Below are 131,782 nucleotides of genomic sequence, written 5' to 3'. Positions count from 1 at the left end.
GTTTTGCGATCGCCGGTAATTAACTGTTTACCGGCGACCGCAAAAAAAAAAAAAAAAAAGTAAAGTGTAATTCTCTGTCCTCTGATGTGATCGCACATCAGAGGACAGAGAAATAGGGGGAATCGGGGACCCTAGCATACTCACCTAGGTCCCTGGATCCTCTTGCTGCTCCTCCTGGCCGCCGGCAGCAGAACATGGCGGACGCATGCCCAGTGCGCCCGCCATCTGTCTCCATCTGCCGGCCGGCAGGAGAACAGCAGTTGGGGCTAAAATTAGGGTTAGGGGTAGGGTTAGGGGTAGGGTTAGGGGTAGGGTTAGGGGTAGGGTTAGGGGTAGGAGTAGGGGTAGGGTTAGGGGTAGGGTTAGGGTTAGGGGTAGGGTTAGGGGTAGGGTTAGGGGCAGGGGTAGGGTTAGGGGAAGGGTTAGGGGTAGGGTTAGGGGTAGGGGTAGGGCTAGGGTTAGGGCTAGGGTTGGGGCTAAATTTAGGGTTAGGGTTGGGGCTAAATTTAGGGTTAGGGTTGGGGCTAAACTTAGGGTTAGGCTTCTTTCACACTTACGTCGGTACGGGGCCGTCGCAATGCGTCGGCCCGACATACCGACGCACGTTGTGAAAATTGTGCACAACGTGGGCAGCAGCTGTAGTTTTTCAACACATCCGCTGCCCAATCTATGTCCTGGGGAGGAGGGGGCGGAGTTACGGCCACGCATGCGCGGTCAGAAATGGCGGATGCGACGTACAAAAAAACGTTTCATTGAACGTTTTTTTGTGCCGACGCTCCGCCAAAACACAACTGATCCAGTGCACGACGGACGCGACGTGTGGCCATCCGTCACGATCCGTCGGCAATACAAGTCTATGGGCAAAAAACGCATCCTGCGGGAACATTTGCAGGATCCGTTTCTTGTCCAAAACGACGGATTGCGACGGAATGCCAAACGACGCAAGTGTGAAAGTAGCCTTAGGGTTAGGGTTGGGGCTAAAGTTAGGGCTAGGGTTGGGGCTAAAGTTAGGGTTAGAGCTGGGATTAGGGTTAGGGTTTGGATTAGGGTTGGTATTAGGGTTAGGGTTGGCATTAGGGTTACGCTTGGGATTAGGGTTAGGTTTGGGATTAGGGTTAAGGTTAGGGTTGTGATTAGGGGTGTATTGGGATTAGGGTTAGGTTTGAGGTTAGGGTTGAGATTAGGATTAGGGGTGTGTTGGATTTAGGGTTTTGATTAGGGTTATGGTTAGGGTTGACATTAGGGTTGTTTTGGGGTAAGGGTTGTGATTATGGTTAGGGTTAGTGATTAGGATTATGGATGAGGTTGGGATTAGGGTTAGGGGTGTGTTGCGGTTAGGGTTGGAGCTAGAATTGGGGGGTTTCCACTGTTTAGGTACATCAGGGGGTCTCCAAACACGACAGCCAATTTTGCGCTCAAAAAGTCAAATGGTGCTCCCTCCCTTCTGAGCTCTGCCGTGCGCCCAAACAGTGGGTTACCCCCACATATGGGGCATCAGCGTACTCGGGATAAATTGGACAACAACTTCAGGGGTCCAATTTCTCTTGTTACCCTTGTGAAAATAAAAACTTGGGGGCTACAAAATCTTTTTTGTGAAAAAAAAAATATTTTTTATTTTCACGGCTCTGCATTATAAACTTAAGGGGTCTAGTTTCCAAAATGGTGTCACTTGTGGGGGGTTTCCACTGTTTAGGCACATCAGAGGCTCTCCAAACGCGACATGGCGTCCAATCTCAATTCCAGCCAATTCTACATTGAAAAAGTAAAACGGCACTCCTTCTCTTCCAAGCTCTGCGGTGCGCCCTAACAGTTGTTTACCCCCACATATTGGGTATCAGCGTACTCAGGAGAAATTGCACAACATCTTTTGTGGTCTAATTTCTCCTGTTACCCTTGTGAAAATAAGAATTTGTGGGGGAAAAGATCATTTTTGTGTAAACAAAAGCGATTTTTTATTTTCACGGCTCTACGTTATAAACTTCTGTGAAGCACTTGGGGGTTCAAAGTGCTCACCACACATCTAGATAAGTTCCTTAAGGGGTCTAGTTTCCAAAATGGTGTCACTTGTGGGGAGTTTCCACTGTTTAGGTACATCAGGGGCTCTCTAAACGTGACATGGTGTCCGATCTCAATTCCAGCCAATTCTGCATTGAAAAAGTCAAACGGCGCCCCTTCACTTCTAAGTTCTGCGGTGCGCCCTAACAGTGGTTTACCCCCACATATGGGGTATTGGCGTATTCAGGAGAAATTGCATAACAAAATTTATGGTTACATTTCTGTTTTTACACTTGTGAAAATAAAAAAAATGGTTCTGAATTAAGATGTTTGCAAAAAAAAGTTAAATGTTCATTTTTTCCTTCCACATTGTTTCAGTTCCTGTGAAGCACGTAAAGGGTTAATAAACTTCTTGAATGTGGTTTTGAGAACCTTGAGGGGTGTAGTTTTTAGAATGGTGTCACACTTCATTATTTTCTATCATATAGACCCCTCAAAATGACTTCAAATGTGATGTGGTCCCTAAAAAAAAATGGTGTTGTAAAAATGAGAAATTGCTGGTCAACTTTTAACCCTTATAACTCCCTAACAAAAAAAAATTTTGTTTCCAAAATTGTGCTGATGTAAAGTAGACATGTGGGAAATGTTATTTATTAACTATTTTTCATGACATATCTCTCTGATTTAAGGGCATAAAAATACAAAGTTTGAAAATTGCAAAATTTTAAAAATTTTCGCCATATTTCCGTTTTTTTCATAAATAATCGCAAGTAATATCGAAGAAATGTTACCACTAACATGAAGTACAATATGTCACGAAAAAACAATCTCAGAATCAGCGGGATCCGTTGAAGCGTTCCAGAGTTATAACCTCATAAATTGACAGTGGTCAGAATTGCAAAAATTGGCCTGGTCATTAAGTACCAAATTGGCTCTGTCACTAAGGGGTTAAAGGCATAGTAATCTTAGTGTATGTAAACGTTTGACTTTACAGTAAATAATAAAAATGCCTTAAAACATTCTCTCTCATTATTCTGACATTTGGCAAATATTAATAATTGAGCTAATCCTAAAATCCCTAAGGTTTATTCTGATTTCATGTTAGATATTGAGAAAAACAGGCATGTGAGTCTTTTTATATAGTGTATGGAAACCTCTGTTTTCAACTGTATATACTCAATCCATATATACAACAAGAACACTCTTACCCATAATAAGGGGCACTATGCAGAGTCCTACTAACCTTGCTCCTCAATGTGTGTTTCGCATGTTCCCATTTGCTTCCTCATGGGGTTCAATGAGAATTTCAAGCCCATAATAGCTCCTGTAGTTTGTAAGTATTATTCATTATTGAATAGGAAAAAAATTGTGTTAAAAAGATATTGAACAGAATCAATAATAAATTCTCTCAAATTAGAAGAAAAAGTCCCATATCAAAACTCACCTCAGTCACACCTTTATGAGTTCGTCGGATCACAGTCCTATCATTATTTTATTTATTTCTACAAGGACAGCCTGTTGTTTTTTTGGTAAGATTGTGGTGACAGAGCTCTGCCCGCGGCTGTTAACCCGTTAAATAATGCTGGAAATCTGTAACAGCAGCATTTACAGAGTGTGGCCCAGAGGCGGCGCTGTTCTAACTCCTCATCGGTGCTACTGATGGGTTGTCATCAAAGTCAGGGGTCTACTGAGGACCCCCGAGCCTGTCATGACAGTACTGACCAGCCTGTTGTTGGCTTCATAGGATAGGAAACAGTGATTTTTGCTATATACAGAAGTACTTAAGTATTGCTGTGTGTAGTATAAGCAATCAGACGATCCCAGGTTCAAGTCCCCTAAGGGGACTACAAATTACAGTAAATAATTAAAGAATGTTTTCAAAGTATGAAAAAAAAAAGTTTTAATTACCCCCTTCTCCTACATTAAAAATAAATTAGAAACCCCAAATAGTTGGTATCACTTACTGCCATAAGGAGAAAGAAAAAAAAAAATAGAATTGAATTTTTTGGGCAGCTGCAACACCTGAAAAGAATTCATAAGAGGCGATTGAAGCATTGTATCTAGCCCAAAATAGTTAGCAATGAAAAACATCAGCTCAGGGTGAAAAAAAAAAAAATTCCTCACTCTGACCCATCAACAAAAAATTGAAAATGGGAATTTTTTATATATATTTTTTTTTTTTTGAGAATTTCCAAAATTTTACACTACTTTTTTTCAAAAAAGCGAATTTAGTATTTTCGTAATTGTACTGACCCGGAGAATCATATTGCCAGGTCATTTTTACTGTATAATGAATGCTGTAAAAACCCTTTCACTGTACTTGGAATTTTACCCCAATTTTTTGGTACATTCATATCTATAACTCAACAAACCCTCATACGGCAATGTCAATATATAAGAAAAAGTTGTGGCTCATAGAAGGGGAAAAAAATATATAGTGCAAAAGGTTAAAGTGCTGTCTCGCTAGACAAGATAGTGTAGATGTCATTCCCGGCTCCGGTAAATAACTTGTCTGGTGTATTTAATGTTAAGATCTGCAATGATAGAAGGTAACATCATCTAGTTCCTGGAAGAACTCAGTAACCTGATGTACCCGGGATCGCTGTGCTGTACCTGCTGGAAGTAATTCTAGATAACTAGTCTAAAGGCCTCCGGCCAGGACTGTGCCGCGCTACACTGTACACGCTGATCAATATCATCGCCTGCAGGTTTGACACCTTTCATGTGTCTGACATATCAGTGTGTGGGAAGAAAGAAAATAAGAAGAAAGAAATGCAACTGCAAGATCTCCTTTCACCCCTTTGTCAAGGAGAACACCGGAGGGATCACGCAGATCGCACCGCTGCCACCAATTTGTCAGGGGACGTAACTCCACTATCTCCAATCGTCACGACACATACGCAATTGACTGACGAGTGATGGACGAGGCCGCGGCTGTGTCTACTGCTAGGCCGGTGTCACAAGGAGGTCTCCTCAAACATTTCCAGCTGTCCAGGCGGTGTCAGGGTCTATGGATTCCACATATTCCTGATACTCCTCCTTGTGACTGCATAGATAGCTATGGTCAGCACAGATTGACTCGGACGTCAACTTCGAGAGCTGCAGCTCCTGGGCAGGTTAGAAGGAGTTAAATCTTAGCTGGTTGATTGCCTGTGGTCTCATGTTGTGGGAGAACCAGTCATGTCTGCTCTTTCCCTATTTAAGGTTGCTCCACTGTTCAGGTAACACCAACCAGGGTCGGACTGGCCCACAGGAACACCCAGGGCCGTATTTGCCACTAGGCACTTGAGGGCACATGCCTAGGGTGGGACGATGCGGGGGGGGGGGGGGGGGGTGGCACCTGGGCAAGTTTATTGTTCTGTTCTGTTTTTTTTTTTTTTATTTAAGTCCGGGGTCTCCTCCCTGCTTGCGCCTGCCCACCTCCTACCTCACCCCCCCATCCCGCTTGAGGACGTCATACTCACCTACTCCAGCGATACCTGGTCTCAGCGCCTGCAGCTCGTCCTGTGTGAGCGGTCACGTGGTACCGCTCATTAAGGTGATGAATATGGACGCATATTCATCACCTTAATTAGCGGTACCACGTGACCGCTCACACAGGAAGACGCTGCCGCGCCGATACAGAGCTGGGTTCGGCGCGTTGTGGAAAGGTGAGTATGACAGCCAGGGAGGACGGGGGAGGAAAGAGGAGGGCGGAGGGAGGATGGGGGAGCGAGCCATGCATGCAAGATGGGAGCAGGAGCCGGGGAAAGCTGAGCCATTCATACAAGGAGGGGAAAGCTGAGCCATTCATACAAGGGGGGGAGCTGGGCCATTCATACAAGGGGTAGGAAACTGGGCCATTCATACAAGGGGGAGGAAACTGAGCCATTCCTACAAGGGGGGGGACTGAGCCATTCATACAAGGGGGGGAGGAAACTGGGCCATTCAGACAAGGGGGGAAAGCTGAACCATTCATACAAGGGGGAGGAAAGCAGAGACATTCATACAAGAGGGAGGAAAGTAGAGCCATTCATACAAGGGGGGGAGAGCTGAGCCATTCATACAAGGGGGGAAAGCTGGGCCATTCATACAAGGGGGGAAGCTGAGCTGTGAAGAAGAAAATGGCTAATTAAATCAATTATTAAACCTTATATAAGTCAGTTCAGATATGGCGTAGCAAAATGGAGTCTATTTCCTGATCAGCAGCACACTGGAAGGAATCTTTGGAATGCAAGAGTGAAGGCACTGGAATACACCATATTTGGAAATTAAGCTTGGAATGGACCAATTACAAAGTGACTAACTGTTCAGAAGTTGTGCGACCTCCCCCATTTCCTGTTTCTAGTATCTTCCTTTGCTCAGAAGAATAAAGTGCAGTTGTGCACCATCTTTGACTGAGAGAGGAAGTGAGTGTGTATCTGTCTCTGTGTATCTGATGCACTCTTAGCCTCTAAGCTAGCACTCAGCTTATATTTGGTCAGGTACAAGCAATCATATAGATCTCACTTTAAGAGCTCACCCTCACAGAGCCATTCATACAAGGGGGGAAGCTGAGCCATTCATACAAGATGTGAGACGGGGGAAGCTGAGCCAGTCATACAAGATGGGATTTATTATGTGTGGGGACAATTTGAGGATAGGGGGATTTATTATGTGTGTGGTGAGTTTGAGTGAGGATAGGGGGATTTATTATGTGTGGGGAGAATTGGAGTGGGGATGGGGGATTTAATTGGTGGGGGAATATTCGAGGACACAAAATGAAGAGCAAATGGGGAGATGGGGAAACAGTATGGGAGAATGGGGGGCATGCATGAGGACACAGTACTGGGGAATGGGGGGCATGTATGAGGAAACAGTACTAGGCAATAGGGGGCATGTATGAGGAAACAGTACAGGGGAATAGGGGACATGTATGAGGAAACAGTACTAGGCAATAGGGGGCATGTATGAGGAAACAGTACAGGGGAATGGGGGACATGTATGAGGAAACAGTACTAGGCAATGGGGGGCATGTATGAGGAAACAGTACTGGGGAATGGGGGGCATGTATGGGCAATGGGGGACATGTATGAGAAAACAGTATGGGGGATGGGTGCAGACAGTATGGGGAGTGTTGTGAATTCTGCTCTTGGGCTCCCTCCGGTGGTTATGAGTTTGTAGTGCTGCGGTAGTTGGATCACAGCATTTATCAGGTGTATCTATTTTTTGCAATTTGGGCTGGGCTATATAGCCTTGCTTGATCCTTTAGTCAGTGCCAGTTGTCCATTGTTTATGGAGGATTCACATCCCTTCTGGTCTCTCCTGTTCGCTGTGCTTTTCTTCAAAGATAAGTCCTGGCTTTGTTTTTGCTGTCCACCTGCTGTGGACCTTCTAATTCTGTGCATTTTTCATGTTTGGTCTTGTCCAGCTGGTTGTGAAGGATTTTTTGCAGCCAAGCTGTGTCTCTGGAGATGCAGATATACCCTCCATGTCTTTAGTCAGATGTGGTGCTTTGTATTTTCTGTGGTGGATATTTTCTAGTGTTTTAATACTGACCGCATAGTACTCTGTTCTATCCTTTCTCTTTAGCTAGTATGGCCTCCTATGCTAAATCCTGATTTCATGTCTGCGTATGTTATTTCCCTCTCCTCTCACAGTCAATATTTGTGGGCGGCTGTCTGTCCTTTGGGGATTTTCTCTGAGGCAAGATAGGTTTCCTGTTTCTGTCTTTAGGGGTAGTTATTTCTTAGGCTGTGTCGAGGGGTCTAGTGTTATGACCTGGTGGTCAGGACAATAATGGACCTGGTGGTTAAGAGCACACGGAATGACCAGATAGTTACTGATAATATAGGGCGAGCTCTGGGACGTGGGAACTCTGCTGACCGCAATCCCTAATCCTATCAACCACACTAGAAATAGCCGTGGATTGCGCCTAACGCTCCCTATGCAACTCGGCACAGCCTAAGGAACTAGCTAGCCCTGAAGATAGAAAAATAAAGCCTACCTTGCCTCAGAGAAATTCCCCAAAGGAAAAGGCAGCCCCCCACATATAATGACTGTGAGTAAAGATGAAAATACAAACACAGAGATGAAATAGATTAAGCAAAGTGAGGCCCGACATACTGAACAGACTGAGGATAGGAAAGGTAGCTTTGCGGTCAGCACAAAAACCTACAAAAAGACCACGCAGAGGGCGCAAAAAGACCCTCCGCACAGACACACGGTGCGGAGGCGCTCCCTCTGCGTCCCAGAGCTTCCAGCAAGCAAGACAAAAATCAAAATAGCAAGCTGGACAGAAAAATAGCAAACCAGAGAAAAACAAGCAGTCACTTAGCTTCTGCTGGGAAGACAGGTCACAAGAACGATCCAGGAGTGAACAAGACCAATACTGGAACATTGACAGGTGGCATGGAGCAAAGATCAAGTGGAGTTAAATAGAGCAGCCAGCTAACGAATTAACCTCGTCACCTGTGGGAGGAAACTCAGAAACACCCACAGCCACCAGAGAAAGTCCATGGACAGAACCAGCCGAAGTACCATTCATGACCACAGGAGGGAGCCCGACAACAGAATTCACAACAGTACCCCCCCTTGAGGAGGGGTCACCGAACCCTCACCAGAGCCCCCAGGCCGACCAGGATGAGCCAAATGAAAGGCACGAACCAGATCGGCAGCATGAACATCAGAGGCAAAAACCCAGGAATTATCTTCCTGACCATAACCCTTCCACTTGACCAGGTACTGGAGTTTCCGTCTCGAAATACGAGAATCCAAAATCTTCTCCACCACATACTCCAACTCCCCCTCAACCAACACCGGGGCAGGAGGATCAACGGATGGAACCACAGGCGCCATGTATCTCCGCAATAACGACCTATGGAACACATTATGGATGGCAAAAGAAGCAGGAAGGGCCAAACGAAATGACACAGGATTGATAACGTCAGAAATCTTACACGGACCAATGAAACGAGGCTTAAACTTAGGAGAGGAAACCTTCATAGGAACATAACGAGACGACAACCAAACCAAATCCCCAACACGAAGTCGGGGACCCACACAACGCCGGCGGTTAGCAAAACGTTGAGCCTTCTCCTGGGACAATGTCAAATTGTCCACCACATGAGTCCAAATCTGCTGCAACCTATCCACCACAGTATCTACACCAGGACAGTCTGAAGACTCAACCTGCCCTGAAGAGAAACGCGGATGGAAACCAGAATTGCAAAAAAACGGCGAAACCAAAGTAGCCGAGCTGGCCCGATTATTAAGGGCGAACTCAGCCAACGGCAAAAAGGACACCCAATCATCCTGATCAGCAGAAACAAAGCATCTCAGATATGTTTCCAAAGTCTGATTAGTTCGTTCGGTTTGGCCATTTGTCTGAGGATGGAAAGCCGAGGAAAAAGACAAATCAATGCCCATCCTAGCACAAAAGGCTCGCCAAAACCTCGAAACAAACTGGGAACCTCTGTCAGAAACGATGTTCTCCGGGATACCATGTAAACGAACCACATGCTGGAAAAATAATGGCACCAAATCAGAGGAGGAAGGCAATTTAGACAAAGGTACCAAATGGACCATCTTAGAAAAGCGATCACAAACCACCCAAATTACCGACATCTTTTGAGAGACGGGGAGATCCGAAATAAAATCCATAGAAATATGCGTCCAGGGCCTCTTCGGGACCGGCAAGGGCAAAAGCAACCCACTGGCACGAGAACAGCAGGGCTTAGCCCGAGCACAAGTCCCACAGGACTGCACAAAAGAACGCACATCCCGTGACAAAGACGGCCACCAAAAGGATCTAGCCACCAAATCTCTGGTACCAAAGATTCCAGGATCCCAGCCAACACTGAACAATGAATCTCAGAGATAACTCTACTAGTCCATCTATCAGGGACAAACAGTTTCTCCGCTGGGCAACGGTCAGGTCTATCAGCCTGAAATTTTTGCAGCACCCGCCGCAAATCAGGGGAGATGGCAGACAAAATTACCCCCTCTTTGAGGATACCCGCCGGCTCAGGAACACCCGGAGAGTCAGGCACAAAACTCCTTGACAGGGCATCAGCCTTCACATTCTTAGAGCCCGGAAGGTACGAAACCACAAAATCAAAACGGGAGAAAAATAACGACCATCGAGCCTGTCTCGGATTCAACCGTTTGGCAGACTCAAGATAAGTCAAATTCTTGTGATCTGTCAAGACCACCACGCGATGCTTGGCTCCTTCAAGCCAATAACGCCACTCCTCGAATGCCCACTTCATGGCCAACAACTCTCGATTGCCAACATCATAAATGCGCTCAGCAGGCGAAAACTTTCTAGAAAAGAAAGCACATGGCTTCATCACCGAGCCATCAGAACTTCTCTGCGACAAAACAGCCCCAGCTCCAATCTCAGAAGCATCAACCTCAACCTGAAACGGGAGCGAAACATCTGGCTGGCACAACACAGGGGCAGAAGAAAAACGACGCTTCAACTCCTGAAAAGCCTCTACAGCTGCAGAAGACCAATTGACCACATCAGCACCCTTCTTGGTCAAATCAGTCAACGGTTTAGCAACACTAGAAAAATTAGCAATGAAGCGCCAATAAAAATTAGCAAAGCCCAGGAACTTTTGCAGGCTCTTCACAGATGTAGGCTGGGTCCAATCGTGAATGGCTTGGACTTTAACAGGGTCCATCTCGATAGTAGAAGGGGAAAAAATGAACCCCAAAAATGAAACCTTCTGAACTCCAAAGAGACACTTTGACCCCTTCACGAACAAGGAATTTGCACGAAGGACCTGGAACACCATTCTGACCTGCTTCACATGAGACTCCCAATCATCCGAAAAGACCAAAATATCATCCAAATACACAATCAGGAATTTATCCAGGTACTCTCAGAAGATGTCATGCATAAAGGACTGAAATACTGATGGAGCATTGCAAAGCCCGAATGGCATAACCAGGTACTCAAAATGGCCCTCGGGCGTATTAAATGCTGTTTTCCATTCATCGCCTTGTTTAATACGCACAAGATTATACGCCCCTCGAAGATCTATCTTGGTGAACCAACTAGCCCCTTTAATACGAGCAAACAAATCAGATAGCAACGGCAAAGGATACTGAAATTTGACTGTAATTTTATTGAGAAGGCGGTAATCAATACAAGGTCTCAAAGAACCATCCTTCTTGGCCACAAAAAAGAACCCTGCTCCTAACGGTGATGACGACGGGCGAATATGGCCTTTCTCCAAGGATTCCTTTATATAACTCCGCATAGCGGCGTGTTCTGGCACAGATAAATTGAACAATCGGCCCTTAGGAAACTTACTACCAGGAATCAAATTAATTGCACAATCGCATTCCCTATGAGGAGGTAGGGCACTGGCTTTGGGCTCATCAAATACATCCCGATAATCCGACAAAAACTCTGGAACTTCAGAAGGAGTGGAAGACGAAATAGACAAAAATGGAACATCACCATGTACCCCCTGGCAACCCCAGCTGGACACAGACATAGATTTCCAGTCCAATACTGGATTATGAACCTGTAGCCATGGCAACCCCAAAACGACCACATCATGCAGATTATACAACACCAGAAAGCGGATATCCTCCTGATGTGCAGGAGCCATGCACATGGTCAATTGGGTCCAGTACTGAGGCTTATTCTTGGCCAAAGGTGTAGCATCAATTCCTCTCAATGGAATAGGATACTGCAAGGGCTCCAAGAAAAAACCACAGCGCCTAGCATACTCCAAGTCCATCAAATTCAGGGCAGCGCCTGAATCCACAAATGCCATAACAGAATAGGATGACAAAGAGCAAATCAGAGTAACGGACAATAGAAATTTAGACTGTACCATACCAATGGTGGCAGACCTAGCGAAACGCTTAGTGCGCTTAGGACAATCGGAGATAGCATGAGTGGAATCACCACAGTAAAAACATAGCCCATTCCGACGTCTGTGTTCTTGCCGTTCAGCTCTGGTCAAAGTCCTATCACATTGCATAGGCTCAGGCCCATGCTCAGATAGTACCGCCAAATGGTGCACAGCTTTGCGCTCACGCAAGCGCCGATCGATCTGAATGGCCAAAGACATAGACTCATTCAGACCAGCAGGCATAGGACATCCCACAATGACATCCTTAAGGGCTTCAGAGAGACCCTTTCTGAAGATTGCTGCCAGGGCACATTCATTCCACTGAGTGAGCACAGACCACTTTCTAAACTTCTGACAATATATCTCTGCTTCATCCTGACCCTGACACAAAGCGAGCAAGATTTTCTCTGCCTGATCCACTGAATTAGGTTCGTCATAAAGCAATCCAAGCGCCAGGAAAAACGCATCAACATCACGCAATGCAGGATCTCCTGGCGCAAGGGAAAATGCCCAGTCTTGAGGGTCACCACGTAACAAAGAAATAATGATCTTTACTTGTTGAACAGGGTCACCTGAGGAGCGAGGTTTCAAGGCAAGAAACAAATTCCAATTATTTTTGAAATTCAAGAACTTAGATCTATCACCAAAAAAAAAATCAGGAATTGGAATCCTAGGCTCTGACATCGGATTCTGAACCACAAATTCTTGAATGTTTTGTACACTTATAGTGAGATTATCTGTTATAAAAGGCAATTCAGTATCACAATGGACATGGAGGTCAGAGCACATACAGTGATCTGACAATAACCCAAAATAATAGAACGAGCTCTGAGACATGGGAACTCTGCAGACCGCAATCCCTGATCCTCTCCAAACACAACTAGAGGCAGCCGTGGATTGCGCCTAACGCTACCTATGCAACTCGGCACAGCCTGAGAAACTAACTAGCCTGAAGATAGAAAAAATAAGCCTACCTTGCCTCAGAGAAATACCCCAAAGGAAAAGGCAGCCCCCCACATATAATGACTGTGAGTAAGATGAAAAGACAAACGTAGGGATGAAATAGATTCAGCAAAGTGAGGCCCGATATTCTAGACAGAACGAGGATAGGAAAGATAACTTTGCGGTCTACACAAAACCCTAAAGAAAACCACGCAAAGGGGCAAAAAGACCCTCCGTACCGAACTAACGGCACGGAGGTACACCCTTTGCGTCCCAGAGCTTCCAGCAAAACAAATAGACAAGCTGGACAGAAAAAATAGCAACAAATAGCAAAGAAGCACTTAGCTATGCAGAGCAGCAGGCCACAGGAATGATCCAGAGAAACACAAGTCCAACACTGGAACATTGACAGGAAGCATGAATCAAAGCATTAGGTGGGGTTAAGTAGAGAAGCACCTAACGACCTCACCAGATCACCTGAGGGAGGAAACTCAGAAGCAGCAGTACCAGTTTCCTCCACAAACGGAAGCTCCCAGAGAGAATCAGCCGAAGTACCACTTGTGACCACAGGAGGGAGCTCTGCCACAGAATTCACAACAGTACCCCCCCCTTGAGGAGGGGTCACCGAACCCTCACCAGAGCCCCCAGGCCGACCAGGATGAGCCACATGAAAGGCACGAACAAGATCGGGAGCATGGACATCAGAGGCAAAAACCCAGGAATTATCCTCCTGAGCATAACCCTTCCATTTAACCAGATACTGGAGTTTCCGTCTTGAAACACGAGAATCCAAAATCTTCTCCACAATATACTCCAATTCCCCCTCCACCAAAACCGGGGCAGGAGGGTCAAGAGATGGAACCATAGGTGCCACGTATCTCCGCAACAATGACCTATGGAAGACGTTATGTATGAAAAAAGAATCTGGGAGGGTCAGACGAAAAGACACAGGATTAATAACCTCAGAAATCATATAAGGACCAATGAAACGAGGTTTAAACTTCGGAGAGGAAACCTTCATAGGAATATGACGAGAAGATAACCAAACCAGATCCCCAACACGAAGTCGGGGACCCACACAGCGTCTGCGATTAGCGAAACGTTGAGCCTTCTCCTGGGACAAGGTCAAATTGTCCACTACATGAGTCCAAATCTGCTGCAACCTTTCCACCACAGTATCCACACCAGGACAGTCCGAAGACTCAACCTGTCCTGAAGAGAAACGAGGATGGAACCCAGAATTGCAGAAAAATGGCGAAACCAAGGTAGCCGAGCTGGCCCGATTATTAAGGGCGAACTCAGCCAAAGGCAAAAAGGACACCCAGTCATCCTGATCAGCAGAAACAAAGCATCTCAGATAGGTTTCCAAGGTCTGATTGGTTCGTTCGGTCTGGCCATTAGTCTGAGGATGAAAAGCCGAGGAAAAAGACAAGTCAATGCCCATCCTACCACAAAAGGCTCGCCAAAACCTCGAAACAAACTGGGAACCTCTGTCAGAAACGATATTCTCTGGAATGCCATGCAAACGAACAACATGCTGGAAGAACAATGGCACCAAATCAGAGGAGGAAGGCAACTTGGACAAGGGTACCAGATGGACCATCTTAGAAAAGCGATCACAGACCACCCAAATGACTGACATCTTTTGAGAGACGGGAAGATCTGAAATAAAATCCATAGAGATATGTGTCCGAGGTCTCTTCGGGACCGGCAAGGGCAAAAGCAACCCACTGGCACGAGAACAGCAGGGCTTAGCCCGAGCACAAATCCCACAGGACTGCACAAAAGAACGCACATCCCGCGACAGAGACGGCCACCAAAAGGATCTAGCCACTAACTCTCTGGTACCAAAGATTCCAGGATGACCAGCCAACACCGAACAATGAACCTCAGAGATCACTTTATTTGTCCACCTATCCGGGACAAACAGTTTCTCCGCTGGACAACGATCAGGTTTATTAGCCTGAAATTTTTGCAGCACCCGCCGCAAATCAGGGGAGATGGCAGACACAATTACTCCTTCCTTGAGGATACCCGCCGGCTCAGATAAACCCGGAGAGTCGGGCACAAAACTCCTAGACAGAGCATCCGCCTTCACATTTTTAGAGCCCGGAAGGTACGAAATCACAAAGTCAAAATGGGCGAAAAACAGCGACCAACGAGCCTGTCTAGGATTCAAACGCTTAGCAGACTCGAGATAAGTCAGGTTCTTATGATCAGTCAATACCACCACGCGATCCTTAGCTCCTTCAAGCCAATGACGCCACTCCTCGAATGCCCACTTCATGGCCAGCAACTCTCGGTTGCCCACATCATAATTCCGCTCAGCAGGCGAAAACTTCCTGGAAAAAAAAGCGCATGGTTTCATCACTGAACAATCAGAACCTCTCTGCGACAAAACAGCCCCTGCTCCAATCTCAGAAGCATCAACCTCGACCTGGAACGGAAGAGAAACATCAGGTTGACACAACACAGGGGCAGAAGAAAAACGACGCTTCAACTCTTGAAAAGCTTCCACAGCAGCAGAAGACCAATTGACCAAATCAGCACCCTTCTTGGTCAAATCGGTCAATGGTTTGGCAATACTAGAAAAATTGCAGATGAAGCGACGATAAAAATTAGCAAAGCTCAGGAACTTTTGCAGACTTTTCAGAGATGTCGGCTGAGTCCAATCATGGATGGCTTGGACCTTAACAGGATCCATCTCGATAGTAGAAGGGGAAAAGATGAACCCCAAAAATGAAACCTTCTGCACACCAAAGAGACACTTTGATCCCTTCACAAACAAAGAGTTAGCACGTAGGACCTGAAAAACCGTTCTGACCTGTTTCACATGAGACTCCCAATCATCCGAGAAGATCAAAATGTCATCCAAGTGCACAATCAGGAATTTATCCAGGTACTCTCGGAAGATGTCATGCATAAAGGACTGAAACACTGATGGAGCATTGGCAAGTCCGAATGGCATCACTAGATACTCAAAATGACCCTCGGGCGTATTAAATGCAGTTTTCCATTCATCGCCTCGCCTGATTCGCACCAGATTATACGCACCACGAAGATCAATCTTGGTGAACCAACTAGCCCCCTTAATCCGAGCAAACAAATCAGATAACAAAGGCAAGGGGTACTGAAATTTAACAGTGATCTTATTAAGAAGGCGATAATCTATACAAGGTCTCAGCGAACCATCCTTTTTGGCTACAAAAAAGAACCCTGCTCCTAATGGCGACGATGACGGGCGAATATGCCCCTTCTCCAGGGATTCCTTCACATAACTGCGCATAGCGGTGTGCTCAGGCACGGATAAATTAAACAGTCGACCTTTTGGGAATTTACCACCAGGAATCAAATTGATAGCACAATCACAATCCCTATGCGGAGGTAAGGCATCGGACTTGGGCTCATCAAATACATCCCGGTAATCAGACAAGAACTCTGGAACCTCAGAAGGGGTGGATGACGAAATTGACAAAAATGGAACATCACCATGTACCCCCTGACAACCCCAGCTGGACACCGACATGGATTTCCAATCCAATACTGGATTATGGGCTTGTAGCCATGGCAACCCCAACACGACCACATCATGCAGATTATGCAACACCAGAAAGCGAATATCCTCCTGATGTGCAGGAGCCATGCACATGGTCAGCTGGGTCCAGTATTGAGGCTTATTCTTGGCCAAAGGCGTAGCATCAATACCTCTCAATGGAATAGGACACTGCAAGGGCTCCAAGAAAAACCCACAACGCTTAGCATATTCCAAGTCCATCAAATTCAGAGCAGCGCCTGAATCCACAAACGCCATGACAGAATATGATGACAAAGAGCAGATCAAGGTAACGGACAGAAGAAATTTTGACTGTACCGTACCAATGGTGGCAGACCTAGCGAACCGCTTAGTGCGCTTAGGACAATTAGAGATGGCATGAGTGGAATCACCACAGTAGAAACACAGCCCATTCAGACGTCTGTGTTCTTGCCGTTCAACTCTGGTCAAAGTCCTATCGCACTGCATAGGCTCAGGTTTAAGCTCAGGTAATACCGCCAAATGGTGCACAGATTTACGCTCACGCAAGCGTCGACCGATCTGAATAGCCAAAGACATAGACTCATTCAAACCAGCAGGCATAGGAAATCCCACCATGACATCCTTAACCCCTTTACCCCCAAGGGTGGTTTGCACGTTATGGACCGGGCCAATTTTTACAATTCTGACCACTGTCCCTTTATGAGGTTATAACTCTGGAACGCTTCAACGGATCCCGGTGATTCTGACATTGTTTTCTTGTAACATATTGTACTTCATGATAGTGGTAAAATTTCTTCGATATAACTTGCGTTTATTTGTGAAAAAAATGGAAATTTGGCGAAAATTTTGAAAATTTCGCAATTTTCCAACTTTGAATTTTTATTCTGTTAAGCCAGAGAGATATGTGACACAATATAGTTAATGAATAACATTTCCCACATGTCTACTTTACATCAGCACAATTTTGGAGACAACATTTTTTTTTTCTACAAAGTTATAAGGGTTAAAATTTGACCAGCAATTTCTCATTTTTACAACAAAATTTAGAAAACCATTTTTTTTAGGGACCACCTCACATTTGAAGTCATTTTGAGGGGTCTATATGGCAGAAAATACCCAAAAGTGACACCATTCTAAAAACTGCACCCCTCAAGGTGCGCAAAACCAAATTCAAGAAGTTGATTAACCCTTCAGGTGTTTCACAGCAGCAGAAGCAACATGGAAGGAAAAAATTAACATTTTACTTTTTAGTCACAAAAATGATCTTTCAGCAATAATTTTTTTAATTTCCCAAGGGTAAAAAGATGAAATGGACCTCAAAAGTTGTTGTCCAATTTGTCATGAGTACGCTGATACCCCACATGTGAGGGGGAACCACTTTTTGGGCGCACGGCAGGGCTCAGAAGAAAAGGAGCGCCGTTTGACATTTTCAATCTAAAATTGGCTGGAATTGAGATCGGACGCCATGTCGCGTTTGGCGAGCCCCTGATGTGCCTAAACAGTGGAAACCCCCCACAAGTGACCCCATTTTGGAAACTAGACCCCCTAAGGAACTTATCTAGATGTGTCATGAGCACTTTTATCCCCCAAGTGCTTCACGAAAGTTTATAATGCCTGGGCATGAAAATAAAAAATCCTATTTTTTCCACAAACATGATCGTTTAGTCCCCAATTTTTTATTTTCTCAAGGGTAAAAGGAGAAATTGGACCCCAAAAGTTGTTGTCCAATTTGTCCTGAGTACGCTGATACCCCATATGTGGGGGGGAACCACTGTTTGGGCGCATGGCAGGGCTCAGAAGGAAAGGAGCGCCGTTTGACATTTTCAATCTAAAATTGGCTGGAATTGAGATCGGACGCCATGTCACGTTTGGCGAGCCCCTGATGTGCCTAAACAGTGGAAAACCCCCACAAGTGACCCCATTTTGGAAACTAGACCCCCTAAGGAACTTATCTAGATGTGTCATGAGCACTTTTATCCCCCAAGTGCTTCACGAAAGTTTATAATGCTCGGGCGTGAAAATAAAAAATCCAATTTTTTCCACAAACATGATCGTTTAGTCCCCAATTTTTTATTTTCTCAAGGGTAAAAGGAGAAATTGGACCCCAAAAGTTGTTGTCCAATTTGTCCTGAGTACGCTGATACCCCATATGTGGGGGGGAACCACTGTTTGGGCGCATGGCAGGGCTCAGAAGGAAAGGAGTACCGTTTGACATTTTCAATCTAAAATTGGCTGGAATTGAGATCGGACGCCATGTCACGTTTGGCGAGCCCCTGATGTGCCTAAACAGTGGAAAACCCCCACAAGTGACCCCATTTTGGAAACTAGACCCCCTAAGGAACTTATCTAGATGTGTCGTGAGCACTTTTATCCCCCAAGTGCTTCACGAAAGTTTATAATGCCTGGGCGTGAAAATAAAAAATCCTATTTTTTTCCACAAACGTGATCGTTTAGTCCCCAATTTTTTATTTTCTCAAGGGTAAAAGGAGAAATTGGACACCAAAAGTTGTTGTCCAATTTGTCCTGAGTACGCTGATACCCCATATGTGGGGGGGAACCACTGTTTGGGCGCATGGCAGGGCTCAGAAGGAAAGGAGCGCCGTTTGACATTTTCAATCTAAAATTGGCTGGAATTGAGATCGGACGCCATGTCACGTTTGGTGAGCCCCTGATGTGCCTAAACAGTGGAAAACCCCCACAAGTGACCCCATTTTGGAAACTAGACCCCCTAAGGAACTTATCTAGATGTGTCGTGAGCACTTTTATCCCCCAAGTGCTTCACGAAAGTTTATAATGCCTGGGCATGAAAATAAAAAATCCTATTTTTTCCACAAACGTGATCGTTTAGTCCCCAATTTTTTATTTTCTCAAGGGTAAAAGGAGAAATTGGACCCCAAAAGTTGTTGTCCAATTTGTCCTGAGTACGCTGATACTCCATATGTGGGGGGGAACCACTGTTTGGGCGCATGGCAGGGCTCAGAAGGAAAGGAGCGCCGTTTGACATTTTCAATCTAAAATTGGCTGGAATTGAGATCGGACGCCATGTCACGTTTGGCGAGCCCCTGATGTGCCTAAACAGTGGAAAACCCCCACAAGTGACCCCATTTTGGAAACTAGACCCCCTAAGGAACTTATCTAGATGTGTCGTGAGCACTTTTATCCCCCAAGTGCTTCACGAAAGTTTATAATGCCTGGGCGTGAAAATAAAAAATCCTATTTTTTCCACAAATGTGATCGTTTAGTCCCCAATTTTTTATTTTCTCAAGGGTAAAAGGAGAAATTGGACCCCAAAAGTTGTTGTCCAATTTGTCCTGAGTACGCTGATACCCCATATGTGGGGGGGAACCACTGTTTGGGCGCATGGCAGGGCTCAGAAGGAAAGGAGCGCCGTTTGACATTTTCAATCTAAAATTGGCTGGAATTGAGATCGGACGCCATGTCACGTTTGGCGAGCCCCTGATGTGCCTAAACAGTGGAAAACCCCCACAAGTGACCCCATTTTGGAAACTAGACCCCCTAAGGAACTTATCTAGATATGTCGTGAGCACTTTTATCCCCCAAGTGCTTCACGAAAGTTTATAATGCCTGGGCGTGAAAATAAAAAATCCTATTTTTTCCACAAACATGATCGTTTAGTCCCCAATTTTTTATTTTCTCAAGGGTAAAAGGAGAAATTGGACCCCAAAAGTTGTTGTCCAATTTGTCCTGAGTACGCTGATACCCCATATTTGGGGGGGAACCACTGTTTGGGCGCATGGCAGGGCTCAGAAGGAAAGGAGTACCGTTTGACATTTTCAATCTAAAATTGGCTGGAATTGAGATCGGACGCCATGTCACGTTTGGCGAGCCCCTGATGTGCCTAAACAGTGGAAAACCCCCACAAGTGACCCCATTTTGGAAACTAGACCCCCTAAGGAACTTATCTAGATGTGTCGTGAGCACTTTTATCCCCCAAGTGCTTCACGAAAGTTTATAATGCCTGGGCGTGAAAATAAAAAATCCTATTTTTTCCACAAATGTGATCGTTTAGTCCCCAATTTTTTATTTTCTCAAGGGTAAAAGGAGAAATTGGACCCCAAAAGTTGTTGTCCAATTTGTCCTGAGTACGCTGATACCCCATATGTGGGGGGGAACCACTGTTTGGGCGCATGGCAGGGCTCAGAAGGAAAGGAGCGCCGTTTGACATTTTCAATCTAAAATTGGCTGGAATTGAGATCGGATGCCATGTCACGTTTGGCGAGCCCCTGATGTGCCTAAACAGTGGAAAACCCCCACAAGTGACCCCATTTTGGAAACTAGACCCCCTAAGGAACTTATCTAGATATGTCGTGAGCACTTTTATCCCCCAAGTGCTTCACGAAAGTTTATAATGCCTGGGCGTGAAAATAAAAAATCCTATTTTTTCCACAAACATGATCGTTTAGTCCCCAATTTTTTATTTTCTCAGTGGTAAAAGGAGAAATTGGACCCCAAAAGTTGTTGTCCAATTTGTCCTGAGTATGCTAATACCCCATATGTGGGGGGGAACCACTGTTTGGGCGCATGGCAGGGCTCAGAAGGAAAGGAGCACCGTTTGACATTTTCAATCTAAAATTGGCTGGAATTGAGATCGGACGCCATGTCACGTTTGGCGAGCCCCTGATGTGCCTAAACAGTGGAAAACCCCCACAAGTGACCCCATTTTGGAAACTAGACCCCCTAAGGAACTTATCTAGATGTGTCGTGAGCACTTTTATCCCCCAAGTGCTTCACGAAAGTTTATAACGCCTGGGCGTGAAAAAAAACAACCCTATTTTTTCCCACAAAAATGATCATTTAGTCCCCAATTTTTAATTTTCCCAAGTGTAACAGGAGAAGTTGGACCCCAAATATTGTTGTCCAATTTGTCCTGAGTACGCTGATACCCCACATGTGGGAGAAAACTACTGTTTGGGTACACTTCGGGGTTCGGAAGGGAAGTAGTGACGCTTTGAAAAGCAGACTTTGATGGAATGGTACGCGGACATCATGTTCCGTTTGCAGAGCCCCTGATGTGCCTGAACAGTAGAAATCCCCCACAAGTGACCCCATTTTGGAAACTAGACCTAACTGGGAACTTATCTAGGTGTGTGGTGAGAATTTTGAACCCCCAAGTGTTTCACTTAAATTTATAACGCCCGGGCGTGAAAATAAAATATCCTATTTTTTCCTACAAAAATGATCATTTAGTCCCCAATTTTTAATTTTCCCAAGTGTAACAGGAGAAATTGGACCCCAAAAGTTGTTGTCCAATTTGTCCTGAGTACGCTGATACCCCACATGTGGGAGAAAACTACTGTTTGGGTACACTTCGGGGTTCGGAAGGGAAGTAGTGACGCTTTGAAAAGCAGACTTTGATGGAATGGTACGCGGACATCATGTTCCGTTTGCAGAGCCCCTGATGTGCCTGAACAGTAGAAATCCCCCACAAGTGACCCCATTTTGGAAACTAGACCTAACTGGGAACTTATCTAGGTGTGTGGTGAGAATTTTGAACCCCCAAGTGTTTCACTTAAATTTATAACGCCCGGGCGTGAAAATAAAATATCCTATTTTTTCCTACAAAAATGATCATTTAGTCCCCAATTTTTAATTTTCCCAAGTGTAACAGGAGAAATTGGACCCCAAAAGTTGTTGTCCAATTTGTCCTGAGTATGCTGATACCCCACATGTGGGAGAAAACTACTGTTTGGGTACACTTCGGGGCTCGGAAGGGAAGTAATGACGCTTTGAAAAGCAGACTTTGATGGAATGGTACGCGGACATCATGTTCCGTTTGCACAGCCCCTGATGTGCCCAAACAGTAAAAAAAAAAACCACAAGTGACATTTTGTAAACTAGACCCCCAATGAACTTACATAGATGTGCCCCCTTTTTGGAACTAATCTACTGTTTCCTGTAAAGTAAATTAGTAGTGCATGGAGGTGTGGTACAATCTGAAGCAATCCTTCATACACAGGCCAGGTTTTTCGGGGCAGGTGTCGCATTGATAAGTGGTGTCCTTGCGTATTCCCCTTTTGTAACACACTCGGCACCTTTTTTGCGACCTACCTCTTTTTGCAGTTTGCGGGACCTCCCCCGGGAAATGCTGACCTGGTACGATACGAGCACCTTCAGTTCCGGAAGTACTGGGGCCCGCTCCTTCCCTCGTGCCAAATAACAGGGCCTTAACCACTACCTCCTGGAACTGAAGGTACGACGTATCGCTGTGGCGTGCACATTGTGACAGCAGGAAAGCGTTGAGCATTGCCATTTGTACGATGTACACGGACAGCTTTTTGTACCACACCTTGGCCTTCCTCAAAGCACTGTACGGTTGGAGGAGCTGATCGGAGAGATCAACGCCCCCCATGCTTTTGTTGTACCCCAGTACACAGTCCGGTTTGCAGACCTGTGTAGAGGTACCCCGTACAGTGCTGAGGGCACTGCCATCACCGTGTATGGTGGTCAAGAGAAGGACATCCCTCTTGTCCTTGTACTTGACCACCAGCAGGTGGTCGCTACATTGGGCTCTGCTCTCACCTTTTCTGAGCATCTGCCCAAGTAGCGTCTTTGGGAGGCCTCTCTGATTTTTGCGGACAGTACCGCAGGCTGCGGTACCTCGCGCAGAGAGGGATTTGTAGAGTGGGATGCTGGTATAAAAGTTATCAGTATAGAGGTGATAACCTTTATCCAGCAGTGGGTGCACCAAATCCCACACTATTTTCCCACTCACTCCCAGGACAGGGGGACACTCAGGCGGTTCAATCCTGCTGTCCTTCCCCTCGTAGACTCTAAAGCTGTAGGTGTACCCTGAGGTACTCTCACACAGCTTGTAGAGTTTGATTCCGTACCTGGCCCTCTTGCTGGGCAGGTATTGACGGAATCTGAGCCGCCCCTTAAAATGAACCAAGGACTCATCCACGCAGATGTCCCTTTTGGGCACGTACACTTCACCGAACTTTTTGTTGAAGTGTTCGATGACAGGCCGAACTTTGAACAGACGGTCAAAGTTGGGGTCATCTCGTGCGGGACACTGTGCATTATCGGAATAATGCAGGAATTTATGGATGGCCTCAAAACGCGTTCGGACCATGACCATTCGGAACACTGGAGTGTTGAATAAAATATCAACACTCCAATATTGCCGAACTTCTGGCTTCTTCAGGAGCCCCATATGAAGCATCAGGCCCCAAAACTGCATCATTTCAACTGCGTCTACAGGAGACCAGTTAGAATATGATGAACTGGTGTTTTGCTCCAAAAATTGACGAGCATACAAATTAGTTTGCTCCACCATGAGGTTAACAAAATCCTCAGAGAAAAAGACTTTGAAAAAGTCTATTTCTGTGAGGCCGGTGGTGTCAAAACTGATTCCTGATTCTGCCACAAAATCAGGAATCAGTGGCTCGTAATTTTCGGGGGGCGAGGTCCATACGGGGTCCGAAGAGGGGCGCGCTGGTTCATCTTCAGGAGTGGGCCCTGCCTCATCTTCATCTTCATGAATGATGGGCACTTCTGTCCTGCGGCGTCTGCGTGGCGGTTCCGCAGGGCCGGAGGAGGAAGATGAGGAGGAGGAAGAGGATGAGGAAGAATCAGAAAAATAATGAAAAGTGGGATCCTCTCCCTCGCTATCAGTGTCGGAGGCAAGGAAAGCATATGCCTCCTCCGCTGAATAGCGCTGTTGGGACGAACGGGACGAGCGGGACATTTTTTTTATGAGTATGGTGCTTGGGTGTAATTTATTGGGAACTATGTGTACGTGTGGGGGGATAGTGTTTGGTGCAAACTATTCTTAAAAGAAAAAGCTAAAGGGAAAGAAAAAGTAAAGGGGAGAAAAAAATACCTGTGAAAGGAAAAGTCTAAAACAGCAGGCCCTAGCTCTGATAAGTGAACCGCGTCAAATTTCGGCGCCTGCTGGGTGTACGAACGGGGATGTGGAAAAAACGCCAGGCACGAGAGCTCTAAGTGACACGGTTCACTTATCAGAGTTCGGTGGCTGCTGGGTGTGCGAACGGGGATGTGAAAAGGGAAGGCACAGATTAGACGCGGCGGCTGGGGGAGCGCAAAGGGATGGGGGAAAAAAAAAAAGAAAAAGCACGGATTAGACGCAGCGGCTGGAGGAGCGCACGGAGATGGGGAAAGAAAAAAAAAGAAAAGGGAAGGCACAGATTAGATGCGGCGGCTGGGGGAGCGCAAGGGGATGGGGGGAAAAAAAAGAAAAGGCACGGATTAGACGCAGCGGCTGGAGGAGCGCACGGAGATGGGGAAAGAAAAAAAAAGAAAAGGGAAGGCACAGATTAGATGCGGCGGCTGGGGGAGCGCAAGGGGATGGGGGAAAAAAAAGAAAGAAAAGGCACGGATTAGACGCAGCGGCTGGAGGAGCGCACGGAGATGGGGAAAGAGAAAAAAAGAAAAGGGAAGGCACAGATTAGATGCGGCGGCTGGGGGAGCGCAAGGGGATGGGGGAAAAAAAAAAGAAAAGGCACGGATTAGACGCAGAGGCTGGAGGAGCGCACGGAGATGGGGAAAGAAAAAAAAAAGAAAAGGGAAGGCACAGATTAGACGCGGCGGCTGGGGGAGCGCAAGGGGATGGGGGAAAAAAAAAAGAAAAGGCACGGATTAGACGCAGCGGCTGGAGGAGCGCACGGAGATGGGGAAAGAAAAAAAAAAGAAAAGGGAAGGCACAGATTAGATGCGGCGGCTGGGGGAGCGCAAGGGGATGGGGGAAAAAAAAAGAAAAGGCACGGATTAGACGCAGCGGCTGGAGGAGCGCACGGAGATGGGGAAAGAAAAAAAAAGAAAAGGGAAGGCACAGATTAGATGCGGCGGCTGGGGGAGCGCAAGGGGATGGGGGAAAAAAAAGAAAGAAAAGGCACGGATTAGACGCAGCGGCTGGAGGAGCGCACGGAGATGGGGAAAGAGAAAAAAAGAAAAGGGAAGGCACAGATTAGATGCGGCGGCTGGGGGAGCGCAAGGGGATGGGGGAAAAAAAAAAGAAAAGGCACGGATTAGACGCAGAGGCTGGAGGAGCGCACGGAGATGGGGAAAGAAAAAAAAAAGAAAAGGGAAGGCACAGATTAGACGCGGCGGCTGGGGGAGCGCAAGGGGATGGGGGAAAAAAAAAAGAAAAGGCACGGATTAGACGCAGCGGCTGGAGGAGCGCACGGAGATGGGGAAAGAAAAAAAAAAGAAAAGGGAAGGCACAGATTAGACGCGGCAGCTGGGGGAGCGCAAGGGGATGGGGGAAAAAAAAAAGAAAAGGCACGGATTAGACGCAGCGGCTGGAGGAGCGCACGGAGATGGGGAAAGAAAAAAAAAAAGAAAAGGGAAGGCACAGATTAGACGCGGCGGCTGGGGGAGCGCACGGGGATGGGGAAAAAAAAGCGAGCACGAGTGTTGATAGGTGAACTGCGTCACCAATCAACGCTCGGCGGCTGCTAAATTTGGGCACGGATACGGCGCAAGGAGGGGGGATTGGAGAAGGGGGGATGGGAGAAGGGGGGATGGAAGAAGGGGGGATGGGAGAAGGGGGGACGGGAGAAGGGGGGATGAATAGAGATCGGGCCGGGATCGGGGTATCAACACTTACGGTTTGTAGTCTCTCTTCTTTCTTCTCTCTTCTTTCTTTAGCTAGAATTGTGGTGTCACAGGCTACTGTGGCACCACAAGTCTCAGCACAGGAGGGGATCTCAAAGCGTGACCGCTCTGAAGGAATCCTCACCAAGTGTGAGGATTCCTTCAGAGCAGTTACACAGGTCAGGGGCAGGTGAGACAGGTCACAGAGCGGTCACACCGCTGCTGTGACCTGTGATTGGTGGGATCGATGATCACATCGATCCCACCAATCAAAGAAGGCCCTGGTGACGCTGGTGTTGCTATGCACCAGCCTATGATCGGAGCTCACAGCTCCGATCATAGGCAGGTCACCGGCAGGTCACCAGCAGGTGACAGGCAGGTGACCGGCAGGTGACCGGCAGGTCACCGGCAGGGCACCGGCAGGGCACAGCGCGGTCACACCGCTGCTGTGCCCTGTGATTGGCGCGATCGACGATCACATCGATCGCGCCAATCAGACTGGGAACACGGGGCTGCAGAGCGCGCAGGTAGGCAGGACACAGCAGCGGCGGTAACACCGTCGCTGTGTCCTGCGATTGGCGCGATCGATGTGATCGTCGATCGCGCCAATCAGAGTTGAATGCTCCGGAGCCATGGCAGGAGATCCGGAGCCATGGCCCGGGGCTGCAGAGTGCGCAGATAGGGGCAGGGCACAGAGCGGTAACACCGCCGCTGTGCCCTGCGATTGGCGCGATCGATCTATCGCGATCGCGCCAATCCCGGGGGGGTTTGGGCACATGCCTGGCATTGCCAGGCACTGGTCTAGGATCGAGTACATCGGTACTCGATCCTAGGCTGGGACCTCACTGTTTCAGCCAAATTGATTGGCTGAAACAATGAGAAAGGCTGCGATTGGCTGCTCAGAATTGAGCAGCCAATCACAGCGATCGGGAGGCCGGGGGGGCGGCGACAGGCCCTAGGATGCCGACACCATCTTCCTGCAGGTAAGATGGCGTCGGAATTTTAATGCGATCACTGCGACTTAAGTCGCAGTGTCGCATTAAAGGGCATGACGTACTATTGCGTCCTTGGGAAGTAGGGCCCACCCCACATGGACGCAATAGTACGTCAGATGGCAGAAAGGGGTTAAGGGCTTCAGAGAGACCCTTTCTGAACATAGCTGCCAGCGCAGATTCATTCCATTGAGTGAGCACTGACCATTTTCTAAATTTCTGGCAATATACCTCTATCTCATCCTGACCCTGACAAAGAGCCAGCAAATTCTTTTCTGCCTGATCCACTGAATTAGGCTCATCGTACAGCAATCCGAGCGCCAGGAAAAACGCATTGATATTACTCAATGCAGGATCTCCTGGCGCAAGAGAAAATGCCCAGTCCTGAGGGTCGCCGCGCTAAAAAGAAATAATAATCAAAACCTGTTGAACTGGATCACCAGAGGAACGAGGTTTCAAGGCCAGAAATAACTTACAATTATTTTTGAAACTCAGAAACTTAGTTCTATCTCCAAAAAACAAATCAGGAATAGGAATTCTTGGTTCTAACATAGATTTCTGATCAATAGTGTCATGAATCTTTTGTACTCTTGCCGAGAGCTGATCCACAAATGAAGACAGACTTCTAATGTCCATCGCTACACCTGTGTACTGAACCACCCAAATGTCTAGGGGAAAAAAAAAGACAAAACACAAAGCCAAGAAAAAAAAATGGTCTCAGAACTTCTTTTTTCCCTCTATTGAGAATCATTAGTACTTTTGGCTTCCTGTACTGTTATAAAAGGCAATTCAGTATCACAATGGACATGGAGGTCAGAGCACATACAGTGATCTGACAATAACCCAAAATAATAGAACGAGTTCTGAGACGTGGGAACTCTGCAGACCGCAATCCCTGATCCTCTCCAAACACAACTAGAGGCAGCCGTGGATTGCGCCTAACGCTACCTATGCAACTCGGCACAGCCTGAGAAACTAACTAGCCTGAAGATAGAAAAAATAAGCCTACCTTGCCTCAGAGAAATACCCCAAAGGAAAAGGCAGCCCCCCACATATAATGACTGTGAGTAAGATGAAAAGACAAACGTAGGGATGAAATAGATTCAGCAAAGTGAGGCCCGATATTCTAGACAGAACGAGGATAGGAAAGATAACTTTGCGGTCTACACAAAACCCTAAAGAAAACCACGCAAAGGGGCAAAAAGACCCTCCGTACCGAACTAACGGCACGGAGGTACACCCTTTGCGTCCCAGAGCTTCCAGCAAAACAAATAGACAAGCTGGACAGAAAAAATAGCAACAAATAGCAAAGAAGCACTTAGCTATGCAGAGCAGCAGGCCACAGGAATGATCCAGAGAAACACAAGTCCAACACTGGAACATTGACAGGAAGCATGAATCAAAGCATTAGGTGGGGTTAAGTAGAGAAGCACCTAACGACCTCACCAGATCACCTGAGGGAGGAAACTCAGAAGCAGCAGTACCAGTTTCCTCCACAAACGGAAGCTCCCAGAGAGAATCAGCCGAAGTACCACTTGTGACCACAGGAGGGAGCTCTGCCACAGAATTCACAACAATTATCCATCAAAGAGGACAGACCTTGAATGTCCATGTCTACACCTGTGTTCTGAACCACCCAGATGTAAAGGGGAAAAGAGAGACAGAACACACTGCAAAGAAAAAAAAAAGGTCTCAGAACTTCTCTTATCCCTCTATTGAGATGCATTAGTACTTTGGGCCACCTGTACTGTTATGACCTGGTGGTCAGGACAATAATGGACCTGGTGGTTAAGAGAACACGGAATGACCAGATAGTTACTGATAATATAGGACGAGCTCTGGGACGTGGGAACTCTGCTGACCGCAATCCCTAATCCTATCAACCATACTAGAAATAGCCGTGGATTGCGCCTAACGCTCCCTATGCAACTCGGCACAGCCTAAGGAACTAGCTAGCCGTGAAGATAGAAAAATAAAGCCTACCTTGCCTCAGAGAAATTCCCCAAAGGAAAAGGCAGCCCCCCACATATAATGACTGTGAGTAAAGATGAAAATACAAACACAGAGATGAAATAGATTAAGCAAAGTGAGGCCCGACTTACTGAACAGACTGAGGATAGGAAAGGTAGCTTTGCGGTCAGCACAAAAACCTACAAAAAGACCACGCAGAGGGTGCAAAAAGACCCTCCGCACCGACTCACGGTGCGGAGGAGCTCCCTCTGCGTCCCAGAGCTTCCAGCAAGCAAGACAAAAATCAAAATAGCAAGCTGGACAGAAAAATAGCAAACCAGAGAAAAACAAGCAGTCACTTAGCTTCTGCTGGGAAGACAGGTCACAAGAACGATCCAGGAGTGAACAAGACCAATACTGGAACATTGACAGGTGGCATGGAGCAAAGATCAAGTGCAGTTAAATAGAGCAGCCAGCTAACGAATTAACCTCGTCACCTGTGGGAGGAAACTCAGAAACACCCACAGCCACCAGAGAAAGTCCATGGACAGAACCAGCCGAAGTACCATTCATGACCACAGGAGGGAGCCCGACAACAGAATTCACAACAGTCTAGGGAGCGTTAGGTACCCCCCACGGCTGCTTCTAGTTGCGCTGCTAGTTCAGGGTTTGCGGTCCGTACAGGTACCACCTTCTCCAGAGTACGTCTCATGATGCTCCAAGGCCACCAGATCATAACAGGGGAGTAAACGGGGGAATAAATGCAGGCACAGTATGAGTAGCAATGTGAAAAATGTATGTGGACAGAGTACGGGGAGTGAGGTGATGGGATGTGTGCAGACACAGTATGGGGAGTTAGGTGAGTAGGTAGTATAGAAAGCGAGGGGGTAAATATATGAGGAGACAGTATGGTGATCAGGAGGGATGTGAGAGGAGACAGTATGAGGAGGGAGGGGAATAGTGTGATAAGACAGTATGGGGGGAGAAAAGTGAGTGGGCACAGAATAGAAACTGAGTAGTGGGTTTGTAGCATGGGGGACAGTGTAAGGGCACAGCCAGGAGCGGACAGTATACCAAGTAGGGGGAGTGTGATGAGAGGAGTACAGTATAAATACTGGGCCCTATAGGGGGACACATTATGAGAGGACAGTGTGAAGAGGGGGCTGGTATGGAAAGGAGAGGTCAGTGTAAAGAGCATGTACCATAAGAGGGACAGTGTGGGGGTCATGTTTTGTGCAGACAATATAGTGAGGGTCAATTTTTCATTCAGGAGCATTATAATGACACTTGTATCTTTAAGGGCATCATGTGGAGATTTTCTGCAAAAGACCGGAGAAGATGGAAGTCTGCAGAGACGGCTGTGGATGAGAAAAGAAGAATGGCTCCAGAGGCGACGTCTGTTGTTAATTCTGTTATCGAACTCCCTCCTGTGGTCATGAATGGTACTTCGGCGAGTTCTGTCCATAGACTCCCTTTGGTGGCTGTGAGTGGAGCTGCTGCTTCTGAGGTTCCTTCCACAGGTGACTTAGGTTATTCTTTGGCTGGCTGCTCTATTTAACTCCACTCAGATCGTTACTCCATGCCAGCTGTCAATGTTCTTGTACTGGTTCAGTTCGCTCTTGGATCTTTCTGGTGATCTGTCTACTCCAGCAGAAGCTAAGTCCCTGCTAGCTTATTATTTGTTCATTGTTTTCTTGTCCAGCTTGCTATCATGATTTTGCCTTGCTAGCTGGAAGCTCTGGGAGGCAGAGTGGCACCTCCGCACCGTGAATCGGTGCGGAGGTCTTTTTGCACACTCTGCGTGGTCTTTTTGTAGTTTTTTGTGCTGACCGCAAAGTTACCTTTCCTATCCTCAGTCTGTTTAGTAAGTCTGGCCTCCCTTTGCTGAAACCTGTTTCATTTCTGTGTTTGTGACTTTCATCTTAACTCACAGTCAATATATGTGGGGGGCTGCCTTTTTCTTTGGGGAATTTCTCTGAGGCAAGGTAGGCTTTATTTTCTATCTCTAGGGCTAGTTAGCTCTTAGGCTGTGAAGAGGCGTCTAGGTAGAGTTAGGTACGCTCCACGGCTATTTCTAGTGTGTGTGATAGGATTAGGGGTTGCGGTCAGCAGAGCTCCCACTTTCCAGAGCTTGTCCTTTGTTATTTTAACCATCAGGTCGTTTCGGGTGCTCCTAACCACCAGGTCCATAACAGTACAGCTGGCCCAAAGTGTTAATGCATCTCAATAGAGGGATAAGAGAAGTTCTGAGACCATTTTTTTTTTCTCTGCAGTGTGTTTTGTCTTTCTTTTCCCCTAAACCTCTGGGTGGTTCAGGACACAGGTGTAGCTATGGACATTCAAGGTCTGTCCTCTTGTGTGGATCATCTCACTGCAAGGGTACAAAACATTCAAGATTTTGTGGTTCAGAATCCGATGTTAGAGACTAGAATTCCAATTCCTGATTTGTTTTCTGGGGATAGATCTAAGTTCCTGAATTTCAAAAATAATTGTAAACTGTTTCTTGCTTTGAGACCCGCTCCTCTGGTGACCCCGTTCAACAAGTAAAAATCATTATTTCTTTGTTGCGTGGCGACCCTCAAGACTGGACATTTTCCCTTGCGCCAGGAGATCCTGCATTGCGTGATGTAGATGCGTTTTTTGTGGCGCTTGGATTGCTTTATGATGAACCAAATTCAGAGGATCAGGCAGAGAAAATCTTGCTGGCTTTGTGTCAGGGTCAGGATGAAGCAGAGGTATATTGTCAGAAGTTTAGAAAGTGGTCTGTGCTTACTCAGTGGAATGAGTGTGCCCTGGCGGCAATTTTCAGAAAGGGTCTTTCTGAAGCCCTTAAGGATGTCATGGTGGGATTTCCCACGCCTGCTGGTCTGAGTGAGTCTATGTCCTTGGCCATTCAGATCGATCGGCGCTTGCATGAGCGCAAAGCTGTGCACCATTTGGCGGTATTCTCTGTGCATAGGCCTGAGCCTATGCAATGTGATAGGACTTTGACCAGAGCTGAACGGCAAGAACACAGACGTCGGAATGGGCTGTGTTTTTACTGTGGTGATTCCACTCATGCTATCTCCGATTGTCCTAAGCGCGCTAAGCGGTTCGCTAGGTCTGCCACTATTGGTACGGTGCAGTCTAAATTTCTTTTGTCCGTTACTCTGATTGGCTCTTTGTCGTCCTATTCTGTTATGGCATTTGTGGATTCAGGCGCTGCCCTGAATTTGATGGACTTGGAGTTTGCCAGGCGCTGTGGTTTTTTCTTGGAGCCCTTGCAGTATCCTATTCCATTGAGAGGAATTGATGCTACGCCTTTGGCCAAGAATAAGCCTCAGTATTGGACTCAATTGACCATGTGCATGGGTCCTGCACATCAGGAGGATATTCGCTTTTTGGTGTTGCATAATCTGCATGATGTGGTCGTTTTGGGGTTGCCATGGCTACAGGTCCATAATCCAGTATTGGATTGGAAATCTATGTCTGTGTCCAGCTGGGCTTGTCAAGGGGTACATGGTGATGTTCCATTGCTGTCAATTTCGCCTTCCACTCCTTCTGAAGTCCCTGAGTTTTTGTCGGATTACAGGGATGTATTTGATGAGCCCAAATCCAGTGCCCTACCTCCTCATAGGGATTGCGATTGTGCCATTAATTTGATTCCTGGTAGTAAGTTTCCTAAGGGCCGACTGTTCAATTTATCTGTGCCAGAACATCCCGCTATGCGGAGTTATATAAAGGAATCCTTGGAGAAAGGTCATATTCGCCCGTCGTCATCACCGTTGGGAGCAGGGTTCTTTTTTGTGGCCAAGAAGGATGGTTCCTTGAGACCTTGTATTGATTACTGCCTTCTTAATAAGGTCACGGTGAAATTTCAGTACCCTTTGCCGCTGTTGTCTGATTTGTTTGCTCGGATTAAGGGGGCTAGTTGGTTCACCAAGATAGATCTTCGAGGGGCGTATAATCTTGTGCGTATTAAACAGGGCCATGAATGGAAAACAGCATTTAATACGCCCGAGGGCCATTTTGAGTACCTGGTTATGCCATTCGGGCTTTCTAATGCTCCATCTGTGTTTCAGTCCTTTATGCATGCCATCTTCCGAGAGTACCTGGATAGATTCATGATTGTATATTTGGATGATATTTTGGTCTTTTCGGATGATTAGGAGTCTCATGTGAAGCAGGTCAGAATGGTGTTCCAGGTCCTTCGTGCGAATTCCTTGTTTGTGAAGGGGTCAAAATGTCTCTTTGGAGTTCAGAAGGTTTCATTTTTGGGTTTCATTTTTTCTCCTTCTACTATCGAGATGGACCCTGTTAAAGTTCAGGCCATTTATGATTGGACTCAGCCGACGTCTGTGAAGAGCCTGCAGAAGTTCCTGGGCTTTGCTAATTTTTACCGTCGCTTCATCGCTAATTTTTCTAGTGTTGCTAAACCGTTGACTGATTTGACCAAGAAAGGTGCTGATGTGGTCAATTGGTCCTCTGCGGCTGTAGAGGCTTTTCAGGAGTTGAAGCGTCGTTTTTCTTCTGCCCCTGTGTTGTGCCAGCCAGATGTTTCGCTCCCGTTTCAGGTCGAGGTTGATGCTTCCGAGATTGGAGCAGGGGCTGTTTTGTCGCAAAGAAGTTCTGATGGCTCGGTGATGAAACCATGTGCCTTCTTTTCTAGAAAGTTCTCGCCTGCTGAGCGCAATTATGATGTTGGCAATCGAGAGTTGTTGGCCATGAAGTGGGCATTCGAGGAGTGGCGACATTGGCTTGAAGGAGCCAAGCATCGCATTGTGGTCTTGACGGATCACAAGAATTTGACTTATCTCGAGTCTGCCAAACGGTTGAATCCTAGACAGGCTTGATGGTCGCTGTTTTTCTCCCGTTTTGATTTTGTGGTTTCGTACCTTCCGGGCTCTAAGAATGTGAAGGCTGATGCCCTGTCAAGGAGTTTTGTGCCTGACTCTCCGGGTGTTCCTGAGCCGGCGGGTATTCTCAAAGAGGGGGTAATTTTGTCTGCCATCTCCCCTGATTTGCGGCAGGTGCTGCAGGAGTTTCAGGCTGATAGACCTGACCGTTGTCCAGCGGAGAAACTGTTTGTCCCTGATAGATGGACTAGTAGAGTTATCTCTGAGGTTCATAGTTCGGTGTTGGCTGGTCATCCTGGAATCTTTGGTACCAGAGATTTGGTGGCTAGATCCTTTTGGTGGCCTTCTTTGTCACGGGATGTGCGTTCTTTTGTGCAGTCCTGTGGGACTTGTGCTAGGGCTAAGCCCTGCTGTTCTCGTGCCAGTGGGTTGCTTTTGCCCTTGCCGGTCCCGAAGAGGCCCTGGACGCATATTTCCATGGATTTTATTTCAGATCTCCCTGTCTCTCAAAGGATGTCGGTCATTTGGGTGGCTTGTGATCGCTTCTCTAAGATGGTCCATTTGGTACCCTTGTCTAAATTGCCTTCCTCCTCTGATTTGGTGCCATTGTTTTTCCAGCATGTGGTTCGTTTGCATGGCATTCCGGAGAACATCGTCTCGGACAGAGGTTCCCAGTTTGTTTCGAGGTTTTGGCGGTCCTTTTGTGCTAAGATGGGCATTGATTTGTCTTTTTCTTCGCCTTTCCATCCTCAGACTAATGGCCAAACCGAACGAACTAATCAGACTTTGGAAACATATCTGAGATGCTTTGTTTCTGCTGATCAGGATGATTGGGTGTCCTTCTTGCCTTTGGCTGAGTTCGCCCTTAATAATCGGGCCAGCTCGGCTACTTTGGTTTCGCCTTTTTTCGGTAATTCTGGTTTCCATCCTCGTTTCTCTTCAGGGCAGGTTGAGCCTTCGGACTGTCCTGGTGTGGATACTGTGGTGGACAGGTTGCAGCAGATTTGGACTCATGTGGTGGACAATTTGACATTGTGCCAGGAGAAGGCTCAACGTTTCGCTAACCGCCGGCGCTGTGTTGGTCCCCGACTTCGTGTTGGGGATTTGGTTTGGTTGTCGTCTCGTTATGTTCCTATGAAGGTTTCCTCTCCTAAGTTCAAGCCTCGTTTAATTGGTCCGTATAAGATTTCTGAAGTTCTCAATCCTGTGTCATTTCGTTTGGCCCTTCCAGCTTCTTTTGCCATCCATAATGTGTTCCATAGGTCGTTATTGCAGAGATACGTGGCGCCTATGGTTCCCTCCTTTGGTCCTCCTGCCCCGGTGTTGGTCGAGGGGGAGTTGGAGTATGTGGTGGAGAAGATTTTGGATTCTCGTATTTCGAGACGGAAACTCCAGTACCTGGTCAAGTGGAAGGGTTATGGTCAGGAAGATAATTCCTGGGTTTTTGCCTCTGATGTTCATGCTGCCGATCTAGTTCGTGCCTTTCATTTGGCTCGTCCTGATCGGCCTGGGGGCTCTGGTGAGGGTTCGGTGATCCCTCCTCAAGGGGGGGGTACTGTTGTGAATTCTGTTATCGAACTCCCTCCTGTGGTCATGAATGGTACTTCGGCGAGTTCTGTCCATGGACTCCCTCTGGTGGCTGTGAGTGGAGCTGCTGCTTCTGAGGTTCCTTCCACAGGTGACGTAGTTTATTCTTTGGCTGGCTGCTCTATTTAACTCCACTCAGATCGTTACTCCATGCCAGCTGTCAATGTTCTTGTACTGGTTCAGTTCGCTCTTGGATCTTTCTGGTGATCTGTCTACTCCAGCAGAAGCTAAGTCCCTGCTAGCTTATTATTTGTTCATTGTTTTCTTGTCCAGCTTGCTATCATGATTTTGCCTTGCTAGCTGGAAGCTCTGGGAGGCAGAGTGGCACCTCCGCACTGTGAGTCGGTGCAGAGGTCTTTTTGCACACTCTGCGTGGTCTTTTTGTAGTTTTTTGTGCTGACCGCAAAGTTACCTTTCCTATCCTCAGTCTGTTTAGTAAGTCTGGCCTCCCTTTGCTGAAACCTGTTTCATTTCTGTGTTTGTGACTTTCATCTTAACTCACAGTCAATATATGTGGGGGGCTGCCTTTTTCTTTGGGGAATTTCTCTGAGGCAAGGTAGGCTTTATTTTCTATCTCTAGGGCTAGTTAGCTCTTAGGCTGTGAAGAGGCGTCTAGGTAGAGTTAGGTACGCTCCACGGCTATTTCTAGTGTGTGTGATAGGATTAGGGGTTGCGGTCAGCAGAGCTCCCACTTTCCAGAGCTTGTCCTTTGTTATTTTAATCATCAGGTCGTTTCGGGTGCTCCTAACCACCAGGTCCATAACAGACGTCATCTATCAGGTACCTGGATGTAAATGTTATTTGTGATACTGACTAACTCTCATGTTTTATTTATGTTAGCTCATCATGGGGTCTGGACAGGATGAAGAAAAGAGCATTAAAGGGGATGTCCAGGTTTGTAATGTGTCTGCAGTCATTCTTTGCGACTGCAGACTTCTGACTTCTCACAATATGCTCTGCACACTGTCAGGATTCTCTCGTACTGCTGGCAATTTACATACAGTACATGCAGTCATGCGCTGACTAGAAATGTGTTGCCTCACTCTATGAAAATGAACTGAGCGAGGCCGGGCACGTCTAGTCGGAATGTGGTCAGAAGTATGCGTGTGGTGTAGTATATAGAGGATCTGTCAGTTCTCCTGTGTGGTGTAGTATATAGAGGATCTATCAGCTCTCCTGTGTGGTGTAGTATATAGAGGATCTGTCAGCTCTCCTGTGGGGTGTAGTATATAGAGGATCTGTCAGTTCTCATGTGTGGTGTAGTATATAGAGGATCTGTCAGCTCTCCTGAGTGGTGTAGTATATAAGGGATCTGTCAGCTTTCCAGTGTGGTGTAGTATATAGAGGATCTGTCAGCTCTCCTGTGTGGTGTAGTATATAGAGGATCTATCAGATCTCCTGTGTGGTGTAGTATATAGAGGATCTGTCAGCTCTCCTGTGTGGTGTAGTATATAGAGGATCTGTCAGCTCTCCTGTGTGGTGTAGTATATAGAGGATCTGTCAGCTCTCCTGTGTGGTGTAGTATATAGAGGATCTGTCAGTTCTCCTGTGTGGTGTAGTATATAGAGGATGTCAGCTCTCCTGTGTGGTGTAGTATATAGAGGATCTGTCAGCTCTCGCGTGTGGTGTAGTATATAGAGGATGTCAGCTCTCCTGTGTGGTGTAGTATATAGAGGATCTGTCAGCTCTCCTGTGTGGTGTAGTATATAGAGGATCTGTCAGCTCTCCTGTGTGGTGTAGTATATAGAGGATCTGTCGGCTCTCCTGTGTGGTGTAGTATATAGAGGATCTGTCAGCTCTCCTGTGTGGTGTAGTATATAGAGTACCTGTTCTGTGTGGTGTAGTATATAGAGGATCTGTCAGCTCTCCTGTGTGGTGTAGTATATAGAGGATCTGTCAGCTCTCCTGTGTGGTGTAGTATATAGAGGATCTGTCAGTTTTCCTGTGTGGTGTAGTATATAGAGGATCTATCAGCTCTCCTGTGTGGTGTAGTATATAGAGGATCTGTCAGCTCTCCTGTGTGGTGTAGTATATAGAGGATCTGTCAGCTCTCCTGTGTGGTATAGTATATAGAGGATCTGTCAGCTCTAATGTGTGGTGTAGTATATAGAGGATCTGTCAGCTCTCGTGTGTGGTGTAGTATATAGAGGATCTGTCAGTTCTCCAGTGTGGTGTAGTATATAGAGGATCTGTCAGCTCTCCTGTGTGGTGTAGTATATAGAGGATCTGTCAGCTCTCCTGTGTGGTGTAGTACATAGAGAATCTGTCAGCTCTCCTGTGTGGTGTAGTATATAGAGGATCTGTCAGCTCTCCTGGGTGGTGTAGTATATAGAGGATCTGTCAGCTCTCCTGTGTGGTGTAGTATATAGAGGATCTGTCAGCTCTCCTGTGTGGTGTAATATATAGAGGATCTGTCAGTTCTCGTGTGTCGTGTAGTATATAGAGGATCCGTCAGTTCTCCTGTGTGGTGTAGTATATAGAGGATCCGTCAGCTCTCCTGTGTGGTGTAGTATATAGAGGATCCGTCAGCTCTCCTGTGTGGTGTAGTATATAGAGGATCTGTCAGCTCTCCTGTGTAGTGTAGTATATAGAGGATCTGTCAGTTCTCCTGTGTGGTGTAGTATATAGAGGATCTGACAGCTCTCCTGTGTGGTGTAGTATATAGAGGATCTGTCAGCTCTCCTGTGTGGTGTAGTATATAGAGGATCTGTCAGCTCTCCTGTGTGGTGTAGTATATAGAGGATCTGTCAGCTCTCCTGTGTGGTGTAGTATATAGAGGATGTCAGTTCTCCTGTGTGGTGTAGTATATAGAGGATCTGTCAGCTCTCCTGTGTGGTGTAGTATATAGTGGATCTGCCAGCTCTCCTGTGTGGTGTGGTATATAGAGGATCTGTCAGCTCTCCTGTGTGGTGTAGTATATAGAAGATCTATCAGCTCTCCTGTGTGGTGTAGTATATAGAGGATCTGTCAGCTCTCCTGTGTGGTGTAGTATATAGAGGATCTGTCAGCTCTCCTGTGTGGTGTAGTATATAGAGGATCTGTCAGCTCTCCTGTGTGGTGTAGTATATAGAGGACCTGTTCTGTGTGGTGTAGTATATAGAGGATCTGTCAGCTCTCCTGTGTGGTGTAGTATATAGAGGATCTGTCAGCTCTCCTGTGTGGTGTAGTATATAGAGGATCTGTCAGCTCTCCTGTGTGGTGTAGTATATAGAGGATCTGTCAGTTTTCCTGTGTGGTGTAGTATATAGAGGATCTATCAGCTCTCCTGTGTGGTGTAGTATATAGAGGATCTGTCAGCTCTCCTGTGTGGTGTAGTATATAGAGGATCTATGAGCTCTCCTGTGTGGTGTAGTATATAGAGGATCTGTCAGTTCTCCCGTGTGGTGTAGTATATAGAGGATCTGTCAGCTCTCCTGTGTGGTGTAGTATATAGAGGATCTGTCAGCTCTCCTGTGTGGTGTAGTATATAGAGGATATGTCAGCTCTCCTGTGTGGTGTAGTATATAGAGGATCTGTCAGCTCTCCTGTGTGGTGTAGTATATAGAGGATCTGTCAGCTCTCCTGTGTGGTGTAGTATATAGAGGATCTGTCAGCTCTCCTGTGTGGTGTAGTATATAGAAGATCTGTCAGCTCTCCTGTGTGGTGTAGTATATAGAGGATCTGTCAGCTCTCCTGTGTGGTGTAGTATATAGAGGATCTGTCAGCTCTCCTGTGTGGTGTAGTATATAGAGGATCTGTCAGCTCTCCTTTGTGGTGTAGTATATAGAAGATCTGTCAGCTCTCCTGTGTGGTGTAGTATATAGAGGATCTGTCAGCTCTCCTGTGTGGTGTAGTATATAGAGGATCTGTCAGCTCTCCTGTATGGTGTAGTATATAGAGGATCTGTCAGCTCCTGTATGGTGTAGTATATAGAGGATCTGTCAGCTCTCCCGTGTGGTGTAGTATATAGAGGATCTGTCAGCTCTCCCGTGTGGTGTAGTATATAGAGGATCTGTCAGCTCTCCTGTGTGGTGTAGTATATAGAGGATCTGTCAGCTCTCCTGTGTGGTGTAGTATATAGAGGATCTGTCAGCTCTCCTGTGTGGTGTAGTATATAGAGGATCTGTCAGCTCTCCTGTGTGGTGTAGTATATAGAGGATCTGTCCCCTCCCCTGTGTGGTGTAGTATATAGAGGATCTGTCAGCTCTCCTGTGTGGTGTAGAATATAGAGGATCTGTCAGCTCTCCTGTGTAATGTAGTATATAGAGGATCTGTCAGCTCTCCTGTGTAATGTAGTATATAGAGGATCTGTCAGCTCTCCTGTGTGGTGTAGTATATAGAGGATCTATCAGCTCTCCTGTGTGGTGTAGTATATAGAGGATCTGTCAGCTCTCCTGTGTGGTATAGTATATAGAGGATCTGTCAGCTCTCCTGTGTGGTGTAGTATATAGAGGATCTGTCAGCTCTCCTGTGTGGTGTAGTATATAGAGGATCTGTCAGCTCTCCTGTGTGTTGTAGTATATAGAGGATCTGTCAGCTCTCCTGTGTGGTGTAGTATATAGAGGATCTGTCAGCTCTCCTGTATGGTGTAGTATATAGAGGATCTGTCAGCTCCTGTATGGTGTAGTATATAGAGGATCTGTCAGCTCTCCCGTGTGGTGTAGTATATAGAGGATCTGTCAGCTCTCCTGTGTGGTGTAGTATATAGAGGATCTGTCAGCTCTCCTGTGTGGTGTAGTATATAGAGGATATGTCAGCTCTCCTGTGTGGTGTAGTATATAGAGGATCTGTCAGCTCTCCTGTGTGGTGTAGTATATAGAGGATCTGTCAGCTCTCCTGTGTGGTGTAGTATATAGAGGATCTGTCAGCTCTCCTGTGTGGTGTAGTATATAGAAGATCTGTCAGCTCTCCTGTGTGGTGTAGTATATAGAGGATCTGTCAGCTCTCCTGTGTGGTGTAGTATATAGAGGATCTGTCAGCTCTCCTGTGTGGTGTAGTATATAGAGGATCTGTCAGCTCTCCTTTGTGGTGTAGTATATAGAAGATCTGTCAGCTCTCCTGTGTGGTGTAGTATATAGAGGATCTGTCAGCTCTCCTGTGTGGTGTAGTATATAGAGGATCTGTCAGCTCTCCTGTATGGTGTAGTATATAGAGGATCTGTCAGCTCCTGTATGGTGTAGTATATAGAGGATCTGTCAGCTCTCCTGTGTGGTGTAGTATATAGAGGATCTGTCAGCTCTCCTGTGTGGTGTAGTATATAGAGGATCTGTCAGCTCTCCTGTGTGGTGTAGTATATAGAGGATCTGTCAGCTCTCCTTTGTGGTGTAGTATATAGAAGATCTGTCAGCTCTCCTGTGTGGTGTAGTATATAGAGGATCTGTCAGCTCTCCTGTGTGGTGTAGTATATAGAGGATCTGTCAGCTCTCCTGTATGGTGTAGTATATAGAGGATCTGTCAGCTCCTGTATGGTGTAGTATATAGAGGATCTGTCAGCTCTCCCGTGTGGTGTAGTATATAGAGGATCTGTCAGCTCTCCTGTGTGGTATAGTATATAGAGGATCTGTCAGCTCTCCTGTGTGGTGTAGTATATAGAGGATCTGTCAGCTCTCCCGTGTGGTGTAGTATATAGAGGATCTATCAGCTCTCCCGTGTGGTGTAGTATATAGAGGATCTGTCAGCTCTCCTGTGTGGTATAGTATATAGAGGATCTGTCAGCTCTCCTGTGTGGTGTAGTATATAGAGGATCTGTCAGCTCTCCTGTGTGGTGTAGTATATAGAGGATCTGTCAGCTTTCCTGTGTGGTGTAGTATATAGAGGATCTGTCAGCTCTCCTGTGTGGTGTAGTATATAGAGGATCTGTCAGCTCTCCTGTGTGGTGTAGTATATAGAGGATCTGTCAGCTCTCCTGTGTGGTGTAGTATATAGAGGATCTGTCAGCTCTCCTGTGTGGTGTAGTATATAGAGGTCTGTCAGCTTTCCTGTGTGGTGTAGTATATAGAGGATCTGTCAGCTCTCCTGTGTGGTGTAGTATATAGAGGATCTATCAGCTCTCCTGTGTGGTGTAGTATATAGAGGATCTGTCAGCTCTCCTGTGTGGTATAGTATATAGAGGATCTGTCAGCTCTCCTGTGTAGTGTAGTATATAGAGGATCTGTCAGCTCTCGTGTGTGGTGTAGTATATAGAGGATCTGTCAGTTCTCCTGTGTGGTGTAGTATATAGAGGATCCGTCAGTTCTCCTGTGTGGTGTAGTATATAGAGGATCCGTCAGCTCTCCTGTGTGGTGTAGTATATAGAGGATCCGTCAGCTCTCCTGTGTAGTGTAGTATATAGAGGATTTGTCAGTTCTCCTGTGTGGTGTAGTATATAGAGGATCTGACAGCTCTCCTGTGTGGTGTAGTATATAGAGGATCTGTCAGCTCTCCTGTGTGGTGTAGTATATAGAGGATCTATCAGCTCTCCTGTGTAGTGTAGTATATAGAGGATCTGTCAGTTCTCCTGTGTGGTGTAGTATATAGAGGATCTGTCAGCTCTCCTGTGTGGTGTAGTATATAGAGGATCTGTCAGCTCTCCTGTGTGGTGTAGTATATAGAGGATCTGTCAGCTCTCCTGTGTGGTGTAGTATATAGAGGATCTGTCAGCTCTCCTGTGTGGTGTAGTATATAGAGGATCTGTCAGCTCTCCAGTGTGGTGTAGTATATAGAGGATCTGTCAGCTCTCCTGTGTGGTATAGTATATACAGGATCTGTTAGCTCTCCTTTGTGGTGTAGTATATAGAGGATCTGTCAGCTCTCCTGTGTGGTGTAGTATATAGAGGATCTGTCAGCTCTCCCGTGTGGTGTAGTATATAGAGGATCTGTCAGCTCTCCTGTGTGGTGTAGTATATAGAGGATCTGTCAGCTCTCCTGTGTGGTGTAGTATATAGAGGATCTGTCAGTTCTCCTGTGTGGTGTAGTATATAGAGGATCTGTCAGCTCTCCTGTGTGGTGTAGTATATAGAGGATCTATGAGCTCTCCTGTGTGGTGTAGTATATAGAGGATCTGTCAGCTCTCCCGTGTGGTGTAGTATATAGAGGATCTGTCAGCTCTCCTGTGTGGTGTAGTATATAGAGGATCTGTCAGTTCTCCTGTGTGGTGTAGTATATAGAGGATCTGTCAGCTCTCCTGTGTGGTGTAGTATATAGAGGATCTGTCAGCTCTCCTGTGTGGTGTAGTATATAGAGGATCTGTCAGCTCTCCTGTGTGGTGTAGTATATAGAGGATCTGTCAGCTCTCCTGTGTGGTGTAGTATATAGAGGATCTGTCAGCTCTCCTGTGTGGTGTAGTATATAGAGGATCTGTCAGCTCTCCTGTGTAGTGTAGTATATAGAGGATCTGTCAGTTCTCCTGTGTGGTGTAGTATATAGAGGATCTGTCAGCTCTCCTGTGTGGTGTAATATATAGAGGATCTGTCAGTTCTCGTGTGTCGTGTAGTATATAGAGGATCTGTCAGCTCTCCTGTGTGGTGTAGTATATAGAGGATCTGTCAGCTCTCCTGTGTGGTGTAATATATAGAGGATCTGTCAGTTCTCGTGTGTCGTGTAGTATATATATATATATATAGAGGATCTGTCAGCTCTCCTGTGTGGCCAGGGCGTAACTTCCGCGGTCGCAGGGGTCGCAGCTGCGACGGGGCCCAGAGTGCTTAGGGGCCCGGCAAGTGACTGCAAGGCCATCCTGTGATGTCCTGTCTGAGACTCCCATCAGAGAAAATGTCACAGGAAGAAAAAGAAAACAGATAAAGTCATTATTTGCATAGAGAGAATAGTAGATAGTATCACAATAAATCATGTCACAAAAGTGTGTAGTACTGAAAAATAGAAATTTATAAAACCTTTTATAAGTATCAGGCCACCACTTACAAATGGTAGTCCACTTTCAGAAAAGTTTTTCCTTTATGATTTGTTAGTAGTAAAAAACAAACTGTGCTTTACTTACCTTTCCCCGGTCCTATTCTGAGTTTCTCCTGCTGTACCTGATATCTGTTATTGTCTGCAGCACAAATGTCACGTTGACAGCACTGCAGCCAATCGCTGAGCTCAGTGATTCTGCCGAATAGCTCACTGATTAGCTGCAGCGCTGTCATCGGTGCTGCAGACAATAACAGACACCGGGTGCGGTGGTGGAGACTCAGCAATGGACCTGGGGACAGTTAGTAAAGAACAATTGTTATTTTTTTTTTACTAAGAAATCATAAAGAAAAATTTTTTCTGAACAGGGACAATCCCTTTAAAGTGACAGGTAATCTCTTCCCATGTTACATTGACACGGTGTGTGATTGCAGTGCGGCTTCAGTCACCATTGTGCGTTCACCATGGTAACGTTAATATTTCACCATGGTGTAAACAGGAATGGCTACCTCACATCCTGTGTGCATCAGAGTCACAGCAGAAGAAACAGAGAGGAGGCGATCATCAGACATTTTCCATTATGCCTCCTCCTCATGTGACATGTCATGTGTTACTATCTCCAGTGATACCATCCGCTGCTGCTGACTCTGCCGCCATTGTTTCATGTTGTTTATTGGAAAATGTCTATATTTAGTGCAAATGATAACCATAAGCCCCCCTAGCTTCCCGCCATGTCTTGTGGTATCCAGAGTGCGAAGGTCCCACTGATGTCTCCGTTTCCCCTTACACCAAAATACCAAACTGACATCCCCTTTATGACCCAGCCATTTTTATTATTTATACCCTTCATGACCCAGACTTTTTTTAAATTTTAATTTTTTATTTATTGCCTTTATGACCCAGCCATTTTTTTAATTTATACCCTTCATGACCCAGACTTTTTTATTTTTAATTTGTCGCCTTTATGACCCAGCCTTTTTTTTTTTCATTTATTCCCTTTGTGACCCAGTCATTTTTTTTTATTTTTACGGTAATTTATCCCTTTTATGACACAGACATTTTTTATTTTTATGGTAATTTATCCCCTTTATGACCCAGCCATTTTTCTATTTTATACCCTTCATGACCCAGACTTTTTTTTATTTTCAATTTATCCCCTTTATGATGCAGACATTTTTTTATTTATCCCCCTTACAACCAAGCCAATTTTGTATTTTTAATTTATTCCTTTTATGACCCAGACATTTTTTTTTTAAATTTATCCCCTTTATCCCTTTATGACCCAGACATTTTTTTACGGTAATTTATCCCCTTTATGACCCAGCCATTTTTTTATTTTTACGGTAATTTATCCCCTTTATGACCCAGTCATTTTTTTTATTTTTACGGTAATTTATCCCCTTTATGACCCAGCCATTTTTTGTATTTATCCCCTTTATAAACCAGACATTTTTTATTTTCAATTTATCCCCTTTATGATGCAGACTTTTTTTTTATTCATCCCCCTTATGACCCAGCCATTTTTTATTTTTCATTTATCCCCTTTATGACCCAGACATTTTTTTTATTTATCCCCTTTATGACCCAGACATTTTTTATTTTTAATTTATCCCTTTTATGACCCAGACATTTTTTTTACTTATCCCCTTTATGACTAAGCCATTTTTTATTTTTAATTTATCCCTTTTATGACCCAGACATTTTTTTTACTTATCCCCTTTATGACTAAGCCATTTTTTATTTTTAATTTATCCCTTTTATGACCCAGACATTTTTTATTTTTACGGTATTTTATCCCCTTTATGACCCAGCCATTTTTTTTATTTTTACGGTAATTTATCCCCTTTATGACCCAGACATTTTTTTTATTTATCCCCTTTATGACCCAGACATTTTTTTTTTATTTTTAATTCATCCCCTTTATGACCCAGACATTTTTTTTATTTATCCCCTTTATGACCTAGACATTTTTTTATTTTCAATTTATCCCCTTTATGACCCAGACATTTTTTTTATTTATCCCCTTTATGACCCAGACATTTTTTTTTTATTTTTAATTCATCCCCTTTATGACCCAGACATTTTTTTCCCACTAATGTTATCTTCCTTCTCTTTTTCCCAGAGCCATAACCTTTTATTAGATAGTAATGTACAGTGAACTCCGACATGGAAAGGTTTTTGATCATGTAACTCCTCACCCCCCCCCCCCCCCCCAAAAAAAAAAAAAAAAATAGACTAAAATGAGATTTAAAAAAAGTGGTTATGACTGAAAAAACTCCTTGTTACTTCCCCAACCAAAAATAAAATTAAGTAAATAAAAATGGTGAAATGTACTTTTTCGTTTTCTTTTTCAATTCCACCCACTTGGAATTTTGTTCCGTTTTTCAGTACAATATATAATAATGTGAATGGTGTAATTCAAAATGGCAACTCATGCCATAAAAACCTCTCTCATTAAAAGTTATGACTCTTGGAAGAAGGGGAAGACAAAACAAAAAAATGAAAAACCGATGAGTTCTTTAGAGGTTAAACTTATTATACCAATGGATTTTTATGTTGTTTTTTTGTGATCTAACAAAGAAATATCATCCATAATTGTGGAGATCGATGCTCCCGGTCTGAAGTCAGGGTGCCTTTAATTTCAGAGTCGTGTGTCCATTACACCGCGTCGTTCTCTGCGGTGACACAGGTCGGCACGTCTGTCTTCTGTATGATATGGCCCTTACGGACAGTAATACTCGTTAAGATCTTGATTGAAAGAAATGAAACAAAATTGGATTTGAGATTTTAAATTGACCTTATCTGTCACCCTAATAGATTTCGACATTCTCCGGCCTCATGAATTTATCAATGCTCCGAACAGAGAAACATGTGATTTATTCGTGAATTATACAGCGTCACATCCATTTCCTAAATTTTGGAGTTATGAGAGCCGACAATCGGCAACATGCCGCCACTGACTGATGGGAGGAGGAGGATGAAACAAAGCATCGTCCGCGTACCTCCATAACACCGCGCCGTCCCGCTAATGAATGTTTCATGCTATAAGTGAGCTGAATAAAATATTAAGAGCACTAGACTGAAAAAGTAAAAGCCTTTGTATATTTGTATATTGGTTTGCAAATCGATTCCACCCAAGGTCGCAGCTGAACTTATTCTTCAGATTTACAGTACAATCAAACAAAACGTGTAATGATTAGAGGGGATTTATCAAGGGGCGTAATGATCAAAGATGGTGCAACCGCGTCAGGGTCCATAAGTGCGGGAGGTGGGCCCGAGAATGTAAATTCAGCTGAAATGTACTGCGGCACAGAGACCCGCTGGCTCCCTGCACTGCAATACACTCTACCAAAAATCATTGACCGGCGGTTAACGTCGGTGTGCCAGCCATGGGCGGTGCAAGACATCACTGCCATCTGCCGCCGATGCCTTCACGGCTAGAGTAGTTGATGGCATCTGTGCCCGCTATAGAAGAGGACGTCGCACGTCATGGGAATAGAGAAAGTTAAGAATTTGTTCTTTTTTTAAATGTGCAGGAAAAGAGAAGAATGGGAAACATAGCAGGAAGGGGCCCCAGATGGTGGTCTGTTGTGAATTCCGCTCTTGGGCTCCCTCCGGTGGTTCTAAGTGGCACTTTTGTGAGTTCTGCTCTTGGGCTCCCTCCGGTGGTTTTAAGTGGAATGGCTGCTCCTTGGATTTAGCAGTCTGCAGCTGCTTCCACTGATTGTCTTTTCTGCTCGGCTATTTAGCCTGGCTCTTTCCTTCAGCTTGTGCCACTTGTCAATGGTTCTTGGTTGGATTCACATCTCTTTTGGATTTCCCTGTTATCCTGACCAGTTCAGCAAAGTTAAGTCCTTGCTTGCTCTTTTCTGTCCACAGGTTGTGGACTTATCCGTTCTGTGCTTTCTATGTTTTGTCCAGCTTCTCAGTATGAATTATTTCAGTGAAGCTAGAAGCTCTGGGAAGCAGATTTACCCTCCACACCTTTAGTCAGGTGTGGAGATTTTTGTAAACTCTGTGTGGATTTTTTGTAGTGTTTTATACTGACCGCACAGTATTCCATCCTGTCCTATCTATCTAGCTAGATTGGCCTCCTGTGCTACATCCTGGTTTCATTCTGTGTATGTCTTTTCCCTCTCCACTCACAGTCATTACTTGTGGGGGGGCTATCTATCCTTTGGGGATTTTCTCTGAGGCAAGATAGTTTTCCTGTTTCTATCTTTAGGGGTAGTTAGTTCTCAGGCTGTGACGAGGTGCCTAGGGAGTGTCAGGAGCATCCCACGGCTACTTCTAGTGTTGTGTTGAGCTTAGGGACTGCGGTCAGTACAGGTACCACTTCCTTCAGAGCTCGTCCCATGTTGCTCCTAAACCACCAGATCATAACAGTGGTCATTATTACTGGAAGAGACCCAGGATAGGGAATAATATACCAGGAAGGGGTTTAGAATGGGGGACATTATTACTAGAAGGAGTCCATGATGGGAGACATTATGTTAGCATGGAGGACATTATACCAGGAAGGGGCCCAATATGGGCATAATTATACCAGGAAGGGGACATTATTACAGAAAGGAGACCAGAATAGGGAACTTTACTACTGGAAGGGGCCCAGGATGTTGGGTGATAATTACATGAAGTGGACATTAGTACACGAAATGGATCAGGATAGAGGATGAAGGGGCCCAGAATGAAGCACATTATACCATGAAGGGGCCCAGGATGGAGGACATTCATACAGGAAGGGGCCAGGATGGGGGACATTACAAGGGGTGCGAACATGTTTGTCTTTATAGGATGTAGAACACTACAAGGGCTCATACATCTGTGCAACATGAACTTGGAGGCCCATGTCCTAATTTTGCATTAGGGTCCATTGGGCTCTAGTTATACCACTGAATCTATCAGTTTGTTTTTGTTTAGAGTGTTCTATTTTATTATTTAAAATTATGTTGTCATTTCAAATGAACTTGCAATAGAGTGTTAGTTACTGCTTCTAGCTCCTCCTGCCCCCCCCCCATCTCCATAGAATATTATGAGCACGAACTGCCATCTCCTATCTAAGTAATTGAATACAGATTTTACCAGTCAATTGAGAATTAAATATCAGACCCGGAGGAGAAAGAAGCAGATTTATAAGATATGATATATTGCAAAAACTTACTCTTTTCATATGTACTATTGATTTATGAAATAAGTTACTCTTTAAATTTTGAAATATTCTAATTTTTACACTGGACATTAACAATTTGTTAACACGTCTTTTTTTCCACTTAGTGCAGTTTTCACTTTGAGCGGGGACAGTAGTCCTCTATTTTCACCGGGGGGTGCCTATAAGTTTTTTTTTTTAATTTTCCATCGATATAACCATGTGAGGGCTTGTTATTTTTGTGAGAAAATAAATATGTAGTTTTGAATGACACCATCCATTTGACAATATAATGTACTAAAAAAAACTGAAAAAAAATGTAATTTAAAAAAAAAAATTGGGGCTTTTTTTTTTTCTTTACAACATTCATTCTGTAGTACAAATGATGAATAGCAGTAAGCTTGTCCAATTCAATACGATTACAGCGATTTCAAATTTGTTATATATATATATATTTTTTTATTATTTTAGTTGATTCAGAAATTTGTAAAAATAAATAAATATATACATTTTATTTTCACTTATTTCACCATTTTTTGGGACTCTTAACTTTGTAATTTTTCAGTTGATTGAACTGTGTGAGGGTTTGATTTTGAGGGGCAATCTGTTTTTAAAGTTAGCCTGTTGGGGTACATATGATGTTTTGATCACTTTTTATTGCATTTTTTTGCACGTGTGGTGAAAAAAGATGGAAATTCTGGAGGTTCTGCGGATGCAATATAAAGATAGACATCATCGTGGGAACGTAGTCTATAGCATTAAAAGGAGCGATTGGAGTTTGGCTCTGGTCGCTCCTTTCTCAGGCTGATGCTGGCTGTGTAACACAACTAGTACATGCTGGGTGCAGGCTCAGCTCCTGAGCATGCTCAGGACAAGGTTATTCTATACTAGATCACATAAAACATTAACTCAGACTAAAAATAAGGTAGAACCTAAAACAGAATTAATACAAAAAATGATGGTTTTAACGGTTTCTAGTAGTTCTTTATTTCAAATAGGTGACAAGTTGGGAAAAAAAAAAATAATTTTGGCCAATTAGCCCAAGGGGGACATGATGATTTACAAACGGTGAACACTAAGTTATTGCTCTTGAGATAGGACAAGCAATTTGTTTTGATTGATTGAAACAGTTTGTTCACACCTTCCGCTTTTATTTTGTTTTCTTTCTTTTTATTCTTGAGAACAGGAAGTATTTTTAATAAGAGGTAAAGTTGCAAAGAGCTTGTAAAAACAATTTAACAAGATGAGACCACCATTTGTTAGTTAAAGGTATTTAAAAATTGGTTCATAATAATGACATTCTTTTTTTTTTTGCTTATATTTTTGTGTTCCCGGAGGACCCCTTTAACCATGTGGCGTCCCGACGAGCCTTATGTGATACCATAGTTTTACCTTCTTCCCATTATTACTGCCTTCTATATTCCCAAAACCGAGCACTACCGGCCGCTACCAACCTCCTTTCCACAGCTGTCAGCATGAATCATGTCAATAAACACACGGATAATGGAAGAAATGATGAAATACCGTAAATGAATGCCAGAAGTCATCTGGACTAATTAATGAGATCTGATTAGCATTTTCGGCTCATCTGAGGTCACCGAATCAAGGCAACGAAGAGGAAGATTTTAGGCTTAAAATATGTTGGTTTAAACAATGAAACGATGTTCATATCCACAGACCTAAATTTTGACTTTGCCACACCCCATTTCCAAGTAAGCCATACCTTAATATCTTAATGAAGCCCCTCCCCCTTGCAAAAGTTAAGATCCACCAAAATATTACATGCATGATGATTGGCAAACCATGAGATCCAGGCACCGGTCCAATCCGACCCCCGGAGTAAGACCGTTCTGGCTCATAAAGGAGCTTGCAATGTCCAACTGCTTAGTGTCACAGGATGCTGAGATGTGAGGAGCAGTTTATCCACAATGTGGGGGGGGGGACACCAATCCTGTTAGCCCCCCGATGGCAGATATTAAAAGAAAAGAAGCTTCAGGTATGTTAAAAAACCACACCAATGGTTATTATTTTTTAAATTTTTTGCCCAAAAGCATAATTGCTCTTTTTAACCTTTTTTTTGTGCCTTTTTTTAAGAACAAAAACGTAAAAAAAAATTGAGATGCATGTAAATCTACTATAGAGTGGGGGGAGAGGGATTGGAGTACATTTGTGCAAAAAAAAAAAAAAAGTGTGATTTTTTTTTTTAAATGATCAATCCCCGAAAACATCTGATAACCTGTATGCAATGACAAACGTAAAAAAAACAAAAAAAAACAAACAAAAACAAAACACAAGTGAACTCATAAAATAGACTTGAAAAAAGGCGCAAAATTAAAAGAATAAGATGCAAATAAAAGAAAACTGTTGAAAGACCCCAAAAACTAGACAAAGAAAGGCTGAAATGCAATAATGAATTGAGCCCATAGATTTATTGGAGGCTGGGTTCCCCTTTAACGGAATTGCACAGATGATATAATTCAGAGAGAAGCTGGCGGTATCTACGTACAATCTTGTTATACATAATTGTATAAGAATTCTGCCTCTTTCCACAGTCCAGGCTCAGATCGGGTTATAATGTACTCAGCAGCTGAGCGGAATGAATGATAAGATTGCCGGCCACTTTCGGATTAGCCCATCTGACCCCTTTTCTTGTAGAAGAGACCCTGTCAAGCTTGGAGGAGCAGAACGTTATCATATCGCCTCCTTTATGAGCCTCTGTCATCCATGTGAACGTTACAAGGAGACACCCGATTATACGAAACAAATAAATGTAATGTAAATGAGCAACAACAAAAAAAAACAATAATAAAAAATGGAGCGAATGCAGCAGAAGAAGAAGACTGTGATGTTCATGAGGGAAGCAGTGACCTGCTCATTTAGGTGATTGTTTTCATATGGAATTTGTAACTTTTTTTTACATATTTTTTTTACTGATACTTTTCTTATAAAATTCCATAGAATATTTTTATTTTATTGTTATTTTAACATATTTTGTTATATGTATACAAACCTAGACAGCAACTCGCTTTTTTCATGGCCATGGGATATGTGGGAAGTCAAAAAGTCTGATTCTCCAAGTTTTTTTTTTAACAAATTTTCAAGTTTATTTTTCAATATACACTCCTCAACAAAGAAAAGTCACAGAATGATGGAAACCACAGGATAGTGATCTGCAAATGATGGAAAAATGGAAAATACATTTTCAAAAACATCTGAAATGATTCAGTCTGGAGTACAAGGGCCAAGTGCAGAAATCTCGTCACTTCCAGCCTCGGCTGCCATCAATGAGGTTATTAAAGGGAACCTGTCACCTGAATTTGGCGAGACCAGTTTTGGGCCATATGGGCGGAGCTTTCGGGTGTTTGATTCACCCTTTCCTTACCCGCTGGCTGAATGCTGGCCGAAATATTGGATTGAAGTTCATTGAAGTCTGAGGAAGGTTCTGCCGCTGAATGCACTTGGACTATTCATCAAGATCCTCTGCAGGCAGCTCCTGTGTAATTACCGACCAATGATTTCCCAGGTGCGGTCGATGGGAGACAAGTCCGGAGATGCTGCAGTCATGGTAGCAACAACTTTGGGTTTTCTGCAAAATTCATGAATCGCGAACGCCATTTTGATGAATTTGAAGCCAAAAATTGTTAGCGAAAACCAAAAGTCAAAAAAGAAAAATGAATTAAAAAAAAAACAAAACAAAGAAGCCAACGATGACTCTGGCCCCAAGAATGCTAATCACTGGGCCATTATGCAAATTCTCTAGTTTTTTTCTGTAGCACTAAACAGAGATCACGCCAATAATAGGAAAGTCAATGGGCTGCAATCAACATTAGTTTCATTATGATTCGTGAAACCTCATCCAGGGTTTCGTTTATCAGCAAAGAGGAAGTGGAGTCCACCCAAAACCAGGATTATATTAAATGTCAATATGAAAATTACAGCCTAGGTCTCCAAACTGGATACTATCTGCAGGTGTTAACCCACGGACCATGCAAAGCTGCAGATTGTGCCCAGATTTGCCTGGAATGGCCCCAATTCATCATTGCCATTTCTCCGCTTTTCTAGAGTAATTTTCTCCCTTTTTTTGTTTAAGTTAAGTCACTTTTTTGTATTTTTCCTCAACAACTTTGCTTATCTAGAAGTTTCAGACAGATTCATGACATGTGACTTTGTTATACTTCTCACTCCAGTCCCTGCACTGGAGTATGCTTTCTGGAGAATTCTTCAATATGGCACATTTTTTTGTGACTTTTTAATGTATTTTAACCAAAACTTGTTAAAAAACAAAACAAAGAGCATTTTTTGATCTTGTGAAAAAATCATGAACCATGTGAAGTATTTGGAGCCCAAAAAACATTAGAAAATATCAGAAGACAAAAATACAAATGACTTTGATAAATAGATTGTGAGCCCCAAGGGGGACAGTGTTGTCGATGTATGTAAAGTGCTACGGAATTAATGGCGCTACACAAGTGAATAAATATTATTATCTCATAAGTAAAGAATCAGGGACCTGATTTCTTCCCATATTCCGTGAGCAGAGCTGGTGTATAACTTTTTTGCTTGCGGGTTTTGCTACCAGGCACGTGTCAATCCCTCCGCAGCAGCAGGTGGAGCACAATGAATGGACTGATAGCAATGAGTACGGAGATAAGTGGCCATCACATGCTGGAGATGAGCTTAGGGGTCGTTAGCGGAGGCGCAGCTGGAGTCTCATGGGTTCAGCTTCTTAGGGCGTCTCCACGTAACCGATGACATGGCGTTAAAAGCTCAGACTCGAATTGTGACTATATTGTAAATGTTTATTGGTTTTCACAGATTTACCTGTGCAAGGAGCTGATAACGCACTGATAAAGATAGTCCAAATCACAAGAAAAGTCACGAGTTTCAGGAACGGCAGCTTTTCCGTCCCTTGCCGCAAACTTTACTGGTGCGATTATGCAGCTGGCAAAGGTTGCATTCGAGCACGAAGAAGAGTTTTGGAAATGATGCCATGTGCTTGTAAAGGAGACCTACCTGGTCCTGACTTATACACGTTGTGTGACATTGTGTTTTACAGACCTCCATCGTGTCGTTCTGCGAGTAACGACCACTTCTGTCATGGCCGCAGCGGTAGAATTATGGCCGACCTTGTGATCTCTCGGCACTGGAGTGCACTTAGCGGTACCTGCTTGTGGATGGAAAGAATGCGCACAATGCTCAGGTATATTACACACATATTTTATAGCAAAAAAAGTTTTCCTACAGAAATATATATAAAAAAAACATTTTCCATCCCGTCTGTCTTCCAAAACCCTAAAATCTGGAGTAGGCGTTTCGTTGCGGCGGCGGCTGGACCTGTGGCTGCTGCTGTAGTCGTACTTGCTGAGAGTAGGGGTCTTCCAAGGACTTGACGAAGATGCTGGTCTTGGGGCCGGTCTTCCAAAGGATTCCGTTAGCGTCTACGACAGAAGCTTCTACGGTGATCTGGTGCGTCCCGAGGACTGCCAGGTTTAACAGGAACTGGGTGCTGAAATAATCATTGTGGGGTTCAACCCGCTGCTCTATCTCTGTCCTCACCGCCTCCGCTGGCAACTTCATAAAAAAGGAACAGAAAACAATCAGTAATGTGCTCAAGGTCAGCTGCATTGGCCATTTTCACAGTACGGTCCCTCAAAAAACAGAATTAGGAAGAATAGGTCAGGCAGAGTTTTTGTCAATTGTTTGCAGTTGCTTGGCCTGATAATGAGTCAAATTTTGCAAAAGCATTGCTGAGTCCTGGGCACATGGACCTCAAATTTACAAAAGGAGCTATCTAGATAAGATAACCCTTGCCAATAGGGGTCCGTTCTATGAGCCAAAGAAAGGAGCCACAATAGTGTGCCCCCATAAGTGGTTGGCCTCCTCTTAGTGGCGGCCATGTAGAGCTGAGCAAAAAGGTTTGCACCACCATGGTCCGGCGGCCCAGTCGGTGCTCTGTGTCAGCCAAGACCAAGGCAGGGTGAACTTCTAAAAAGTTGGTGCTTCTGGAGATTATTAGGCAATGTCATGGTGAGACAGACATCATAATGCCACATGAAGGCTAGTGATAAGGCCTCAGGTCACAGGGGTAGCTTAGTAATCACGAGACCGCCAAGATACTGGACAATTCAGGTCACACTACTCTGGTATGGCTGCCGTGCAGTACAGACCCAAACGCCGGACCATGACATGACCACCCAATATTTGTGCTCAGCTCTACTGCAGCCATGTAATACCGCAAGGAAGTGTGCGGTCAACGAAGGCCTTCCCAAGTGTTCACAGCTGATCGCTGGGGGTTCAGACAATATCTTTAATTAGGGAACTGTATATAGTAGATGGACATCTCACTGGGGTCATCTGTGGGGGTCTGAGTCCTGCAACCCCAACCCCCCCAATCTGGATAACAAGGTTCTCCACTCCCAGCCAAGAGTCTGTCCCCAAGACCACTCATTCTTTATGTATATGGGAAAAACTAAAAAAACAAAAAAAACAAACCCCAGTAAACTAGCAAAACAACGGCTGGACTTGTTCGCTATGGAAAATGGACCTTTTTTTTTAATTTTCTTTCTGTATCCGGCACCTTCGCATCTCTGCTCTTTCATCTTCTTTTTACTCGTTTGGTTTTATAAAATAAAGAATCACTTAGATGGAGCGTTGGGATGACAATCTGTGACGGCTGCGCCAAGGCTTTACCAATTAATACAGCTCGCAGACATGTCACTTGGCGTCAGGGCGCGGGGGAGCCGCCAGCGATGTGCCGCACTGGAGATGAAGCTGCCTCGCAAACTCTTGCTCCGAGGCTTCTACGGAGGCCAGAAATCTGTGACCTTCTGAATACATGAATGTGAAATGACTCTCCTGCTGGGAAGACTCTCTGCCAGATATGTAGAGACAAAAAAATCTACAAATATAAAATGTATTTATTTTTTTATTATTAAATGCAATGTAAAGATTGCAACTTCTCCATAAGAGGTGCTCAGTGCAAATGGAAAACTGCAAAAATAAAAAAATAAAATCTCTCCAAAGTTACACATGCAAGGTTGCACCAGTAAGATTAGGGGACTCACAACCAAATGCAACCAATGCCGAGCGCTCCTGTGTTCTCCATCAGATCCGCTGCCACACATCGCTGGTGGCGGCCCGAAATCAGACACGCCGGATACTTATCTCCCCTGACGTCATTTGTCGGATCAGACATTTATTGGTGGATCCACTTTAAGAAAAGTTGCTTTACTTGAGAATATTTGGGTTGATACAAGTCTGATCCGAAGATGGTACCGGAAGAGTCACCATTTATGGCGATCATCACCAGAAGAGTCATCATTTATGCCGATCTTCACCAGAACGGTCATCATTTATGGCAAACATCCGTCCCTCGCCTTGTACATTTTATGCGTTATGTATAACGGTGCGTGATGGACGGAGCCACATTATCTCGTTAACGTTTTCTTTTTTCATATCAAATCTTAAAATTTGAAGATACAGATATGGGTTTGAAATGTAGCACACTAGTGTTGTGTCACAAAGTCGTGAGGTTCTGCACGCAGAATAAATCTGCAATAAGGATGATTCCCAACATTAAAATATATCCAAATAGCAGGCGAGAACATGTAGACCCCCACCGATCCCGAAAGAGCGGCTCTAAAATTCCCTGTTGGAAGTCCCATTCAGAAATTCAATAATTTATTCATATAAAGAGAGGTGGCTTCAATGCAAATAATCCTTAAAAAGGGGTTTCTGGGTTTGAAAAAACAGGATTTTTGGTTGCTTACCGTAAAATCTGTTTCTCGGAGCCTTCATTGGGGGACACAGAAACCATGGGTGTATGCTGCTGCCACTAGGAGGCTGACACTATGCAAATAAAAAAGTTAGCTCCTCCTCTGCAGTGTACACCCTACCGACAGGAAGTAGGATATTCAGTTAGTGAGAAAGCAGTAGGAGAAGCAACGTGTAAAAGAGAAAGAATAATAATAACATAATAAACTTTATCCACATAGCGCCAACAAATTCCACGGCGCTCCATAGATTAACAGTTTCAAGCACTCAAAGAGTGTTCAAAGAACTCAAACGTAGACAGTAAACAGAGCTGTTCAACTTGGGAGGGAGCTGTGTCCCCCAATGAAGGCTCCGAGAAACAGATTTTACGGTAAGCAACCAAAAATCCTGTTTTCTCTATCGCCTTTCATTGGGGGACACAGAAACCATGGGACGTCCCAAAGCAGTCCCTGGGGTGGGAAAAACAGACTTCCATCAAGTACGAGGACTCACCACTGCCGCCTGCAGGATCATTCTGCCCAGGCTGGAGTCCGCCGAGGTCCAGCGAAACGTGTGGATGGAAGACCAGGTTGCCGCTTTGCAAAGCCGTCGGCGAAAACCCCTGTGACGTACCACACTGGAAGCGCCGACTGCCCGGGTAGAGTGAGCTTTTATCTCAGGAGGGGCACTCTGTTCTTGACCCGGTAAGCTTCCAAAATTGCCGTTCTGATCGAGCGAACAATAGTCGCCTTGGAAGCCAGCAGGTCTCTACGCACGCCATCAAGGATGACGAAAAGAGAATCCATCTTTCGGAAAGCGGCCGTGCTAGCCAGGGAGATCCTCACTGCCCTGACGGGGTCCAGCCTGTACAACGATCGCTCCAGAGGATGAGTCGGAGCTGGACAAAAGGAAGGTAGAACGATGTCCTCGCTGAGGTGGAAAGATGAAAACCACCTCGTGAAAAGAAGGAAGGCGGAGGCCTGGGACCACCTTGTCCTGGTGGAAAAACCATAAAGGAGGTCGGCAAGAAATGGCCGCCAACTCAAACACGCGGCGGATCGAAGAGATGGACTTGAGAAAAGCCACCTTCCGAGATAGAACTGACAGGGAAAACTCCCTGAGAGGCTCAAAAGGGGGGAACCCCTGAGAATAACCAGCACAACCTTTAAATCCCATGAATCCACAGAGGCCCTGTACAGAGGGACAGCGTGGGCTACTCCTTGAAGGAAGGTCTTAACCTGTGGCTGAGAAGATAACGTCTTCTTAAAGGGAAGAAGAGCGCAGGAACCTGGCCCTTTATGGAACTGAGAGCGAAGCCCAAATCCAGTCCTGCCTGAAGGAAAACCAAATGGAAGGCAGGGAAAGGACATAGGTGAAAAGCGGTTGGACTCGCATCAACGAAAGTAAGCCTTTCAGGTACGATAGTAGATCCTGAAAGAAGACGAAGGCTTCCTAGCCTGGATTATAGCGTGACCCATCCGGGCCGAAAGACCGGACGCTCTTAGAACTGTGGAGTCCACAGCCACGCCGTTAAACTGAGCGACCGATAATTCGGGTGGCAGATCGGACCCTGAGACAGCAGATCGGGTCTGTTTGGAAGGCACCAGGGGTGACCGGGAGAAGATTGATGATGTCCGCAAACCAAGACCTCCTGGGCCAATCCGGGACGATCAGAATGACCGACACCCATCCCGCCTTGATCTTTTCGACAGCTTGGAAAGCAAGGGAAAGGAGTGGGAACCGATAGGGGAGCGCGAACTGCAACCAAGGAATGGCCAGAGTGTTAACACTACTGTGAGAGGATCGCGGGACCTTGGACCGACCCAAGGGACCTTCCTATTCAATCGGGACGCCATGAGGTCCACATCTGGAGTCCCCCAATCGAAGAGCAATCCGATAGGAAACCTCCTAAAGTACCAGTCCCCTGCCACAAGGCCCTCGCGGCCGAGGAAGTCGGCGGCCTAAATGTCCACGCTGGGGACATGCACTGCGGAGCTCACCAGGACCGTTACCTTTGTCCAAAGGAGGATCCTGGAAACTCGGCCGAGGCCAGAGACCGCCGAGTCCACCCCTGGTGGTAGATATATGCCACTGCTGTGTCATTGTCTGTCTAGGCTGCTGAGAATCCTTACCCAGTGAAGGAAAGACAGAAAGATGATCCGGAACTCGAGGACATTGATCGGCAAGGAGGACTCCTGCACCAACCAACAACCCTGAAAAGAACAGGTGACAAAGCCCCGCGCCTCCGCCGAGCGGGCTGACGTCCGTCGTCACCACCTGCCAGGGAACTGAAAGGAAAGATATGCTGTGAAGGATCTACTCTGGGATAAGAGAAGTGACCTCGGCCACCAGTCGGGGAACCGTTTGACCCGGGGGAAAGCCGGATTGGACGATGCAGGGAGAAGACAGACCTGTCCCCCTGTGATAGAATAGCCTGCTGAAGAAGTCTTGAATGAAACGGGCGAAGGGAAAATTGCTCCCGATGTTGCAACCAACCTCCTTAGGACCTTTAAGGCCCATCGGAAAGGAGGGGAGCCGAAAACCCTGGAGCAAACTTCCTGACAAAGGAGGGATATCCTGTCTTCGGGAAGGAAGACTCTGGTCCGACAAGTGTCGAAGAACATGCCCGGAGATATGAGGCGCTGAACAAGACGAAACTTCTTCCTGTTGACGAGCCACCCGCAACGGCTAGAGTGTCGGGAAGATGGATAGACTTTCGGGAGCCTGAAACCGAAATTCCTGAGCCTCCATGGAAGCGATTACTGAACGAGGGAATATCATCCTGAAGTGTCTCCGACGAAACCTCCTGTTCTGCAAATTGAGATCCGGACTGGGACGAACCTTGTCGTCCTCTGATTCGAAGAGAAGCCTGTGAACCGTTGAACCGTTCCTGTTCTGGGACGGGAACGATTACCCCGGATCTAAGGAGGGAAACAATGGCTGTAAAGAAACCCGGGACTAGAGCGGGGTCTCTTGGAGGTTGGGATTCGAAGAAAACGATCCCAGGGCCGTGAAATGAAGATTTTGTATCTAGAGGATACAAGTGCCCTGGCCCACGCGTCCTCTACTGAGGAGACCCAGACGTCCCTGAGGAACAGGAGAAACGGGCTAGAGTCTAGTCGTGGGTCATGCCTAGGTGGAACTTCCAGTCCTGGACCTGGAAAATCCACCTTAGGAGTAGCGGGGACGCCAGGAAGGAGTGAGTCGAAGAATACCTTCTTTTCTTAACGTGCCTGTGGCCTCTGTTGCGAAAAGGAATCTGATGCCGCGAAACGACGCAAAAAAGGCCGAAAAGGACCGAAGTTGCCGCCTAAGAGAACTGGTGCCGCCAGTGGCGTCCTTAATAATTTGGTCCAGCTTAGAACCGAAAGGACGTGATCCTTGAAAAAGCCAGGCTCGTAAGGGACTTCTTTGATGACTCTTGAGCCAAACAGAACGACGGCTGGCAACAACATTACCGGGTGTCTGAGCGGCAGAAGACGCGACGTCCAGAGAACACATTACTCCCCGGCATGAGTAATCTGGGTGGTAACTTCCGCCAGCCAGTCTGGTGGAGCTCCAGCTAGAATGCCCCAACGGACTTGTTTTAGCCCCTTCGGATACCGACTTCGAAACCCAAGTGCAAGCGGGCATAGGGATGATGCGGCAGGTTCGAGAGCCGAATTCACAAAGGATTCCATGATCCTATCGATGGAACCTGTCAGAGTCGCCCCACCGGACAGCGTGAGGACTGTGTTGGTGGCAAGTCTATTGGCGATGAGATTCGGAGGAAAGAAATATGAGACTCCAAGACGCTTTCCTCTTTGAGAACGTCTGGTCGAATTCGCTCTTTCTCTGGCCAGAAGCTCCTCGATTCAGGATGAGGAGCGAATCCCTTGGGAGGTAGTTTAGACCGTCTAAACGAAACCGCCTGATCTGCGGGTTTCGTAGAGGAATCTTTGTAGCCACAAGTCAGATTGGACGCTCCAATGAGGCTTTGAACCATATCCCTCATGATAAGATATGGTTCGACTCCGGCCCCAAATTATCCTCCGAAGGCACATCAGAGAAAGCCTCGCCTGACTCCGGGGGGGACCACAGAGAAAGACCGTGGGGCGAGATGGACCGAGAAGATAACTCAGACTGGCGTTCCCGACTGAATCTTTCGCGGCCTGTATTGGAAAACTCGGACAGGGCTTCCTGCGACCCGCTGGCTACTACGGAAGGCTGCAGGGGCAACCGATCGAGCACGGACACAAGGGTCTGGGACACCCGTGTGAGATCCGCTACTAATAGAGACAGAGGGGAGGCCCAACCTGGGGTGGGGACTTCGCTCTGAGGCGGAGCAGCGGGAACAAAATGTGGGTTGCTGCAGGCCTGCCTGAAGGGAGCTTGTGGTTACAAGGCGAACCCTGAAAGTGTTTCACTAAGACACAGGAAAAGGTAGGAGGCCGGGAGCGACCTCCCTTAAAATTAGACCGAACGGGCCCCTAAGGGAAATGTCAGAAGATTAGGGGTTTGAGTCAAACTGCGGTGCAGAGGTACTCACGGCAGGCGCTGCGGTGTCCAGATGGAAAGCTGCACGGCTTGGAAGATGCTCCTCAGGAACAATAGCCCCTAGGAGAACAGGTAGACACATCTGGGGCACTCTTGTCCGGAACTTACTGCAGGCCTGAAGAACAGCAGTGGAACAGAAAGATGGAGCTGCTGCCCTGCAGCCTCTGGTGTGATCCGCGCAGATGATGTGCTGTGCCCCCAGGAGAAAATGCGGGCACGTTGGAATCTCTTGCCCTGGCTCAGCAGCGACGTGGGGGAAGGGGCGGAGACAGCCCACTTGGCGCCGGTGGGCGGAGTTTGCAGGGCACAGTTTGTCGGGCGGGAGAAAGCCCGCCCGAAGAAAGCGGAAGTGAAGGAGCGCGGTACCGGAAGTAGGCCCCGGCGGGAGCCGGGACCTAAATTAGAGGCCGGTGCCGCTGGAAAAGAGACCGCGGCCCCGGAACAGTGCACCGCAGAGCAGCGCGGCAGCCTGCCAGGACCGCAGGGACGGGACGCGGCGCCGAAGTAGGCCCCGGCAGGAGCCGGGACCTAAAGGAAAGGCCGGTGCCGCTGGAAAAGAGACCGCGGCCCCGGAACAGTGCACCGCAGAGCAGCGCGGCAGCCTGCCAGGACCGCAGGGACGGGACGCGGCGCCGAAGTAGGCCCCAGCTGAAGCCGGGACCTAAAGGAGAGGCCGGCGCCGCTGGAAAAGAAACCGCGGCCCCGGAACAGTGCGCCGCAGAGCAGCGCGGCAGCCTGCCAGAGCCGCAGGGAGAACGCTAGGATCCCTTTTAAAATAAAATCAGCGCCGCCATAGAAGATAGTGCAGCGTATTTAGAGATCTGGAAATTTAGGGGAAATACTCACCTAAACATCCCACGCAGTTACTAACCTGAAGGTATCAGACGTCCACGGAGCTGTGATGGACGTCCTCGTCTCCTCCGACCGACAGGCTCTGGTGGGCGAGTGGGTGGGGGACGGAGCCAGGACCGGACTTCTGAGCACGCTGGTGTGCTAGGATCTTGGTCCTGGAGAGGGATCTATGAGGATACGGGGTGGCAGTACACGCCGTACTCATAGTCCGCATAGTGGGACTACAGGTGTGACTGTTCACCCTGTATCCCTCCGGAAAAATCTGAAAAGAAACGACGCACATTGAGGTAGATAAGGGTCTAATGAAAGACCCGTGTCCACCTCCTACTGACACTAAGCTAAACTGAATATCCTACTTCCTGTCGGTAGGGTGTACACTGCAGAGGAGGAGCTAACTTTTTTATTTGCATAGTGTCAGCCTCCTAGTGGCAGCAGCATACACCCATGGTTTCTGTGTCCCCCAATGAAAGGCGATAGAGAAAACAAACAATAAAAAATTAAAAAATAAGGGCTCTACTAACCCTCCCTGGGTCCAGCATTGGTTCCAGACCATGAGGAGGTTGATGGATTCCTCCAGGTTATATTCCACATTTTCCGTAGTGGAAACGCATGTGAAAAATTAATTGCATATTACGGCAGTGGTATTGTGATCGAGATTTTATCTCATCCATCCCAGAGAACTCTGCGAAGGAGTAAAGCAGCGTGGATGTAAGTGGACTTACTTTGTAGTCTTGCCCTTGTTTGCTCTGCAGGGTGGAGGAGACGGTGAGGCAGACGGACTGGATCTTGCGGAACAGGCCGGGTTTGGAGCCGTGCTGAACTACCCCCTCCACCTTCAGCGCCATCTGCTGGTTGCTCTGCACAGCTATAGGCTCTGTGGGATTGCGGGGTGACGGAGACAGGGCCAGCTAATCAGGAGGAAAGAAGATGATGCCTATTAGTTTTGCATAGTGATTTGCTTGATTTATACTGACATTTAATAACTACATGTAAAATAACATAAATGACTGCTGCTACCCACAATCATTAGAAGGGGTTTTACGTCTGTATCCCAGCAGCAGTTTTTTTTTTTTTAATAAAACTGTGCTTTACTCGCCCTCCTTAAATCCAGCACTGAGTTTCTTGTGTCTGCGACTGTCTGCAGCGCTCAGGTCACATCGACAGCGCTGCATCCAATCAGTGACCTTAGCGGCGGTGAGCAGCTCATGCTGCCAACTGGAGCAGAGAAACTAAGCGCTGCAGACAGTAACAGAGGCTCAGCAGTGGACCTGGAAGGAGGAAGGTTTACAAAAAAAGAAAACTCCTTTAAATCCCCCCCCCCCCCCAAAAAAAAAAAAAACACCTTTCAATTTCATTGAGAAGTTAAATGTAATCTATTGCTCTCTGCGGTCAGCCTAGCACTAAATTGTCGTCGTCACTGGGATCACCGCCATAAAGTGAAGAATTCCTGCTCCCATAATGAAGTAATAATCATTATTGCTTACGGACATCACATAATGCCGTCCCCCCACTTCTGTGTGCAGGTCACCAGGGAGAAAAAGCCTCCTGCAATGGACCAGTGAGCCGGAGGGTTATATTGGGACAGTCAGGCTTGGTTTCCTCCACCCCCATGCCTGACCGCCAATGTCCGTGGTACATGAAGTGACACATGCTGCTATCCCGAGGCGAGACCCCCCGCTGGTGGCCGAGCTTCTGAACACTCAGGATAGTTTAACCTCAAACGTTGCAGATTCAGCGAAGATACAGAAATGGCCGATAAGCAATCTGATTCTTCTTGAAGCATTTTAAGGACACTTGTATATATCACACTTCTCAAAAAAATAAAAGGAACACTTGCACAACACAATGTAACACCAAGTCAATCCCCCTTCGGTGAAATCAACCTGTCCAGTTATTAAGCAACACTGATTGTGAATCAATTTCTCCGGCTGTTATGCAAATGGAACATGCCACAGGTAGAAATGATAGGAAAGCAGGGGGTGACCACAGACCATTTATCTTATCCTTTTTGGCTGTTTTGGTCACTTTTTTCCTTTGTCATTGCTCTTTATTCTAGGGGAGAGGTAGAGTAGCATGAGGCAGTGTCTACAACCCACAAAAGTTGTTTAGGTAGTGCAGCTCACCCAGGATGGCACATCAATGTGAGCTGTGGCAAGAAGGGTAGCTGTGTCTGTCAGCACAGTGTCCAGAGAATGGAAAAGACACCAGGAGACAGGCAAGTACACCAGGAGACGTGGAGGGGTCCGTAGGAGGACAACAACCCGGCAACAGGACAGCTACCGCCTCATTTGTGCAAAAAAGAACAGGAGGAGCAATGTCAGAGCCCTGCAAAATGACCTCCAGCAGGCCACTAGCATCCATGTGTCTGCACAAAATATCAGAAACAGACTCCATGAGGGTGGTATGATGGCCTGACGTCCACAAATGGAGGTTGTGCTTACATCCCAACAGTGCCGCGCAGAACACCGGCCGCCGGCTTACCTTGATACTCGTGGATTGCAGCTTCTGGAAGAAATACCTCTGGAAGGAGAGAGGCACTTTTAGGAGGCTGATGACTGCATTGCACAGGCACGAGGTGTGCTGAAAAAATAATAAGAAGGTGGCAGATTCTTAGGCACATACACTTTTCCAGAAACAGCGCCTCTTTTATCCGTGGGCCATGTCTGCAATTGCAGCTTAGAAAATTTGGCTGATTTGCAATACCACACACGACCCTTAAACAACAGTGGCGCTGTTTATAAAAGAAAGCACCAATGTTCGTCTAATCTTAGAACAGTCTTAGGAACAAAGTAGATCACTCCAGGATCCATTTTTCTTTTTATAGTATCTCAGACAGGCATCAATAGAACACAAACTGAATGTTAAATGGGTATCGCCATCTCCAAGATCCTCTCTCAATGTGTAGAGTGTAATAATAATAAAAAAAAATACCTCCAATTACAAATGTAGTACATTTCTTCTGATTCACTATGTCACTTACCCCATGTGCAGGGCATGTGCTTAGGTATCCATGGTTATAACCACTAAACACTAACTGTCACTATTAGAGTGGTCGTAACCATGGATTCCCAATGCCCTGCACACGGGGTAAACAGCGAAAGATGAACTTTACATATACATCTACTCTAGTATATATATTTTTTATTAACTTATATTAATTTTGTTTATCCCCATGCCTTGGCCAGGCCAGCTCTCCCCTTCGATCTTAGATAATATTGTTGGGTGTTTTGCCTATTTTTTTATTTTTTTTTATGATTTAAGGAGAGATCATGATAAAAAAAAACAGATTTTCTACTTGATTTACTTCCTTTCTTCATTTGTTTCGCCATTTCTGATTCTGGACTGAATGAATCGCAGCCATGTCATTGCAAAAAAAAAAAAAGTAAAACCTGCAGCTACTTGAGTTTAGTAAACTCAATGAGAACAGTGCCCCCTGGTGTCCACATTATGGTAATAGCAAGTGTATAAAACACACGTTAAGGGGGGTCGCCCCACTTCAGAAAATACCTCCCTGTCCCAAAAGACTGTCTCTTACAAATAATTTTTTTTAATTACAAATACATTTTCCCACCCTCCCCAGGTCCAACAGTGAGTCTAAAACGCTGAACCCAGTGTCCGATTTTAGTTGCGGCACTGGCGTCATGTTGATCGTACAGCAGCAAATCACTTAGCTCAGCAGCTCTGCCCGTATAGTCAAAATGCTCCGCTCAGAGCCGCTGAGCTCACTGATTGGCTGCAGCGCTGTCAATTTGACGTCAGTGCTGTGGCTAATTAACAACACTGGGAGCAGAAGGGGAGACTTGGCACTGGACCTGGGGAGGGTGAGTAGCACTTTTTTTTTGTATTTTATTACAAACTGGATCCAGCAGACAAGGGTTTTCTGAAAAATGAGAATCCCTTTAATGTCGGCAGGATTTACCACCAGATATTTGGGGATATGAGGACTGAATATGTAGGATGGTAACACACCCAATCGCTATGTCCTGCTGGGATACAATTGTAACTAACTTAACAAAACAAAAAAAAATGTCTTTTGCAGAAGAGGTGTATGCTTTTTACATGGGAAAGTTCAGCAGCTGCAAGAAAAAATCTAAAACATCACATTTATTGTAGAAATATAAATAATGAAAAAAAAAATAAGAATGAAAAATGCATATTGGCGCCAACGTCGACGCGATTCAAGCTTTTAATGATGACTTGAAAGCTAGCACAGCTCGAAACGCGTCGACATTAGCGCCAATATGCCTTTTTAATTATTTCCTTTTTTTTTTTCTTTTAAATTTTTTATATTTCTACAATAAATGTTAATGTTTTAGATTTTTTTTTCTTGCGGCTGCTGAATCTTCCCATCCCCTTTCCTATGGCTGTCATACACAGGAAACCAGCCTGAAGCCAGCATGCACCACACCTTCATTCCACGCATTTCTCAATCTGATGGTTGTTTTTCTTTCTTTACATGCTTTTTACATGGCTGTATACGATCATTGATTTGGTAGTTGTAAGGATTACATTTTTACTTTTTACCAAAATTTTAGGACAACTTTCAAGTCATGCTATGTATGTCTAAACCAGCATTAGGTCGACTTATCACAATTTTGCTATGTTTTAGGGAAATTTGTGGCATTAAGAAAAAATAAAATAGTTCATTAGCTATAAATCCATAAAACTCCAGATACTGCAACTCTCCAGTTGGACAATAAAGGGTGCAATACATGCTGGGAGGTAATGAAAGAAAGTTCTAGCACCTATAGTGCTGGCAGCATGATACGGAAAAAGAACTGACAGTTAGTGGATACATCAAAATCAGTTGTGAGGGATTAGAGCAGAAAGACCATAAAGTGCCCTCAATACTTTGATCATACACTGCTTTACCTATTAGTGACGGTCCATAAAAACACGGAGTGTAAACCTTGGTGCACATGCTACAGGTTGGGAAACCTGGGAACTAGGTCTTTATAGAAGTATAGGCTTATATTTGGCGTTCAGAAATATTTCTACACTTACCAGGTAGGAGACTGGTGGATGCTTTCTACCCAGGAGCTCTACCTCCTCCAGAACCTGGTTAAAGACAGACATCATCCTGCGCTCGTACTCGCTGTCAGCTTGTAAAGAACCGCTGAAACTGTTTTCCTGAAAACTAGAATTGCACAAAAATAAACAATACATAGGAATTTTTGGATTTTGAGGTACCGAAGGGAGTCCATGACCCCCAAAAATTAGTTATATAGTGTTGTAGCGGACATATCCCTTATAACAACCATACTAGCACTATACCTATTTCTGGTTCAGGGTTAGAAAAAAATATCTTAATTTGTATGCAAATGAGGGGGCCTCGTTGAACCCATGGCAGGACCACGAGTTTGGTGCACAGTCACACCTCATCCTTTGTATATTTGAGGCCTTCCCCTGCTTCTGATTGATCATGCTCACTTCCCAGACCGAGCACTGTCTGAACGCTCCTGTAGTGTGTGCGCATGTGCACTGACAATGTCTATCTATGCCTGGCCGCAAGCATACACAGTGATAGACGTGTTCTCCCAGTCTACTTTCTGCTGACATTGCTGGCTACACTAATATACCTGGAAGTGTAGCAAGCGGCTACAGAGGACAGGCAAAGAGCAAATGCACGCTGCTACGTAGCTTCCTACGGCTGAAGGGAAGAAATAACACTGGTGATGAGCACACTGCTACTGAGTATACTGCGGCTGAAGAGAAGACATAACACTGGTGATGAGCACACTGCTACTGAGTATACTGCGGCTGAAGAGAAGACAGAACACTGGTGATGAGCACACTGCTACTGAGTATACTGCGGCTGAAGAGAAGAAATAACACTGGTGATGAGCACACTGCTACTGAGTATACTGCGGCTGAAGAGAAGACAGAACACTGGTGATGAGCACACTGCTACTGAGTATACTGCGGCTGAAGAGAAGACATAACACTGGTGATGAGCACACTGCTACTGAGTATACTGCGGCTGAAGAGAAGACAGAACACTGGTGATGAGCACACTGCTACTGAGTATACTGCGGCTGAAGAGAAGACATAACACTGGTGATGAGCACACTGCTACTGAGTATACTGCGGCTGAAGAGAAGACAGAACACTGGTGATGAGCACACTGCTACTGAGTTTACTGCGGCTGAAGAGAAGACATAACACTGGTGATGAGCACACTGCTACTGAGTATACTGCGGCTGAAGAGAAGAAATAACACTGGTGATGAGCACACTGCTACTGAGTATACTGCGGCTGAAGAGAAGACAGAACACTGGTGATGAGCACACTGCTACTGAGTTTACTGCGGCTGAAGAGAAGACATAACACTGGTGATGAGCACACTGCTACTGAGTAAACTGCGGCTGAAGAGAAGAAATAACACTGGTGATGAGCACACTGCTACTGAGTATACTGCGGCTAAAGAGAAGACATAACACTGGTGATGAGCACACTGCTACTGAGTATACTGCGGCTGAAGAGAAGACATAAAACTGGTGATGAGCACACTGCTACTGAGTATACTGCGGCTGAAGAGAAGACATAACAATGGTGATGAGCACACCGCTACTGAGTATACTGCGGCTGAAGAGAAGACATAACACTGGTGATGAGCACACTGCTACTGAGTATACTGCGGCTGAAGAGAAGACATAAAACTGGTGATGAGCACACTGCTACTGAGTTTACTGCGGCTGAAGAGAAGACATAACACTGGTGATGAGCACACTGCTACTGAGTAAACTGCGGCTGAAGAGAAGACATAACACTGGTGATGAGCACACTGCTACTGAGTATACTGCGGCTGAAGAGAAGACATAACACTGGTGATGAGCACACTGCCATTGAGTATACTGCGGCTGAAGAGAAGACATAACACTGGTGATGAGCACACTGCTACTGAGTATACTGCGGCTAAAGAGAAGACATAACACTGGTGATGAGCACACTGCTACTGAGTATACTGCGGCTGAAGAGAAGAAATAACACTGGTGATGAGCACACTGCTACTGAGTATACTGCGGCTGAAGAGAAGAAATAACACTGGTGATGAGCACGCTGCTACTGAGTATACTGCGGCTGAAGAGAAGAAATAACACTGGTGATGAGCACACTGCTACTGAGTATACTGCGGCTGAAGAGAAGACATAACACTGGTGATGAGCACACTGCTACTGAGTAAACTGCGGCTGAAGAGAAGACATAACACTGGTGATGAGCACACTGCTACTGAGTTTACTGCGGCTGAAGAGAAGACATAACACTGGTGATGAGCACACTGCTACTGAGTAAACTGCGGCTGAAGAGAAGAAATAACACTGGTGATGAGCACACTGCTACTGAGTATACTGCGGCTAAAGAGAAGACATAACACTGGTGATGAGCACACTGCTACTGAGTATACTGCGGCTGAAGAGAAGACATAAAACTGGTGATGAGCACACTGCTACTGAGTATACTGCGGCTGAAGAGAAGACATAACAATGGTGATGAGCACACCGCTACTGAGTATACTGCGGCTGAAGAGAAGACATAACACTGGTGATGAGCACACTGCTACTGAGTATACTGCGGCTGAAGAGAAGACATAAAACTGGTGATGAGCACACTGCTACTGAGTTTACTGCGGCTGAAGAGAAGACATAACACTGGTGATGAGCACACTGCTACTGAGTAAACTGCGGCTGAAGAGAAGACATAACACTGGTGATGAGCACACTGCTACTGAGTATACTGCGGCTGAAGAGAAGACATAACACTGGTGATGAGCACACTGCCATTGAGTATACTGCGGCTGAAGAGAAGACATAACACTGGTGATGAGCACACTGCTACTGAGTATACTGCGGCTAAAGAGAAGACATAACACTGGTGATGAGCACACTGCTACTGAGTATACTGCGGCTGAAGAGAAGAAATAACACTGGTGATGAGCACACTGCTACTGAGTATACTGCGGCTGAAGAGAAGAAATAACACTGGTGATGAGCACACTGCTACTGAGTATACTGCGGCTGAAGAGAAGAAATAACACTGGTGATGAGCACACTGCTACTGAGTATACTGCGGCTGAAGAGAAGACATAACACTGGTGATGAGCACACTGCTACTGAGTATACTGCGGCTGAAGAGAAGACATAACACTGGTGATGAGCACGCTGCTACTGAGTATACTGCGGCTGAAGAGAAGAAATAACACTGGTGATGAGCACACTGCTACTGAGTATACTGCGGCTGAAGAGAAGAAATAACACTGGTGATGAGCACACTGCTACTGAGTATACTGCGGCTGAAGAGAAGACATAACACTGGTGATGAGCACACTGCTACTGAGTATACTGCGGCTGAAGAGAAGACATAACACTGGTGATGAGCACACTGCTACTGAGTATACTGCGGCTGAAGAGAAGACATAACACTGGTGATGAGCACACTGCTACTGAGTATACTGCGGCTGAAGAGAAGACATAACACTGGTGATGAGCACACTGCTACTGAGTATACTGCGGCTGAAGAGAAGACATAACACTGGTGATGAGCACACTGCTACTGAGTATACTGCGGCTGAAGAGAAGACATAACACTGGTGATGAGCACACTGCTACTGAGTATACTGCGGCTGAAGAGAAGACATAACACTGGTGATGAGCACACTGCTACTGAGTATACTGCGGCTGAAGAGAAGACATAACACTGGTGATGAGCACACTGCTACTGAGTATACTGCGGCTGAAGAGAAGAAATAACACTGGTGATGAGCACACTGCTACTGAGTATACTGCGGCTGAAGAGAAGAAATAACACTGGTGACAGGGGCGGACATACCGCCGGTTCAACGGGTGCAACCGCAGCGGGGCCCAGAGCAGGAGGGGGGCCCAGGGCGGGTGGGGGCCCCCGACGGCGACGGATATACACGGCATTGTTGTGAGCTGCCGTGCCCGGAGTCTGCGGAGACCATCTGTCCACAGTCCGGGAGAAGGAGCCAGGGACGCCGGGAGCAGGTGAGTATATTTACCTGTCCACGATCCACCCGCCGGGCGCCGCTCCGTCTTCCGCGTCCTCTTCTGTGAATGTGCAGGTCAGAGGGCGCGATGACGTATAGTGTGCGCCGCCCTCTGCCTGAACAGTCAGTGCGGAGAGCCGGGACGATGAGGACCAGCGGGCAGAGACGAGAGGTGAGTATGTCTTTTTTTTTTATTGCAGCAGCAGCATTTATATGTGGGCACAGCGTTATATGGAGCGAGAGCATCTATGGGACCACAATGAATAATTGTATGGAGCATTATATGTGGCGGCACAGCTTTATATGGAGCATCTATGGAGCAATATTCAATAATGAATTGCATGGAGCATTATATGTGCCACAGCTTTATATGGAGCATCTATGGGGCAGTATTCAATAATGAATTGTATGGAGCATTATATGTGGCACAGCTTTATATGGAGCATCTATGGGGCAATAATGACCTGTATGGAGCATTATATGTGGCACAGCTTTATATGGGGCATTTATATTACAACCTATATGTTTACATAACTTTGTTGCGGTATGGGGGGGGGCCCAGGAAGATTTCTTGCACAGGGGCACTCTGCAGTCTGTGTCCGCCCCTGACTGGTGATGAGCACACTGCTACTGAGTTTACTGCGGCTGAAGAGAAGACATAACACTGGTGATGAGCACACTGCTACTGAGTTTACTGCGGCTGAAGATAAGAAATAACACTGGTGATGAGCACACTGCTACTGAGTTTACTGCGGCTGAAGAGAAGAAATAACACTGGTGATGAGCACACTGCTACTGAGTATACTGCGGCTGAAGGGAAGAAATAACACTGGTGATGAGCACACTGCTACTGAGTATACTGCGGCTGAAGGGAAGAAATAACACTGGTGATGAGCACGCTGCTACTGAGTATACTGCGGCTGAAGAGAAGACATAACACTGGTGATGAGCACACTGCTACTGAGTATACTGCGGCTGAAGAGAAGACATAACACTGGTGATGAGCACACTGCTACTGAGTATGCTGCGGCTGAAGAGAAGAAATAACACTGGTGATGAGCACACTGCTACTGAGTATACTGCGGCTGAAGAGAAGAAATAACACTGGTGATGAGCACACTGCTACTGAGTATACTGCGGCTGAAGAGAAGACATAACACTGGTGATGAGCACACTGCTACTGAGTATACTGCGGCTGAAGGGAAGAAATAACACTGGTGATGAGCACACTGCTACTGAGTATACTGCGGCTGAAGGGAAGAAATAACACTGGTGATGAGCACACTGCTACTGAGTATACTGCGGCTGAAGAGAAGAAATAACACTGGTGATGAGCACACCGCTACTGAGTATACTGCGGCTGAAGAGAAGACATAACACTGGTGATGAGCACACCGCTACTGAGTATACTGCGGCTGAAGAGAAGAAATAACACTGGTGATGAGCACACTGCTACTGAGTATACTGCGGCTGAAGAGAAGAAATAACACTGGTGATGAGCACACCGCTAGTGAGTATACTGCGGCTGAAGAGAAGACATAACACTGGTGATGAGCACACCGCTACTGAGTATACTGCGGCTGAAGGGAAGAAATAACACTGGTGATGAGCACACCGCTACTGAGTATACTGCGGCTGAAGGGAAGAAATAACACTGGTGATGAGCACACTGCTACTGAGTATACTGCGGCTAAAGAGAAGACATAACACTGGTGATGAGCACACCGCTACTGAGTATACTGCGGCTGAAGAGAAGACATAACACTGGTGATGAGCACACCGCTACTGAGTATACTGCGGCTGAAGGGAAGAAATAACACTGGTGATGAGCACACTGCTACTGAGTATACTGCGGCTGAAGGGAAGAAATAACACTGGTGATGAGCACACTGCTACTGAGTATACTGCGGCTGAAGAGAAGACATAACACTGGTGATGAGCACACTGCTACTGAGTATACTGCGGCTGAAGGGAAGAAATAACACTGGTGATGAGCACACTGCTACTGAGTATACTGCGGCTGAAGGGAAGAAATAACACTGATGATGAGCACACTGCTACTGAGTATACTGCGGCTGAAGAGAAGACATAAAACTGGTGATGAGCACACTGCTACTGAGTATACTGCGGCTGAAGAGAAGAAATAACACTGGTGATGAGCACACTGCTACTGAGTATACTGCGGCTGAAGAGAAGACATAACACTGGTGATGAGCACACCGCTACTGAGTATACTGCGGCTGAAGAGAAGACATAGCACTGGTGATGAGCACACCGCTACTGAGTATACTGCGGCTGAAGAGAAGACATAACACTGGTGATGAGCACACTGCTACTGAGTATACTGCGGCTGAAGAGAAGACATAACACTGGTGATGAGCACACTGCTGCGGACTTTACTGTTTACTCCAAAACCGAATATGTGATTATCCCCACTGCCACCAATAACACACTTCTGGATGTATTAGTGTAGCTTCAACAGAAAAAAAGGGAGAACTTTTCCAGCTATTGTGTAATGCTGTAGATAAGCCCCCCATGTATCCTGAAAGATAAGAAAAACAAGTTAGATTATACTCACCCAGGGGCGGTCCGGTCCGTTGGACGTCACAGTCCGGGTCCGGCGCCTCCCATCTTCATACTATGACGTCCTCTTCTTTGCTTCTTGCCGCGGCTCCTGCACAGGCGTACTTTGTCTGGCCTGTTGAGGCCTGCGCAAGAGCCGCGTCAAGAAGCAAAGAAGAGGACGTCATCATAAAAAGATGGGAGGCGCTGCACTCGGACTGTGACGCCCATCGGACCGGACCGCCCCTGGGTGAGTATAATCTAACTTGTTTTTCTTCTCTTTCAGGTTACATTGGGGGCTTATCTACAGCATTACAGAATGCTACAGATAAGCCCCTGATGCAGGTGGCCGCAGCTTATAGGTGAATTTTGGGGTGACAGATTCCCTTTCAAGAGTCAAGTTTATACAGGGCAACTGAACATTTAGTAGGATTAACAGAGGACGGTTAATAATATTTTAATATTATGCTACAATTCTTCTCTCAATCGGCTACTGATCAGGGAAAACGAGAGCAGCTTTATATTTCTTACCTGCAAGAATCTGGATCCAAGATCAGAGCTTCAATGGTGTGAGAGATTAAAAGGCAGCTCTGCTGTTGTCTGGTGAGGGCTCAGGATTAAGGCAAGTAACTGGACTCTACAGATGACACTTATACAGATGATTAAGTAGTAAATATACTAAGTATTAATAAGGAGTTTTCTGATGCTACGTGTTATGGCATCCTGAACATTCACAGCCGGATTACATCCAATGTGACTGATTAACAGAAAGTTTTTTGGGAAGGAAAGATATTGACTTCTGGATTTGATGCCATATAGATGAAAAAAGAATTATATTAAATGTTGTGGATACATTTCTATGTTCCTGAGTGTAGCAGAATCAGCATCAAAAGAGGATTGATAGAGATCTCCATAGCGTGTGGCTAGATTCTTGAAGTCTTCCATAGATTGTTTCATCTGTAAAAAAAAAAGATAATGTCACCTACATGAACAAGAAGTCACAGATTGTTGGATGAGATGCATATTAAGCATCGTTCTGCATAGAAAATAACGGTTCATTCACACTGTGTACGTGGGAGGATTTTTGGATGCCACCGTATAGGAGTGTAGTGGCACTCATAGGCTTCAATGTTACAGAAAAGAATTTGACTATTTTGTTGTGACATATTTCTGGGTAGAATATTGCAGCAGATTGTGGATATTCATGCAGCTCATAGGAAAGGTCTTGCACCAGATTAGAGAAGGCCAAACTTACACTCCTGTGGTCTTTGTCAGGTAAATGGAGGACTGTGGACACATTTGACTTATGCATCAGGAGCCTTTCGTGGGCAAGTTGGAAATGGACATTGTAATTTTTTTGCTTAAAGGACCATTCCAGGCTAAAACAGAAAAACCTTATGTCACGCAACCCCATCAAGTCCCACACTCGGGACCATAGTCATTTAGTTTCGGAGTTCCTGCAAGTCACTATCAATATGTTCACAAGGGCTGATAACTTAAAAAAAAGGATAATTTTTCACACACCCTAACCAAAGAAAACATAGCACCAATCCCGAGTCACCTGGGTGGAGATACGTCCACAGCGCTGGAGATCATTGCCGGAGGTCATGGCAATAGTGGCAGCAATGGCTGGTGGCGGGCTGGTCTTCAGGCTGTTACATGTGCAGATGAGTTGAGAGAAAGCTTGAAGAAGATCAATCCTCAGCTTCACAAACTCACACTGGAAGCTCAGCGGGTTCATAGGTGTGCTGGCCGCCTAATGGAGAGAGTGAAAACGCATCGTGTGACATAAAACGGCTCTTCTTGTATTATTAAATATTTTTGCTGTTGTAGACTCTGACCAACTCCTTCACCTAGCTGGCTGTGCTGAGACTTTTAATATAGATCTGACAGCAGAATGCTCCTGGCTGATGTCTACCATCATCTGCTGTCGCCGCTCTAACCCTCTCTCCACATAGTGTTAATGTAGTAAATGGGGGAGATTACATACAGGCTGTGTAGTGAGAGAGGAGAACTCTTCCCAGAATTTGCAGGGGGACTGGGACCTTAAAGGTATCTTGGACACAGGATGTGTAGAGAAAGGGAGGAGAGATCTCAGGGTGATTGTGAAAGGGAGAAGAGATTTCAAAATGTATTGGTATATGAGAGCTAGTGAAGAAAGAAGTGTCCTGGAAACAAAGACGTCACATCCAGTACATATCACAGGGAAGGACACATGAGCGGGCTGAAACTAGAAGCAATAATGAAAAAAATGTTAACTCAAGGTAACCAATACCATACAGTATTTCCATGTCGGAGGTGTCCATAGCCATCCTTAAATATATTGATCTGGAGCCTTTCACTTTTGCATTGGCAGACGAGAGGCGCTCATGACATTGTGACTATAGATGTCTGTCAGAACGTGGGAAAAATCAGCAGCCTATGTATACACATGCATCATCATCAGAACCGCTCAGCTCCCGATGCAAAATTGAAAAGCACTGGTTCAGTGGTTAGCACGAGGCTCAGTGGTTAGCACTGTTGCTTTACAGCGCTGGGGTCAAACCCCAAGGACAACATCTGTAAGAGGATTGTATGTTCTTCCCATGTTTGTGTGGATTTCCTCCAGGTACACCGGTTTCCTCCCACACTCCAAAGACCTACTGATAGGGAATTTAGATTGTGAGCCCCAATGGGGGCAGTGATGATAATGTCTGTAAAGTGCTGCAGAATTAATGGCGCTATATAAGTGAGTAAAATAAATAAAGTACATGATAAAAAAAAAGGGCAGTGTAAAGTGCAAGTAAAGAACAAGATCTGGTGCCAATCGATTGCCTCCCTGCAGAAGGAGGATTGTTCTACTGACCGTAAGAGAAGCGATTCCTTTGTGGTAGGATTTCAGAGAGTCAGCAATGGCAGAAAGGGCCAAGCCAATGTCGTCTTCCTGCAGATGGGTGAGGCATTGCTCCGCGAGAGAGAACTCCTTCAGGCTATTGAGCCAAAAGTAAAAATGTTCGGAAGCCACCTGCGTGAGAAGACTCTGATACAGCTCCCGCGCCATGTCGTGGTTCCCCTGAGACACAGAAATACAGGGCAATCATTACCATCTGCGTACCGGCCGAGATTGTGATGACCACCGATCTTACCATACGGGAGGCCTGTCTGGCTATTCTGTATACCGTCCAACCATTAGACACGTTCTCCAGTTGTTGCTTTATTATAGTCTTTACTTCAGGAGACAGGGCTTTTTGGCTCGCCACAAAAATAACGGTAGCAAGAGCAACCTAAAAAAGGGGAAAAAAATCACGGTATAATTAGGCTAAAAATCTACATTTATGAAATTAAATCAGGTTTTCAGTCTTAAGGGATCGGGTCGTTCAATTCTAACATTTCCGGTTGAATCCGACAGCGTCAATTAAATGGTTAAAATATATCCTCTTACTCACATTAGTGTATAATGTGTGGGACAGAGGAAAGAAAACTACGGGGATTAAGGGATTCACCAAGTACACACCACTATGGCCTAATCCCAATTTGGGAGAATGTATCAAAGTTATAGTTTTCCTGACTGGGAGCAGAAGGGATCTGGTCGATAGAACAATTATTTACAAACTCCGTCCTTAAAAGTTTTCAACGGCTCAAGGAGGAAATCAATTTATCATGTAACACTTTTTACCAATATCTACAAATCCGACAGGCTCAATCGGGTCTGATGGATCTTGGCATACATCATCATCTCTTTGATAGATAGGATGTATGGAGTGGAATTGGTAACAGATCCCCGTATATGTATATTGGGATTATTTGAAGATAGAGTGGATCCCGACTCGCCCCTATTCATAGGCATCGCTCGAATCTATTTTCAAGCACATAATCTTTCATTTCATTGGTGAGACGCACAACTAAGGGAGCACTACAAGGAGGGATAAATAATATCATCTGTTCGGAAAGAGGAGTCTATCAGAAACGTGACTATTCGTAAATTTGAGTCCTTGGTTGGATCCTCCAGGGCGGCCACAGATCTTCTAATTAGATAAAATATTTACCATGCTATCCCTTCATTGTTATTGCTGTTTTTCCTTTTTCCCCCCCCTTTTACGAATTTTATACTCCATTATTCTAGAACTGCTCTGAAAATGGTCGTCTCTGGGATACACCCACGGTCTGTGTCCCCCAATGAGGCGAAGGAGAAATGAAAATGGTCGTCTCTGGGATGTTGGCTTTTGGGTTATGGAATTGAAGTTGAGTTACTTTGTTTATGTTTATACTATGGAATTATTATGTCATTTATGTTATTTGAAAGGTGGAAAATTTGTATTTGGAGTTTTTCAATAAAAATTATTTGATTTAAAACAGGTTAAAGTAGAGCATTTGGAGCGACCTCTGGTCGCTGCAGCTCGTTGTGTTGCAGATTTCACCACTTCAATGTAATCCACGGTGAATCCTTTTCACAAATCACAAGTAAAACACAAGGATTTTGTTGTGCAATTGCAGAGAGATCCAATCCCTCTTGTGGTCTCTATACTGGGTGTCGTAGGTGATGGACGTTCCTTACCAGCAGCTCCTGTTGTTTGTCTGTGGTCGATCTTCCGATGACTTTGTACAGTTCCATGAGGTCTCCTAACATCCCATCTCCAAGCACCGGCAGCTGCATGGCCACAGAGGCCAGACAATGGCACAGATAGATCCTGGCAGCGTCCTGAGCGCTGTGTAGCTGAGTCAGGAGCGATTCCACAACGGACTGGCTCAGATACGGGCGGCACTTTGCCAGCTTCACCATGCAGGACAGAGCGGTCTAAGGGAACAGGAATGAGATGTTGACTATAAAGAAAATTCTGTGAACATTCTTAAGAGCGATGAATGGCCTCATAATACACCGTGCCAGTTTCATTGCCATTCCACAGCTATTCACACCTTTAAGGTTTGCTGGGAGCCAGCGCTGCCGTCTTGATTGCTCAGGACCAGAAGAGATTCAAGGCCGAATACAGCATCCTTCTCCAGAGCCAAATTATCTGAAAGAAATTGTAAATGAAGAATAGTGACATTTGCAACCATGAGTTCATCATATTCATGATCAGCAGGACAAATAGTTTGGGTCCCATTTGCAAGTCCTGCTTCTATCTGGACAACGGAGCCCTGCAGCACGCTGTCAAAAGTGAAGAGGTGGCAGCTCGTGGGTGTAGGACCCGCATCTATTGACATTCTTTCAATGTGCCATTAATGTCGCATTCAGCTGGCAGTAATCACTCACGCTGATTTTTCGTTTTGCACATAAATTAAGGAGTTGTTGGTTTGACCCATTAATTTACATGCTGCGTTGGAAGTTGCTCCAGATCACAGTGCCAACTGCAGGACAGCCAAAACCTGTGCAAAAAATAGGGATTTTTGTGTTCTCACCGTAAAATCCTTTTCTCAGAGCCACTCATTGGGGGACACAGGACCGTGGGGTGTATGTTGCTGCCACTAGGAGGCTGACACTAAGTAAATACAAAAAAGGTTAGCTCCTCCTCTGCAGTATACACCGCCCACTGGCTCCGGATAATACCAGTTCGGTAGCAAAGCAGTAGGAGATTAACAAAATTTAACCGTAGGAACAACATGTCAAAGACTAAAACACTCATCATAGGCAACAAGCCAAAACAGGGGTGGGTGCTGTGTCCCCCAATGAGTGGCTCGGAGAAAAGGATTTTACGGCGAGTACACAAAAATACCTATTTCTCCATCACCACATTGGAGGACACAGGACCGTGGGACGTCCAAAAGCAGGTATGGTCCCCTGAGGAAGCCAACTTCGCGAAACGCGCGTTGGGGCCCTTCCTGCTGCCTTTTTAGGTTCCTCCTTCCCACATGGGTAAGTTACGGTTTTGCTGGGCTGCACAAGTGAGATTACACTGGGCGTAGGGGCTGCAATATTAGCATATATGGGCTCCCTTTGCAATTGTCCTTTAATGGTAGGATGCCCTATATATTCCTTCTATGCCCACTCGTAGCACCAACATTTAGGGGTGTACCTCCTTAGGCAGCTGTTGTTTTTTATGTGGTTTTCCCCTGTTTTCTCGTCATGTTTTTGTGCATTTAGGCTTTTAGCCATTTCTGTATTTACAATGAGCCTTGTTTAATAAAATTTCACTTTTTGATACAATTATTTTTAGACTCAGGGCTTCATTCTACTTACATTTATATATGAGAGTATACTCCTGTTCGCTTGTAGGTTTTGTATATTTTGTGGAGTCGCGGTTGCGCTCTCATTTTCTGGTCCCGTATTTTTAGGACCATATATTTTCAATGTATATCCAGTATGTCAGTTCTTGTTAAACTCACGTCCAAAAGCAGCCCCTGGGCGGGAAATAACAACCCAACAGTGTAAGCTTATGGCACCTGCTGTCTACAGGTGCGCTACCGCTGCCTGCAGAATACGCCTACCCAGGCTTGCATCTGAAGATTCCTGAGTATGGACATTGTAAAATGCTTTGAAAAGGTGTGCAGGCTATACCAGGTTGCAGCTTTGGAAACAGGAACACATGGGCTACTTGCACAGTGAACAAGTCTGTATGATCATGTTCACACACCACCAAGAAACCTGAAGACACAAAAGAGAATAGTAAAACCAAAAACACTCAGTTTGAAAAAATGTTGCAGTAATCCGTAAGTGCTAGTAAAAGATGTAAAAAACAGGGTATTTGGTTGATACGTTTTTTGCAAAAAATGTATACTAAGCTGCTCTACCAATCTTCACGGTATACCCTTATCAGAGCAGTCCTAACTAATGTATGCAATCCCTATCTGATGTATTTAAAAACCTGATCATCTGTATATAACCTGTGTGAACAGGGTTCAGAGAGGAAAAATCCATGTGTGCATACAGGGTAGAACAGCTTTTGTGCAGATAGCCCAAGAGGAGTGGTGGAACTCCCCAGTCTTGTAGACACAAGAGAACAATTATGGAAACAGGAACACATGGGCTACTTGCACAGTGAACAAGTCTGTATGATCATGTTCACACACCACCAAGAAACCTGAAGACACAAAAGAGAATAGTAAAACCAAAAACACTCAGTTTGAAAAAATGTTGCAGTAATCCGCAAGTGCTAGTAAAAGATGTAAAAAACAGGGTATTTGGTTGATACGTTTTTTGCAAAAAATGTATACTAAGCTGCTCTACCAATCTTCACGGTATACCCTTATCAGAGCAGTCCTAACTAATGTATGCAATCCCTATCTGATGTATTTAAAAACCTGATCATCTGTATATAACCTGTGTGAACAGGGTTCAGAGAGGAAAAATCCATGTGTGCATACAGGGTAGAACAGCTTTTGTGCAGATAGCCCAAGAGGAGTGGTGGAACTCCCCAGTCTTGTAGACACAAGAGAACAATTATGGAAACAGGAACACATGGGCTACTTGCACAGTGAACAAGTCTGTATGATCATGTTCACACACCACCAAGAAACCTGAAGACACAAAAGAGAATAGTAAAACCAAAAACACTCAGTTTCAAAAAATGTTGCAGTAATCCGCAAGTGCTAGTAAAAGATGTAAAAAACAGGGTATTTGGTTGATACGTTTTTTGCAAAAAATGTATACTAAGCTTTGCAAACCTGCTCTGCAGACGCTTGATTCTGAATGGCCCAGGAAGCTCCCACCGACCAAGTGGAGCGTGCCCTGAGGATACGCTTGCCTCTGATGCGGTAAGCCTCTTGAATAGTTGACCGAATCCATCTGGCGATTGTCGACTTAGAAGCGGCCAGTCCCTTCTGGTGTCTCGCCGGGAGCACGAACAGAGCTTCCGTCTGTCAACAAGGTGCGGTGCTAGACATGTACTTCCCGAGAGCTCTCACAAGATCCAGGGAGTGAAGAGCCTTCTCCACGAGGTGCGTTGGAGCAGGACAAAATGACGGAAGTTTTATATCCTCATTGAGGTGGAAGGAAGGCACCACCTTTGGGAGGAAGGTAGGAGATGGTCTGAAAACCACCTTGACTCAGTGGAATGTAAAGAACGGCGTCCGACAGGAAAGGGCAGCCAACTCTGAGACTTGTCTGATCGAGGTAATAGCGACGAGAAAAGCCACCTTCCATGAAAGGAGAGGTAGGGAGATGTCCTGCAACGGCTCGAAGGGAGATTCCTGCAGGACACCTAGGACCAGATTAAGGTCCCAAGCCTCTAGAAGTGCTTTGTAGGGAGGCACCACGTGAGAGACTCCCTGAAAGAACGTTCTGACCTGGGGTTTGGAAGCAATTTTCTGTTGAAAAAGGACTGACAAGGCCGAGACCTGCCCTTTAAGGGAACTCGGGGAAAGCCCCAAGTCCAGACCGGATTGGAGGAAATCCAGGATGGTAGGGATGTTGAAAACCATCAGAGGGCGACCTCTGCTTCTGCACCATTCAAAGAAGATCTTCCAGGTCTGATGATAGATGCGCGATAACACCGGCTTTCGGGCATTGATCAAAGAGGAAACTACCTCACGGGTAAAAACCTGCTTGAGTCAGGACCCAGGATTCAACGGCCAAGCCATCAAACGCAGGGCCCCTGAGTTCTGGTGGTAGATCAGGCCCTGAGAAAGTAGATCCAGACGATCTGGTAGGCGCCAAGGAACGTCTGCGATGAGTTGGATCAGCTCTGCCTACCACGCCCGGCGAGGCCAATCCGGGGCGATGAGAATCACCGGGACACCCTCCGGCCTGATGGTCCTGATGACACTGGGAAGCAGGGCAGGGGGGAAACAGGTAAGGAAGGCGAAACTGACTCCAAGGAAGGACCAGCGCGTCCGCCCCAATTGCGCTCGGGTCCTGAGACCGTGCTACAAACTGAGTTACCTTGGCATTGAACCAGGACGACATCAAGTCTACGTCCGGAGTACCCCAACGAAGGCAGATTTGTTGGAATATGTCCTGATGGAGAGACCACTCTCCTGAGGCAAGACCTTGCCGCCTGAGGAAGTCCACGGCCCAATTCTCCACTCCTGGAATGTGAACGGCCGATATGACTGAGTGGTTGTTTTCGGCCCAGCGAAGGATGTGCTCTACCTCGCGCATTGCAGCTCTGCTGCGGGTGCCCCCCGATGATTTATATAAGCCACAGCCGTGGCATTGTCCAACTGGATACGGATGGGGCGGCCTGCTAGGAGATGATGGAACCACTTTAGGGACAGCCAAATCGCACGTATCTCCAGGATATTGATTGGAAGGTGAGACTCAGGATGAGTCCAGGTTCCATGCGCAGTGTGATGGCGAAAAACCGCTCCCCAGCCGAGGAGGATGGCATCGGTAGTGACTACCAGCCAAAGGACTGGGAGGAAGGATCTCCCTTGGAGAAGAGAGGTTCGGAGCATCCACCATTGGAGTGTCTGCTTGACCCGAGGAGAGAGAGGACACAGTCGGTTGAGGGAAAAATGGACTCCCATTCCATGCGTCCAGCAGAGCATGCTGGATGGGACGGAGGTGTAGTTGCACAAGTGGAATCGCCTCCATTGTGGCCACCATCTTCCCAGAATCCTCATGCCGAAACGGATGGAACAGGGGGACGGCTGGAGAAGCTTCCAGACCTCCTGTTGAAGAGCCAGGACCTTGTCCCGAGAAAGAAGCAGAAACCCTAGGGAGGTGTCCAGGGTTATGCCCAGGAAGGAGATCCGTTGAGCTGGAACAGGAGATGACTTTTTTAAGTTGATCAACCAGCCCAGCCGAGAAAGAGTATCCAAGGACATGCAGATACACTCCTCGCAGGCTTGGAAAGATGGGCCTTTGACCAGTAAGTCGTCTGGGGAGGGAAGCACGGCTAGACCCCGAGAATGTAGGATGGCCATGACCGCCGCCATGACCTTTGTGAAAACTCTGGGGGTGGTGGCGAGACCAAAGGGCAAGGCCATGAACTGAAAATGTTCCCCTCTGACGACGAAGGAGGGAAGAAACCTTTGGTGAGGTGGGAAGATTGGGATGTGGAGGTACTCATCCCGGATGTCGATGGATGTTAAGAATTCGCCTTGTTCCATCGAGGCAATGACGGAACGGAGGGATTCCATCCTGAAATGACAGACTTTGACAAATCTGTTCAAGAGCTTTAGGTCCAGGATGGGCCTGACTGTTCCATCCTTTTTGGGGACCATTAACAGATTTGAATAAAGACCGCGGAACCTTTCGTCCACTGGGACAGGGACAATAACTCCATCTTGGCGGAGCGACTCGATGGCCTGGGAAAAAAGCCCGAGCATGCGTTCCCGCTTCGGGAGGGTGGGAAGCAAAAAACCGGGTTTTAGAAAAAATTGATTTTGCAGCCGGAGGACACCAGATCCCTGACCAACTCGTCGTGAACGACTGCGAGCCAGGTATGACGAAACAAGAGAAGGCGTCCGCCTACTTTGCTGGTGTCGTCCGGACGAGGTTGCGAGTCATCTAGAATATGGTTGGGGTCTGGATCCCCTGGACCTAGACTGCGTGGTGCAGCCTCTCCAGGAATGGTTGGGCCTGTACAAGACCTGAGGGCTTTTGTCTCTGCCGGCGCGGCGCCCCGAACCAGGGAAACTGGCCGAGGAATGCCATACGTAATTTCCACGAAAGGGCCGAAAACGAGCCTGCGGCTGTCGTTGGAACGGTTGTCTGAATCTCTGCTGGGGAAGGGAAGTACTTTTTCCCCCTTTAACTTCTGAAATCAGCTTGTCCAGTTTTTCACCAAACAGACGGCCACTGAAATATGCAGGGATGTGAGGGACTTTTTAGATACGGAGTCCGCTCGCCAGTTCCGGAGGCATAAAGCTCTCCTAATCGCCACAGTGTTTGAAGCCGTAAGTGCAGAGCAGTTTTCCGCGTCCAGGGAAGCGTTTACTAAGTAATCGCCAGCCAAGGAAATTTGATTTGCTAGCTCCGCTATGTCAGAAGGAAGATCACTGTCTGTAAGGCCTTATGCAGAGAGTCTGCCCAACAAATCACAGCTTTGGCTACCCAGGTAGCAGCGAAGGAGGGAAAGAGTGCCGAGCCTGAAGCCTCAAAGGCTGAATGGGCGAAACTGTCCACTAGGCGATCTGTGGGTTCTTTGATAGAAGATCCATCCGGCACGGATAGGAGAGTTTTAGAGGACAAACGTGAAACAGGAGAATCCACAGGCGGGGATTCTGACCATTGTTTGCGGAGATCGGGAGAAAAAGGATACTTGGACTCCAGAGATCTCTGGCCTGCAAAACGTTTGTCCGGACGCTCTCCATGTCGCTGGACTATGTCCTGGAACTCCGGGTGATTGGCAAACACCCTATGAGTACGTTTGGTCCTTTTGAAGGACACCAAATTATCCGTACTGGAGGTCGCCGGTTCCTCATCACCTTGAAGGGACTGGTTGACGGCCTAAATGAGACTATCTATAGTGCTCTGATAACCTGGCGACCCCAGATCAAGAGGCCCATCAGACTCAGGTTCAGAGTCCTGGTCGGAAGAGGTGCCTGGGAAGCGAGAGCAGGAAGCGGAGCTAACGGACGCCGAGGCATCAGAGAGATTGGGGGACGAGCTACGGACGCGCTTCCTAGATGGCCGCTTGTGCTTAGCATGAGAGCGGCCCCTGCAGGCTGAAGATTCCGCAGCCGTAGGGGAAGTTTCCTGAATAGGCGGATTAGTGGTCCTGCTCCTGGATGGACTCGATAGCTTTAGTCAAAGAAGCCATAGATTGTGATAGTGGCAAAGCCCACTCAGGGGGACTGGTCACTGCGGGCTCGTTTGCGGCGGGGGGCTCCTGAGCGCATTTAGGGTCACAAGCATTACAGAGCGGGGCAGTATGCCCGCTTGGTAGCGCAGCCTGACAGGAGGTGCAAGAAGTGAAGAACACCGTATGTGTTTTTGCTGATTTTTTTGGAGGGTTTAGGCAGAGACATGTTGTGCTGCTAACCTCCGTGCAGGGCTGATGTGGGGCACTTGTGCAGCTAAAAAAGCGGAGCACTGTGTGCAGGAGTAGGAGGGCCTGTATCAGTGTGCAGCGCACCTACCCCCAGGTCCTGTGTCCTGTCGCAGCGCTGTGACCGGGAGGAGAGGCGTCCAGAAGCTCCTTGTATCCAAGATGGCCGCCGAGAGTATGTGGAGCGCTTCTCGCACTGCGCGAGAAGCGCTAAACCGGTGGGCAGGGCCTCGCACGTGACGATAGCTGTGGGTGTAGACGCGGCCTAGCTGGGGCCGAAGCCGGGGAGTAAATTAGCGGTGCCTGGCCGCAAGATGCGGCCGAGCCCATGGTGCGCTCGGGAGCCCCCCCCCCACCCCTGCCAGACTCACCGCTGATGCTCCTCTTCAGGCGAGGTATGGGGGGGGGATGCAGTAACCCTCGATCCGCCACCCTCTTGATGAGGATGTGGAGAGGGACTGAGGAGCTCCATGAAGCACCGCTGTTCTTCAGTGATGGTGCAGAGGGAGGGCAGCCGGACTGTACCTATGGAAGGTCGCCTCTGTGTATCCTAAGGGTTCGCTCCCCTAGGATTTCACAGGGCTAGTTCTCGGCCGTACATCCCAAGTCGCAGGAGAGGGTACGGGGAGTAAACTCGCCGTGCTCGCCTGTTGATGTTTTAGGGGAGATCGGCCCCCCTAAAAGGGTCCGTCGCCCCATCATCCTCTTGCGCAAAGTTAAAAATAAAATTAAAAATAAAAGTAAGAACGTCTGGAGAAAAACAGAAGCAGTATGCCTCCTACGGACACTAAGGAAGAACTGGTATTATCCGGAGCCAGTGGGCAGTGTACACTGCAGAAGAGGAGCTAACCCTTTTTGTATTTACTTAGTGTCAGCCTCCAAGTGGCAGCAGCATACACCCACGGCCTGTGTTCCCCAATGTGGCGATGGAGAAAAACTCCCCTGAACACAGATTCCATAATAATCAGCACTGTGTTACCAAAATCACAATTTCTGCAATCAAAAAGTAGCAAGGAAACTCTGCAGCCCCGACGCAAGGATTCCCGCTGCAATCATGATCTGCATAGTCTCTGCATGTCTGTGTATACAGATGGCTGCTATCAGCTAAAGGCCCATTAGGCTGACAGTGATTTCTGATCTTTAAATCCATGCTAATCAATAAATCACAACACAAACATCAATGACTGATACATTACAGAATGATATTAACTCACCGCTATCCTGACACGAAGCAACAATATTGGTGAGGACAGTCACCCCGTGGGCTGCGATGCCGCGATTACAGTGATAACTGCACTCCTGTGCCAACTTAATCAAGTCAGTATACCTGGCAGTACCCGCTATGGCACCTAAAAAAACATAAACATTAAAACGAGTCAGAAAAGTAACAAACTCTTAAAACGTATGGTATAGGACCAAAATAAAGATTTTGGGCACTCACCGTAAAACATCTCTCTCGGAGCCTCCATTGGTAGACACAGCAGAACATGGGTGTATGCTAGATCACTAGGAGGCTGACACTAGGCAAAAAAAGTCATCTCCTCCTCAGGAGGGTACACACACCAACTGGCAAGAAGCTAATCAGTTAGTGAAAAAAAGCAGTAGGAGAAGCAACAGAAATACAAAAACATAGCAGAACCAACACAATCGTATACAAGGGTGGGTGCTCTGTCACCCAATGAAGGCTCTGAAAAAGTGATTTTACGGCGAATACCCAAAATCATCATTTCTCTATCGCTTCATTGGTGGACATTGTCTGTTATGCGATAGGCATCCAGAATGGCAAATTGGACCCAATGGGCAATGGTAGACACTGAAGAATAGACGACCTTAGGGAATTATGAACAGAGAGTCCACTCGTCTGAAGGGTGCCCTTCTGGAAAGGTAGAGATGAAAGGCTCATACCGGGTCTACTTTGTTCAGAGACCGTCCTCGAGGATGAGAGAGACAGACAAAAGGAAAGAAGTATGATGTCTTCATTGAGGCGAAAGGAGGAAAACACCTTAGGAAGGAAAGATGGGATCAGACGAAGGACCACCTTGTCCTCGTGGAACACCAGGTAGGGGGAACAGCAAGAAAGAGAAGCGTGTTCGGACACTCGTGTGATTGAGGTGATGGTTACCAGGAACGAAACATTCCAGGAGAGGAGGGAGAGTGAGATCTCTTTTAGTGGGTCAAAAGTGGACTTCTGAAGGAAGTCCTGAGTAAGTTAAGGTTCTCCACGAGGCTGATAAGGGGCAACACAGAGTGCAACCACCTGAAGGAAGGTCCTGAAAGGTGGACCAGACCCCAGATTCATCTGAAAAAGAATGGAAAGCCCCGGCACCTGCCCGTTAAGGGAACTGAGGGACAGACCAGATTCAAGTCCTGACTGCAAAAATTTTAAAATTGATGGCAGAGCAAAAACCATGGGGGAGGCCTTATTTGCTTCGAACCAGCGGAAACGAGCCTTCCATTTACGGTGGTAAAGGTGATAGGAAAAAGTCTTCCTTGCCCTGATAATGGTCTGAATAATCTGATTGGAGAATACGGTGGATTTCAGTACTGCGGCTTCAACAGCCATGCGGTTAAACTGAGTGAATAAGAATTCTGGTAGAAGAGGAGACCCTGCGAGAAAAGATCAGGAAGATCCAGAAGTCTCCACGGAGTGTTAACGAGAAGATTGATTACTTCTGCATGCCAGGATCTTTTCAGCCAATCCGTAGCGACGAATATGATGGGCGCTCATTCCGCCATGATCTTCGTGGCCAACCTGGGGATGAGCGCTAGAGGTGAAAAAAGGTATGGGAAAGAGAACTGGGACCAAGAAATTGCCAGTGCGTCGAAGCTGATCAGTAGAGGTTTGTGAGACCTGGATACAAACTGGAGAACCTTGTGGTTCAGTCTGCATGCCATCAGATCGATGTCGGTGATGCCTCATCAGAGACAAATCTTGTCGAAAACCAAAGGATTCAGGGACCATACGCTGACAGCAAGACCTGCTTGACTGAGAAAGTCAGCAACCAGGATGTCCACTCCTAGGATGTGTACCGCTGAGATTTCCAGTATGTTCAGATTGGCCCATGACAGGAATCGAGCCACTTCTGACTACACTGCTTGACTTTGAGTTCCTCCTTGGTGGTTGATGTATGCCACCACCATGGCATTGTCGGATTGGACTTGTATTGGACGGCTGGAGAGTAGGTTCTGCCAGTGAAGCAGAGAAAGGAAGATTGCTCTGAGCTCTAGATTGTTGATAGGAAGGGACGATTCCTGAGCTTTACATCGGCCCTGAACTGTTCGATCTTGAAAATCGAGTAGACTGGCATCCAATGTTACAACCTTCAACGCATTGACAGAAATGATATTCTGCGGAGGATGAGCGTAGAGCTTATCCACCATTCCAAAAATCTCTTGATCCGGGCGGGAAGTGTGACAAGTAGATCAAGGGAACGAGTCAATTTGTCCCATCTTGATAGGAGAATGAGCTATAGAGAGTGTGTGTGTGGAAATGAGTGAATGAAACTGCTTCCATTGAGGCTACCATCTTGCACAGTACGCTCATGCAGAACTGGATAGAGCTCTGCGAGAGCAACTCCCGCATAGTAGAGTGGTTTTCTTTGGGCATAAAACCCTTGCATGCATGATGTCAAACAGAACTCCTTGGAAAACTAAGCGTTGGGCCGGGATCAGAGACGACTTTGAATTGTTGATGATACAGCCGAGCCTAGAGAGGGTGTCCAGAGTGATCTGCAGACTCTCGTGACATGCTGAGTGGGATGGAGCCTTGATGAGAAGGTCGTCCACATACGGGATGACGACAATCTCTGGTCTGAAGAATGGCCATCACCGTTACCATTATCTTAGGGAAAGCTGGGTGCTGAGGCTAGGCCAAACGGCTGTGAACTGAAAGTGGGATTCCTGGACTGCGAAGTGGAGGAATCTCTGGTGAGGAGGGAAAATGGGTATGTGCAGATAAGCATCTTAATTATCCACCGAGCATAGAAACTCCTCCGGCTTCATGGAGGCCATCACTGACCGAAGAGACTCCACTCTGAAGTGACACAGGCAGACATGTCAGTTCAATACTTTAAGGTAAAGGATATGGCGGCGACCAGAGCCATCCTTCTTTGGTACCACACGGAGGTTTCAATACAAACAAGAAAAGCGTTCCTGCAGGGGGAACGGAAATGAGGACGTCTAATTGATAAACAGCTGCAGCCCACTTGGGAGAAGTGTGCACCCTTGTTCGGGCAGTGGGGGCTTCAGGAAGAATAGCATGGTTGGGGGGCTGCAATCTGGTCAGAGGGACGAGGTCTGACCAAAGGGAAACCTTCTGTTACAGGAAAAACATGCAAAGTAAAAGACAATAGGAGGCGGGTGGGAGTGAGACTCCCAAGGGTTAGGCATAGGGAACGAGATATGTGCCAAAGGGAGCTATGCTGGGGATATAGAGAGCTCACCCGGTGGCAGAACGTACTCAGACCCTGGATTTGGTGATCGTGGGGATACTGATGGTGACGGTGGTTCAGTGGAACCAGTCGTTGAACTTCAGAGTTCATGGTAGCTGCTGTGGTAGAGTACAAGCTGGAGACTAGAAGATGGAGCCGAGCAGAAGGAAGAAGAGGCGACGTCAGAAAGCATGCGCAGAGTACCCCGATAGGCTGAGGGCAGTGGGCGGAGGAGCGCGAAAGAGCCGTGTGATTGGCCAGGCTGCAGAAGGTGTGGCCAGGCCACCAGAGAAGGCCCAGGCCAAAGTTGGGAGCCATTTTATTTATTTTTTTAAAAGAGGCCGCCGAAGAGTACCAGGCAGGAGAGGAGGTCGCAGCTGGTTTAGGGGTCAAATGAATCATGACCCAGGGAAAACTGGGACCTTCTTCTTCTTAGTTCTATCCCTTTCTTTCTTTTTATTGGGAGCCCTCTTCACTGTTACATCAAATCTGGACAAACCTGAAAATCCTGAATTCTTCTTCGCAGGCCGGTACTGGAAGAGGGACAACAGACATCCTGGGCGGCTGGCAGGTAAAAGATCCGTTTTCCCTCCCTGCTCTGTCTGGCTCTGGGGGGTGTACGAGCAGGGGATTGGTGGCAAGGACCATTTGCCGGGGAGCCCCAAACACTCTTGATGTGTTAGGGTCCTGTAGACCAGAGAGGATACAGTAGTGACACAACCCCACACTGTGCTCTCTGTCTCTAGGTGGGAGATCAGAGTGACACAACTCCACTCTGTCGCCCTCACAAGCCATATCTGAAATAAAAAGGGAAATCATTAATAAAAAACAACAAAACCTGATGTAGAAACAGGCCTGGGTCCAGACTCATCTCTGCCTCCTGCTGACATTAATCCAAAACTGATTAGCTTCAGGCCAGTCGGTGGCTATACACTGCTGCGGAGGAGATAACTTTTTTGTGTGTGTCAGCCTCCTGGTTGAGGCAGCATACATCCATGTTCTCATGTGTCCCCCAGAGAAGTGACAGAATTGTAAATAATCCCTGGCTAGATCGGCAGATTTTTACTATGATTTTCAGTTGCTGGCTCAGCTGACTTTTACATTGTATACTTTACTTATATGGCTAAAGTGAGAATAAAAATGCAATAAATGACCCTAATATTGGTCAGATTGTTGGAAGAAGTCTTGTCTTTGTGCAGCACAATTTTGGTCCCTCTGGGATACTGTACCTGGGGGTGAACTAAAGTACTGCTTGATGGAGATGCTGCCAGAGAGAGTGGAGAGTACAGCGACCATCCCCAGCTTCAGGCTGTCGTATGGCGTCTGAAGAGCACATTCACATAAAGCCTATGAGAAAAAAAAAAAGAATCAACACAGAGATCTATACAGGAAAGAAAAGTATATACATACATTGTATGTGCTCCCCGTGTTTGCGTGGGATTCCACCAGGTTCTCCGGTTTCCTCCCACACTCCAAAGACATACTGATAGGGACAGTGAGCCCTGATAGGGACAGCAATGATAGTGTATGTAAAGCGCTGTGGAATATGATGGAGCTATACAAGTGAGTAAAATAAATAAATGGTCACCAATAGCAGGGCTTATGATGTTATTCACCAGATAGTATCTAGTTTACAGTTCATAGTCGTGCGCTTTAAACCTGCGTCATTGTAAATGCATGAAGTGTAAGGCTCCTGATATCTAGTAGTAGCTCGACTTACTCGCCGTCACAGAGGGGAAGACAGAAGCAATAAATAACCACTTCTGTTTTTTTCCATCTTATTATTGCTCAGTAATTGCTATATAGCATTGGCACCGACTCGTGATCATGTAAATTGCTCCTCACAGCAGAGCAATTATAAAATATAAGCTATCAACACTTACATTTTTGAAGCATTCTACTCTGCAGCATTTTTTCCCACCTACCCAAAATATTCGCATGTGCATGCATGCGTAAATTGTATATATAGCTACATATATCCTGTTTATTATATATTGATCCCCTTGGTTTAGAATGCAGCTGAATCTGCACTTAAATCGTAGCTCTAGATATATATATATATATATATATATATATATATATATATATATATATATATATTTATTTTACGTTATTTTTTTTTTTACATGAAGCACCAGACCTGAATATTGTCCCTGTTCCAAGTGTGAGGAGTTTTGTTAGCCAAAAATTTTAGATCCTGAATAGCGAGTTTCTTCACCGCTTTCCTAGGGTCATTCCTCAGGTGCTGAAGCAATAGTTGAATCTGAAGGAAGAAAAATTGAGGTTGCATTTAACAAAACACTTACATTTTCATTATTAGAAACCCCCTCACATCCATGGAAGAATTAGATGTCCCTTTAGTGTACACTACATACATATCACATTCAATGTGGATTGTAATTTAGATCTACAAAAGATCTCAATAAAACTTAATTCACAGAAGTACTCATAGGTGGGGATCGGACTCTGGACATCCCCGCCGATCACACCGCCATATATGTGTGCCTGATATTACAGAGCCATTCACCAGACTGAAGTGCATTACCAGGCACAGTGCCAAGTCTCTACTAATCTGATACTGATGGCCATCAACATTACAGACCAAGGAAGAGTGTCATAGAAAATGATATGCGAACATCCGCGTACCTGCTTTGGAATGTCTACTAAGGATGACGCAGCGAGCAGTGTGAAGGTGTGCAGTGTGACGATCACCATCTTCGTTGAGGGGTACGAGGTGACGAGCTGCTGCAGAAGTTGACGGCTATTAGAAGCTAAAATGGCATCGTGGTGCATGTGCTGAAGAATGGGAATCAGTTTAAGCTTTAGATCAACCGGCGTGGCCAAACCTATAATAAAGAGAGGAAACAGCATTAAGAATGTAGACAGTCACAAGTATTGTTTTCATGTACAGAGCGCTAAACATGTCAGAAAAAAAAAAGAAAAAAAAATCTCACCTTGGATCATTTCTCCAATTTTGTTACAGATTCCCGCAGCAAAATCTCTGATGGAACAGAAAAAAATGAGAAAATATGAAGCAACGTAATGTAAGTTAAAGGGGTTGTCAGATGAAAACAATTAATCACCTATCCAAATGAATGGTGATAACTTTTTTTTTGTTTAAATAGTTTTTTATTGAAAGCAAATGTGAACAATACAATTTATGCATTTTCCAGTATTTTGCAAAATTTTAACATTTTCCAAGCCCCCAACAATCCCAACAAAACCCAACCCCCCCCTCCCCTGACAGCTCATACCCAGTTATACTTTTGTTACCAGTATTGATGGTTCTTTGAGCCATTTGACTCACTTATGTCCGCTTGTTCCTCTAGCACTCTCTTCCTTTCAGAGGCCCTCATCCTCCCATTTCCCATAACTACTCATCCCAGCTCGAGCCACGGAGACCACATTTTGTCAAATGTTTCTATTTTCCCACGTCTTTTATAGACCCCCTTTTCCAAATTGAGACCATATTTAACATAATTCAGGAATTCACCCCTTGTAGGCGGTTCCTCTTTGATCCAGTTCCTTGCTATTACCTTCCTTGCCATATATAATAGCCTAGCTATTGCTATCTTCCAGGTGTTATCCACTCTGATTTCCTCTACATGTCCCAGTATACACACTATCGGATCCCTCGGCACTCTGCATTTATACGCCCCTTCCACACGGCTCATTACCACCAACCAGAAAGCAACCAGTCTTGGACATGTCCACATCATGTGGTATATTCCTGCATTCTCAGTCCCACATCTCGGGCATTCGGAGTCAGCACGCAACCCCGCTCTGTGCAACACTTCCGGTGATTTATAGACTCTGTGTAAGATGTACAGCTGCGATAGTCTGTACGGCTCACTCAGTGACACTCGTGGAACCGACTCCAACACCGATTCCCAGGTTTCATCCTCCATTGGGCCTAAATCTCTTTCCCATTTCGCTCTCGCTTTTAAAGGGAAGTCTAGCAGATGTGCATGTAGAAGGTCCTTATAAAGGGTGGTAATGACTCCCCTTGTGGACCCTTCCCCACACACGTATTCCAGAACTATGTCCTCCTGGATCTCAATACCACCACCCTTGTTCTGAGCTTTAAAAGCATGTTTCATCTGAGCATATTGATATTCCCCAGTCGGTCTCAGTCCAAACTCCCCTTGCAGCTGCGAAAAGGACTTTAATCCTTGTTGTTGAATTATCTGAGCCACCAAGTGGATTCCTTTAGCCTGCCACTCCGCCAGCACTCCAAGGGCCGCAAACTCAACCAAATTATTATTAAACCATATCGGTGTAAATTTAGTCAGCCCCGTGACCCCCCGAATCTGTCGCAGTCTGGTCCATAATTTATATATCAAAAACATAGTTGGGTATAATTTCCCCAATGCATCCAAGGAACCATCCTCCAGACACTGCGCTACCGGTCGTCGGTCCGTCATCCCCTCCATCAAGTGCTGTACCGCACTGGAAGACGCCTCCCGCGCCCAGCCCTTCAAATGTTGGCTCTGGGCTGCAAGAAAATATAACTCAGGATTAGGTAAAGCCAATCCTCCATCTTCCTTGGGTCGCTGAAGCGTCTCCAGGCGAATACGTGGGCACCGCCTCCCCCATATCAGACTTCTAAATAGAGCATTAATCTGCCGGAATTTCCCACGTGGAATCCAAACTGGCGCATTATGTAGGACGTAGAGTAATTTGGGCATCACAACCAATTTAATGAGATTAACCCTACCTACCACCGATAAGTGTAATTTATTCCACGCATCCACTTTTGCTTTAAGAGCGCCCATGAGAGGTGTCAAATTCCTATATAAAAACTCTGTAACTGGCATCGAGATCCATATTCCCAGGTATTTGAAAAGGGATACTACCTTAAGCCGCCCCTCTCCCAATGGCTCACTTCTACTCTCCTCCACCTCATCCACCTCAAAGAGGACCGATTTATCCCAGTTTATCCTCAATCCCGATAAGTCTCCAAATTTCCCAACGATCTCGATAGCCCCCTCCAAGGCTTCATCCGGGTCCGCCAGGAACAGTAAGATGTCATCTGCATATAATGCAATCTTCTCCTCCACACTCCCATATCTGAACCCAGGGACCTCATCCGATTGCCGGATCTTGGCGGCCAGTGGCTCCACAGCTAAGGCAAACAGAAGGGGCGACAGTGGGCAACCCTGCCTCGTACCTCTGGCCAGCTTTATAGGCTGAGAAAGCTCCCCATTCACTCTAATTCTAGCTGTTGGTAGTGAGTATAACAGTTGAGTCCACGCCACAAATTGCGGGCCAATACCCATACATTTCAACACCCGCCAGAGATATCCCCACTCCACACTGTCAAACGCCTTATGGGCATCCAAGGATGCAATAACCCTTCGGCCACAATTGTCAGACTTCAGCTGCAGGTTCATATGCAGCCTCCGCAGATTAACCGCTGTAGATCTGTCAGGCATAAAACCAGATTGATCCGGATGTACAAGGTTAAAGAAAAAACACCAGAAAAAGATATGCACAAACTGGGATCAACCATATATACTAAATTTTATTTTAACAAGTCTTTACTACAAAAGGCAATAAGCAAAACACACAATTAAAAGCATTTAAAACCAGAACAGACCAACCCTCCTCCTCCAGGATTAAGGTAATGTAGATAAGTATACAGATGTTACATAGGGCATGAGATCAAAAAAACAGATACATATAATCCAAAATTTGGTCACATAAGAGATCAACAATGCCCCATAAGAGAGTCCATCCAGACCCCTACTTATAGCAATTATTTAGATAAACTCTATAGCCCCTAATAAAGCAGCAGTAATGCGAAAACAGAGCACCAAATATACACCCAACCAATATGGTGCTGCACCCTATACCCGCACACCTGCTACACACCCAAACCTGGACAGCCAATCTCATACATCACCTAGTCTGGAAAAGATCCAGATCAATGCAGGAATAGTCCCTAGGTGGCCAAGGTACTGGACAAACAAGGAAAGGGTAATCAGAAACCCCGGTACGCGGAATAAATGTGTCCCTAAGAAGGGCTGAATGTAGCGAGGGGGTAGCTGACAGGGAGAGAAAGTCCAGGAGGAGGATGACGGCCCCACGCGTTCCGACGCTACTAAGGCGTCTTCGTCAGGGGAAGGTGGTAAAGAATATGTCCCACATACGCCTTTTAAATGTACAACATTGTAAAAGATAGGTTGCACCTGTGAGGCTGCGGCGGCGTGTGTCACCATATCTGGCTTGTACACGCAGACGTATAAACTCTGCATTGTAGCACACATACTGTGGTGCTTGGACACATATATATTTTCTTTCTTCTTTTTTTTTTTTTTTTTTTTTTTTGTTATCCTTTTTAGTCATGCGCTTTTTCATTCACTACGGATGTGTTCTATTTTTTGCCTCGATATTATCGGTATCACCATGGATAATTCCAACATCTATTGTACAGTGCCTAAATTTCATGCATTGATCTGGATCTTTTCCAGACTAGGTGATGTATGAGATTGGCTGTCCAGGTTTGGGTGTGTAGCAGGTGTGCGGGTATAGGGTGCAGCACCATATTGGTTGGGTGTATATTTGGTGCTCTGTTTTCGCATTACTGCTGCTTTATTAGGGGCTATAGAGTTTATCTAAATAATTGCTATAAGTAGGGGTCTGGATGGACTCTCTTATGGGGCATTGTTGATCTCTTATGTGACCAAATTTTGGATTATATGTATCTGTTTTTTTGATCTCATGCCCTATGTAACATCTGTATACTTATCTACATTACCTTAATCCTGGAGGAGGAGGGTTGGTCTGTTCTGGTTTTAAATGCTTTTAATTGTGTGTTTTGCTTATTGCCTTTTGTAGTAAAGACTTGTTAAAATAAAATTTAGTATATATGGTTGATCCCAGTTTGTGCATATCTTTTTCTGGTGTTTTTTCTTGTACATTGTCCATATGCACGTGGCTGATCGCCGTTATATTTTGCGCGGTGCCCGCCTACCCCTGTTGCTTATATAGATTGTTGTTTTCCTGGTGCACTGGTTGTACCAGGTTTTCTTGGCGGTGGCACGCCATCTATTACTATTATGGATTTGGAGGCCCGTGAGGCTGCGTGGCAAGATCAGGTCTCGGGGGTGTTTGGTGTTGGGGGTGACACTGTGGTTGCCGCGGTGGAACGTGATGAAGGCTTTTCCAAATTATGCAGTGACATTATGTACCTGCATAAATCATTGACAAAAGTTTGGTGGAATACTAAGAGTTTGGAAGAATATAAGAGGCTGGGACTTATTCCCAGGGGGCTGCGGGTACAAATTTTCCCAGCTTGGGAAGTTGACCCTACATTTAAGGCTACTTGGGAGAATGGCCTGTCCAGGTGTTCAACAATTTTGATTGATATGCTGCTGGAACATGATTATGCTCTTTTGTCCAAACTTAAAGAGGATATCAAATCAAAGGAAGGGAAACTTCAAGCTTTTGATCTACAGGGACAGGTTACTCCCTTCAGACAGCGACTAAAGACATCTATTGATACCTTTGAAAAAGAGGTCATTAGGGGCAAGAAACATAAGTTCCAGCGGGACAAACTGGACTTTGACAGCTTAAGGGCCTATAGATGGTCACACCGTGGTAACGGTAGGAGAAGCATGCCAACGTCACAAGGAGATAAAACACAAGTTGAACAAATTGAACCTGTCTCCAGTGATTTTTTATCAACGGATACGAGCGACCAAGAAGGCGGTGCAGGAGGGGGAGGCGCAAACGCCATCAATCTAAGATCCAGGGGCGGACCCCTCCAGGACTGGACGTTGGGTCGCAAGAGGACCACGAGGAGGAACCACAGGAAAATCTAACGCATAATGACCCAGGGGGGGATGGACCTGGTAAGTTACAGATTGTGAACTTATCATCATACTCCCTGTCGGCGGGTGAGGTTTCTTTGCTCTCCAAAGGGCTGTCTTTTTCCCCTACCAATCAGCTCAACAAATTTGAATTGACTAAAGATCTGTACCTTTTTTGTAGGCAGCTCACGTTTAAATTATTGTACCATAAACCATCTGTAATTGATACCATGCCAGAGGAGGACAGACGGGTGTTCCGGGATCTTTTAGAGCTCCTAGATGAGAACGAAGGAAATAGCGGTAAGTCGGGTAGATTTACAGGACGTATTCCGTCCCAAGCCTCTCCATCTTTTTCACTCTTTCCGGTCGTACAGATATTTTTTGAGACCGTGAGTAGAGACATTGCCAATTTAAAAATTAACAATAAGGGTTTGGGTAACCTGACCAGGGAGGAGGCCCGCTGTTTGAAGCATCTCAAAAAACAGGACTCTTTTGTGATCAAAGAGGCCGACAAAGGGGGCAACATCGTCCTCTGGCCTAAGGATCTATATGTGGTTGAAGCTAAGAGACAGCTGCTCAATAACTCTCATTACCAGGTTTTGCCTTCGGACCCTACGGATGTCTATAAGAAACACCTTGATGGATTGATCCGGACTGCCCTTGGCCTGGGGATTATCAACAAAAGGGAAAGAGACTTCTTGACCATTGAAACACCTAGGATCCCTACGTTTTATATGCTACCAAAGGTGCATAAGAGCTTGGATAACCCCCCAGGTAGGCCAATAATATCGGGGATTGGGGGATTATTTGAGAGGCCGTGTGTGTATCTGGACTATTTTCTACAGCCCCTAGTATTCTCTTTAGGGTCCTATATACGGGACTCTATGCACCTGATTGAGAGAATTGGCAAACTTGAGGTGCCAAGGGATACCTTGATTATTACACTCGATGTGGAGTCTCTCTACACGAGTATTGACCACAAATTGGGACTTGATGCAATCACCTACTTTTTGGACAAAAAATCAAGTAGGGATAGGGACCATGATTGCTTTATCCTTGATTTGTTAAAAATGGTTCTAGAAAAGAATTATTTCATATTTGATCGCACTTTCTATAGACAGGCATCTGGCACTGCTATGGGTGCCAGATGCGCACCCTCGTATGCTAACTTGTACATGGGGTGGTGGGAGGAGACCCATGTATATCAGTTACATATGTTCCAAAGATGTGTGCTGGAGTGGCATAGGTTTATCGATGATGTTCTATTGTTGTGGACAGGAACCTTGGATGAGTGTAACAACTTCATTGATTCTCTCAACAGGAATCCCTGGAATATTAGACTGACATCAAAAGTCTCTTCCACGAGGGTTGATTTCCTGGATCTCAATATAATCTTGAGAGACAACCATATTGTCACGAGTCTCCATAGGAAGGAAACGGCGACTAATAGCCTACTTCATTATAAGAGTGCGCATCCGGTCCACCTTCGGAACAGCATACCCAAGGGGCAATTCCTAAGGGTTAAGAGGAATTGCTCTGCCAAGGAGGACTTTTTGGCAGAATCCAGAAAACTCACAGAAAGATTTCGGGACAGGGGGTACCCACACAGAGTGGTTGCACAGGCATTCCAGCATTCCCAACGCTGTGTACGTGAGGACATCCTTAAACCGAGGGAGAAAAAGACTGTACAGACTATCAACTTGATTACAGTATACCACAATCAGTGGAGGGATGTTCATGAGATCTTGAAGAAAAACTGGAACATTTTATTGACAGAACCCAAACTTCACCCCTGGCTTGCCCCCACTCCGAGGATGGTGGCCAGGAGGTCACGTAATCTAAAGGATGATTTAGTATCGAGTCATTTTAAACGGGCCACTATTAAGAGTGGTACATGTGGCCAGATATTTGGGTCCTACCCATGTGGAGGGTGTAGCATCTGTGGTCTGATGATCTCTGATACGGGCATAACCCTACCACATATTCCCAAGAGAATTGAGCCTTCAGCATATTTTAATTGTCGCACCAGATATTTGGTGTATGCCTTGGTATGTGGTTGTCCCAAATTGTATGTGGGTTACACTACACAGGAGCTGAGGCGTCGGGTGCAACAGCACCTCTCTAACATCAATACGGCCAAGAAAGATCTAGGAAAGGGGAAAAAACTATCGTCAGTAGCAGGCCACTTTTTACAGGAACATGGTGGATCCGCAAGTAGCCTTAGGGTTATGGGCTTGGAAGGAGTTAGGCCTGATGTAAGAGGTGGCAACATTACATTAGACCTCCTGAGGAGGGAGTCCAAGTGGATTTATAACTTGAATAGTCGGGCCCCAGGGGGGATGAATGAGGAACTGTTATTTACTGGCTTCTATAAGCAGATTTAGGTAATTACCTTTCTTTAGCTTTTTTTTTTTTTTTTTTTTCTATATATATTATCATGGTGTGAGCGTATTAACCTTTTTTACCTCAGATCGTGGATCCTGGACGATTGTTTTGCCATTTGGATTAATAGAGTGTACGTGGGGTGCTATAAGGGTTAAACTCTACACCGGCCTGTATTTCACTGATAGTGATTAATGTGTCGCTTAATAATGTATGTGTCACCATATCTGGCTTGTACACGCAGACGTATAAACTCTGCATTGTAGCACACATACTGTGGTGCTTGGACACATATATATTTTCTTTCTTCTTTTTTTTTTTTTTTTTTTTTTTTTTTTTTGTTATCCTTTTTAGTCATGCGCTTTTTCATTCACTACGGATGTGTTCTATTTTTTGCCTCGATATTATCGGTATCACCATGGATAATTCCAACATCTATTGTACAGTGCCTAAATTTCATCCTTTTCTGACATAACATTTGCGCAGGATTTGCTGCATTATAACATGGATTCTGTAAATTTTCAGTCTTCATGTGTATGTGGGGTGCTACATGACTGATATTTCATAATAGTGTATCCCTCAGGAATGGCGCGTAGCGTCACTTTAATGTTCAGGAGGTTATGTGCCGGTGTTTGGACATGGCTTTGTCCAGATTTTGGCACTTGACCGACTGATACAGTGTGCACACTGTGTGGTTATTATCTCCTTGGTATTTAAATATGCCTGCGCTGGCAACTATATCTTACATCGTGGACTCTGTCATGTCCATCTGTCCAACAGTACTATGTGTATGGGGAGGTAATTGGCTAATTATTTAAACCAATGTGTACCTCATTGGATAGCACTTAGATAGTCTGCGCCGCCTAATATCTGGCTTGTTCCCAGATCTGTACAAGACCCGTACGGGGTCTCACTTAATTGTGATTTATTCTTATTAAGGAATGGAAAGCGGAACGGGCAGTGCGCGTGTCTGAGTTGCCTTTGTGTTCTACTATTTCGGCGCCTGCGCATCTATCCCTCCCTGTTGTTGAGGGTCTCCTTGGAGACCGTAGCGCCTGCGTAGTTCTTCGGACCGCTTAGCAATGCTAAAACTCTGGGACTATGTACGCATGACCGGAAGTGTTCGCCCTTTACACGCCGGCATTTGAGGATACACGCCGCCGCAGCCTCACAGGTGCAACCTATCTTTTACAATGTTGTACATTTAAAAGGCGTATGTGGGACATATTCTTTACCACCTTCCCCTGACGAAGACGCCTTAGTAGCGTCGGAACGCGTGGGGCCGTCATCCTCCTCCTGGACTTTCTCTCCCTGTCAGCTACCCCCTCGCTACATTCAGCCCTTCTTAGGGACACATTTATTCCGCGTACCGGGGTTTCTGATTACCCTTTCCTTGTTTGTCCAGTACCTTGGCCACCTAGGGACTATTCCTGAATTGATCTGGATCTTTTCCAGACTAGGTGATGTATGAGATTGGCTGTCCAGGTTTGGGTGTGTAGCAGGTGTGCGGGTATAGGGTGCAGCACCATATTGGTTGGGTGTATATTTGGTGCTCTGTTTTCGCATTACTGCTGCTTTATTAGGGGCTATAGAGTTTATCTAAATAATTGCTATAAGTAGGGGTCTGGATGGACTCTCTTATGGGGCATTGTTGATCTCTTATGTGACCAAATTTTGGATTATATGTATCTGTTTTTTTGATCTCATGCCCTATGTAACATCTGTATACTTATCTACATTACCTTAATCCTGGAGGAGGAGGGTTGGTCTGTTCTGGTTTTAAATGCTTTTAATTGTGTGTTTTGCTTATTGCCTTTTGTAGTAAAGACTTGTTAAAATAAAATTTAGTATATATGGTTGATCCCAGTTTGTGCATATCTTTTTCTGGTGTTTTTTCTTGTACATTGTCCATATGCACGTGGCTGATCGCCGTTATATTTTGCGCGGTGCCCGGCTACCCCTGTTGCTTATATAGGATGTACAAGGTTAGCAATGACGCTGGACAAACGGGTAGCTAACACCTTGGCCAAGAGCTTGACATCGATGGTTAACAGAGAGATTGGCCGATATGACTCAGGCTTCCCCAGATCCTTATCCTCCTTCGGAATAACCACTATATTAGCCTCCCTCATAGATGCTGGGAGAAACCCTTGGCATCCAGCCTCCTCCAGTACTAACTTTAATCTGGGAATCAGCACTTCCTCCAAACTTTTATAGATTTCGGCTGGTAACCCATCAACCCCAGGTGCCTTCCCATTGGCCATAGACTTCAGCGCCCGACTCAGTTCCTCCTCGGTGATAGGGGCATCGAGGCTCACCCTATCCTCCTCACTCAATTTCGGAAGACCCAGACTCTCAAGGAAAGTCTCCGTTTCTCCGGCTGACTCATTGACCTTGGAGGAATATAAGTCCGCGTAAAAGTCCGCAAAGACCTTTATAATATCCGGTGTTTCAGATACCCTGCTCCCCCCATCCGAAACCAACGAGTGTACATACGAGGTACTACGCTGAGCCGCGGCTACCACCGATAGCATGTGTCCAACTGTCTCTCCCTCCTGAAAATAAGCCACCCTCTGAAACTCCCGCTTCCTTTCAGCTTTCCCCAGCAGAATCTTTTCCATACAATTTTGCGCTGTTCTCAATCTTTTCTCTGCCTCGGAAGTCCCCAGCACAACCATCTCGTCCTCCGCTGCTTTCAGCTCCTCCAACGCCACTCTCTCCGCTTCCCTCGTCTTCCTCTTACACCTACTAATGTCTCTAAATAGTAACCCCCTCAGGTACGCTTTCATTGCATCCCAAACGGTTAGAGCATCTGTACTCCCATCATTTAACGCAAAGAATTCCGTCACCTCCTTCCCTATACCGTCCAAGTCAATGCTCTGTAACCAGTTAGGATGGATCTTCCATTCTCTCCCGCTTGCGGTCCGTGTCCCCAACAACCTAACCTCTACCTCAATTGGACTATGATCCGAAAGGGCCCTCGGCAGATAACGCACCTCCCCCACCATTGTGTCCAACAGGCGATTACCCAGTGCCATATCAATTCTGGATAGCGTAGCATGAGCCGGTGAATAGCACGAGTATCCTCTCTCCCCAACATGTCTGACTCTCCATAGATCAATCATGCCTAATTCACGCACATAGGTTCCAAATGTTGTAGTGTGCCCCTCCGACCTATTCTGGGTGTTCTTATTTTTATCCCAAAAGTCATCACATATATTGTTCAAATCCCCAATAATTAAGATTGGCAGTGGTTCCCATCGTCCCACCCTCTCCAATACCTCCCTGATCTTCTTACTTGAATATGGAGGTGGAATATACATTGCCGCAACGCACAATCTCACTCCATACAATATACATTGTATCACCACATACTGACCCTCAGCATCCACGCATACTTTCACCTCTTCATATTGCACTCCCACCGGCACCAACACTGACACACCTCTTGAGTACGTCGAAAAGGTAGAATGATACCCCTTCTGTATCCAACGTCTATTCAGTATGTCCACTTTCTCCTGTATCAAGTGCGTCTCTAGCAAGCATATCATAGAAGCCCGTTGATCCTTCGCATACTGCAAGCTCGCAGCTCTCCTAGACTTATCCGCCAGGCCTCTCACATTCCAGCTCAATATCTTAAAGCGGTCCCCTATTATGTGACTCATCATCTTTAGTTGTGTCGTTACTCCCGGTTCTGAGCTGTCTAACTTCCCTTCCCACCCTCACCCCACTCCCCCCTCCCCCACACCCCCCAATACTATACATTCTGCCTCTTATCAAGAGTGGGGCACCATCACCCATTGCGAACACTCTTGTTAACGTAACCTTCTCCTTCCGCCTCCCGCTACCGTTTATAACAGAATTCGGCGCAATTCTTAGAAGAACAATATAATTGAACCTGTATTGTATTACAACTGCAAGAAACTAAATAAACTTTTAGTACGCTGCACACCCTTCCTCCCTCGTACTTCTCCGCCGCATCAGCACTCCCAGTGCTTTCCCTGAGTAATATCCAACTCCACCCTCCAACCTTCACATTTCAATTACCAGTGTACTGTCAATCAATCTCTTTTTTTCCCCCCCCTTTTTGAAAGATTTAAGATATCTCCCGACCAACCCGCCTCACATTTTCAATCTCCTTTCCCTTTAAGTTTTTTAGCGTTAAGATCTATCCACTGGGTAGCGTCCTCCGGCGTCTGGAAAAAATGAATCTTATCCAACGCTACCACTCTCAGTCGTGCCGGAAACATCATGGAGTATTGCACTCCCAGTTCTCTCAGCCGTCTCTTGATACCCGTGAACATCATCCGTTGTTTCTGTACCAGGGCGGAATAGTCAGGGTAAATAGCAATTCTTTGACCTCCAATTGTCAGATCCGTCATGTCTCTAGCCTTCCTCAGGATAATGTCTCTGTCTCTGTAGTTTAGGATTTTGGCAAGCACGGTACGGGGACTTGCTCCAGGGACAGGTGGTTTCGGTGGGACCCTGTGGGCTCTCTCTACCGCAAATACTTTTGTCAGTGCTGCATCACCAAAGGTCTCAAGGAGCCAGCTTTCAATATACTCCGTGGGATTCCTCCCCTCAGTTTTTTCAGGGACACCCACTATACGAATGTTATTTCTTCTGGACCTATTCTCCAGATCCTCATTTTTTGCAGCTAGCTCCGATATTGTTTGAGCAAACTTCCTCTCCGCTTTCTGCAGCTGCACTATATGGTCTTCTGCCGTGCTCACTCTTTCCTCCACAGCCCCCACACGTTTGTCAATCTTCTGCAGGGCTGCATTTATCTGGGCTGTATCCCCTTTAACCTCCTGTATCTGCTGGGTCAGGGATTGTTTGCAGGATGATACCAGTGCAAAGACATCTCTAAGGGTGGGCTCTGCTCCTGACTCCTTATCTTCAGGTCCCCCCGCTACCACCGCCATGTCACCATCCCCACTCTCCTGTTGTACCTCCTGCTCCTCTGCTGGGCTTTCCTCCTCTCCTTCTGTGTCTGTGTCCCCTCCGGCGTCCTCCTCTGCTTTTCCTGTGTTCCCTGCGGCTTCCACTCTAGCAAACTGCTGGAGCTTTGCCGCCACCGCCATTCTTTTCTGGCATGCCGCGTTGTCCTTCTCCGCCTTCTCCCTGGCGTCGGCGCCATCTTGGCCGGTCCCTGCCTCGCCGGCTCCGGCGTCTCTTTGTCTCCTCCTGGTCATGTTTGCCGATCTCGGGGCCGCCGCTATTCACCGCCGCACTCCCGGGACTCTCCTGCAGCCGGTAAGCGCTTTGAATCGCCGCTCAGCTGCGGCTTATCAGGATAAACTCAGCGTTAGCAGCGGGAGCGCTCTGTCACGCGTCCGCTTACATGGACGTTCAGGCCACGCCCCCGAATGGTGATAACTTATTGCTCAGTGGGGTCCTACCGCAGGGACACCGCATTGGTCCTTACAACACGGCACTTTTATCCCTGTTTTAGAATGGAGTGACAGGTTGGATGCCAGACGGCAGCTCAATTCGTTCTCTAAGTGGCTGGTGGAAAAAGGCGAGTGCAGTGCTCAGCAGCCACATGGGGAAAGAACAGAGTGGAGATCGGTCAAGTGCACTGCTGCTCCATCCATTCTAATAGGAGCGCTGAAGACCAGCAGAGCGCTACGATTGGAAATCTCTGGTGCTCCCATTAAGAGTGAATGGATCATCAGTGCACATGACAGACTTCCGCTCCATTCATTCCCTATGGGGCTGCTGAGCACTGCACATGCCTTTTTCCAGCAGCCCCTTAGCGAATGAATGGAGCGGTAGCGCGCATGATCGATATCTGCTCCATTCAACATTGGTGGGGGCCATAGTGGTTGCACCAGCAATTGGAAAGTAATCTGCTATCTCGTGGATAGGGGATAACTTTTAAACTTGAGAACACTCCTCTAAGCTTAACCCATACCTGATTGTTGTATGTGGGCTGTGTATGCAAAGTATTAGACAGACATAGAAATGACGCATGTTCCAAAGATCACTTATGGTTGGAGTACTTCCCTTTATAAATGCATGCTGCGACAACAAGCGCACCTATAAGTAAACTTTTTAAAAAAAAATTTTTATAAACCCAGTTTTCATGACAGCACTTAAGTACCAGAGACTTACTTTGACTGTGCAGAAAAATGAGATGCAGCAAATATGGCGGCCTCCACCTCCACATTGTCATGAGAATCCAAGCTTTGCCGTATACTGTGGTGGGCATTTTTTCGATCGGGAATTATGGATGCCATGCTGCCCAGCATCCTACAAAAGACAAAAACGGTAAATGGTCTTGTAAGTAAAGGGTATATTCGCTCCTCCAGTGTGACACCTTATGCACAAAGATGGCCGACCACTTGCCGGAGAGTAATAGCCCGAGCTACGGGGTCATTACTGTGTATAACAGAGAAGATCCTCTTCACAAACTCGTCCACATTCAGGATCTTTTCTAGGTGCTTCTCGCTCTGTTGGGTCACCTTCAGCACACAAAGTCGGAGGAAATTATTGCTGAAAGACAAGACAGTTCCCCTTAGGACAGAACGGAAACATCCAAGCAGCAAGGAAATTACTAGTAATATTATAATAACTTTTACAATGTAACAGGCTGAGCTGCAGATTTCATTGACACCACTCATTTTTCCATGCACTGGAAAACAGACAAAAAAAATCAAAGTACAGAGAAATGGTGACTGAAAAGGGATTGCACCATTTTATTTTTTTTGCACGGCATTCACTGAGTGATAATGACCCGGCGACATGATTCTTCAGGTCATCACGATTATGGTGACAACAAGTTGGATTGTTTTTTTTTGGGTGGTGAAAATAAAAAATTTGTAAAAGAAAAAATAATAATTGGATTGTGTCGCCATTTTCTGAGAACCATGACTTTTTTATTTTTCTGTTAATGGAGCTGTGTCATTTTTTTTTGGCATGTGCCAAGCAGTAGTTTATTTTGGTACCATTTTGGGGTACATATGATGTTTTGATTCCATTTTCTGTGATAAGTACAACAACCAAAAAATAGAAATTCTGGAGTCTTAGGATTTATAAAAACTATTTTTTTTCTTTAAACTTTATTTTATAGCCTCCATAGGAAACTTGAAGCGGGAGCAGTGTGAACCACAAGGATCTGTGCCGGGAGCCGTGGGGACCACAAGGATCTGTGCCGTGAGCAGTGGGGACCACAAGGATCTGTACCTGGAGCAGTGGGGACTACAAGGATCTGTGCCGGGAGCCGTGGGGACCACAAGGATCTGTGCCGTGAGCAGTGGGGACCACAAGGATCTGTACCTGGAGCAGTGGGGACCACAAGGATCTGTACCTGGAGCAGTGGGGACCACAAGGATCCGTACCGGGAGCAGTGGGGACCACAAAGATCTGTACCGGGAGCAGTGAGGACCACAAGGATCTGTACCGGGAGTAGTGGGGACCACAAGGATCTGTTCCGGAAGCAGTGCAGTGGGGACCACAAGGATCTGTACCGGGAGCAGTGAGGACCACAAGGATCTGTACCGGGAGTAGTGGGGACCACAAGGATCTGTTCCGGAAGCAGTGCAGTGGGGACCACAAGGATCTGTACCGGGAGCAGTGAGGACCACAAGGATCTGTACCGGGAGTAGTGGGGACCACAAGGATCTGTTCCGGAAGCAGTGCAGTGGGGACCACAAGGATCTGTACCGGGAGCAGTGAGGACCACAAGGATCTGTACCGGGAGCAGTGGGGACCACAAGGATCTGTACCGGGAGCAGTGAGGACCACAAGGATCTGTACCGGGAGCAGTGGGGACCACAAGGATCTGTTCCGGAAGCAGTGCAGTGGGGACCACAAGGATCTGTACCGGGAGCAGTGGGGACCACTTTATTCCCTACTGTCCTCTAGATTTCAGGTTCAGCCACCTACCCAACTCTGAAGACGTCGGCCAGCTTGAGAAATGCAGAGTTAATCAGGATTGGGAACGGATATTTTTGAAACAGTCTTGGAAAACGGACAACGGCTTCACATTGTTCACCGAGCTTGCCAGATCTTAATCCTGGGTACAAAAAAGGAACATTATGACCCAAAGTAAAGCAATGAATGATATATACATCAGTGTGAACAACGTCTAACCTTGCGCAACTATTAATAATTTATTGCTCTGCATTTTTGCTGTTTATTATGAGGCCATTTACAATTTTAAAAACTGTTTTGCAAAAAAAGATAAAACCCATAATAATAATAATAATCTTTATTTATATAGCACCAACATATTCCGCAGCGCTTTACAGTTTAACAGCTTCAAACACAACAGTCATAAGTTACAATGTTAACAATACAATAATCAAAGCAACACAAGACGACCCTGCTCTTGAGAGCTTACAATCTACAATGAGGAGGGGAGATACAAAGTACAGGTGTGTATTTACAATGATGTATTTACAATGGTGGTCCATCCATCTTCAGAGGGTGGGGGATAGATGGAGATACTGAATGGGCTACACACACACAAACAAAATAACTGATTAGGGAACATGATAAGCCGCTCTGAACAAATGTGTTTTGAGCGAGCGCCTAAAACTATGCAAGTTGTGGATGGTCCTAATATCTTGGGGTAGAGCATTCTAGAGGATTGGCGCAGCACGGGAGAAGTATTGGAGTCGGGAGTGGGAGGTACGGATTAGTGCAGAGGTTAGGCGAAAGTCATTTGCAGAGCGCAGCGGTCGGTTAGGCCGATAGACAGAAATGAGGGAGGAGATGTAAGGGGGTGCCGCACTGTGGAGAGCTTTGTGGGTGAGAACAAGTACTTTGAATTGTATCCTGTAATGAATGGGCAGCCAGTGTAATGACTGGCGAAGAGCGGATGCATCTGAGTAATAATTAGCCAGATGGACGACCCTGGCTGCCGCATTAAGGATGGACTGGAGATGGGAAAGTCGAGTGAGGGGGAGGCCAATTAATAGAGCGTTACAGTAATCCAGGCGGGAGTGGATCAGGGCGACAGTGAGGGTTTTTTGTTGTTTCTATAGTGAGAAAAGGGCGGATTCTAGAGATGTTCTTTAGGTGTAAGCGGCACGAGCGGGCAAGAGATTGTATGTGGGAGGTGAAGGAGAGATCGGAGTCAAACATAACACCCAGACAGCGCGCCTGCTGCCGGGGTGTTATTATAGTGCCACCCGCGGAGAGGGAAATGTCAGGTTTAGGGAGGTTAGTAGATGGTGGGAGCAGAAGAAGTTCAGTTTTGGAGAGGTTGAGTTTCAGATAGAGAGCGGACATGATGTCACAGAGTGCGGACAGTCAGTGGTGTTCTGTAGTACAGCGGGGGTAAGGTCAGGGGATGACGTGTATAGTTGTGTCGTCGGCATAAAGATGGTACTGAAAGCCAAATCTGCTGATGGTCTGTCCAATTGGGGCCGTGTAGAGAGAGAACAGAAGGGGGCCAAGGACTGAGCCCTGAGGTACCCCAACAGTGAGAGGAAGAGGAGATGAAGTGGAGCCAGAGAACAGAACACTGAAGTGGTCAGAAAGGAGGAGAACCAGGAGAGAGCAGTGTCCTTAATGCCAAGTGACTGGAGCCTAGAGAGCAGGAGAGAGTGGTCAACAGTGTCGAAAGCTGCAGAAAGGTCGAGGAGAATGAGCAGAGAGTGGTCACTGTTACGTTTTGCTGTCAGAAGGTTGTTGACCCACAGTGACAGCCTTGCTTGAGCAGCCAATCAGAATACAGCTTCAATTTCTCCTTGGTAAGATTCAGTAACCTTACTGGCTGTCAGGACAGGTTTACAGTCATGGCAACTTCCCATAGCAACCAATCACACTGCAGCTTTAATTTAACAGCATGTCAGAAAGTGAAAGCACTGATCTGATTGGCTTCAGTATGCCACCAGCCAATAGCAGAGCCTGCTCCCTTACTCCCTCCTCCCTACCTTTATCTAACTCCATGAGTGCCGAGTTGGCATCCAATTCCTGCTCTCCGTAACCGGCATCGGCTAGAAACGACCGAGCAGCGCTCCCTCCGGCCGCCATGTTGATTCAGTCCTCTTCCCCCACTAAGAAAATCATAAACCAATACAACTGTACGGAGCCACTAGCAGGCAGCCATGACACTTTCTCGTGCGCTTGCGCAAAACATCTCAATGTAACAAAGTACGCTGTGATTGGCCGATTTTTTTTTCCCGGCATGCGTAGCGTTGTTTAGGGATTGGATGTTGCCCCGACCAATGAGGCGCAGAGACTGGATTTCGCGGGAGATTGCATTTTGGGATTTCGCGGGAGTTCAGCATTTGCGCTCAGCTGTTGGAGGAGGCAGGACACCGGCGCTGTGCTTACCGCTCTCGGTGTACTCGGGTCCTTCTCGCTTTCCAGCTATGTCGTTATTCAAGAGTGTGGTGTACAGGCCGCGCTGGAGTCACAAGGGTGAGTGAGCAACGTGAGGGGAAGGCCTGCGGCGTGTACCGGCCATTACCCGGGGAAGGCTGCGCTGCCGCCATCTTTTATTTGTACCTTCCTTTCCCATAGCCATGAGGGGGATTGTGGTGTTAATGTTGCCGGAGGAGGTGTAGTGTGAAGGGTTCCATTAACTAATTACTGTACTGGAGAAAACAGCTGTAAATGGAACGAAACATGACGTGTTGGGGGGCCCCCGTGCGAGAGCGGTATAGGGCCCCCCCCCCCCGTGCGATAGCGGTATAGGGCCCCCCCCCCGTGCGATAGCGGTATAGGGCCCCCCCCCGTGCGATAGCGGTATAGGGCCTCCCCCCCCCCCCCCGTGCGAGAGCGGTATAGGGCCCCCCCCCCCGTGCGAGAGCGGTATAGGCCCCCCCCCCCCCGTGCGAGAGCGGTATAGGGCCCCCCCCCTGTGCGAGAGCGGTATAGGGGGGGGGCCCCCCGTGCGAGAGCGGTATAGGGGGGGGGGGCCCCCCGTGCGAGAGCGGTATAGGGGGGCCCCTATAGACCATCAGTGCACCATCTCCCTGCTTGGAGATGATCTTGGGCCCCTGTGTGGCCCCACAGATTGAACCAATGATACGTCGTCCCTGGTTTTTGGGTTTCTTTTCTTGTGTTGTTTTAGTAACAATAACCCGAGAACATGGTTTTCTGTATCAGTGTAATTCTGGTGATGACAAACTTAGCAGGTTTCTTTAGGGCTTGTGCACACGCTGCAGATTTTGCTGCGGATCTGCAGCGGATTTGACGCTGCGGATCCGCAGCAGTTTTCCCTTAGTTTACAGTACCATGTAAACCTATGGGGGAAAAAAACGCTGTGCACATGCTGCGGAAAAATTAGCGCAGAAAACACTGCGGATTATTTTCCACAGCATGTCCATTCTTTGTGCGGATTCCGCAACGGTTTTACAACTGCACAAATAGGAAACTGCAGTTGAAAATCCGCAGAAGAAACCGCAATAAAATCCGCAGTGAAAACCGCAGTGGTTTTGCACTGCGGATTTTCCAAATCCGCTGCGGAAAAATCCGCAGCAAAATCCACAGCGTGGGCACATACCCTAAATGTTAGTGTTTTTAAAAAAAAAAAAAAAATTAACTGACTGTTTAAAGCAGCACTCCGGCATTTTTTTTATTTTTTTTATTTCTCTACCTGGAGTGGCACCACTATCCGTTCCCTGACTGATGTGTGTGTTTAAAAGAAAAAAAAAAACTCTGAGGTAACTGTAACAAGGTCTCAATGTACGTTTGAGAGCCTCATTCTGACTGTCATAGACTTGCATTGAGAAGTGATTTCCAGTCCTCCCTGCCAACAATTGAGTGACCCGACGGGTCTGAGTGTGCAGGAGATGATGGCCATGTCGGCCCAGCGGGCCTGAGTGTGCGGGGCACGAGGGCGGTGGCGGGGCCTGAGTGTGCGGGGCACGAGGGCGGTGGCGGGGCCTGAGTGTGCGGGGCACGAGGGCGGTGGCGGGGCCTGAGTGTGCGGGGCACGAGGGCGGTGGCGGGGCCTGAGTGTGCGGGGCACGAGGGCGGTGGCGGGGCCTGAGTGTGCGGGGCACGAGGGCGGTGGCGGGGCCTGAGTGTGCGGGGCACGAGGGCGGTGGCGGGGCCTGAGTGTGCGGGGCACGAGGGCGGTGGCGGGGCCTGAGTGTGCGGGGCACGAGGGCGGTGGCGGGGCCTGAGTGTGCGGGGCACGAGGGCGGTGGCGGGGCCTGAGTGTGCGGGGCACGAGGGCGGTGGCGGGGCCTGAGTGTGCGTAAATGATGGAAGCATCTGTACGAGCGCACCAACAAGCAAGCCATTTACATGTCACTGTCGGGGATTGACAACTGCCTTTTCAGTGCTTTAAAACTAAGAATGAAACTTGTTCTGACCTCTGATACTTCTATAATCACTAAGCTGACTTCTGCTTGGTGTAGACTGTTCTCCCAAGTTTGCATACATCCCGCATTTGACCTGTGACAAAATGTATGTCCTACTCATTAAGAGTTTACAGAGGTTGTCTACTACACCATCAATCTAATATCGATGACACATCCCCCTAGATTAGGTCATCAATACCTTGTGACCCTTTAAGACTAGGGTCTCGTGCCAACTTTTATCATGGATCAAAAACACTTGTGTGATTTGTCTGTAACTTACGTTGCTCAGCAGGTTCTCCCAGGATGTTCTGAATGGTGCAGTGCTCCCTAGGGGTGATATTTGGAATTGTATTTATTAATTAGTAGAAATGTGTTTCCTGGTTGCAGGGCTGTATGGATTTCCTCTCCAGAGTCTACTGCCGAGCTTTCAGTGTGTCAGAGAAGACGAGCACGTGTCATATGGTGATGTCGGTATGCCAGTACCACCTTTCGGCTGCTCATTCAGTTCAGGTGAGACTATTTTAGGTTTTCATTCAATTTGCAAATTCATTTATTTTTTTAAATATAATTTGCCTTTTTCAGGACCACTTAAGTAAAAATATTATCTGAAGGTTTCTGAACTTTTAATCTCTACTTTTATCCCAGCTGCCTATTAAAGAGCGGACTGCTCCTCTATGGGCTATATAAAGTGTATAGGCCATGGTCACACTGTCCATGGGAAACAAAATGTTGGCTGTCAAGTATTTTACTCTGCCATCCCTGAGTGCACCCTCTGATACAGACACTTGATATATTTAGCCAATGCAGGTGAATGCTGTCTGTATCTGCGCTTGCACTGACTATGCGCACTACTCTTGATCACCTCTGCAGAAGAGGATGCATCCAAGACAGGTGCAGCCACGTGGGTAAATCGTGTGACTGATTCCATCTTCCTTGACTGTTGCCCTAAACAATACATGTAGCTCATAGATGTGCAGCTGGGGTGAAGTATGAAGCTTTTAGTAAATGGTTGGGGCAAACACTTTCATGACAAATGCACATGACACTGATGTACTATCACTAAAAGCCTGAGATATTCGCACCTGACAAGCTATTGATGGAGTACAAACTGTACCTGGTCTTCATTTTTAGTTCCAGATATGCCTCACCTTCTCGCTGTGACCAATGAGGAAGGCTTTGTAAGACTGTATGATACTGAGTGCCGGGACTTGCAGCAAAAGATAGTGAAAGGTGAGATCATATTGTTTATTTACACACAAAGGTAAATGCATGTGCATCTCTATTGCTATGAATGAAGCAAGTCGTTTAAAGTGGTTTTACCTGATTAAAAGACTAAGCCTGGCTTCACACGTCAGTTTCAGGTCTCCTGAGCCAAATTAAACTTTTTCATATGTGCCAATGAGGATGTTAAGTTCGGGTCAGGAGACCTTCGGCTGGACCAGAAATTGCAGTCCATACACATCCGTGAAACGCTGACATGTGAAGCCAGCCTCTTTAAATACAGAGGGTTTATTCCATATTTCTCGCTTTTGGATACTGCATAGTTTCCTCTCCCTCTCTTTAGACTGGCAGGCGCACACTAATGCGGTCTTTGACCTTGCCTGGGTTCCAGGGGAGCACAAGCTAGTAAGTAAATTCAAAGTTTATAAGCCTTTTTTTTTTTTTTTTTTTTTTTTCTTTTTCTCTGGGTCGGTAACACTTTACATCAAATTATTCGGCACCTATGAGAATAATCCAGATTCTTATAGTGGCAGTACATAGTCATGATGGTGTTAGGGAGCGAAGGGTCAGAATTTTTCCATCTGTGATGTTTGGTTTTCTCACAGGTTACAGCCTCCGGGGACCAGACTGCTAAGCTGTTTGATGTGAAGGCCGGGGAGCTTCTCGGTGAATGTAAAGGACACCAGTGCAGTCTGAAGTCTGTTACTTTTTCCAAGTTTGAAAAAGGTAGAATTATCAGGAAATATCTAAAAAATCTGCAGCCATCATCAATCTGCTTAACTGCAATTAAGTGAAATTTCTAGCAAATTCAGTTTTAGAATGGTAAATGTGTTTGTGGATCGCCCCCACATAAGGGCAATGGGGTACTCGATACCGGGTCCTTCAGTTCCCTCGACGGGGATGTCACGGTGGCCCGACCCAGACCGTGGCCCCAAGAAGGGCGCCCAATAAAAGGCAGAGTCCGTAGATAACGGTAGTGTTCGTGACGCCACCTGTGGTATTCGGTCAGGGTGACCGACGCTGCTTAGGGGTCCACTGGGGTGATGTTATGGCAGCTAGATGGAATACCTTCCCACAGGTGAAGTATGTCCCCAGGGCTTCCCAGAAGTGTAGATGTTGATGGTGGATGGTGCGAGGCGCGGCAAATAACGAGGACACAAGGGGTGCAGTCTCTTTACCTTTACTGAAGGCTTCAGCATCCACAGTCCAGAGTGCCGGATGACAGGGTAGGCAGAGTTCGGCCGACCCGATGGCATCTCCAGAGTCCCCTTATCCAGGTGGAAATCAGTAGCCTTCCCCTTGCGCACAGTAACGTAGTTGGTCCCTACTTGCATTAGCTATCCATAAGGTGCTCACTGTTGTTACTTCTCTCTCTCTCTGTCCCCCAGATGGATAGGACAAACCCGTATGACGGTGATGGCTTGAGGCTATTTTATAGGGACCCTAGTGATGCCCCTCCTCCGCAATTGCCATCATGTCTGCTTAGGTGTTTAGGTCGGACAGCCAACTTGGAATTCACTGCCCTGTCGGTCTCTGACGTAAAGCATAGTCTATTACTCCCTCTGTGTTCCGGCCACTGGGTCTGCGCTTCAGAAGGAGGCAGCCTGCTTCTAGCTGGTCTCCCACCGATGTTTCACTCCTGTTGCTACGACTTCTTTGTTGCTCACTCACTACAGCACAATTCCTTTCTTAGGATGCTGCCGCATGGGTTGCAGGCGCAGCTCCGTATCCCTCTTTCCTTTTTCCACAGACTTCAGTCTGGATCTGACCAGGGATCACCCCAGCCAGCTCGACCTGGAGACCTTTCCTCATCGGTCCCCAGCCAGGAACTCTCCTCTCCTCCGTCTGACTAACTTCCTAACCAACCCACCAGTTTTACCCTATGTGAGGAGTGGCCTAGTGGATAGAACCCTTAGCTCCCCCTGGTAGCCGGCGTGTGAAGTGTGTGTGTGTGGCTGTGATACCTGGCAGGGTGAGCTCCTTTGGTGCCATCAGACGTAACATCACTCCCCCTGGTGGAAGAGCGACATTACTGCAACGACCAGGATTCTGGGGTGCTGCATATGCACAGCTGCACCGTGACGTGTGTGATAGTGCTGTCCGATGGGCAAGTCATGTACTTACCACAGTCCAAATGACATTGCTTTGTGCAAACTTTTTTATTTTTCAGCCGTATTCAGCACTGGAGGACGAGATGGCAACATTATGGTCTGGGATATTCGATGCAATAAGAAAGGTAAATTCATGCTTCATGACAATACCTGAAAACTGTATGTGGTTTGATTGCCAGTGAAAAAAAATTATTGCGCTCTAATTTTGTGAAATTTTTCTACACTTGCATGAAATATAATGGTGCTCCCCTTCAAATGGAGATATGTAGGACTTGGCTTTCTGATTTGTACCCCATCCCTCTCCAACCAATCCTACTTGCTATTAATCACTTTGGAAATATTAGTTGCTCAAAATGATTTGCGAGATTCTTGTCCAGCTGTCACATCGGCAGGCCGTGGCCGCTGGCTCACACATCTGATGGCCTACTCCTCCTCCTTATCGGCATCTATTCAGTCAGGCTGGCTAATCACTATAGGAATCTGAGATGCCAACAGGTAGGTAGAGGTTCACCGGGCGCTAATCCGGCAGCCATGGATGTGGCTGCTGGACCATTTTGCTCTACTCTAGAAAATGGTTGTAGATTCTCCCTTTTAATAACTTTATAGGCATACTAGCCTTACAATTCTATGATGTGATCGACCAAGAGTCCCACAGTTAATTATTGCTATCCACGTTTTTCTGTGCACTTAAATTTCACTGCAGAGGGAGTTTTATATTGAATGGTACCTACTGAAATCATTGATTGTATAATACATAGTCATGCCTCCATAGTGAGCATTGCTGTTTATAGTACCAAAGGGACGGACACGTAAAGGTGGACCCAACCGCACCGTCCCAAATGTGAGTGATCTCTAGTTTGGATACATTCTTCAGTGCTCCTTGGTCAAAGTTGTTGTATTTCATCCCAATGTGAAATATCTACACAATGTCGTTTTGTTTTTTATCCAGATGGCTTCTATAGACAAGTGAAACAGATTAGCGGGGCTCACAATGCACCTGATAAACAAACGCCGCTGAAAATAAAGAAGCGAAAGCCGATGATCAGGGGACTCGCCCCATCTGTGGTAAGAACCTCATTACAGATTGTCAGGAGATGAAGAACTATATAAATGAAGCAAGTGTAGTAAACTGAAATATTGTCACTTCCTTTCCAAATGGCAAAAATGGAAAGTGCGAAAAGAAAAGTGCTTGATTGCAATGATGGAGAGGGGAAGTGCATGAAGGTAATTGGCAGCTGCTGTCCTTGATGGGAATAGTGGCCATGATACCCTGGGGGAGATGGCTGTAGACATACTCTTTGCAGTGTTACATTAGGTGGCCATTGTGTTTTTGCACTACATTCAATAGGTGCATCAAACTGAGGACCAAAAAGTGTTGAATAACAGCCAAATAGTCTGATTAAATCGCTCAACTGCCCCTCTATGTTCATGTGGTCAGGAGTCCTTTGTAAGGGATCTAGACTATTTTGGTGTAACCTAATAAAGCTCACCTATCACAACAAAAAAAAATCAATGACCTGTTAAACAGCAGGAGTGAAACTTGCCACTTCAGAGTTATGCTGGGAGTTGTAATTTCACAAGACTTGGAGTGCTAATTCCTGGTCTGTCAATTGTAAAACATTTAAGCTCTCAATTTCCACCTCCTCCCTCTTGATGGCTCTGGCTTCATAGAGCCAGAGATGGATGGAAAACAAGCAGGTAGGAAAGTGTACTTGTTGGCCCCTCCAAGATGCATTGAGCGCCTGTACTTGGTTTGAACAGTTATTCTGTGCGAACAGTCCATTTAAATGTTTTCCTTTTTCACCTACAGGACTCCCAACAGAGCGTGACTGTGGTGATCTTTCAGGATGAACACACGATCATATCAGCCGGAGCAGTTGATGGGTAAACCTCATCCATAATTCTAATTCAGAGTATTCAATACTAAAATCTCTTGCACCTTGCTTCATGTTTCGGCTGTTCTTTGTTTCCTGTCTTGACAGCATTATCAAATTGTGGGACTTGAGGAAGAATTACACTACTTACCGGCAGGATCCCATCCCTGCAAAATCGCTTCCTTATCCCGGGAGCAGCTCTCGGAAGCTTGGTATGTCAATCCTTTAAATTTTATAAACTGTGCATGGTTGGAAGAACTACGTGTAATTGCTGAAGTGATGTGAATCCTTAAAACGTACTGAACGCATGACAAGAATTCCTGCATGCCCTTTCCTCTTGTGTGAGTACAGTAATGGTGGGGAGTGTATGCTCTCTGCTGATCGTGTGAGCACGGTAATTGTGATGTATGCGCTCTGCTGATCGTGTGAGCACGGTAATGGTGAGGAGAGTATGCGCTCTGCTGATCGTGTGAGCATGGTAATGGTGACGAGTGTATGCGCTCTGCTGATCGTGTGAGCACGGTAATGGTGAGGAGAGTATGCGCTCTGCTGATTGTGTGGCCGAAGGAACTGGGGATGAATAACTCCTACATGTCAGTGATTACCTTTTAGTTAATAAAATTGAAATAAAGGGGGTTTTACCGTCCCCAGGTCCAGCGGTGACGTCCTGTCGACAGTGCGCATCACTGCTGTAGTCAATTACTAAGCTTATCGGTTGTGTCGAGGTTGATGGCACGGAACATTAAGCTCAGTGGTGCACTGTCACTGCAGTAGCCAAAGCGGAGACCAATGCAATATTGGGAGCAGTCACTAAACCTGGGGAAAGCAAACACATGCTGTGTTTTTTTTTGTTTTTTTTTTCTCTACCCTCCCTGAGACTGTAAAAGCTCTCCTCCATTGCCACAATGCGGGAATCTGTGTACAGCTCCTTCCCAGCTGCAGTCTCTAACACTGAGAAAAGGGAGCGGGAACTAGGAGCCAAAGCTCTGATGAATCTGAAACATTTTTCCAGATCACTTGGCCACATAAATGACTGTCACTCTGCAGCAGCAAAATGATGAAAAGCTTATAATGAAGGATTTGTGGTAGTTTCTTTTTAACTTTGCAGTTTTGAAGAAAATGAACAATATGATAAATCTCTGTGATAATGTATATGGCTTTTGAGTTAACATTCCTGTAATGTTTTTGTTTTTTTTCTTTTTTAGGTTATTCTAGCCTGATTTTGGATTCCACTGGCACCAACTTGTTTGCTAGTTGTACTGATGATAATATCTATATGTTTAATGTAGCCGGATTAAAGAGTGATCCTGGTACGTGAGATCGTATGTAATCTGCTTGTGAGCTAGTGAACCCCTTCTGAAGGCAGCTGACCACGGACTGTTCTCCAGCTGAATAATAATAATAATTTTTATTTATATAGCGCCAACATATTCCGCAGCGCTTTACAAATTATAGAGGGGACTTGTACAGACAATAGACATTACAGCATAACAGAAATACAGTTCAAAACAGATACCAGGAGGAATGAGGGCCCTGCTCGCAAGCTGAAGCCCTCATGATGGTAGCAGTGATGCTGTGTAATTGCTCTGGATCTCCGTAAGGAATTTAACATGTTAACCCTCCAACTCCGTTAAAGGAACCGCTCAGCAAGGGTTCTTAGACCCCCAAAGTAACATTGTCACAGTGAAGCACCTCTATTGATTACTTTCATACCTTTTTATATTACAGATCTGTCTCCAACTCCTAATCAACCTGCAAATGAACTTGCAGGGGCTTTGTCACCAGTTACATTTCCAGCTTTTCTCCTAATGCCAGTAATGGACAGGTAGCCGTCTGTGACCTTCCTCGGCTGACATCTCACGCAGGCGCCATTGTACCCTTTTGCCATCTGCACATGTGGCGCCCTGCAGAGAACGACACCTCTGCAGGGTGCAGTCTGTTACCTGCTCCCCTGCCTGAGATCTCACGCTGCCACGGTCATTCCTGCAGCGTATGCTCCGATGAATATTCTGGTTCCTGCAACGTCATCAGGATGTTACTGCTCTTGCGTCATCCCCGGTATGAGTGCCTACGTGAGATGGCAGCCAGGGAAGCAGGTTAGAGATGAGTGACCTGTCAATCACTTCCCAATGAATTAAGAGATAAAGAAACAGATTTGTAATATAAATGTTTAGATTAATCCTCATTGCAAGTACTAATCTGTGCTGATGATACTTTAAGGTCAAAAGGCCTTATGACTGGTTCCCTTTTGGGAATAAATTTGCAGAAAATTTTCCACATCATAAAGAATTGTGAAAAGTTTTGGCTATTTCACAAGTTTTACCCTTTGCATTAAATATGCAAATTGTAAGAGAGGAAGAGGACTAGAACTCTAGTGCCACGTATAGGAAGTAGCAATTTTAAAAGTCAATATTGACTCTTTAAAGAGTGTTGCCACATGACTTGGGATGAAAGCCAAAGCATAATCTCAAATTGCTGTCACTGTTTTGGGCTGTTGCCCCTCATCAGTGCAAAGTATGTGGCCTTATCTGGCTAGGTGAGGTCTAAAAGGTTAAGGTAATGTTTCTCCTCTTAACAAGCCTGGCATGTCAGTGATGACACTTGTATGCCATGCACGTTCCTCTGGGATATTGCTGAGGAGCATGCATGGCTAATAAGTCTCCTCACTCTTGACATGTCAGGCTCGTCAATCTCCACAAGGAGAAATGTTACTCTTTAGACTATTTGCATTATAAAGATGCACAAAGATATCAAAGGAGCAAACTGACAATACTGTGGGCTTCTCATTTTTAATTGAATTCACAATGCTAGTACTACAGCAAATCTTCAGAAAATGAATTGGCAGCAGATAACCTGCAGCGCTTACACCCTGTGGGAATTTAGCCAAAGTCCTGCTTACAATGTGATTGCGAGAGATATGGGTTATAGTAACTTGGATGACTGCACATTACTGACACCCCATCCTTCAAAGGAACTTTAATGATAACTTAAAGTACAGAAATGTTTAGAAATATTTTATTTAGAAGTCAATAAGAAATCTGCTTCTTTCTCCTCCTGGACTGATCTTTCATTCTCAAAATTCTCCATTTACTGGTAAAATCTCTCGCGTGAATACAGATTCTCCCATCACTGAGATAGGAGATGACAGATGGTTCTCAAAGTTCTATGGAGCTTGCAGTAGAATGCCGTCTCCTGGCTCCTCCCCTCTGTATAGAACTTTAAAAGCACCAACTGCCATCCATCTCACTAATGGGAGAATCTGCCTTCTCTGAATACGTATTTTTTCCAGGAAAAGTCGATTTCTAGAAGGTGTTAATTATTTTGATGTGAACTATTGATTATGAAATTAAAATGACACTCTGTAAGACAGTTTTATTGTTAGTTCTGGACGATTGCAAAAAGGTGTGTGGTGTGGGATTTTTTTTTTTTTTTCTTTTGACCATTCCTCGGCATTCAGTTGTCGCTTAAGTTTCTCCAGCACTCAGTCCTCTTACTGCTTAATCCTTATAGATTGTCAGCAGCTCCAGCAGTCAGAAGAGTACGATCTTTTTAAGTCTGACGATCACATTACAGCAGCCGCTCTGACACCGCTGTCCAATTGATTGCACAGACATTGCTACACTGGTTCACTTTCTTTTGCAACTGGGACCGTTGGAACACCCCTTTTAAATAGCTTGTACAACTAATATCCAAATTAACGGGTATAAGTGAAGTAGCATAGGAAAAGTTTTGGCTTTTTCTTAACATTGAACAAGCTCCAGGCAATCTGTTCAGCTCTTGGGTGTCGTTTTTTTTTTTTTTTTTTTTTTTTTTTTGTGCATTTTCTTGAATTAGTTTTATTTAACAGTAGGGGGCAGTATAGTCTCCGTAAAATCTCCATTGGGTCCTGCGATGGGTATACTAGAAGTGTTGTCTTGTTTCTTAATTTGAGGTCAAGCTGGTAAGAGGTTTGAGAGGAATTTGCAGCTCTGGTTCTTATGTGGAAGAAAACAGACTGGAAGATTTATTACATTGCAGGAATTCCTTCTCATGGGAGACGCTGCGGTGTGCCCTGGTTACCGGCTTATTTTTAGCTTTTGTCTGCTCTTCACAACTCATTTTCCAGTGACCCTTCAGTGCTTTTAAAGTTAGATGTAAACATATGAGGTGTAATCAGCAAAAGTCACTTTAATGATCTATATTCGGTAATTTTAAGTCTGTTCCTGATATAATATTTGGCGTAATGGTTGTCTGCCTGCAATCCCTGCATGTTGTGCTGTAGTTCCTTCTGACTGATCCTCTTCTCCCAATTTTCTCTCTCCCATCAGTTTCTGTGTTCAGCGGTCATCACAATTCCACCTTCTATACAAAGTCCAGCCTCAGTCCTGATGGCCAGTTTCTCCTTAGCGGCTCAAGTGACCACAGCGCTTATATCTGGCAGGTAAGTGTCCTGGGATGTGGGTTAATACTTGTGTAGGTTTTCATGAGAGGCTACATTTATTTCAATAGAAATTTATCTGAGTTTAAAGTAATTATTCTCAACTTCATAAATGGGTATCGTTAAATGGTGGCTGTAAAGATGAGCAATTTTCAACTTAAACGTTCAGCCGTTCTTGAGATATTAAGTTTTTCTTTATTTACATCTGGTTGCCTAGGCGACCGACCACTGCTAGACAACAGAACACACACCGTGCTTACAAGCCTTTTTGTTTTTTCTCTTAAATTTGTGAGCGCTGGTTTAAAACCGGCCAGGATCACTGGCTCTTGCTGTTAGCTGAGGTGGGCAGGGAGTAAAAGGTAAATGCTCACAAGGTTCATGCCATAGTTCCCATCCCCTGTTTTCGTCGCACATGTGACCATGTTCTGCACTAATTTGTCTTGTTCTGCCATATAATGGGGACACCTGGGGTGCCATCTATTGAAAGTATATAACGGGAGCTCAAACTACCCAAAAGGCAGATTAGGGACATTCTAATAGAAGTATACCTCGTATGTATTTTAATCAATTAAACAAGTGTTATTACTTGGTACAGAGGGAGCCAATATGGGGTTCTTCCCTTTTTGTATTATATGAATATCTCTCCCCCAATTTTTCTCCCCTTTAGAAAAATGTGCTTACAAGCACCGATGGTTAGTCTCCTAGTCAACGGGCCTATCCAAAAATATTCATCTATGATGATAGGAACAACCCTTTAAAAGGGGAGTAATTTTACTGGTCAGAATACTCCTGTTAATCAAAGCAGAGTGGTTAGTTTCTCGCACAGCATGACCAGATATGTCCATGCTTCACACACAGCGCATTTATTTTCCCAGGCACTAATTAATTATTTTTCCTCCCCTGGTGGTGCTTTAGAAAGATTAAAAATTTGCTATAAAGTTTCCCAATAGTAAACATCTGATTGCAGACGGTGGTCCCTGAAATGGGACCTTGTGTGATCGACACTTAAGCCACTTTTACATAGTTTTCTCACCAATTAGATTAAACTTGGAGGATGACATTGGTGTGAGTTGGCCATTTACACCATCAGATATTCTTGTTTTCCTGAAAAACAAAAACTGACTCCTTATTATGGAGTTGTAATTCAGATATCTGCTAATGCGCTACAATTGTGTTCATCAGATTTTTATTTTTTTTAAGCTTGTCTGATCAATATTCTGGAAGATGACACTTTAATCGGATCAAATAGTCATTTACTACCAATTTTTGGGGTGACTGGATAGACATTGGACGGATATATGTAACACCTTTTATAGTCATAGTAACATAGTAAGGCCGAAAAAAGACATTTGTCCATCCAGTTCAGCCTATATTCCATCATAATAAATCCCCAGATCTAGTCTCTGGACCCTTCAAACAAAGCAGCCTTTTTCGTTTGGACAACCCCTTTAGGCCATCCTTTACACAGTTTTGCAGTGATATTAACCATTTTTGAAGCATTTTTGTACCCAGGTGTGAAGTCACGCAAAATGTTTGCAGTCTGTTTCTTATTTGTCTAGTGACTGTCAATGCCTGGTTGCAGCACATTATCTTAAAGGGACACTGTCACCTGAATTTGGAGGGAACAATCTTCAGCCTTGGAGGCGGGGTTTTTGGGTGTTTGATTCACCCTTTCCTTACCCGCTGGCTGCAATATTGGATTGAAGTTCATTCTATGTCCTCCATAGTACACGCCGGCGCAAGGCAAGATTGCTTTGTGCAGGCATCTACTACGGAGGACAGAGAATGAACTTCAATCCAATATTGCAGCCAGCGGGTAAGGAAAGGGTGAATCAAACACCCAAAAACCCCGCCTCCATGGCTGAAGATTGTTCCCTCCAAATTCAGGTGACAGTGTCCCTTTAAGGACCGATACACATTGGATTTATGTTGGTGGAACCTGCTAATATCAACTGGTTTGGCCGAGGGCCTCGTGTATGGGGCTGCCCAGATGACTGATGGTCACGAGTGATGTCATTCAGGCATTTCCGTACTAGCACGCACTCCTGTTTATGTGAAAGTCGGCTGAGATGGCGATCGGCTGAAGCACTAACCGTCCACAATCTGTGTATGACCGACTTTAAAGGGTTATTCCTATGTTGACATTTATTGCAGATTGTTGATGAGCAAATGTGCTGGGATAAGGTGTTATCTGAGCATGCTCGGGTGCTAACAGAGCTACTTCGGCGTGCTTGAAAACTGTTCGAGTCCCCGAGCCTGAATGTCTCGTGGCTGTTCCAAGAGCCGCAACACATACAGGGGTTTACTAACAGGCAGTCCCTGCATATGTTGCAGGTGTCAAACAGCTGCGAGACATGCAGGCTCTTGGGTACTCGAACATATTTTTTGATTAACGCCGAAGTAACACCTTACCTGAGCACGTTTGCTATTGCTGATCTTAAGGATACACCATAAACGTTCAATACTTGCAAGTTGTAGTGATGTCTCTAACTAGCCCCAATGCATGGTGGCGCAAAAGGAGATGCAGTTGCTTGCCGATCTCTCTCCATTCCCTTATATCACTGCTCGACACATTGCTGCGCACACTGTATGCACCTCTGCATTTCTAATGATTCACAACACTGTCCCTTTCTTGAGATGAATGTGAGTCTTACCGTTGTAATTCCCTAATCCTAATTCCCTAATCAACTGCTGGGACCCCCTCTTCCCCTCCCCCCCCAATCCAAAGAGCGACCTGAGTCCCATTCTCTGGATTCGTGGGGGTCCCTATAATATGGGCTAGGTGGTAACTTTACGTTTTGCCCCTTAATGAAAACCCCATGTAGAAATGTGATAGTCACCGCATAATTAGCGGGCTATTCATGATGGGGTTTACTGGAAAGTATCATCACTTACAAGAAGTCACAAGATGGTCCTCATGCCTCCCCTCCCGGGGGGTGACACATGTTGCGTATGAATGGCCGTCTGTTGTATTGTATGAGCTCGGAGCAGCTGTGCGGGCCGAGATCACAGCCTCTTAATCTGCCTCTGACAGCTCAGAGTGAAAGTGAGCGTGGCTGTCAGCTGAGAAGCAGATGCTGCTTCCGCCGTCACGTGTCGGTTACACCGGAACATTTTCTGCGTCTTGAATGTAGTAAAAGTGATTTACAGGAATATGATACAGATTTATTGAATTTCAGCTGTGTAAAAATGTTTTAATCTAGGAATTACCACCTCCTAACTGAACGACTCTTTAGATGTTGTTCATATGGGTCTGTTTACTTTTGTTTGTTTTTTTTCATACAGCAGAGGAATTTGCATGGCTCATTGGCCCATAGTCTGCCATGTTGACAATGCAATTATGCACAGTTGCAAAAAAATAAAATAAAATTGGGGGGCAAAAAAAAAAGCTTGGTGGGATAAAACCTTGCAAGCCACTTTTTTTTTTTTTTTTTTTTAAAGCTAGTCAAAACAATCCAAAATGGGCATTGTAGAACAAAAAGGCGGCCAAAAAAAACTTCAGAAAAAAACTTTTCCAAAATGCTATAGAAAATAACTTTTTTTTTTTTTTTTTTTTTTAAGTCGGTGTGTGTTTATTTTTGGAACCGATAGATAAATTCAGTAGCACTTAGTAATGGAGACTACAATGTCCGGCCACTCTGCACGGTATATTGTCACATGTCAATGGCTTGCACTAGTGAGTCTATACATGTTATGTAGAGGATTGGTGATTTGCATATTTTGGGTTTAGGTGCAGCGTTGAGGCTTCCTGTTGGCATTGTTACTACATGACTACTGCAGCATCATACCCCTCCTCCCTCACTTACTGGACTGCTTGGATGGGAAGCTGCTGAAAGTTGAAGTTCCTATTTGCCCTGTATTATAACTCTTACAAAGTGTCATGTATTCTCTACTTTATGCAAAAAAAAAAGCTTTAACCCATTGATTCAATGCTTTAAATTAACAAATGCTTAATATTTTAGGTGTCCAGTCCTCGTGCTCCTCCAATAATGCTTCAGGGACACAGTCAAGATGTCACCTCGGTCACTTGGTCTCCCACTGACTTCACTAAGGTTTGTTGTCTAGAATGTTTTTCAATTTTAAGACCACCACAGTCTGGTAATGGCGGCAGGCCGGACTCCTGGAAGCGCTCGGAAAAGATATGTTTAACACATTTGGCATGGGCAAAAGTTTTGTTTTTTTTTTTTTTTCTTCTTTTTTGCTCTGCTTTTTGGGAGTGAGTACTTTTAACTGGAGAACCTACAATTGCCCAAACAGGTTGTTCTCTTGACAAGCCCTTTGACACATTAGGTACTCGGATTAGATATTTATGGCATGCCAGATTGATGGGTTATCTCGTGTATTCAGGACGGCACCGCTCCCCTGTCTTCCTGCTTGCTGGAGAGGTGCACACCTGCAGACTGGCAAGGCTGTGCTGCAGGTCTGAACTACAAGCTACAAGTGGGGACAGCATTGGACTAAGGGGTAGTCACATGGCCGTATAAATCAGACCACAATGCTCGGACTGGCAGCAACTCTCCCGACCCGAGCGTGACAACTGCATAGAAATACATGAAGCTGTAATGCTCGGGTCAAGAGCCAACAACCAGTCCGTGTATTGCGGTTCATCCTTGATCCAGTTTATACGGTCATCTGACTGCGCCCTAAGATAGGTCTACTGATTCAGGCCAGCATCACAGCAGCACTTGCATGCTCTAAAACAAAGCACTTGTAAGTTCTGAGCTTCTTGTTGATGAAACCGGCCACCTCTGATAGACTGCAGAGGTGGCCTGGAAACTAGGCACCAAGCAGTGAACAATAAAAATAAAAATTTCTTGGGTTCTTGAATAGAGGGGGTTTTTATTAAGCGGTAAGTTGCAATGTTGCTTGTTTTCCAAACACTTTGCAATTTTACCCATGTTTAGAAGGTGAAGGCAGTCTCCATGCAGAGATCCAGCTGTAGTAACACTTCCTCAGGGACTAGATTGGAAACCTCTGGTAGGGAATATATATAAATTTTTTTTTTTTTTAAAGAAAAGCAGCACAAAAAAAATAAAGAAAAGGTGGACTTTATTGCCTGAACGGCGTGGCAACGTTTCGGATACAACAATCCTTTTTCAAGCACTGTGTAACTGGACTTGTTCTTCTAATTTGCATTATTTGTTTTTCTGCCTGTAGATCGTTACTTGCTCTGATGATAATACTATAAGAATCTGGAGACTGAAGAGGGGAGGTAGCAGTGGTACTGAGGAGGAGACCATGAACAGGGTGGGATGGACTTGTCCAAAAAAGGTTGAATTTCCATGTACAGGTGAGCAAAAAAAATCTGTCTTTCATGTAGAAAATGAGAAGTTTGTCTCCAGCATATAGCTCTGCATACTTGCTTATGGTTGTAGTTGCACATGACTTGGCAAGAGCCTGCTACCCACTATGTACTGGGTTACGTAGTGTTATAACTTTTTTTCCCATCCACCAGCACATGCAGAATTGTGAGTATAGTGAAGTTATCAAGTGTAAAGGCAACTGAATCTTGCTGTCCTACATATAGTACGTTACCAGGAAGAAGGGAATCGATAGAGAGTAATTCTGCATTGACCATATGTCTTTCATAGTCTACATTTATAGAGACTAGTGATGAGCGAATATATTGCTCGAGTTTTCCTGAGCATGCTCGGGTGACGTCCACGTATTTTAGTGTTCGGAGATTTAGTTTTCATCACGGCAGCTGATTGATTTACAGCTATTAGCCAGGCTGAGTACATGTGGGGGTTGCCTGGTTGCTAGGGAATCCCCACATGTAATCAAGCTGGCTAATAGCTGTAAATCATTCAGCTGCTGCGATGAAAACTTAATCTCCGAGCAGTCATATAAATACTCGGAGACCACCCGAGCGTGCTCGGGAAAACCTGAGCAACGAGTATACTCGCTCATCACTAATGGAGACGTATGGAGCTGTGGACTCAGTGGGGGGAAAGTGCACATATCTAGTGGCCTCTTTGTAATGGATTTGCACCACTTGAAGGGTGTGTGGAATTTTAGATTTTAGTCAAGTTGGTATAGTAGTCTATAAGGTAATGCAAACTCACGACTGCTAAAATTGTTAAAAATCTAACTTTCAATTTTTAATTTTTTTTTTGCCCTCAGGTCCTGTTCACCGCACCCCTGCAAAATCCCATAAAATACAAAACCCTCTAGTTATGACTTCACCAACACCAGCCACCTGTGCCTCAAGTTATGCTGGGGACCTCCCTATTTCTTCCAGCACACCAACATCCCCTTTCTTGCCATTACCGAGGTTGCACACCCCACCAAAGCAGAAAGAGCAGCCATCTCCCCAGCAGCAGTCTATGTCTAAGCTAACCATTACAAAGTGGGTCACCCGTACACCTAAATCACTCACCCCAATCCCCAAAACACCATCACCACGGAAGGCATTTACTCCCATTGAGCAGCGCTCCGTAGGGTCTGATTCCAGAGCGCCGTCAACCCTGGAGAAGAGGGCGAAGAGACGTCTGGCGACGAGCAGCGAGGATGCAGAGCATGAATGCATTACTTGTTGTAACTGTGTGATGGAGCTGGAACCGGGCATGAAGAAGACCAAGGTGAATATGGAGCTGTGCTCTGCAGAAAAAGACGACGCTACTGATGCAAGGTGTCTAAACCTTGCCGATCTGCGCACGGACACTGCAGATAGATCAACTTCCATAGATGTGCCAGACGGTCCCAATAAATCATCTGGTCTTGTACACTCTGGTCTGCAAGACAAAGAAAACCGCACCCCTGAGAAGAACTGGCTGTCCGCAATGGGGAGCAAGAAAAAATCTGATAAGTCCACATCACAATGTAAAGTAACACACAGCCCATCATCAAGTAGCGGAAGTGCGAAAAAGACCCCGACAAGAAGTACAGCGAACTCTCCCAAATCTGTAAGTATGTCTCCATGTTATATCCTGTCTCTTCGCAGGAGGAAGATTGTTGGGCATTTCTGCAACTGGAAAATTCTAACAAGTGTATCTGCTTGGAGAAATCTGTGATGCAGGAGAAAAAACAACTTCTGTATCACAGTCATAGCTCCATTTTTTTTGTTTTTTCTATTTACAATGTCTTACAATTAAAGGTTTGTAGAAAAAGCCGCGGAGACACCATCACGTGTTTCTCAATGTAAGCAATAAATAGCCAGGTCTTTCACCAGGAAAGAACAACCACGGGAAGGGCCGCATCCAAAAAGGAAAACGACCTATGCCAAAACATGGTATCCATCCACAGACAGCTATTTCGGGGTATTTGCCCCTCATCAGTGTGGAGTAGGAAACTGGCTATTAGGAGCAGTGCCTGGTACAAGGACTATAGACATAAGGATGAATGACCTCGGGGAGATCAAAACATCCAACACTGCGGAGACACCATCACGTGTTTCTCAACGCAGTCAATAAATAGCCAGGTCTTTCACCGGGAAGGAACAACCACATTTTCCTTTTTGGATGCTGCCCTTCCCCTGGTTGTTCCTTCTCGGTGAAAGACCTCCGCGGCTTATCTACATGCATTTGCATATTTCCCATAAGGGATGGGGGCAGTGTTCTGGAATCACTGCGTTGAGAAACACGTGATGGTGTCTCCGCGGTGTTGGATGTTTTGATCTCCCCGAGGTCATTCATCCTTATGTTTCAATTAAAGGTTGTCCACTTTCTGATATCTTCTAAAATATCATAGCCTGCTGCGTACTGGCAAAAATGACCCCAACCCTCCTCTTACCACAGCATGCTGATGTGGGTGATTGTATATGAAGTCACACTGGATATAAGGAGCTTGCTGTTAAAACGTTTTTCAGATGTCCACTCAGGACTTCATTGCGAATCACTTTTTGATTTTTCTTAAATGCTGCCATTAGTTATTAAAGGGACTCTGTCACCTGAATTTGGAGGTAACAATTTTCAGCCATAGAGAAGGTTTTCGGGTGTTTGATTCACCCTTTCCTTACCCGCTGGCTGCAATATTGGATTGAAGTTCATTCTCTGTCCTCCATAGTACACGCCTGCGCAAGGCAAGATTGGAAAGGGTGAATCAAACACCCGAAAACCCCGGCACTATGACAGTCCCTTTAAAGGCCGGCGTTACTGCCAACGTCCCCTGTTATCTGCTATATTAGTGGCTTCTAATCTGCGGCTTTTCAGGTGCTGCAAAACTACAACTCCCATCAGGGTGGAGACACCAGCAGCTATTAATGATCCTGTAAATCATGATCACATATAATGCAGCGATATCAAACCTGTGGCTTTCTATATGTTGCAAAATTAGAACTCCCAGCGTTCTCTATACTGAATCATTTTCTGATCAGAACAGTTTATCGTTCGTTTCTCTTCTTGTATATAATGGTTGTTTTTTTTTCTTTGGTTTCCTCAGGCTCCAGCATCTAGTTCCGCTAGGAAGATTTCCATGTACTTTCATAAGAAGCCCACAGAGTAACCTTACGGCCTCTAAGAAGATCTTTCCAGCAGCATGAATGTGGCTCCATTTTTCCAGTTCACACTTGTGTTTGGCAGCACATGGTGTCACTTGTGAATTGGAAATAATGTGTGTAAGCTGATGGGAAAATCGATCACTATTATAATAGATATTATATATCTACTCATTATCATCCAGTTATCATGTGGGGGTTGATGAGGAGTTTCTATAATTGTCGCCCACCGATGGGGCATACTGGGAGTTGTAGTTCCCCCTCACATAGGTTGTTGTACACAAAGGAAATCTTAGAATTTACTGTTACCTTTCTGCTACAAGGCTTTTACCTATGATCAGCAAGATGTGATAGCTGTATATCTATGTTCACTTTCTTTGTTTAAAATGTTTAAGGTTTTTATTTAATTTGTTTTCTAAAGTTGAGTAAGTTTTACTCCGGTTTTAATTCTTTCTGGGTTTTAGTCATTTTCTGCAGTAGAATTTGTTATTTATTTCTTGTTCATCACATACTTTTATAAAATTTATTCCTGTTAAATTTCACTGTTGTAAATACAAAGGCATTTTAAAAGTAAAAGTATGACGTTGGTGAATTTCTTTTCAAGAAAACAGTGTTTTGTTGTTTTTTTTTTTTTATAGTATTTTTGTTTATATGGAGACAGAAAAGCAAAATAACCGTTCAGAAATCGTAAACCACGATCTGACACTAAATTAGGAATAAAGTAATTCAGCGGTCAGAAGCAAATACTTAGTGGTGAAAATAAGTTTTTGATACACTGTAGATTTTGCACATTTTCCCCCTACAAAGAATGGAGAGGTCTGTAATTTTTATTGTAGGTAAACATCATCTGTGAGACAGAATCTAAATAAAACCAGAAAATCACATTGTATGATTTTTACATAATTAGCATTTTATTACTTTAAGTATTTGATACAGTAGAAAAACAGAACTTAAGGTTTGATACAGAAACCTTTGTTTGCAATTACAGAAGTCGGGCGTTTCCTGCAGCTCTTGACCAAGTTTGCACACACTGCAGAAGGGATTTTGGCCCCCTCCTCCATACAGATCGTCTCCAGATCTTTCAGGTTTCGGGACTCACTGGGCAACATTGAGTTTCAGCTCTCTACAAAGACTTTCTTTTGGGTTCAGATATGAAGACTGGCTGGGCCACTCCAGGACCTTGCAATGCTTCTTACGGAGCCACTCCTTAGTAGCCTTCGCTGTGTTTTTGGTCGTTGTCATCCTGGAAGACCCAGCCACGATCCATCTTCAATGCTCTTACTGAGGGAAATAGGGTATTGGCCAAAATCTCACTATACAGGAACCCATTTATCCTACCTTCAATATGGTGCAGTAGTCATGTCCCATTTGCAACAAATGCACCCCCTCAAAGTATGCGGTTTCCCTACCATGCTTCACGGTTGGGATGGTGTTCTTTAGTTGGACTCCTCCTCCTTCTTTCACCAAAAGATACCCAAAAGTTCTATTTTGGAACATCTGACCACGTGAACTTCTATGCCCCTTCTGAAGTTCGCCAATGACCATCTGCATGATCCAAACGGGCCTGGACATGTGCTGGCTTGAGTAAGGGAACCTTCTGTGCCTTGCAGGATTTTAATCCATGACAGTGTAGTGTGTTACTAATGGTAATATTTGAGACTGTTCCCAGTTCTCTTCAAGTCATTCACCAGGTCCTCCTGTGTAGTTCTGGGCTGAATCCTGACCTTTCTCGGAATAATCCTTACCCCACAAGGCAAGGAGCCACAGTTGTATGATTTTTAAATAATTAAACTTGATCTCCTGGACTTTTATATTCTGCTTCTCAGTTGAATTATACCTATGATAAAAACTAGACCTCTGTTCTTTGTAGGTGGGAAAACTTGCAAAATCTGCAGTGTATCAAATACTTATTTTCCCTACTGTATCTATACCTAGGAAGCAAGACAGAACTTACTGCAAAAATAGCAAATGGAGGTCAAAGGAATACATTTACTACCAGCATATAGCCAAAAAAAGTA

At 45.7% G+C, this 131,782-nt stretch overlaps 2 protein-coding genes across 2 annotated transcripts; one reads left to right on the top strand and one right to left on the bottom strand.

Moving 5' to 3' along the window:
- Window positions 1-53,458: 53,458 nt before the first annotated feature.
- On the bottom strand, window positions 53,459-109,529 carry INTS7 (integrator complex subunit 7). Its single transcript, XM_069768534.1, has 20 exons — window positions 109,326-109,529; window positions 107,329-107,458; window positions 105,790-105,936; window positions 105,556-105,693; window positions 92,197-92,243; window positions 91,889-92,088; window positions 91,383-91,505; window positions 90,472-90,589; window positions 86,027-86,161; window positions 77,857-77,954; window positions 77,498-77,737; window positions 76,089-76,226; window positions 75,809-76,015; window positions 74,525-74,719; window positions 73,817-73,920; window positions 73,495-73,563; window positions 66,402-66,534; window positions 63,879-63,977; window positions 62,120-62,305; window positions 53,459-53,828 (listed from the first exon to the last, which is right to left on the bottom strand). Exons 1-20 carry the CDS (start codon window positions 109,423-109,425, stop codon window positions 53,550-53,552), a joined length of 2,886 nt encoding a protein of 961 aa, XP_069624635.1. The 5' UTR covers window positions 109,426-109,529; the 3' UTR covers window positions 53,459-53,549.
- Window positions 109,530-109,651: 122 nt separating this feature from the next.
- DTL (denticleless E3 ubiquitin protein ligase homolog) lies at window positions 109,652-131,562 on the top strand. Its single transcript, XM_069768533.1, has 15 exons — window positions 109,652-109,815; window positions 112,095-112,217; window positions 112,839-112,937; window positions 113,272-113,333; window positions 113,534-113,654; window positions 115,099-115,164; window positions 115,989-116,104; window positions 116,850-116,923; window positions 117,022-117,125; window positions 118,119-118,223; window positions 121,221-121,333; window positions 125,293-125,382; window positions 126,488-126,620; window positions 127,454-128,235; window positions 129,710-131,562. Exons 1-15 carry the CDS (start codon window positions 109,767-109,769, stop codon window positions 129,770-129,772), a joined length of 2,100 nt encoding a protein of 699 aa, XP_069624634.1. The 5' UTR covers window positions 109,652-109,766; the 3' UTR covers window positions 129,773-131,562.
- Window positions 131,563-131,782: the final 220 nt, after the last annotated feature.

Source organism: Ranitomeya imitator, chromosome 5 (assembly GCF_032444005.1).
Source record: "Ranitomeya imitator isolate aRanImi1 chromosome 5, aRanImi1.pri, whole genome shotgun sequence".
In the NCBI taxonomy this organism is placed as follows: Eukaryota; Metazoa; Chordata; class Amphibia; order Anura; family Dendrobatidae; genus Ranitomeya; species Ranitomeya imitator.
Note: the sequence above shows the minus strand (reverse complement) of the source record. Positions and strands in the feature narration are given on the sequence as shown.

Bases quoted from the DNA above. Each gene is read 5' to 3' on its own strand.
- INTS7 (XM_069768534.1), bottom strand. From the start codon at position 109,425: ATGGCGGCCGGAGGGAGCGCTGCTCGGTCGTTTCTAGCCGATGCCGGT. The intron at 105,937-107,328 runs GTAGGTGGCTGA...CTTGTCTTTCAG, and splicing joins GCCGACGTCTTCAGAGTTGG to CAATAATTTCCTCCGACTTT. The intron at 62,306-63,878 runs GTAAGCCGGCGG...CCTCCTGATTAG, and splicing joins TGCAATCCACGAGTATCAAG to CTGGCCCTGTCTCCGTCACC.
- DTL (XM_069768533.1), top strand. From the start codon at position 109,767: ATGTCGTTATTCAAGAGTGTGGTGTACAGGCCGCGCTGGAGTCACAAG. The intron at 113,334-113,533 runs GTAAGTAAATTC...GTTTTCTCACAG, and splicing joins TTCCAGGGGAGCACAAGCTA to GTTACAGCCTCCGGGGACCA. The intron at 118,224-121,220 runs GTACGTGAGATC...CTCTCCCATCAG, and splicing joins CGGATTAAAGAGTGATCCTG to TTTCTGTGTTCAGCGGTCAT.